This window comes from Saccoglossus kowalevskii, chromosome 9, assembly GCF_978046115.1.
Source record: "Saccoglossus kowalevskii chromosome 9, keSacKowa6.1, whole genome shotgun sequence".
Classification (NCBI taxonomy): domain Eukaryota; kingdom Metazoa; phylum Hemichordata; class Enteropneusta; family Harrimaniidae; genus Saccoglossus; species Saccoglossus kowalevskii.
The window spans coordinates 483,262-626,641 of record NC_140649.1 but is presented as its reverse complement, the minus strand read 5'-3'; positions in this window follow the sequence as shown (position 1 = coordinate 626,641).

The following is a 143,380-nucleotide window of genomic DNA, read 5'->3' as shown; positions in this document are numbered from 1 at the left end:
GTGCGTGTTCTATCATAAGCATGTTGTCACTGCTGCCTGGTTCTGTGTAGATTGTGTTTGTGTTCTATCGTAAGCATGTTGTTGGCATTGCTCACTGGTTCTGAGTAGATTGTGTGTTTTATTGTAAGTATGTTGTTGGCTTTTCTCACTGGTTCTTAGTAGATTGTGTGTGTGTTCTGTTGCAAGCATGTTGTTAGCATTGCTCACTGGCTCTCAGTAGATTGTTTGTATGTTCTATTGTAAGCATGTTGTTGATATTGGTCTCTGGTTCTGAGTAGATTGTACATGTGTTCTATCGTGGGCATGTTGTTGGTATTGCTCACTTGTTCTGAGTAGATTGTTTGTGTGTTCTATTGCAAGCATGTTGTTGGCACTACTCACTGGTTCTGAGTAGATTGTGTGTGTGTTCTATTGCAAGCATGCTGTTGGTATTGCTCACTGGTTCTGAGTAGATTTGTGTGTTCTATTGGAAACATGTTGTTGGCATTGCTTACTTGTTCTGAGTAGATTGCTTGTGTGTTCTATTGTAAGCATGTTGTTGGCATTGCTCACTGGTTCTGAGTGGGTTATGTGTGTGTTCTATTGTAAGTATGCTGTTGGTATAGCTCACTGGTTCTTAGTAGATTGTGTTCTATTACAAGCATGTCGTTGGTATTGCTCACTGGTTCTTAGTAGATTGTGTTCTATTACAAGCATGTTGTTGGTATTGCTCACTGGCTTTGAGTAGATTATGTGCGTGTTCTATCGTAAGCATGTTGTTGGCACTGCTGCCTGGTTCTGTGTAGATTGTGTTTGTGTTCTATCGTAAGCATGTTGTTGGCATTGCTCACTGGTTCTGAGTAGATTGTGTGTGTGTTTTATTATAAGCATGTTGTTGGCTTTTCTCACTAGTTCTGAGTAGATTGTGTGTGTATTCTATTGCAAGCATGTTGTTAGCATTGCTCACTGGTTCTGAGTAGATTGCTTGTGTGTTCTATTGTAAGCATGTTGTTGGCACTACTCACTGGTTCTGAGTTGATTGTGTGTGTGTTCTATTGCAAGCATGTTGATGGTATTGCTCACTGGTTCTGAGTAGATTGTTTGTGTGTTCTATTGCAAGCATGTTGTTGGCACTACTCACTGGTTCTGAGTAGATTGTGTGTGTGTTCTATTGCAAGCATGCTGTTGGTATTGCTCACTGGTTCTGAGTAGATTGTGTGTGTGTTCTATTGTAAGCATGTTGTTGGCATTGCTCACTGGTTCTGAGTGGGTTATGTGTGTGTTCTATTGTAAGTATGCTGTTGGTATAGCTCATTGGTTCTTAGTAGATTGTGTTCTATTACAAGCATGTCGTTGGTATTGCTCACTGGTTCTTAGTAGATTGTGTTCTATTACAAGCATGTTGTTGGTATTGCTCACTGGCTTTGAGTAGATTATGTGCGTGTTCTATCGTAAGCATGTTGTTGGCACTGCTGCCTGGTTCTGTGTAGATTGTGTTTGTGTTCTATCGTAAGCATGTTGTTGGCATTGCTCACTGGTTCTGAGTAGATTGTGTGTGTGTTTTATTGTAAGCATGTTGTTGGCTTTTCTCACTAGTTCTGAGTAGATTGTGTGTGTATTCTATTGCAAGCATGTTGTTAGCATTGCTCACTGGTTCTGAGTAGATTGCTTGTGTGTTCTATTGTAAGCATGTTGTTGGCACTACTCACTGGTTCTGAGTTGATTGTGTGTGTGTTCTATTGCAAGCATGTTGATGGTATTGCTCACTGGTTCTGAGTAGATTGTTTGTGTGTTCTTTTGCAAGCATGTTGTTGGCACTACTCACTGGTTCTGAGTAGATTGTGTGTGTGTTCTATTGCAAGCATGCTGTTGGTATTGCTCACTGGTTCTGAGTAGATTGTGTGTGTGTTCTATTGTAAGCATGTTGTTGGCATTGCTCACTGGTTCTGAGTGGGTTATGTGTGTGTTCTATTGTAAGTATGCTGTTGGTATAGCTCATTGGTTCTTAGTAGATTGTGTTCTATTACAAGAATGTCGTTGGTATTGCTCACTGGTTCTTAGTAGATTGTGTTCTATTACAAGCATGTTGTTGGTATTGCTCACTGGCTTTGAGTAGATTATGTGCGTGTTCTATCGTAAGCATGTTGTTGGCACTGCTGCCTGGTTCTGTGTAGATTGTGTTTGTGTTCTATGTGTGAGCATGTTGTTGGCATTGCTCACTGGTTCTGGTTATATTGTGTGTGTTCTATTGTAAGCATGTTGTTGGCACTACTCACTGGTTCTGAGTTGATTGCGTGTGTGTTCTATTGCAAGCATGCTGTTGGTATTGCTCACTGGTTCTGAGTAGATTGTGTGTGTTCTATTGCAAGCATGTTGATGGTATTGCTCACTGGTTCTGAGTATATTGTGTGTGTGTTCTATTATAAGCATGCTGTTGGCATTGCTCTCTGGCTTTGAGTAGATTATGTGCGTGTTCTATCATAAGCATGTTGTCACTGCTGCCTGGTTCTGTGTAGATTGTGTTTGTGTTCTATCGTAAGCATGTTGTTGGCATTGCTCACTGGTTCTGAGTAGATTGTGTGTTTTATTGTAAGTATGTTGTTGGCTTTTCTCACTGGTTCTTAGTAGATTGTGTGTGTGTTCTGTTGCAAGCATGTTGTTAGCATTGCTCACTGGCTCTCAGTAGATTGTTTGTATGTTCTATTGTAAGCATGTTGTTGATATTGGTCTCTGGTTCTGAGTAGATTGTACATGTGTTCTATCGTGGGCATGTTGTTGGTATTGCTCACTTGTTCTGAGTAGATTGTGTGTGTGTTTTATTGTAAGCATGTTGTTGGCTTTTCTCACTGGTTCTTAGTAGATTGTGTGTGTTCTATTGCAAGCATGTTGATGGTATTTCTCACTGGTTCTGAGTAGATTGTGTGTGTATTCTATTGCAAGCATATTGTTGGCATTGCTCACTGGTTCTGAGTAGATTGCTTGTGTGTTCTATTGTAAGCATGTTGTTGGCACTACTCACTGGTTCTGAGTTGATTGCGTGTGTGTTCTATTGCAAGCATGCTGTTGGTATTGCTCACTGGTTCTGAGTAGATTGTGTGTGTTCTATTGCAAGCATGTTGATGGTATTGCTCACTGGTTCTGAGTATATTGTGTGTGTGTTCTATTGTAAGCATGTTGTTGGCATTGCTCACTGGTTCTGAGTAGATTATGTGTGTGTTCTATTACAAGCATGTTGTTTGTATTGCTCACTAGTTCTGAGTAGATTGTGTGTGTGTTCTATTATAAGCATGCTGTTGGCATTGCTCTCTGGCTTTGAGTAGATTATGTGCGTGTTCTATCATAAGCATGTTGTCACTGCTGCCTGGTTCTGTGTAGATTGTGTTTGTGTTCTATCGTAAGCATGTTGTTGGCATTGCTCACTGGTTCTGAGTAGATTGTGTGTTTTATTGTAAGTATGTTGTTGGCTTTTCTCACCGGTTCTTAGTAGATTGTGTGTGTGTTCTGTTGCAAGCATGTTGTTAGCATTGCTCACTGGCTCTCAGTAGATTGTTTGTATGTTCTATTGTAAGCATGTTGTTGATATTGGTCTCTGGTTCTGAGTAGATTGTACATGTGTTCTATCGTGGGCATGTTGTTGGTATTGCTCACTTGTTCTGAGTAGATTGTGTGTGTGTTTTATTGTAAGCATGTTGTTGGCTTTTCTCACTGGTTCTTAGTAGATTGTGTGTGTTCTATTGCAAGCATGTTGATGGTATTTCTCACTGGTTCTGAGTAGATTGTTTGTGTGTTCTATTGTAAGCATATTGCTGGCATTGCTCACTGGTTCTGAGTAGATTGTGTGTGTGTTCTATTGTCAGCATGTTGTTGGCATTGCTCACTGGTTCTGAGTAGTTTGTGTGTGTGTTCTATTGCAAGCATTTTAGTATTGCTCACTGGTTCTGAGTAGATTGTTTGTGTGTTTATTGTAAGCCTGTTGTTGGTATTGCTCTCTGGTTCTGAGTAGATTGTATGTGTGTTCTATCGTAAGCATGTTGTTGGCATTGCTCACTGGTTCTGAGTAGATTGTGTGTGTGTTCTATTGTAAGCATATTGGTGGCATTGCTCACTGGTTCTGAGTAGATTGTGTGTCAGTTCTATTGTGAGCATGCTGTTGGCATTGCTCACTGGTTCTGAGTAGATTGTGTGTGTGTTCTATTGTAAGCATATTGGTGGCATTGCTCACTGGTTCTGAGTAGATTTATGTGTTCTATTGCAAGCATGTTGTTGGCATTGCTTACTGGTTCTGAGTAGATTGCTTGTGTGTTCTATTGTAAGCATGTTGTTGGCACTACTCTCTGGTTCTGAGTAGATTGTGTGTGTTCTATTGCAAGCATGTTGTTGGTATTGCTCACTGGTTCTGAGTAGATTGCTTGTGTGTTCTATTGTAAGCATGTTGTTGGCGTTGCTCACTGGTTATGAGTAGATTGTGTGTGTGCTCTATTGCAAGCATGTTGTTGGCACTACTCACTGGTTCTGAGTAGATTGTGTGTGTGTTCTATTGCAAGCATTTTAGTATTGCTCACTGGTTCTGAGTAGGTTGTTTGTGTGTTTATTGTAAGCCTGTTGTTGGTATTGCTCACTGGTTCTGAGTAGATTGTATGTGTGTTCTATCGTAAGCATGTTGTTGGCATTGCTCACTGGTTCTGAGTAGATTGTGTGTGTTCTATTGTAAGCATATTGGTGGCATTGCTCACTGGTTCTGAGTAGATTTGTGTGTTCTATTGCAAGCATGTTGTTGGCATTGCTTACTGGTTCTGAGTAGTTTGTGTGTGTGTTCTATTGCAAGCATTTTAGTATTGCTCACTGGTTCTGAGTAGATTGTTTGTGTGTTTATTGTAAGCGTGTTGTTGATATTGCTCACTGGTTCTGAGTAGATTGTATGTGTGTTCTACCGTAAGCATGTTGTTGGCATTGCTCACTGGTTCTGAGTAGATTGTGTGTGTTCTATTGTAAGCATATTGGTGGCATTGCTCACTGGTTCTGAGTAGATTGTGTGTCAGTTCTGTTGTGAGCATGCTGTTGGCATTGCTCACTGGTTCTGAGTAGATTGTGTGTGTGTTCTGTTGTAAGCATATTGGTGGCATTGCTCACTGGTTGTGAGTTGATTTGTGTGTTCTATTGCAAGCATGTTGTTGGCATTGCTTACTGGATCTGAGTAGATTGCTTGTGTGTTCTATTGTAAGCATGTTGTTGGCCTACTCACTGGTTGTGAGTAGATTGTGTGTGTGTTCTATTGCAAGCATTTTAGTATTGCTCACTGATTCTGAGTAGATTGTTTGTGTGTTTATTGTAAGCCTGTTGTTGGTATTGCTCACTGGTTCTGAGTGGATTGTATGTGTGTTCTATCGTAATCATGTTGTTGGCATTGCTCATTGGTTCTGAGTAGATTGTGTGTGTTCTATTGTAAGCATATTGGTGGCATTGCTCACTGGTTCTGAGTAGATTGTGTGTCAGTTCTATTGTGAGCATGCTGTTGGCATTGCTCACTGGTTCTGAGTAGATTGTGTGTTTGTCCTATTGCTAGCATGTTGTTGGTATTGCTCACTGGTTCTGAGTAGATTGCTTGTGTGTTCTATTGTAAGCATATTGTTGGCATTGTTCACTGGTTATGAGTAGATTGTGTGTGTGTTCTATTGCAAGCATGTTGTTAGCATTGCTGACTGGTTTTGAGTAGATTGCTTGTGTGTTCTATTGTAAGCATGTTGTTGGCATTGCTCACTGATTATGAGTAGATTGTGTGTGTGTTCTATTGCAAGCATGTTGTTGGTATTGCTCACTGGTTCTGAGTAGATTGCTTGTGTGTTCTATTGTAAGCATGTTGTTGGCACTACTCACTGGTTCTGAGTAGATTGTATGTGTTCTATTGCAAGCATGTTGTTGGTATTGCTCACTGGTTCTGAGTAGATTGCTTGTGTGTTCTATTGTAAGCATGTTGTTGGCATAGTTTACTGGTTCTGAGTAGATTGCTTGTGTGTTCTATTGTAAGCATGTTGTTGGCCTACTCACTGGTTGTGAGTAGATTGTGTGTGTGTTCTATTGCAAGCATGTTGTTTGTATTGCTCACTGGTTCTGAGTAGATTGCTTGTGTGTTCTATTGTAAGCATGTTGTTAGCATTGCTCACTGGTTCTGAGTAGATTGTATGTGTTCTATTGCAAGCATGTTGTTGGCACTACTCACTGGTTCTGAGTAGATTGTGTGTGTGTTCTATTGCAAGCATTTTAGTATTGCTCACTGGTTCTGAGTAGATTGTGTGTTTATTGTAAGCATGTTGTTGGCATTGCTCACTGGTTCTGAGTAGATTGTGTGTGTTCTATTGTAAGCATATTGGTGGCATTGCTCACTGGTTCTGAGTAGATTGTGTGTCAGTTCTATTGTGAGCATGCTGTTGGCGTTGCTCACTGGTTCTGAGAAGATTGTGTGTTTGTCCAATTGTAAGCATATTGTTGGCATTGCTCACTGGTTCTGAGTAGATTGTGTGTGTGTTCTATTGTCAGCATGTTGTTGGCCTTGCTCACTGGTTCTGAGTAGTTTGTGTGTGTGTTCTATTGCAAGCATTTTAGTAATGCTCACTGGTTCTGAGTAGATTGTTTGTGTGTTTATTGTAAGCCTGTTGTTGGTATTGCTCTCTGGTTCTGAGTAGATTGTATGTGTGTTCTATCGTAAGCATGTTGTTTGCATTGCTCACTGGTTCTGAGTAGATTGTGTGTGTTCTATTGTAAGCATATTGGTGGCATTGCTCACTGGTTCTGAGTAGATTGTGTGTCAGTTCTATTGTGAGCATGCTGTTGGCATTGCTCACTGGTTCTGTGTAGATTGTGTGTGTGTTCTATTGTAAGCATATTGGTGGCATTGCTCACTGGTTCTGAGTAGATTGCTTGTGTGTTCTATTGTAAGCATGTTGTTGGCACTACTCTCTGGTTCTGAGTAGATTGTGTGTGTTCTATTGCAAGCATGTTGTTGGTATTGCTCACGGGTTCTGAGTAGATTGCTTGTGTGTTCTATTGTAAGCATGTTGTTGGCATTGCTCACTGGTTATGAGTAGATTGTGTGTGTGTTCTATTGCAAGCATGTTGTTGGCACTACTCACTGGTTCTGAGTAGATTTTGTGTGTGTTCTATTGCAAGCATTTTAGTATTGCTCACTGGTTCTGAGTAGGTTGTTTGTGTGTTTATTGTAAGCCTGTTGTTGGTATTGCTCACTGGTTCTGAGTAGATTGTATGTGTGTTCTATCGTAAGCATGTTGTTGGCATTGCTCTCTGGTTCTGCGTAGATTGTGTGTGTTCTATTGTAAGCATATTGGGTGCATTGCTCACGGGTTCTGAGTAGATTTGTGTGTTCTATTGCAAGCATGTTGTTGGCATTGCTTACTGGTTCTGAGTAGTTTGTGTATGTGTTCTATTGCAAGCATTTTAGTATTGCTCACTGGTTCTGAGTAGATTGTTTGTGTGTTTATTGTAAGCGTGTTGTTGGTATTGCTCACTGGTTCTGAGTAGATTGTATGTGTGTTCTATCGTAAGCATGTTGTTGGCATTGCTCACTGGTTCTGAGTAGATTGTGTGTGTTCTATTGTAAGCATATTGGTGGCATTGCTCACTGGTTCTGAGTAGATTGTGTGTCAGTTCTGTTGTGAGCATGCTGTTGGCATTGCTCACTGGTTCTGAGTAGATTGTGTGTGTGTTCTATTGTAAGCATATTGGTGGCATTGCTCACTGGTTGTGAGTTGATTTGTGTGTTCTATTGCAAGCATGTTGTTGGCATTGCTTACTGGTTCTGAGTAGATTGCTTGTGTGTTCTATTGTAAGCATGTTGTTGGCCTACTCACTGGTTGTGAGTAGATTGTGTGTGTGTTCTATTGCAAGCATGTTGTTGGTATTGCTCACTGGTTCTGAGTAGATTGATTGCGTGTTCTATTGTAAGCATGTTGTTAGCATTGCTCACTGGTTCTGAGTAGATTGTATGTGTTCTATTGCAAGCATGTTGTTGGCACTACTCACTGGTTCTGAGTAGATTGTGTGTGTTCTATTGCAAGCATTTTAGTATTGCTCACTGGTTCTGAGTAGATTGTTTGTGTGTTTATTGTAAGCCTGTTGTTGGTATTGCTCACTGGTTCTGAGTGGATTGTATGTGTGTTCTATCGTAAGCATGTTGTTGGCATTGCTCATTGGTTCTGAGTAGATTGTGTGTGTTCTATTGTAAGCATATTGGTGGCATTGCTCACTGGTTCTGAGTAGATTGTGTGTCAGTTCTATTGTGAGCATGTTGTTGGCATTGCTCACTGGTTCTGAGTAGATTGTGTGTTTGTCCTATTGCAAGCATGTTGTTAGCATTGCTGACTGGTTTTGAGTAGATTGCTTGTGTGTTCTATTGTAAGCATGTTGTTGGCATTGCTCACTGGTTGTGAGTAGATTGTGTGTGTGTTCTATTGCAAGCATGTTATTTGTATTGCTCACTGGATCTGAGTAGATTGCTTGTGTGTTCTATTGTAAGCATGTTGTTGGCACTACTCACTGGTTCTGAGTAGATTGTGTGTGTGTTCTATTGCAAGCATTTTAGTATTGCTCACTGGTTCTGAGTAGATTGTTTGTGTGTTTATTGTAAGCATGTTGTTGGCATTGCTCACTGGTTCTAAGTAGATTGTGTGTGTTCTATTGTAAGCATATTGGTGGCATTGCTCACTGGTTCTGAGTAGATTGTGTGTCAGTTCTATTGTGAGCATGCTGTTGGCATTGCTCACTGGTTCTGAGAAGATTGTGTGTTTGTCCTATTGTAAGCATATTGGTGGCGTTGCTCACTGATTATGAGTAGATTGTGTGTGTGTTCTATTGCAAGCATGTTGTTGGTATAGCTCACTGGTTCTGAGTAGATTGCTTGTGTGTTCTATTGTAAGCATGTTGTTGGCACTACTCACTGGTTCTGAGTAGATTGTATGTGTTCTATTGCAAGCATGTTGTTGGTATTGCTCACTGGTTCTGAGTAGATTGCTTGTGTGTTCTATTGTAAGCATGTTGTTGGCATTGTTTACTGGTTCTGAGTAGATTGCTTGTGTGTTCTATTGTAAGCATGTTGTTGGCCTACTCAGTGGTTGTGAGTAGATTGTGTGTATGTTCTATTGCAAGCATGTTATTTGTATTGCTCACTGGATCTGAGTAGATTGCTTGTGTGTTCTATTGTAAGCATGTTGTTAGCATTGCTCACTGGTTCTGAGTAGATTGTATGTGTTCTATTGCAAGCATGTTGTTGGCACTACTCACTGGTTCTGAGTAGATTGTGTGTGTGTTCTATTGCAAGCATTTTAGTATTGCTCACTGGTTCTGAGTAGATTGTTTGTGTGTTTATTGTAAGCATGTTGTTGGCATTGCTCACTGGTTCTGAGTTGATTGTGTGTGTTCTATTGTAAGCATATTGGTGGCATTGCTCACTGGTTCTGAGTAGATTGTGTGTCAGTTCTATTGTGAGCATGCTGTTGGCGTTGCTCACTGGTTCTGAGTAGATTTGTGTGTTCTATTGCAAGCATGTTGTTGGCATTGCTTACTGGTTCTGAGTAGATTGCTTGTGTGTTCTATTGTAAGCATGTTGTTGGCACTACTCACTGGTACTGAGTAGATTGTGTGTGTGTTCTATTGCAAGCATGTTGTTGGTATTGCTCACTGGTTCTGTGTAGATTTGTGTGTTCTATTGCAAGCATGTTGTTGGCATTGCTAACTGGTTCTGAGTAGATTGCTTGTGTGTTCTATTGTAAGCATGTTGTTGGCACTACTCACTCGTACTGAGTAGATTGTGTGTGTGTTCTATTACAATCATGTTGTTGGCATTGCTCACTGGTTATGAGTAGATTGTGTGTGTGTTCTATTGCAAGCATGTTGTTAGCATTGCTCACTGGTTCTGAGTAGATTATGTGCTTTATTGTAAGTATGTTGTTGGTATTGCTAACTGGTTCTGAGTAGATTGTGTGTGTGTTCTATTGCAAGCATGTTGTTGGTATTGCTCACTGGTTCTGAGTAGATTGCTTGTGTGTTCTATTGTAAGCATGTTGTTGGCATTGCTCACTGGTTATGAGTAGATTGTGTGTGTGTTCTATTGCAAGCATGTTGTTAGCATTGCTCACTGGCTTTGAGTAGATTGCTTGTGTGTTCTATTGTAAGCATGTTGTTGGCATTGCTCACTGGTTATGAGTAGATTGTGTGTGTGTTCTATTGCAAGCATGTTGTTGTTATTGCTCACTGGTTCTGAGTAGATTGCTTGTGTGTTCTATTGTAAGCATGTTGTTGCCACTACTCACTGGTTCTGAGTAGATTGTATGTGTTCTATTGCAAGCATGTTGTTGGTATTGCTCACTGGTTCTGAGTAGATTGCTTGTGTGTTCTATTGTAAGCATGTGTGTGTTCTATTGCAAGCATGTTGTTGGCATTGCTCACTGGTTCTGAGTAGATTGCTTGTGTGTTCTATTGTTAGCATGTTGTTAGCATTGCTCACTGGTTCTGAGTAGATTGTATGTGTTCTATTGCAAGCATGTTGTTGGCACTACTCACTTGTTCTGAGTAGATTGTGTGTGTGTTCTATTGCAAGCATTTTAGTATTGCTCACTGGTTCTGAGTAGATTGTTTGTGTGTTTATTGTAAGCCTGTTGTTGGTATTGCTCACTGGTTCTGAGTGGGTTGTATGTGTGTTCTATCGTAAGCATGTTGTTGGCATTGCTCACTGGTTCTGAGTAGATTGTGTGTGTTCTATTGTAAGCATATTGGTGGCATTGCTCACTGGTTCTGGTTAGATTGTGTGTCAGTTCTATTGTGAGCATGCTGTTGGCATTGCTCACTGGTTCTGAGAAGATTGTGTGTTTGTCCTATAGTAAACATATTGGTGGCATTGCTCACTGGTTCTGAGTAGATTTGTGTGTTCTATTGCAAGCATGTTGTTGGCATTGCTTACTGGTTCTGAGTAGATTGCTTGTGTGTTCTGTTGTAAGCATGTTGTTGGCACTACTCACTGGTACTGAGTAGATTGTGTGTGTGTTCTATTGCAAGCATGTTGTTGGTATTGCTCACTGGTTCTTAGTAGATTGCCTGTGTGTTCTATTGTAAGCATGTTGTTGGCATTGCTCACTGGTTATGAGTAGATTGTGTGTGTGTTCTATTGCAAGCATGTTGTTAGCATTGCTCACTGGTTCTGAGTAGATTGTGTGCTTTATTGTAAGTATGTTGTTGGTATTGCTCACTGGTTCTGAGTAGATTGTGTGTGTGTTATATTGCAAGCATGTTGTTGGTATTGCTCACTGGTTCTGAGTAGATTGCTTGTGTGTTCTATTGCAAGCATGTTGTTGGCACTACTCACTGGTTCTGAGTAGATTGTGTGTGTGTTCTATTGCAAGCATTTTAGTATTGCTCACTGGTTCTGAGTAGATTGTTTGTGTGTTTATTGTAAGCCTGTTGTTGGTATTGCTCACTGGTTCTGAGTGGGTTGTATGTGTGTTCTATTGTAAGCATGTTGTTGGCATTGCTCACTGGTTCTGAGTAGATTGTGTGTGTTCTATCGTAAGCATGTTGTTGGCATTGCTCACTGGTTCTGAGTAGATTGTGTGTGTTCTATTGTAAGCATATTGGTGGCATTGCTCACTGGTTCTGAGTAGATTGTGTGTCAGTTCTGTTGTGAGCATGCTGTTGGCATTGCTAACTGGTTCTGAGTAGATTGTGTGTGTGTTCTATTGTAAGCATATTGGTGGCATTGCTCACTGGTTGTGAGTTGATTTGTGTGTTCTATTGCAAGCATGTTGTTGGCCTTGCTTACTGGTTCTGAGTAGATTGCTTGTGTGTTCTATTGTAAGCATGTTGTTGGCATACTCACTGGTTGTGAGTAGATTGTGTGTGTGTTCTATTGCAAGCATGTTGTTGGTATTGCTCACTGGTTCTGAGTAGATTTATTGTGTGTTCTATTGTAAGCATGTTGTTAGCATTGCTCACTGGTTCTGAGTAGATTGTATGTGTTCTATTGCAAGCATGTTGTTGGCACTACTCACTGGTTCTGAGTAGATTGTGTGTGTTCTATTGCAAGCATTTTAGTATTGCTCACTGGTTCTGAGTAGATTGTTTGTGTGTTTATTGTAAGCCTGTTGTTGGTATTGCTCACTGGTTCTGAGTGGATTGTATGTGTGTTCTATCGTAAGCATGTTGTTGGCATTGCTCATTGGTTCTGAGTAGATTGTGTGTGTTCTATTGTAAGCATATTGGTGGCATTGCTCACTGGTTCTGAGTAGATTGTGTGTCAGTTCTATTGTGAGCATGTTGTTGGCATTGCTCACTGGTTCTGAGTAGATTGTGTGTTTGTCCTATTGCAAGCATGTTGTTAGCATTGCTGACTGGTTTTGAGTAGATTGCTTGTGTGTTCTATTGTAAGCATGTTGTTGGCATTGCTCACTGGTTGTGAGTAGATTGTGTGTGTGTTCTATTGCAAGCATGTTATTTGTATTGCTCACTGGATCTGAGTAGATTGCTTGTGTGTTCTATTGTAAGCATGTTGTTAGCATTGCTCACTGGTTCTGAGTAGATTGTATGTGTTCTATTGCAAGCATGTTGTTGGCACTACTCACTGGTTCTGAGTAGATTGTGTGTGTGTTCTATTGCAAGCATTTTAGTATTGCTCACTGGTTCTGAGTAGATTGTTTGTGTCTTTATTGTAAGCATGTTTTTGGCATTGCTCACTGGTTCTGAGTAGATTGTGTGTGTTCTATTGTAAGCATATTGGTGGCATTGCTCACTGGTTCTGAGTAGATTGTGTGTCAGTTCTATTGTGAGCATGCTGTTGGCATTGCTCACTGGTTCTGAGAAGATTGTGTGTTTGTCCTATTGTAAGCATATTGGTGGCGTTGCTCACTGATTATGAGTAGATTGTGTGTGTGTACTATTGCAAGCATGTTGTTGGTATAGCTCACTGGTTCTGAGTAGATTGCTTGTGTGTTCTATTGTAAGCATGTTGTTGGCACTACTCACTGGTTCTGAGTAGATTGTATGTGTTCTATTGCAAGCATGTTGTTGGTATTGCTCACTGGTTCTGAGTAGATTGCTTGTGTGTTCTATTGTAAGCATGTTGTTGGCATTGTTTACTGGTTCTGAGTAGATTGCTTGTGTGTTCTATTGTAAGCATGTTGTTGGCCTACTCAGTGGTTGTGAGTAGATTGTGTGTATGTTCTATTGCAAGCATGTTATTTGTATTGCTCACTGGATCTGAGTAGATTGCTTGTGTGTTCTATTGTAAGCATGTTGTTAGCATTGCTCACTGGTTCTGAGTAGATTGTATGTGTTCTATTGCAAGCATGTTGTTGGCACTACTCACTGGTTCTGAGTAGATTGTGTGTGTGTTCTATTGCAAGCATTTTAGTATTGCTCACTGGTTCTGAGTAGATTGTTTGTGTGTTTATTGTAAGCATGTTGTTGGCATTGCTCACTGGTTCTGAGTAGATTGTGTGTGTTCTATTGTAAGCATATTGGTGGCATTGCTCACTGGTTCTGAGTAGATTGTGTGTCAGTTCTATTGTGAGCATGCTGTTGGCATTGCTCACTGGTTCTGAGAAGATTGTGTGTTTGTCCTATTGTAAGCATATTGGTGGCGTTGCTCACTGGTTCTGAGTAGATTTGTGTGTTCTATTGCAAGCATGTTGTTGGCATTGCTTACTGGTTCTGAGTAGATTGCTTGTGTGTTCTATTGTAAGCATGTTGTTGGCACTACTCACTGGTACTGAGTAGATTGTGTGTGTGTTCTATTGTGAGCATGTTGTTGGTATTACTCACTGGTTCTGTGTAGATTTGTGTGTTCTATTGCAAGCATGTTGTTGGCATTGCTAACTGGTTCTGAGTAGATTGCTTGTGTGTTCTATTGTAAGCATGTTGTTGGCACTACTCACTGGTACTGAGTAGATTGTGTGTGTGTTCTATTACAATCATGTTGTTGGCATTGCTCACTGTTTATGAGTAGATTGTGTGTGTGTTCTATTGCAAGCATGTTGTTATCATTGCTCACTGGTTCTGAGTAGATTATGTGCTTTATTGTAAGTATGTTGTTGGTATTGCTAACTGGTTCTGAGTAGATTGTGTGTGTGTTCTATTGCAAGCATGTTGTTGGTATTGCTCACTGGTTCTGAGTAGATTGCTTGTGTGTTCTATTGTAAGCATGTTGTTGGCATTGCTCACTGGTTATGAGTAGATTGTGTGTGTGTTCTATTGCAAGCATGTTGTTAGCATTGCTCACTGGCTTTGAGTAGATTGCTTGTGTGTTCTATTGTAAGCATGTTGTTGGCATTGCTCACTGGTTATGAGTAGATTGTGTGTGTGTTCTATTGCAAGCATGTTGTTGTTATTGCTCACTGGTTCTGAGTAGATTGCTTGTGTGTTCTATTGTAAGCATGTTGTTGCCACTACTCACTGGTTCTGAGTAGATTGTATGTGTTCTATTGCAAGCATGTTGTTGGTATTGCTCACTGGTTCTGAGTAGATTGCTTGTGTGTTCTATTGTAATCATGTGTGTGTTCTATTGCAAGCATGTTGTTGGTATTGCTCACTGGTTCTGAGTAGATTGCTTGTGTGTTCTATTGTTAGCATGTTGTTAGCATTGCTCACTGGTTCTGAGTAGATTGTATGTGTTCTATTGCAAGCATGTTGTTGGCACTACTCACTGGTTCTGAGTAGATTGTGTGTGTGTTCTATTGCAAGCATTTTAGTATTGCTCACTGGTTCTGAGTAGATTGTTTGTGTGTTTATTGTAAGCCTGTTGTTGGTATTGCTCACTGGTTCTGAGTGGGTTGTATGTGTGTTCTATCGTAAGCATGTTGTTGGCATTGCTCACTGGTTCTGAGTAGATTGTGTGTGTTCTATTGTAAGCATATTGGTGGCATTGCTCACTGGTTCTGGTTAGATTGTGTGTCAGTTCTATTGTGAGCATGCTGTTGGCATTGCTCACTGGTTCTGAGAAGATTGTGTGTTTGTCCTATAGTAAGCATATTGGTGGCATTGCTCACTGGTTCTGAGTAGATTTGTGTGTTCTATTGCAAGCATGTTGTTGGCATTGCTTACTGGTTCTGAGTAGATTGCTTGTGTGTTCTGTTGTAAGCATGTTGTTGGCACTACTCACTGGTACTGAGTAGATTGTGTGTGTGTTCTATTGCAAGCATGTTGTTGGTATTGCTCACTGGTTCTTAGTAGATTGCCTGTGTGTTCTATTGTAAGCATGTTGTTGGCATTGCTCACTGGTTATGAGTAGATTGTGTGTGTGTTCTATTGCAAGCATGTTGTTAGCATTGCTCACTGGTTCTGAGTAGATTGTGTGCTTTATTGTAAGTATGTTGTTGGTATTGCTCACTGGTTCTGAGTAGATTGTGTGTGTGTTCTATTGCAAGCATGTTGTTGGTATTGCTCACTGGTTCTGAGTAGATTGCTTGTGTGTTCTATTGCAAGCATGTTGTTGGCACTACTCACTGGTTCTGAGTAGATTGTGTGTGTGTTCTATTGCAAGCATTTTAGTATTGCTCACTGGTTCTGAGTAGATTGTTTGTGTGTTTATTGTAAGCCTGTTGTTGGTATTGCTCACTGGTTCTGAGTGGGTTGTATGTGTGTTCTATTGTAAGCATGTTGTTGGCATTGCTCACTGGTTCTGAGTAGATTGTGTGTGTTCTATCGTAAGCATGTTGTTGGCATTGCTCACTGGTTCTGAGTAGATTGTGTGTGTTCTATTGTAAGCATATTGGTGGCATTGCTCACTGGTTCTGAGTAGATTGTGTGTCAGTTCTATTGTGAGCATGCTGTTGGCATTGATCACTGGTTCTGAGTAGATTGTGTGTGTGTTCTATTGTGAGCATGTTGTTGGCATTGCTCACTGGTTCGGAGTAGATTGTGTGTGTGTGTTCTATTGTGAGCATGTTGTTGGCATTGCTCACTGGTTCGGAGTAGATTGTGTGTGTGTTTTATTGTGAGCATGTTGTTGGGTTTGCTCACTGGTTCTGGGTAGATTGTGTGTGTTCTATTGCAAGCATGTTGTTGGCATTGCTCACTGGTTCTGAGTAGATTGTGTGTCAGTTCTATTGTAAGCATGTTGGTGGCATTGCTCTCTGGTTCTGAGTAGATTGTTTGTGTGTTCTATTGTAAGCATATTGTTGGTATTGCTCACTGGTTCTGAGTAGATTGTGTGTGTTCTATTGCAAGCATGTTGTTAGTATTGCTCACTGGTTCTGAGTTGATTGTGTGTGTGTTCTATTGTCATCATGTTGTTGGCATTGCTCACTGGTTCTGAGTAGTTTGTGTGTGTGTTCTATTGCAAGCATTATAGTATTGCTCACTGGTTCTGAGTAGATTGCTTGTGTGTTTATTGTAAGCCTATTGTTGGTATTGCTCACTGGCCCTGAGTAGATTGTATGTGTGTTCTATCGTAAGCATGTTGTTGGCATTGCTCACTGGTTCTGAGTAGATTGTGTGTGTTCTATTGTAAGCATATTGGTGGCATTGCTCACTGGTTCTGAGTAGTTTGTGTGTGTGTTCTATTGCAAGAATTTTAGTATTGCTCACTGGTTATGAGTAGATTGCGTGTGTGTTTATTGTGAGCCTGTTGTTGGTATTGCTCACTGGCTCTGAGTGGATTGTATGTGTGTTCTATCGTAAGCATGTTGTTGGCATTGCTCACTGGTTCTGACTAGATTGTGTGTGTTCTATTGTAAGCATATTGGTGGCATTGCTCACTGGTTCTGAGTAGATTGTGTGTCAGTTCTATTGTGAGCATGCTGTTGGCATTGCTCACTGGTTCTGAGTAGATTGTGTGTGTGTTCTATTGTAAGCATATTGGTGGCATTGCTCACTGGTTCTGAGTAGATTTGTGTGTTCTATTGCAAGCATGTTGTTGGCATTGCTTACTAGTTCTGAGTAAATTGTGCGTCAGTTCTATTGTGAGCATGTTGTTGGCATTGCTCACTGGTTCTGAGTAGATTGTGTGTGTTCTATTGTAAGCATATTGGTGGCATTGCTCACTGGTTCTGAGTAGATTTGTGTGTTCTATTGCAAGCATGTTGTTGGCATTGCTTACTGGTTCTGAGTAAATTGTGCGTCAGTTATATTGTGAGCATGTTGTTGGCATTGCTCACTGGTTCTGAGTAGATTTGTGTGTTCTATTGCAAGCATGTTGTTGGCATTGCTCACTGGTTCTGAGTAGATTGTGTGTTCTATTGTGAGCATGTTGTTGGCACTACTCGCTGGTTCTGAGTAGATTGTATGTGTGTTCTGTTGCAAGCATGTTGTTGGCACTACTCACTGGTTCTGAGTAGATTGTGTGTGTTTTCTATCGTAAGCATGTTGTTAGTATTGCTCACTGGTTCGGAGTAGATTGTGTGTGTGTTCTATGTGTGAGCATGTTGTTGGCATTGCTCACTGGTTCTGAGTAGATTGTGTGTGTTCTATTGTAAGCATATTAGTGGCATTGCTCACTAGTTCTGAGTAGATTGTGTGTGTGTTCTATTGTGAGCATGTTGTTGGCATTGATTGCTCTCTGGTTCTGAGTAGATTGTGTGTGTGTTCTATTGTGAGCATGTTGTTGGCATTGCTCACTGGTTCTGGTTAGATTGTGCATGTGTTCTATTGTGAGCATGTTGTTGGCACTGCTCACTGATGAAAGTAACAATAATCGGGGTAATATGTGCATTTCATGATAATGATAAAGAAAAAAACTATATTTATGCGAATGTTTATTAAAATGTTGAAATGTTTTTAAATTTAACTTAGGGTCCCAATTATTTAGATTTGGTTATCCCAACAGGACACGCGTCTTTTGCGAATGGAGAAAATTCGTGTGTAAGTGTGTCAAAATATGTTATGTTGTTGGCATTACTCACTGGTTATGAGTAGATTGTGTGTGTGTTCTATTGTGAGCATGTTGTTGGCATTGCTCACTGGTTCGGAGTAGATTGTGTGTGTGTTCTATGTGTGAGCATGTTGTTGGCATTGCTCACTGGTTCTGGTTATATTGTGTGTGTTCTATTGTAAGCATATTGGTGGCATTGCTCACTAGTTCTGAGTAGATTGTGTGTGTGTTCTATTGTGAGCATGTTGTTGGCATTGCTCACTGGTTCTGAGTAGATTGTGTGTGTGTTCTATTGTGAGCATGTTGTTGGCATTGCTCACTGGTTCTGGTTATATTGTGTGTGTTCTATTGTAAGCATGTTGGTGGCATTGCTCACTTTTTCTGAGTAGATTGTGTGTGTGTTCTATTGTGAGCATGTTGTTGGCATTGTTCCCTGGTTCGGAGTAGATTGTGTGTGTGTTCTATTGTGAGCATGTTGTTGGCATTGCTCACAGGTTCGGAGTAGATTGTGTGTGTGTCCTATTGTGAGCATGTTGTTGGCATTGCTCACTGGTTCTGGGTAGATTGTGTGTGTTCTATTGCAAGCATGTTGTTGGCATTGCTCACTGGTTCTGAGTAGATTGTGTGTCAGTTCTATTGTGAGCATGCTGTTGGCATTGCTCACTGGTTCTGAGAAGATTGTGTGTTTGTCCTATTGTAAGCATATTGGTGGCGTTGCTCACTGGTTCTGAGTAGATTTGTGTGTTCTATTGCAAGCATGTTGTTGGCATTGCTTACTGGTTCTGAGTAGATTGCTTGTGTGTTCTATTGTAAGCATGTTGTTGGCACTACTCACTGGTACTGAGTAGATTGTGTGTGTGTTCTATTGTGAGCATGTTGTTGGTATTACTCACTGGTTCTGTGTAGATTTGTGTGTTCTATTGCAAGCATGTTGTTGGCATTGCTAACTGGTTCTGAGTAGATTGCTTGTGTGTTCTATTGTAAGCATGTTGTTGGCACTACTCACTGGTACTGAGTAGATTGTGTGTGTGTTCTATTACAATCATGTTGTTGGCATTGCTCACTGTTTATGAGTAGATTGTGTGTGTGTTCTATTGCAAGCATGTTGTTATCATTGCTCACTGGTTCTGAGTAGATTATGTGCTTTATTGTAAGTATGTTGTTGGTATTGCTAACTGGTTCTGAGTAGATTGTGTGTGTGTTCTATTGCAAGCATGTTGTTGGTATTGCTCACTGGTTCTGAGTAGATTGCTTGTGTGTTCTATTGTAAGCATGTTGTTGGCATTGCTCACTGGTTATGAGTAGATTGTGTGTGTGTTCTATTGCAAGCATGTTGTTAGCATTGCTCACTGGCTTTGAGTAGATTGCTTGTGTGTTCTATTGTAAGCATGTTGTTGGCATTGCTCACTGGTTATGAGTAGATTGTGTGTGTGTTCTATTGCAAGCATGTTGTTGTTATTGCTCACTGGTTCTGAGTAGATTGCTTGTGTGTTCTATTGTAAGCATGTTGTTGCCACTACTCACTGGTTCTGAGTAGATTGTATGTGTTCTATTGCAAGCATGTTGTTGGTATTGCTCACTGGTTCTGAGTAGATTGCTTGTGTGTTCTATTGTAATCATGTGTGTGTTCTATTGCAAGCATGTTGTTGGTATTGCTCACTGGTTCTGAGTAGATTGCTTGTGTGTTCTATTGTTAGCATGTTGTTAGCATTGCTCACTGGTTCTGAGTAGATTGTATGTGTTCTATTGCAAGCATGTTGTTGGCACTACTCACTGGTTCTGAGTAGATTGTGTGTGTGTTCTATTGCAAGCATTTTAGTATTGCTCACTGGTTCTGAGTAGATTGTTTGTGTGTTTATTGTAAGCCTGTTGTTGGTATTGCTCACTGGTTCTGAGTGGGTTGTATGTGTGTTCTATCGTAAGCATGTTGTTGGCATTGCTCACTGGTTCTGAGTAGATTGTGTGTGTTCTATTGTAAGCATATTGGTGGCATTGCTCACTGGTTCTGGTTAGATTGTGTGTCAGTTCTATTGTGAGCATGCTGTTGGCATTGCTCACTGGTTCTGAGAAGATTGTGTGTTTGTCCTATAGTAAGCATATTGGTGGCATTGCTCACTGGTTCTGAGTAGATTTGTGTGTTCTATTGCAAGCATGTTGTTGGCATTGCTTACTGGTTCTGAGTAGATTGCTTGTGTGTTCTGTTGTAAGCATGTTGTTGGCACTACTCACTGGTACTGAGTAGATTGTGTGTGTGTTCTATTGCAAGCATGTTGTTGGTATTGCTCACTGGTTCTTAGTAGATTGCCTGTGTGTTCTATTGTAAGCATGTTGTTGGCATTGCTCACTGGTTATGAGTAGATTGTGTGTGTGTTCTATTGCAAGCATGTTGTTAGCATTGCTCACTGGTTCTGAGTAGATTGTGTGCTTTATTGTAAGTATGTTGTTGGTATTGCTCACTGGTTCTGAGTAGATTGTGTGTGTGTTCTATTGCAAGCATGTTGTTGGTATTGCTCACTGGTTCTGAGTAGATTGCTTGTGTGTTCTATTGCAAGCATGTTGTTGGCACTACTCACTGGTTCTGAGTAGATTGTGTGTGTGTTCTATTGCAAGCATTTTAGTATTGCTCACTGGTTCTGAGTAGATTGTTTGTGTGTTTATTGTAAGCCTGTTGTTGGTATTGCTCACTGGTTCTGAGTGGGTTGTATGTGTGTTCTATTGTAAGCATGTTGTTGGCATTGCTCACTGGTTCTGAGTAGATTGTGTGTGTTCTATCGTAAGCATGTTGTTGGCATTGCTCACTGGTTCTGAGTAGATTGTGTGTGTTCTATTGTAAGCATATTGGTGGCATTGCTCACTGGTTCTGAGTAGATTGTGTGTCAGTTCTATTGTGAGCATGCTGTTGGCATTGATCACTGGTTCTGAGTAGATTGTGTGTGTGTTCTATTGTGAGCATGTTGTTGGCATTGCTCACTGGTTCGGAGTAGATTGTGTGTGTGTGTTCTATTGTGAGCATGTTGTTGGCATTGCTCACTGGTTCGGAGTAGATTGTGTGTGTGTTTTATTGTGAGCATGTTGTTGGGTTTGCTCACTGGTTCTGGGTAGATTGTGTGTGTTCTATTGCAAGCATGTTGTTGGCATTGCTCACTGGTTCTGAGTAGATTGTGTGTCAGTTCTATTGTAAGCATGTTGGTGGCATTGCTCTCTGGTTCTGAGTAGATTGTTTGTGTGTTCTATTGTAAGCATATTGTTGGTATTGCTCACTGGTTCTGAGTAGATTGTGTGTGTTCTATTGCAAGCATGTTGTTAGTATTGCTCACTGGTTCTGAGTTGATTGTGTGTGTGTTCTATTGTCATCATGTTGTTGGCATTGCTCACTGGTTCTGAGTAGTTTGTGTGTGTGTTCTATTGCAAGCATTATAGTATTGCTCACTGGTTCTGAGTAGATTGCTTGTGTGTTTATTGTAAGCCTATTGTTGGTATTGCTCACTGGCCCTGAGTAGATTGTATGTGTGTTCTATCGTAAGCATGTTGTTGGCATTGCTCACTGGTTCTGAGTAGATTGTGTGTGTTCTATTGTAAGCATATTGGTGGCATTGCTCACTGGTTCTGAGTAGTTTGTGTGTGTGTTCTATTGCAAGAATTTTAGTATTGCTCACTGGTTATGAGTAGATTGCGTGTGTGTTTATTGTGAGCCTGTTGTTGGTATTGCTCACTGGCTCTGAGTGGATTGTATGTGTGTTCTATCGTAAGCATGTTGTTGGCATTGCTCACTGGTTCTGACTAGATTGTGTGTGTTCTATTGTAAGCATATTGGTGGCATTGCTCACTGGTTCTGAGTAGATTGTGTGTCAGTTCTATTGTGAGCATGCTGTTGGCATTGCTCACTGGTTCTGAGTAGATTGTGTGTGTGTTCTATTGTAAGCATATTGGTGGCATTGCTCACTGGTTCTGAGTAGATTTGTGTGTTCTATTGCAAGCATGTTGTTGGCATTGCTTACTAGTTCTGAGTAAATTGTGCGTCAGTTCTATTGTGAGCATGTTGTTGGCATTGCTCACTGGTTCTGAGTAGATTGTGTGTGTTCTATTGTAAGCATATTGGTGGCATTGCTCACTGGTTCTGAGTAGATTTGTGTGTTCTATTGCAAGCATGTTGTTGGCATTGCTTACTGGTTCTGAGTAAATTGTGCGTCAGTTATATTGTGAGCATGTTGTTGGCATTGCTCACTGGTTCTGAGTAGATTTGTGTGTTCTATTGCAAGCATGTTGTTGGCATTGCTCACTGGTTCTGAGTAGATTGTGTGTTCTATTGTGAGCATGTTGTTGGCACTACTCGCTGGTTCTGAGTAGATTGTATGTGTGTTCTGTTGCAAGCATGTTGTTGGCACTACTCACTGGTTCTGAGTAGATTGTGTGTGTTTTCTATCGTAAGCATGTTGTTAGTATTGCTCACTGGTTCGGAGTAGATTGTGTGTGTGTTCTATGTGTGAGCATGTTGTTGGCATTGCTCACTGGTTCTGAGTAGATTGTGTGTGTTCTATTGTAAGCATATTAGTGGCATTGCTCACTAGTTCTGAGTAGATTGTGTGTGTGTTCTATTGTGAGCATGTTGTTGGCATTGATTGCTCTCTGGTTCTGAGTAGATTGTGTGTGTGTTCTATTGTGAGCATGTTGTTGGCATTGCTCACTGGTTCTGGTTAGATTGTGCATGTGTTCTATTGTGAGCATGTTGTTGGCACTGCTCACTGATGAAAGTAACAATAATCGGGGTAATATGTGCATTTCATGATAATGATAAAGAAAAAAACTATATTTATGCGAATGTTTATTAAAATGTTGAAATGTTTTTAAATTTAACTTAGGGTCCCAATTATTTAGATTTGGTTATCCCAACAGGACACGCGTCTTTTGCGAATGGAGAAAATTCGTGTGTAAGTGTGTCAAAATATGTTATGTTGTTGGCATTACTCACTGGTTATGAGTAGATTGTGTGTGTGTTCTATTGTGAGCATGTTGTTGGCATTGCTCACTGGTTCGGAGTAGATTGTGTGTGTGTTCTATGTGTGAGCATGTTGTTGGCATTGCTCACTGGTTCTGGTTATATTGTGTGTGTTCTATTGTAAGCATATTGGTGGCATTGCTCACTAGTTCTGAGTAGATTGTGTGTGTGTTCTATTGTGAGCATGTTGTTGGCATTGCTCACTGGTTCTGAGTAGATTGTGTGTGTGTTCTATTGTGAGCATGTTGTTGGCATTGCTCACTGGTTCTGGTTATATTGTGTGTGTTCTATTGTAAGCATGTTGGTGGCATTGCTCACTTTTTCTGAGTAGATTGTGTGTGTGTTCTATTGTGAGCATGTTGTTGGCATTGTTCCCTGGTTCGGAGTAGATTGTGTGTGTGTTCTATTGTGAGCATGTTGTTGGCATTGCTCACAGGTTCGGAGTAGATTGTGTGTGTGTCCTATTGTGAGCATGTTGTTGGCATTGCTCACTGGTTCTGGGTAGATTGTGTGTGTTCTATTGCAAGCATGTTGTTGGCATTGCTCACTGGTTCTGAGTAGATTGTGTGTCAGTTCTATTGTAAGCATGTTGGTGGCATTGCTCACTGGTTCTGAGTAGATTGTTTGTGTGTTCTATTGTAAGCATATTGTTGGTATTGCTCACTGGTTCTGAGTTGATTGTGTGTGTGTTCTAATGTCATCATGTTGTTGGCATTGCTCACTGGTTCTGAGTAGTTTGTGTGTGTGTTCTAATGCAAGCATTTTAGTATTGCTCATTGGTTCTGAGTAGATTGCTTGTGTATTTATTGTAAGTCTATTGTTGGTATTGCTCACTGGCTCTGAGTAGATTGTATGTGTGTTCTATCGTAAGCATGTTGTTGGCATTGCTCACTGGTTCTGAGTAGATTGTGTGTGTTCTATTGTAAGCATATTGGTGGCATTGCTCACTGGTTCTGAGTAGATTGTGTGTCAGTTCTATTGTGAGCATGCTGTTGGCATTGCTCACTGGTTCTGAGTAGATTGTGTGTGTGTTCTATTGTGAGCATGTTGTTGGCATTGCTCACTGGTTCCGAGTAGATTGTGTGTGTGTGTGTGTTCTATTGTGAGCATGTTGTTGGCATTGCTCACTGGTTCGGAGTAGATTGTGTGTGTGTTCTATTGTGAGCATGTTGTTGGCATTGCTCACTGGTTCTGGGTAGATTGTGTGTGTTCTATTGCAAGCATGTTGTTGGCATTGCTCACTGGTTCTGAGTAGATTGTGTGTCAGTTCTATTGTAAGCATGTTGGTGGCATTGCTCACTGGTTCTGAGTAGATTGTTTGTGTGTTCTATTGTAAGCATATTGTTGGTATTGCTCACTGGTTCTGAGTAGATTGTGTGTGTTCTATTGCAAGCATGTTGTTAGTATTGCTCACTGGTTCTGAGTTGATTGTGTGTGTGTTCTATTGTCATCATGTTGTTGGCATTGCTCACTGGTTCTGAGTAGTTTGTGTATATGTTCTATTGCAAGCATTTTAGTATTGCTCACTGGTTCTGAAAATATTGCTTGTGTGTTTATTGTAAGCCTATTGTTGGTATTGCTCACTGGCTCTGAGTAGATTGTATGTGTGTTCTATCGTAAGCATGTTGTTGGCATTGCTCACTGGTTCTGAGTAGATTGTGTGTGTTCTATTGTAAGCATATTGGTGGCATTGCTCACTGGTTCTGAGTAGATTGTGTGTCAGTTCTATTGTGAGCATGCTGTTGGCATTGCTCACTGGTTCTGAGTAGATTGTGTGTGTGTTCTATTGTAAGCATATTGGTGGCATTGCTCACTGGTTCTGTGTAGATTTGTGTGGTCTACTGCAAGCATATTGGTGGCATTGCTTACTGGTTCTGAGTAGATTGTGCGTCAGTTCTATTGTGAGCATGTTGTTGGCATTGCTCACTGGTTCTGAGTAGATTGTGTGTGTGTTCTATTGTAAGCATGCTGTTGGCATTGCTCACTGGTTCTGAGTAGATTTGTGTGTTCTATTGGAAGCATGTTGTTGGCATTGCTTACTGGTTCTGAGTAGATTATGTGTGTGTTCTATTGCAGGCATGTTGATGGTATTGCTTACTTGTTAGCTCCGCTGTCGACTTTGTCGAGCGGAGCTTATCATATGAGTGATTGTCCGTCGTCGTCTGTGTCAATGTTTTACTTTTTCGACTTCTTCTTGAAAACTACAAACCTGAATGCTTTGATACTTGGTGTATATGTACCTTGGGTAGACCTCTCTCAGATTTATTCATTTTGTAATAATATCTTTAATTCTCTAATTTTGGTGAATATTTTTGTAATTTTTGGTAAAAAGTGATATTTTCGACTTCTTGTTGAAAACCGCAAGTCCAATTGCTTTGATAATACATATATAGGTACTACATGTTGACCTCTCTCAGATTTATTCATTTTGTAATAATATCTTTAATTCTCTAATTTTGGTGAATATTTTTGTAATTTTTGGTAAAAAGTGATATTTTCGACTTCTTGTTGAAAACCGCAAGTCCAATTGCTTTGATATTACATATATAGGTACTACATGTGGACCTCTCTCAGATTTGTTCATTTCATGATGATATCTTTAATTCTCTAATTTTGATGAATATTTTTGTAATTTTTGGTAAAAAGTGATATTTTCGACTTCTTGTTGAAAACCGCAAGTCCAATTGCTTTGATATATTATACATATAGGTACTACATGTGGACCTCTCTCAGATTTGTTCATTTTCTAATGATATCTTCTGTTCTTTAATTGCCATGTGCATTGCTAACAGCGGAGCAATCTCAGCCGACAGGCTGCTTGTTTTGAGTAGACTGTGTGTGTATTCTATTGTAAGCATTTTGTTAGTATTGCTCACTGGTTCAGAGTAGATTGTGCATGTGTTCTATTGCAAGCATGTTGTTGGTATTGCTCACTGGTTCTGAGTAGATTGTGTGTGTGTTCTATTGCAAGCATGTTGATGGTATTGCTCACTTGTTCTGAGTAGATTGTGTGTGTGTTCTATTGTAAGCATGTTGTTGGTATTGCTCACTGGTTCTGAGTAGATTGTTTGTGTGTTCTATTGTAAGCATATTGTTGGTATTTCTCACTGGTTCAGAGTAGATTGTGTGTGTGTTCTATTGCAAGCATGTTGTTAGTATTGCTCACTGGTTCTGAGTAGATTGTGTGTGTGTTCTAATGTCAGCATGTTGTTGGCATTGCTCACTGGTTCTGAGTAGTTTGTGTGTGTGTTCTATTGCAAGCATTTTTGTATTGCTCACTGGTTCTGAGTAGATTGCTTGTGTGTTTATTGTAAGCATGTTGTTGGTATTGCTCACTGGCTCTGAGTAGATTGTATGTGTGTTCTATCGTAAGCATGTTGTTGGCATTGATCACTGGTTCTGAGTAGATTGTGTGTCAGTTCTATTGCGAGCATGCTGTTGGCATTGCTCACTGGTTCTGAGTAGATTGTGTGTGTGTTCTATTGTAAGCATATTGGTGGCATTGCTCACTGGTTCTGAGTAGATTTGTGTGTTCTTTTGCAAGCATGTTGATGGTATTGCTCACTGGTTCTGAGTAGATTGTGTGTGTGTTCTATTGTAAGCATGTTTTTGGTATTGCTCACTGGTTCTGAGTAGATTGTTTGTGTGTTCTATTGTAAGCATATTGTTAGTATTGCTCACTGGTTCTGAGTAGATTGTGTGTGTGTTTTATTGCAAGCATGTTGTTAGTATTGCTCACTGGTTATGAGTAGATTGCTTGTGTGTTTAATGTAAGCCTGTTGTTGGTATTGCTCACTGGCTCTGAGTAGATTGTATGTGTGTTCTATCGTAAGCATGTTGTTGGCATTGCTCACTGGTTCTGAGTAGATTGTGTGTGTTCTATTGTAAGCATATTGTTAGTATTGCTCACTGGTTCTGAGTAGATTGTGTGTGTGTTCTAATGTCAGCATGTTGTTGGCATTGCTCACTGGTTCTGAGTAGTTTGTGTGTGTGTTCTATTGCAAGCATTTTTGTATTGCTCACTGGTTCTGAGTAGATTGCTTGTGTGTTTATTGTAAGCATGTTGTTGGTATTGCTCACTGGCTCTGAGTAGATTGTATGTGTGTTCTATCGTAAGCATGTTGTTGGCATTGCTCACTGGTTCTGAGTAGATTGTGTGTGTTCTATTGTAAGCATATTGGTGGCATTGCACACTGGTTCTGAGTAGATTGTGTGTCAGTTCTATTGTGAGCATGCTGTTGGCATTACTCACTGGTTCTGAGTAGATTGTGTGTGTGTTCTATTGTAAGCATATTGGTGGCATTGCTCACTGGTTCTGAGTAGATTTGTGTGTTCTATTGCAAGCATGTTGTTGGCATTGCTTACTGGTTCTGAGTAAATTGTGCGTCAGTTCTATTGTGAGCATGTTGTTGGCATTGCTCACTGGTTCTGAGTAGATTGTTTGTGTTCTATTGTAAGCATATTGGTGGCATTGCTCACTGGTTCTGAGTAGATTTGTGTGTTCTATTGCAAGCATGTTGTTGGCATTGCTGACTGGTTCTGAGTAGATTGTGTGTTCTATTGTGAGCATGTTGTTGGCACTACTCGCTGGTTCTGAGTAGATTGTACGTGTGTTCTGTTGCAAGCATGTTGTTGGCACTACTCACTGGTTCTGAGTAGATTGTGTGTGTGTTCTATCGTAAGCATTTTGTTGGCACTACTCACTGGTTCTGAGTAGATTGTGTGTGTTTTCTATCGTAAGCATGGTGTTGGTATTGCTCACTGGTTCTGAGTAGATTGTGTGTGTGTTCTATTGTAAGCATGTTGTTAGTATTGCTCACTGGTTCTGAGTAGATTGTGCATGTGTTCTATTGTGAGCATGTTGTTGGCACTGCTCACTAATGAAAGTAACAACAATCGGGGTAATATGTGCATTTCATGATAATGATAAAGAAAAAAACTATATTCATGCGAATGTTTATTAAAATGTTGAAATGTTTTTAAATTTAACTTAGGGTCCCAATTATTTAGATTTGTCTATCCCAACAGGACACTCGTCTTTTGCGAATAGAGTAATTTCGTGTGTAAGTGTGTCAAAATCTGTTATGTTGTTGGCATTACTCACTGGTTATAAGTAGATTTTGTGTGTGTTCTATTGTGAGCATGTTGTTGGCATTGCTCACTGGTTCTGAGTAGATTGTGAGTGTGTTCTATGTGTGAGCATGTTGTTGGCATTGCTCACTGGTTCTGAGTAGATTGTGTGTGTTCTATTGTAAGCATATTAGTGGCATTGCTCACTGGTTCTGAGTAGATTGTGTGTGTGTTCTATTGTGAGTATGTTGTTGGCATTGCTCACTGGTTCTGAGTAGATTGTGTGTGTGTTCTATTGTGAGCATGTTGTTGGCATTGCTCACTGGTTCTGGTTAGATTGTGTGTGTTCTATTGTAAGCATATTTGTGGCATTGCTCACTGGTTCAGAGTAGATTGTGCATGTGTTCTATTGCAAGCATGTTGTTGGTATTGCTCACTGGTTCTGAGTATATTGTGTGTGTGTTCTATTGCAAGCATGTTGATGGTATTGCTCACTTGTTCTGAGTAGATTGTGTGTGTGTTCTATTGTAAGCATGTTGTTGGTATTGCTCACTGGCTCTGAGTAGATTGTATGTGTGTTCTATCGTAAGCATGTTGTTGGCATTGATCACTGGTTCTGAGTAGATTGTGTGTCAGTTCTATTGCGAGCATGCTGTTGGCATTGCTCACTGGTTCTGAGTAGATTTGTGTGTTCTATTGCAAGCATGTTGATGGTATTGCTCACTGGTTCTGAGTAGATTGTGTGTGTGTTCTATTGTAAGCATGTTTTTGGTATTGCTCACTGGTTCTGAGTAGATTGTTTGTGTGTTCTATTGTAAGCATATTGTTAGTATTGCTCACTGGTTCTGAGTAGATTGTGTGTGTGTTTTATTGCAAGCATGTTGTTAGTATTGCTCACTTGTTCTGAGTAGATTGTGTGTGTGTTCTATTGTCAGCATGTTGTTGGCATTGCTCACTGGTTATGAGTAGTTTGTGTGTGTGTGTTCTATTGCAAGCATTTTAGTATTCCTCACTGGTTATGAGTAGATTGCTTGTGTGTTTAATGTAAGCCTGTTGTTGGTATTGCTCACTGGCTCTGAGTAGATTGTATGTGTGTTCTATCGTAAGCATGTTGTTGGCATTGCTCACTGGTTCTGAGTAGATTGTGTGTGTTCTATTGTAAGCATATTGGTGGCATTGCACACTGGTTCTGAGTAGATTGTGTCTCAGTTCTATTGTGAGCATGCTGTTGGCATTACTCACTGGTTCTGAGTAGATTGTGTGTGTGTTCCATTGTAAGCATATTGGTGGCATTGCTCACTGGTTCTGAGTAGATTTGTGTGTTCTATTGCAAGCATGTTGTTGGCATTGCTTACTGGTTCTGAGTAAATTGTGCGTCAGTTCTATTGTGAGCATGTTGTTGGCATTGCTCACTGGTTCTGAGTAGATTGTTTGTGTTCTATTGTAAGCATATTGGTGGCATTGCTCACTGGTTCTGAGTAGATTTGTGTGTTCTATTGCAAGCATGTTGTTGGCATTGCTGACTGGTTCTGAGTAGATTGTGTGTTCTATTGTGAGCATGTTGTTGGCACTACTCGCTGGTTCTGAGTAGATTGTACGTGTGTTCTTTTGCAAGCATGTTGTTGGCACTACTCACTGGTTCTGAGTAGATTGTGTGTGTGTTCTATCGTAAGCATTTTGTTGGCACTACTCACTGGTTCTGAGTAGATTGTGTGTGTTTTCTATCGTAAGCATGCTGTTGGTATTGCTCACTGGTTCTGAGTAGATTGTGTGTGTGTTCTATTGTAAGCATGTTGTTAGTATTGCTCACTGGTTCTGAGTAGATTGTGCATGTGTTCTATTGTGAGCATGTTGTTGGCACTGCTCACTGATGAAAGTAACAACAATCGGGGTAATATGTGCATTTCATGATAATGATAAAGAAAAAAACTATATTCATGCGAATGTTTATTAAAATGTTGAAATGTTTTTAAATTTAACTTAGGGTCCCAATTATTTAGATTTGTCTATCCCAACAGGACACTCGTCTTTTGCGAATAGAGTAAATTCGTGTGTAAGTGTGTCAAAATCTGTTATGTTGTTGGCATTACTCACTGGTTATAAGTAGATTTTGTGTGTGTTCTATTGTGAGCATGTTGTTGGCATTGCTCACTGGTTCTGAGTAGATTGTGAGTGTGTTCTATGTGTGAGCATGTTGTTGGCATTGCTCACTGGTTCTGAGTAGATTGTGTGTGTTCTATTGTAAGCATATTAGTGGCATTGCTCACTGGTTCTGAGTAGATTGTGTGTGTGTTCTATTGTGAGTATGTTGTTGGCATTGCTCACTGGTTCTGAGTAGATTGTGTGTGTGTTCTATTGTGAGCATGTTGTTGGCATTGCTCACAGGTTCTGGTTAGATTGTGTGTGTTCTATTGTAAGCATATTTGTGGCATTGCTCACTGGTTCAGAGTAGATTGTGCATGTGTTCTATTGCAAGCATGTTGTTGGTATTGCTCACTGGTTCTGAGTATATTGTGTGTGTGTTCTATTGCAAGCATGTTGATGGTATTGCTCACTTGTTCTGAGTAGATTGTGTGTGTGTTCTATTGTAAGCATGTTGTTGGTATTGCTCACTGGTTCTGAGTAGATTGTTTGTGTGTTCTATTGTAAGCATATTGTTGGTATTTCTCACTGGTTCAGAGTAGATTGTGTGTGTGTTCTATTGCAAGCATGTTGTTAGTATTGCTCACTGGTTCTGAGTAGATTGTGTGTGTGTTCTAATGTCAGCATGTTGTTGGCATTGCTCACTGGTTCTGAGTAGTTTGTGTGTGTGTTCTATTGCAAGCATTTTTGTATTGCTCACTGGTTCTGAGTAGATTGCTTGTGTGTTTATTGTAAGCATGTTGTTGGTATTGCTCACAGGCTCTGAGTAGATTGTATGTGTGTTCTATCGTAAGCTTGTTGTTGGCATTGATCACTAGTTCTGAGTAGATTGTGTGTCAGTTCTATTGTGAGCATGCTGTTGGCATTGCTCACTGGTTCTTTGTAGATTGTGTGTGTGTTCTATTGTAAGCATATTGGTGGCATTGCTCACTGGTTCTGAGTAGATTCGTGTGTTCTATTGCAAGCGTGTTGATGGTATTGCTCACTGGTTCTGAGTAGATTGTGTGTGTGTTCTATTGTAAGCATGTTTTTGGTATTGCTCACTGGTTCTGAGTAGATTGTTCGTGTGTTCTATTGTAAGCATATTGTTAGTATTGCTTACTGGTTCTGAGTAGATTGTGTGTGTGTTTTATTGCAAGCATTTTAGTATTGCTCACTGGTTATGAGTAGATTGCTTGTGTGTTTAATGTAAGCCTGTTGTTGGTATTGCTCACTGGCTCTGAGTAGATTGTATGTGTGTTCTATCGTAAGCATGTTGTTGGCATTGCTCACTGGTTCTCAGTAGATTGTGTGTGTTCTATTGTAAGCATATTGGTGGCATTGGACACTGGTTCTGAGTTGATTGTGTGTCAGTTCTATTGTGAGCATGCTGTTGGCATTGCTCACTGGTTCTGAGTAGATTGTGTGTGTGTTCTATTGTAAGCATATTGGTGGCATTGCTCACTGGTTCGTAGTAGATTTGTGTGTTCTATTGCAAGCATGTTGTTGGCATTGCTTACTGGTTCTGAGTAAATTGTGCGTCAGTTCTATTGTGAGCATGTTGTTGGCATTGCTCACTGGTTCTGAGTAGATTGTTTGTGTTCTATTGTAAGCATATTGGTGGCATTGCTCACTGGTTCTGAGTAGATTTGTGTGTTCTATTGCAAGCATGTTGTTGGCATTGCTGACTGGTTCTGAGTAGATTGTGTGTTCTATTGTGAGCATGTTGTTGGCACTACTCGCTGGTTCTGAGTAGATTGTACGTGTGTTCTGTTGCAAGCATGTTGTTGGCACTACTCACTGATTCTGAGTAGATTGTGTGTGTGTTCTATCGTAAGCATGTTGTTGGCACTACTCACTGGTTCTGAGTAGATTGTGTGTGTTTTCTATCGTAAGCATGCTGTTGGTATTGCTCACTGGTTCTGAGTAGATTGTGTGTGTGTTCTATTGTAAACATGTTGTTAGTATTGCTCACTGGTTCTGAGTAGATTGTGCATGTGTTCTATTGTGAGCATGTTGTTGGCACTGCTCACTGATGAAAGTAACAACAATCGGGGTAATATGTGCATTTCATGATAATGATAAAGAAAAAAACTATATTCATGCGAATGTTTATTAAAATGTTGAAATGTTTTTAAATTTAACTTAGGGTCCCAATTATTTAGATTTGTCTATCCCAACAGGACACTCGTCTTTTGCGAATAGAGTAAATTCGTGTGTAAGTGTGTCAAAATCTGTTATGTTGTTGGCATTACTCACTGGTTATAAGTAGATTTTGTGTGTGTTTTATTGTGAGCATGTTGTTGGCATTGCTCACTGGTTCTGAGTAGATTGTGAGTGTGTTCTATGTGTGAGCATGTTGTTGGCATTGCTCACTGGTTCTGAGTAGATTGTGTGAGTTCTATTGTAAGCATATTAGTGGCATTGCTCACTGGTTCTGAGTAGATTGTGTGTGTGTTCTATTGTGAGTATGTTGTTGGCATTGCTCACTGGTTCTGAGTAGATTGTGTGTGTGTTCTATTGTGAGCATGTTGTTGGCATTGCTCACTGGTTCTGGTTAGATTGTGTGTGTTCTATTGTAAGCATATTTGTGGCATTGCTCACTGGTTCAGAGTAGATTGTGCATGTGTTCTATTGCAAGCATGTTGTTGGTATTGCTCACTGGTTCTGAGTATATTGTGTGTGTGTTCTATTGCAAGCATGTTGATGGTATTGCTCACTTGTTCTGAGTAGATTGTGTGTGTGTTCTATTGTAAGCATGTTGTTGGTATTGCTCACTGGTTCTGAGTAGATTGTTTGTGTGTTCTATTGTAAGCATATTGTTGGTATTTCTCACTGGTTCAGAGTAGATCGTGTGTGTGTTCTATTGCAAGCATGTTGTTAGTATTGCTCACTGGTTCTGAGTAGATTGTGTGTGTGTTCTAATGTCAGCATGTTGTTGGCATTGCTCACTGGTTCTGAGTAGTTTGTGTGTGTGTTCTATTGCAAGCATTTTTGTATTGCTCACTGGTTCTGAGTAGATTGCTTGTGTGTTTATTGTAAGCATGTTGTTGGTATTGCTCACAGGCTCTGAGTAGATTGTATGTGTGTTCTATCGTAAGCATTTTGTTGGCATTGATCACTGGTTCTGAGTAGATTGTGTGTCAGTTCTATTGTGAGCATGCTGTTGGCATTGCTCACTGGTTCTGAGTAGATTGTGTGTGTGTTCTATTGTAAGCATATTGGTGGCATTGCTCACTGGTTCTGAGTAGATTCGTGTGTTCTATTGCAAGCGTGTTGATGGTATTGCTCACTGGTTCTGAGTAGATTTGTGTGTTCTATTGCAAGCATGTTGTTGGCATTGCTGACTGGTTCTGAGTAGATTGTGTGTTCTATTGTGAGCATGTTGTTGGCACTACTCGCTGGTTCTGAGTAGATTGTACGTGTGTTCTGTTGCAAGCATGTTGTTGGCACTACTCACTGGTTCTGAGTAGATTGTGTGTGTGTTCTATCGTAAGCATGTTGTTGGCACTACTCACTGGTTCTGAGTAGATTGTGTGTGTTTTCTATCGTAAGCATGCTGTTGGTATTGCTCACTGGTTCTGAGTAGATTGTGTGTGTGTTCTATTGTAAACATGTTGTTAGTATTGCTCACTGGTTCTGAGTAGATTGTGCATGTGTTCTATTGTGAGCATGTTGTTGGCACTGCTCACTGATGAAAGTAACAACAATCGGGGTAATATGTGCATTTCATGATAATGATAAAGAAAAAAACTATATTCATGCGAATGTTTATTAAAATGTTGAAATGTTTTTAAATTTAACTTAGGGTCCCAATTATTTAGATTTGTCTATCCCAACAGGACACTCGTCTTTTGCGAATAGAGTAAATTCGTGTGTAAGTGTGTCAAAATCTGTTATGTTGTTGGCATTACTCACTGGTTATAAGTAGATTTTGTGTGTGTTCTATTGTGAGCATGTTGTTGGCATTGCTCACTGGTTCTGAGTAGATTGTGAGTGTGTTCTATGTGTGAGCATGTTGTTGGCATTGCTCACTGGTTCTGAGTAGATTGTGTGAGTTCTATTGTAAGCATATTAGTGGCATTGCTCACTGGTTCTGAGTAGATTGTGTGTGTGTTCTATTGTGAGTATGTTTTTGGCATTGCTCACTGGTTCTGAGTAGATTGTGTGTGTGTTCTATTGTGAGCATGTTGTTGGCATTGCTCACTGGTTCTGGTTAGATTGTGTGTGTTCTATTGTAAGCATATTTGTGGCATTGCTCACTGGTTCAGAGTAGATTGTGCATGTGTTCTATTGCAAGCATGTTGTTGGTATTGCTCACTGGTTCTGAGTATATTGTGTGTGTGTTCTATTGCAAGCATGTTGATGGTATTACTCACTTGTTCTGAGTAGATTGTGTGTGTGTTCTATTGTAAGCATGTTGTTGGTATTGCTCACTGGTTCTGAGTAGATTGTTTGTGTGTTCTATTGTAAGCATATTGTTGGTATTTCTCACTGGTTCAGAGTAGATTGTGTGTGTGTTCTATTGCAAGCATGTTGTTAGTATTGCTCACTGGTTCTGAGTAGATTGTGTGTGTGTTCTAATGTCAGCATGTTGTTGGCATTGCTCACTGGTTCTGAGTAGTTTGTGTGTGTTCTATTGCAAGCATTTTTGTATTGCTCACTGGTTCTGAGTAGATTGCTTGTGTGTTTATTGTAAGCATGTTGTTGGTATTGCTCACAGGCTCTGAGTAGATTGTATGTGTGTTCTATCGTAAGCATTTTGTTGGCATTGATCACTGGTTCTGAGTAGATTGTGTGTCAGTTCTATTGTGAGCATGCTGTTGGCATTGCTCACTGGTTCTGAGTAGATTGTGTGTGTGTTCTATTGTAAGCATATTGGTGGCATTGCTCACTGGTTCTGAGTAGATTCGTGTGTTCTATTGCAAGCGTGTTGATGGTATTGCTCACTGGTTCTGAGTAGATTGTGTGTGTGTTCTATTGTAAGCATGTTTTTGGTATTGCTCACTGGTTCTGAGTAGATTGTTTGTGTGTTCTATTGTAAGCATATTGTTAGTATTGCTCACTGGTTCTGAGTAGATTGTGTGTGTGTGTTTTATTGCAAGAATTTTAGTATTGCTCACTGGTTATGAGTAGATTGCTTGTGTGTTTAATGTAAGCCTGTTGTTGGTATTGCTCACTGGCTCTGAGTAGATTGTATGTGTGTTCTATCGTAAGCATGTTGTTGGCATTGCTCACTGGTTCTCAGTAGATTGTGTGTGTTCTATTGTAAGCATATTGGTGGCATTGGACACTGGTTCTGAGTTGATTGTGTGTCAGTTCTATTGTGAGCATGCTGTTGGCATTGCTCACTGGTTCTGAGTAGATTGTGTGTGTGTTCTATTGTAAGCATATTGGTGGCATTGCTCACTGGTTCGTAGTAGATTTGTGTGTTCTATTGCAAGCATGTTGTTGGCATTGCTTACTGGTTCTGAGTAAATTGTGCGTCAGTTCTATTGTGAGCATGTTGTTGGCATTGCTCACTGGTTCTGAGTAGATTGTTTGTGTTCTATTGTAAGCATATTGGTGGCATTGCTCACTGGTTCTGAGTAGATTTGTGTGTTCTATTGCAAGCATGTTGTTGGCATTGCTGACTGGTTCTGAGTAGATTGTGTGTTCTATTGTGAGCATGTTGTTGGCACTACTCGCTGGTTCTGAGTAGATTGTACGTGTGTTCTGTTGCAAGCATGTTGTTGGCACTACTCACTGATTCTGAGTAGATTGTGTGTGTGTTCTATCGTAAGCATGTTGTTGGCACTACTCACTGGTTCTGAGTAGATTGTGTGTGTTTTCTATCGTAAGCATGCTGTTGGTATTGCTCACTGGTTCTGAGTAGATTGTGTGTGTGTTCTATTGTAAACATGTTGTTAGTATTGCTCACTGGTTCTGAGTAGATTGTGCATGTGTTCTATTGTGAGCATGTTGTTGGCACTGCTCACTGATGAAAGTAACAACAATCGGGGTAATATGTGCATTTCATGATAATGATAAAGAAAAAAACTATATTCATGCGAATGTTTATTAAAATGTTGAAATGTTTTTAAATTTAACTTAGGGTCCCAATTATTTAGATTTGTCTATCCCAACAGGACACTCGTCTTTTGCGAATAGAGTAAATTCGTGTGTAAGTGTGTCAAAATCTGTTATGTTGTTGGCATTACTCACTGGTTATAAGTAGATTTTGTGTGTGTTTTATTGTGAGCATGTTGTTGGCATTGCTCACTGGTTCTGAGTAGATTGTGAGTGTGTTCTATGTGTGAGCATGTTGTTGGCATTGCTCACTGGTTCTGAGTAGATTGTGTGAGTTCTATTGTAAGCATATTAGTGGCATTGCTCACTGGTTCTGGTTAGATTGTGTGTGTTCTATTGTGAGTATGTTGTTGGCATTGCTCACTGGTTCTGAGTAGATTGTGTGTGTTCTATTGTAAGCATATTAGTGACATTGCTCACTGGTTCTGAGTAGATTGTGTGTGTGTTCTATTGTGAGCATGTTGTTGGCATTGCTCACTGGTTCTGAGTAGATTGTGTGTGTGTTCTATTGTGAGCATGTTGTTGGCATTGCTCACTGGTTCTGGTTAGATTGTGTGTGTTCTATGGTAAGCATATTGGTGGCATTGCTCACTGGTTCTGAGTAGATTGTGTGTGTGTTCTATTGTGAGCATGTTGTTGGCATTGCTCACTGGTTCGGAGTAGATTGTGTGTGTGTTCTATTGTGAGAATGTTGTTGGCATTGCTCACTGGTTCTGGGTAGATTGTGTGTGTTCTATTGCAAGCATGTTGTTGGCATTGCTCACTGGTTCTGAGTAGATTGTGAGTGTGTTCTATGTGTGAGCATGTTGTTGGCATTGCTCACTGGTTCTGAGTAGATTGTGTGTGTTCTATTGTAAGCATATTAGTGGCATTGCTCACTGGTTCTGAGTAGATTGTGTGTGTGTTCTATTGTGAGCATGTTGTTGGCATTGCTCACTGGTTCTGAGTACATTGTGTGTGTATTCTATTGTGAGCATGTTGTTGGCATTGCTCACTGGTTCTGGCTAGATTGTGTGTGTTCTATTGTAAGCATATTTGTGGCATTGCTCACTGGTTCAGAGTAGATTGTGCATGTGTTCTATTGCAAGCATGTTGTTGGTATTGCTCACTGGTTCTGAGTATATTGTGTGTGTGTTCTATTGCAAGCATGTTGATGGTATTGCTCACTTGTTCTGAGTAGATTGTGTGTGTTTTCGATTGTAAGCATGTTGTTGGTATTGCTCACTGGTTCTGAGTAGATTGTTTGTGTGTTCTATTGTAAGCATATTGTTGGTATTTCTCACTGGTTCAGAGTAGATTGTGTGTGTGTCCTATTGCAAGCATGTTGTTAGTATTGCTCACTGGTTCTGAGTAGATTGTGTGTGTGTTCTAATGTCAGCATGTTGTTGGCATTGCTCACTGGTTCTGAGTAGTTTGTGTGTGTGTTCTATTGCAAGCATTTTTGTATTGCTCACTGGTTCTGAGTAGATTGCTTGTGTGTTTATTGTAAGCATGTTGTTGGTATTGCTCACAGGCTCTGAGTAGATTGTATGTGTGTTCTATCGTAAGCATGTTGTTGGCATTGATCACTGGTTCTGAGTAGATTGTGTGTCAGTTCTATTGTGAGCATGCTGTTGGCATTGCTCACTGGTTCTGAGTAGATTGTGTGTGTGTTCTATTGTAAGCATATTGGTGGCATTGCTCACTGGTTCTGAGTAGATTTGTGTGTTCTATTGCAAGCATGTTGTTGGCATTGCTCACTGGTTCTGAGTAGATTGTGTGTGTGTTCTATTGTAAGCATATTGGTGACATTGCTCACTGGTTCTGAGTAGATTTGTGTGTTCTATTGCAAGCATGTTGTTGGCATTGCTTACTGGTTCTGAGTAAATTGTGCGTCAGTTCTATTGTGAGCATGTTGTTGGCATTCCTCACTGGTTCTGAGTAGATTGTGTGTGTTCTATTGTAAGCATATTGGTGGCATTGCTCACTGGTTCTGAGTAGATTTGTGTGTTCTATTGCAAGCATGTTGTTGGCATTGCTGACTGGTTCTGAGTAGATTGTGTGTTCTATTGTGAGCATGTTGTTGGCGCTACTCGCTGGTTCTGAGTAGATTGTATGTGTGTTCTGTTGCAAGCATGTTGTTGGCACTATTCACTGGTTCTGAGTAGATTGTGTGTGTGTTCTATCGTAAGCATGTTGTTGGCACTACTCACTGGTTCTGAGTAGATTGTGTGTGTTTTCTATCGTAAGCATGCTGTTGGTATTGCTCACTGGTTCTGAGTAGATTGTGCATGTGTTCTATTGTGAGCATGTTGTTGGCACTGCTCACTGATGAAAGTAACAACAATCGGGGTAATATGTGCATTTCATGATAATGATAAAGAAAAATAACTATATTTATGCGAATGTTTATTAAAATGTTGAAATGTTTTTAAATTTAACTTAGGTTCCCAATTACATGTATTTAGATTTGTCTATCCCAACAGGACACTCGTCTTTTGCGAATAGAGTAAATTCGTGTATAAGTGTGTCAAAATATGTTATGTTGTTGGCATTACTCACTGGTTATAAGTAGATTTTGTGTGTGTTCTATTGTGAGCATGTTGTTGGCATTGCTCACTGGTTCTGAGTAGATTGTGAGTGTGTTCTATGTGTGAGCATGTTGTTGGCATTGCTCACTGGTTCTGAGTAGATTGTGTGTGTTCTATTGTAAGCATATTAGTGGCATTGCTCACTGGTTCTGAGTAGATTGTGTGTGTGTTCTATTGTGAGCATGTTGTTGGCATTGCTCACTGGTTCTGAGTAGATTGTGTGTGTGTTCTATTGTGAGCATGTTGTTGGCATTGCTCACTGGTTCTGGTTAGATTGTGTGTGTTCTATTGTAAGCATATTGGTGGCATTGCTCACTGGTTCTGAGTAGATTGTGTGTGTGTTCTATTGTGAGCATGTTGTTGGCATTGCTCACTGGTTCGGAGTAGATTGTGTGTGTGTTCTATTGTGAGCATGTTGTTGGCATTGCTCACTGGTTCTGGGTAGATTGTGTGTGTTCTATTGCAAGCATGTTGTTGGCATTGCTCACTGGTTCTGAGTAGATTGTGAGTGTGTTCTATGTGTGAGCATGTTGTTGGCATTGCTCACTGGTTCTGAGTAGATTGTGTGTGTGCATTGCTCACTGGTTCTGAGTAGATTGTGTGTGTGTTCTATTGTGAGCATGTTGTTGGCATTGCTCACTGGTTCTGAGTAGATTGTGTGTGTGTTCTATTGTGAGCATGTTGTTGGCATTGCTCACTGGTTCTGGTTGGATTGTGTGTGTTCTATTGTAAGCATATTGGTGGCATTGCTCACTGGTTCTGAGTAGATTGTGTGTGTGTTCTATTGTGAGCATGTTGTTGGCATTGCTCACTGGTTCGGAGTAGATTGTGTGTGTGTTTTATTGTGAGCATGTTGTTGGCATTGCTCACTGGTTCTGGGTAGATTGTGTGTGTTCTATTGCAAGCATGTTGTTGGCATTGCTCAATGGTTCTGAGTAGATTGTGAGTGTGTTCTATGTGTGAGCATGTTGTTGGCATTGCTCACTGGTTCTGAGTAGATTTGTGTGTTCTATTGCAAGCATGTTGTTGGCATTGCTGACTGGTTCTGAGTAGATTGTGTGTTCTATTGTGAGCATGTTGTTGGCACTACTCGCTGGTTCTGAGTAGATTGTATGTGTGTTCTGTTGCAAGCATGTTGTTGGCACTACTCACTGGTTCTGAGTAGATTGTGTGTGTGTTCTATCGTAAGCATGTTGTTGGCACTACTCACTGGTTCTGAGTAGATTGTGTGTGTTTTCTATCGTAAGCATGCTGTTGGTATTGCTCACTGGTTCTGAGTAGATTGTGCATGTGTTCTATTGTGAGCATGTTGTTGGCACTGCTCACTGATGAAAGTAACAACAATCGGGGTAATATGTGCATTTCATGATAATGATAAAGAAAAAAACTATATTTATGCGAATGTTTATTAAAATGTTGAAATGTTTTTAAATTTAACTTAGGTTCCCAATTATTTAGATTTGTCTATCCCAACAGGACACTCGTCTTTTGCGAATAGAGTAAATTCGTGTATAAGTGTGTCAAAATATGTTATGTTGTTGGCATTACTCACTGGTTATAAGTAGATTTTGTGTGTGTTCTATTGTGAGCATGTTGTTGGCATTGCTCACTGGTTCTGAGTAGATTGTGAGTGTGTTCTATGTGTGAGCATGTTGTTGGCAATGCTCACTGGTTCTGAGTAGATTGTGTGTGTTCTATTGTAAGCATATTAGTGGCATTGCTCACTGGTTCTGAGTAGATTGTGTGTGTGTTCTATTGTGAGCATGTTGTTGGCATTGCTCACTGGTTCTGAGTAGATTGTGTGTGTGTGTTCTATTGTGAGCATGTTGTTGGCATTGCTCACTGGTTCTGGTTAGATTGTGTGTGTTCTATTGTAAGCATATTGGTGGCATTGCTCACTGGTTCTGAGTAGATTGTGTGTGTGTTCTATTGTGAGCATGTTGTTGGCATTGCTCACTGGTTCGGAGTAGATTGTGTGTGTGTTCTATTGTGAGCATGTTGTTGGCATTGCTCACTGGTTCTGGGTAGATTGTGTGTGTTCTATTGCAAGCATGTTGTTGGCATTGCTCACTGGTTCTGAGTAGATTGTGAGTGTGTTCTATGTGTGAGCATGTTGTTGGCATGGCTCACTGGTTCTGAGTAGATTGTGTGTGTTCTATTGTAAGCATATTAGTGGCATTGCTCACTGGTTCTGAGTAGATTGTGTGTGTGTTCTATTGTGAGCATGTTGTTGGCATTGCTCACTGGTTCTGAGTAGATTGTGTGTGTGTTCTATTGTGAGCATGTTGTTGGCATTGCTCACTGGTTCTGGTTGGATTGTGTGTGTTCTATTGTAAGCATATTGGTGGCATTGCTCACTGGTTCTGAGTAGATTGTGTGTGTGTTCTATTGTGAGCATGTTGTTGGCATTGCTCACTGGTTCGGAGTAGATTGTGTGTGTGTTCTATTGTGAGCATGTTGTTGGCATTGCTCACTGGTTCTGGGTAGATTGTGTGTGTTCTATTGCAAGCATGTTGTTGGCATTGCTCAATGGTTCTGAGTAGATTGTGAGTGTGTTCTATGTGTGAGCATGTTGTTGGCATTGCTCACTGGTTCTGAGTAGATTGTGTGTGTTCTATTGTAAGCATATTAGTGGCATTGCTCACTGGTTCTGAGTAGATTGTGTGTGTGTTCTATTGTGAGCAAGTTGTTGGTATTGCTCACTGGTTCTGAGTAGATTGTGTGTGTGTTCTATTGTGAGCATGTTGTTGGCATTGCTCACTGGTTCTGGTTAGATAGTGTGTGTTCTATTGTAAGCATATTTGTGGCATTGCTCACTGGTTCAGAGTAGATTGTGCATGTGTTCTATTGCAAGCATGTTGTTGGTATTGCTCACTGGTTCTGAGTATATTGTGTGTGTGTTCTATTGCAAGCATGTTGATGGTATTGCTCACTTGTTCTGAGTAGATTGTGTGTGTGTTCGATTGTAAGCATGTTGTTGGTATTGCTCACTGGTTCTGAGTAGATTGTTTGTGTGTTCTATTGTAAGCATATTGTTGGTATTTCTCACTGGATCAGAGTAGATTGTGTGTGTGTTCTATTGCAAGCATGTTGTTAGTATTGCTCACTGGTTCTGAGTAGATTGTGTGTGTGTTCTAATGTCAGCATGTTGTTGGCATTGCTCACTGGTTCTGAGTAGTTTGTGTGTGTGTTCTATTGCAAGCATTTTTGTATTGCTCACTGGTTCTGAGTAGATTGCTTGTGTGTTTATTGTAAGCATGTTGTTGGTATTGCTCACTGGTTCTGAGTAGATTGTGTGTGTGTTCTATTGTGAGCATGTTGTTGGCATTGCTCACTGGTTCTGGTTAGATTGTGTGTGTTCTATTGTAAGCATATTGGTGGCATTGCTCACTGGTTCTGAGTAGATTGTGTGTGTGTTCTATTGTGAGCATGTTGTTGGCATTGCTCACTGGTTCGGAGTAGATTGTGTGTGTGTTCTATTGTGAGCATGTTGTTGGCATTGCTCACTGGTTCTGGGTAGATTGTGTGTGTTCTATTGCAAGCATGTTGTTGGCATTGCTCACTGGTTCTGAGTAGATTGTGAGTGTGTTCTATGTGTGAGCATGTTGTTGGCATTGCTCACTGGTTCTGAGTAGATTGTGTGTGTTCTATTGTAAGCATATTAGTGGCATTGCTCACTGGTTCTGAGTAGATTGTGTGTGTGTTCTATTGTGAGCATGTTGTTGGCATTGCTCACTGGTTCTGAGTAGATTGTGTGTGTGTTCTATTGTGAGCATGTTGTTGGCATTGCTCACTGGTTCTGGTTGGATTGTGTGTGTTCTATTGTAAGCATATTGGTGGCATTGCTCACTGGTTCTGAGTAGATTGTGTGTGTGTTCTATTGTGAGCATGTTGTTGGCATTGCTCACTGGTTCGGAGTAGATTGTGTGTGTGTTCTATTGTGAGCATGTTGTTGGCATTGCTCACTGGTTCTGGGTAGATTGTGTGTGTTCTATTGCAAGCATGTTGTTGGCATTGCTCAATGGTTCTGAGTAGATTGTGAGTGTGTTCTATGTGTGAGCATGTTGTTGGCATTGCTCACTGGTTCTGAGTAGATTGTGTGTGTTCTATTGTAAGCATATTAGTGGCATTGTTCACTGGTTCTGAGTAGATTGTGTGTGTGTTCTATTGTGAGCATGTTGTTGGTATTGCTCACTGGTTCTGAGTAGATTGTGTGTGTGTTCTATTGTGAGCATGTTGTTGGCATTGCTCACTGGTTCTGGTTAGATTGTGTGTGTTCTATTGTAAGCATATTTGTGGCATTGCTCACTGGTTCAGAGTAGATTGTGCATGTGTTCTATTGCAAGCATGTTGTTGGTATTGCTCACTGGTTCTGAGTATATTGTGTGTGTGTTCTATTGCAAGCATGTTGATGGTATTGCTCACTTGTTCTGAGTAGATTGTGTGTGTGTTCGATTGTAAGCATGTTGTTGGTATTGCTCACTGGTTCTGAGTAGATTGTTTGTGTGTTCTATTGTAAGCATATTGTTGGTATTTCTCACTGGATCAGAGTAGATTGTGTGTGTGTTCTATTGCAAGCATGTTGTTAGTATTGCTCACTGGTTCTGAGTAGATTGTGTGTGTGTTCTAATGTCAGCATGTTGTTGGCATTGCTCACTGGTTCTGAGTAGTTTGTGTGTGTGTTCTATTGCAAGCATTTTTGTATTGCTCACTGGTTCTGAGTAGATTGCTTGTGTGTTTATTGTAAGCATGTTGTTGGTATTGCTCACAGGCTCTGAGTAGATTGTATGTGTGTTCTATCGTAAGCATGTTGTTGGCATTGATCACTGGTTCTGAGTAGATTGTGTGTCAGTTCTATTGTGAGCATGCTGTTGGCATTGCTCACTGGTTCTGAGTAGATTGTGTGTGTGTTCTATTGTAAGCATATTGGTGGCATTGCTCACTGGTTCTGAGTAGATTTGTGTGTTCTATTGCAAGCGTGTTGATGGTATTGCTCACTGGTTCTGAGTAGATTGTGTGTGTGTTCTATTGTAAGCATATTGTTAGTATTGCTCACTGGTTCTGAGTAGATTGTGTGTGTGTTTTATTGCATGCATGTTGTTAGTATTGCTCACTGGTTCTGAGTAGATTGTGTGTGTGTTCTATTGTCAGCATGATGTTGGCATTGCTCACTGGTTCTGAGTAGATTGTGAGTGTGTTCTATGTGTGAGCATGTTGTTGGCATTGCTCACTGGTTCTGAGTAGATTGTGTGTGTTCTATTGTAAGCATATTAGTGGCATTGCTCACTGGTTCTGAGTAGATTGTGTGTGTGTTCTATTGTGAGCATGTTGTTGGCATTGCTCACTGGTTCTGAGTAGATTGTGTGTGTGTTCTATTGTGAGCATGTTGTTGGCATTGCTCACTGGTTCTGGTTAGATTGTGTGTGTTCTATTGTAAGCATATTGGTGGCATTGCTCACTGGTTCTGAGTAGATTGTGTGTGTGTTCTATTGTGAGCATGTTGTTGGCATTGCTCACTGGTTCGGAGTAGATTGTGTGTGTGTTCTATTGTGAGCATGTTGTTGGCATTGCTCACTGGTTCTGGGTAGATTGTGTGTGTTCTATTGCAAGCATGTTGTTGGCATTGCTCACTGGTTCTGAGTAGATTGTGAGTGTGTTCTATGTGTGAGCATGTTGTTGGCATTGCTCACTGGTTCTGAGTAGATTGTGTGTGTTCTATTGTAAGCATATTAGTGGCATTGCTCACTGGTTCTGAGTAGATTGTGTGTGTGTTCTATTGTGAGCATGTTGTTGGCATTGCTCACTGGTTCTGAGTAGATTGTGTGTGTGTTCTATTGTGAGCATGTTGTTGGCATTGCTCACTGGTTCTGGTTGGATTGTGTGTGTTCTATTGTAAGCATATTGGTGGCATTGCTCACTGGTTCTGAGTAGATTGTGTGTGTGTTCTATTGTGAGCATGTTGTTGGCATTGCTCACTGGTTCGGAGTAGATTGTGTGTGTGTTTTATTGTGAGCATGTTGTTGGCATTGCTCACTGGTTCTGGGTAGATTGTGTGTGTTCTATTGCAAGCATGTTGTTGGCATTGCTCAATGGTTCTGAGTAGATTGTGAGTGTGTTCTATGTGTGAGCATGTTGTTGGCATTGCTCACTGGTTCTGAGTAGATTTGTGTGTTCTATTGCAAGCATGTTGTTGGCATTGCTGACTGGTTCTGAGTAGATTGTGTGTTCTATTGTGAGCATGTTGTTGGCACTACTCGCTGGTTCTGAGTAGATTGTATGTGTGTTCTGTTGCAAGCATGTTGTTGGCACTACTCACTGGTTCTGAGTAGATTGTGTGTGTGTTCTATCGTAAGCATGTTGTTGGCACTACTCACTGGTTCTGAGTAGATTGTGTGTGTTTTCTATCGTAAGCATGCTGTTGGTATTGCTCACTGGTTCTGAGTAGATTGTGCATGTGTTCTATTGTGAGCATGTTGTTGGCACTGCTCACTGATGAAAGTAACAACAATCGGGGTAATATGTGCATTTCATGATAATGATAAAGAAAAAAACTATATTTATGCGAATGTTTATTAAAATGTTGAAATGTTTTTAAATTTAACTTAGGTTCCCAATTATTTAGATTTGTCTATCCCAACAGGACACTCGTCTTTTGCGAATAGAGTAAATTCGTGTATAAGTGTGTCAAAATATGTTATGTTGTTGGCATTACTCACTGGTTATAAGTAGATTTTGTGTGTGTTCTATTGTGAGCATGTTGTTGGCATTGCTCACTGGTTCTGAGTAGATTGTGAGTGTGTTCTATGTGTGAGCATGTTGTTGGCAATGCTCACTGGTTCTGAGTAGATTGTGTGTGTTCTATTGTAAGCATATTGGTGGCATTGCTCACTGGTTCTGAGTAGATTGTGTGTGTGTTCTATTGTGAGCATGTTGTTGGCATTGCTCACTGGTTCTGAGTAGATTGTGTGTGTGTGTTCTATTGTGAGCATGTTGTTGGCATTGCTCACTGGTTCTGGTTAGATTGTGTGTGTTCTATTGTAAGCATATTGGTGGCATTGCTCACTGGTTCTGAGTAGATTGTGTGTGTGTTCTATTGTGAGCATGTTGTTGGCATTGCTCACTGGTTCGGAGTAGATTGTGTGTGTGTTCTATTGTGAGCATGTTGTTGGCATTGCTCACTGGTTCTGGGTAGATTGTGTGTGTTCTATTGCAAGCATGTTGTTGGCATTGCTCACTGGTTCTGAGTAGATTGTGAGTGTGTTCTATGTGTGAGCATGTTGTTGGCATGGCTCACTGGTTCTGAGTAGATTGTGTGTGTTCTATTGTAAGCATATTAGTGGCATTGCTCACTGGTTCTGAGTAGATTGTGTGTGTGTTCTATTGTGAGCATGTTGTTGGCATTGCTCACTGGTTCTGAGTAGATTGTGTGTGTGTTCTATTGTGAGCATGTTGTTGGCATTGCTCACTGGTTCTGGTTGGATTGTGTGTGTTCTATTGTAAGCATATTGGTGGCATTGCTCACTGGTTCTGAGTAGATTGTGTGTGTGTTCTATTGTGAGCATGTTGTTGGCATTGCTCACTGGTTCGGAGTAGATTGTGTGTGTGTTCTATTGTGAGCATGTTGTTGGCATTGCTCACTGGTTCTGGGTAGATTGTGTGTGTTCTATTGCAAGCATGTTGTTGGCATTGCTCAATGGTTCTGAGTAGATTGTGAGTGTGTTCTATGTGTGAGCATGTTGTTGGCATTGCTCACTGGTTCTGAGTAGATTGTGTGTGTTCTATTGTAAGCATATTAGTGGCATTGCTCACTGGTTCTGAGTAGATTGTGTGTGTGTTCTATTGTGAGCAAGTTGTTGGTATTGCTCACTGGTTCTGAGTAGATTGTGTGTGTGTTCTATTGTGAGCATGTTGTTGGCATTGCTCACTGGTTCTGGTTAGATAGTGTGTGTTCTATTGTAAGCATATTTGTGGCATTGCTCACTGGTTCAGAGTAGATTGTGCATGTGTTCTATTGCAAGCATGTTGTTGGTATTGCTCACTGGTTCTGAGTATATTGTGTGTGTGTTCTATTGCAAGCATGTTGATGGTATTGCTCACTTGTTCTGAGTAGATTGTGTGTGTGTTCGATTGTAAGCATGTTGTTGGTATTGCTCACTGGTTCTGAGTAGATTGTTTGTGTGTTCTATTGTAAGCATATTGTTGGTATTTCTCACTGGATCAGAGTAGATTGTGTGTGTGTTCTATTGCAAGCATGTTGTTAGTATTGCTCACTGGTTCTGAGTAGATTGTGTGTGTGTTCTAATGTCAGCATGTTGTTGGCATTGCTCACTGGTTCTGAGTAGTTTGTGTGTGTGTTCTATTGCAAGCATTTTTGTATTGCTCACTGGTTCTGAGTAGATTGCTTGTGTGTTTATTGTAAGCATGTTGTTGGTATTGCTCACTGGTTCTGAGTAGATTGTGTGTGTGTTCTATTGTGAGCATGTTGTTGGCATTGCTCACTGGTTCTGGTTAGATTGTGTGTGTTCTATTGTAAGCATATTGGTGGCATTGCTCACTGGTTCTGAGTAGATTGTGTGTGTGTTCTATTGTGAGCATGTTGTTGGCATTGCTCACTGGTTCGGAGTAGATTGTGTGTGTGTTCTATTGTGAGCATGTTGTTGGCATTGCTCACTGGTTCTGGGTAGATTGTGTGTGTTCTATTGCAAGCATGTTGTTGGCATTGCTCACTGGTTCTGAGTAGATTGTGAGTGTGTTCTATGTGTGAGCATGTTGTTGGCATTGCTCACTGGTTCTGAGTAGATTGTGTGTGTTCTATTGTAAGCATATTAGTGGCATTGCTCACTGGTTCTGAGTAGATTGTGTGTGTGTTCTATTGTGAGCATGTTGTTGGCATTGCTCACTGGTTCTGAGTAGATTGTGTGTGTGTTCTATTGTGAGCATGTTGTTGGCATTGCTCACTGGTTCTGGTTGGATTGTGTGTGTTCTATTGTAAGCATATTGGTGGCATTGCTCACTGGTTCTGAGTAGATTGTGTGTGTGTTCTATTGTGAGCATGTTGTTGGCATTGCTCACTGGTTCGGAGTAGATTGTGTGTGTGTTCTATTGTGAGCATGTTGTTGGCATTGCTCACTGGTTCTGGGTAGATTGTGTGTGTTCTATTGCAAGCATGTTGTTGGCATTGCTCAATGGTTCTGAGTAGATTGTGAGTGTGTTCTATGTGTGAGCATGTTGTTGGCATTGCTCACTGGTTCTGAGTAGATTGTGTGTGTTCTATTGTAAGCATATTAGTGGCATTGTTCACTGGTTCTGAGTAGATTGTGTGTGTGTTCTATTGTGAGCATGTTGTTGGTATTGCTCACTGGTTCTGAGTAGATTGTGTGTGTGTTCTATTGTGAGCATGTTGTTGGCATTGCTCACTGGTTCTGGTTAGATTGTGTGTGTTCTATTGTAAGCATATTTGTGGCATTGCTCACTGGTTCAGAGTAGATTGTGCATGTGTTCTATTGCAAGCATGTTGTTGGTATTGCTCACTGGTTCTGAGTATATTGTGTGTGTGTTCTATTGCAAGCATGTTGATGGTATTGCTCACTTGTTCTGAGTAGATTGTGTGTGTGTTCGATTGTAAGCATGTTGTTGGTATTGCTCACTGGTTCTGAGTAGATTGTTTGTGTGTTCTATTGTAAGCATATTGTTGGTATTTCTCACTGGATCAGAGTAGATTGTGTGTGTGTTCTATTGCAAGCATGTTGTTAGTATTGCTCACTGGTTCTGAGTAGATTGTGTATGTGTTCTAATGTCAGCATGTTGTTGGCATTGCTCACTGGTTCTGAGTAGTTTGTGTGTGTGTTCTATTGCAAGCATTTTTGTATTGCTCACTGGTTCTGAGTAGATTGCTTGTGTGTTTATTGTAAGCATGTTGTTGGTATTGCTCACAGGCTCTGAGTAGATTGTATGTGTGTTCTATCGTAAGCATGTTGTTGGCATTGATCACTGGTTCTGAGTAGATTGTGTGTCAGTTCTATTGTGAGCATGCTGTTGGCATTGCTCACTGGTTCTGAGTAGATTGTGTGTGTGTTCTATTGTAAGCATATTGGTGGCATTGCTCACTGGTTCTGAGTAGATTTGTGTGTTCTATTGCAAGCGTGTTGATGGTATTGCTCACTGGTTCTGAGTAGATTGTGTGTGTGTTCTATTGTAAGCATATTGTTAGTATTGCTCACTGGTTCTGAGTAGATTGTGTGTGTGTTTTATTGCATGCATGTTGTTAGTATTGCTCACTGGTTCTGAGTAGATTGTGTGTGTGTTCTATTGTCAGCATGATGTTGGCATTGCTCACTGGTTCTGAGTAGATTGTGCATGTGTTCTATTGTGAGCATGTTGTTGACACTGCTCACTGATGAAAGTAACAACAATCGGGGTAATATGTGCATTTCATGATAATGATAAAGAAAAAAACTATATTTATGCGAATGTTTATTAAAATGTTGAAATGTTTTTAAATTTAACTTAGGGTCCCAATTATTTAGATTTGTCTATCCCAACAGGACACTCGTCTTTTGCGAATAGAGTAAATTCGTGTGTAAGTGTGTCAAAATATGTTATGTTGTTGGCATTACTCACTGGTTATAAGTAGATAATGTGTGTGTTCTATTGTGAGCATGTTGTTGGCATTGCTCACTGGTTCTGAGTAGATTGTGAGTGTGTTCTATGTGTGAGCATGTTGTTGGCATTGCTCACTGGTTCTGAGTAGATTGTGTGTGTTCTATTGTAAGCATATTAGTGGCATTGCTCACTGGTTCTGAGTAGATTGTGTGTGTGTTCTATTGTGAGCATGTTGTTGGCATTGCTCACTGGATCTGAGTAGATTGTGTGTTTGTTCTATTGTGAGCATGTTGTTGGCATTGCTCACTGGTTCTGGTTAGATTGTGTGTGTTCTATTGTAAGCATATTGGTGGCATTGCTCACTGGTTCTGAGTAGATTGTGTGTGTGTTCTATTGTGAGCATGTTGTTGGCATTGCTCACTGGTTCGGAGTAGATTGTGTGTGTGTTCTATTGTGAGCATGTTGTTGGCATTGCTCACTGGTTCTGGGTAGATTGTGTGTGTTCTATTGCAAGCATGTTGTTGGCATTGCTCACTGGTTCTGAGTAGATTGTGTGTCAGTTCTATTGTAAGCATGTTGGTGGCATTGCTCACTGGTTCTGAGTAGATTGTTTGTGTGTTCTATTGTAAGCATATTGTTGGTATTGCTCACTGGTTCTGAGTAGATTGTGTGTGTGTTCTATTGTCAGCATGTTGTTGGTATTGCTCACTGGTTCTGAGTAGTTTGTGTGTGTGTTCTATTGCAAGCATTTTAGTATTGCTCACTGGTTCTCAGTAGATTGTGTGTGTGTTCTATGTGTGAGCATGTTGTTGGCATTGCTCACTGGTTCTGAGTAGATTGTGTGTGTTCTATTGTAAGCATATTAGTGGCATTGCTCACTGGTTCTGAGTAGATTGTGTGTGTGTTCTATTGTGAGCATGTTGTTGGCATTGCTCACTGGTTCTGAGTAGATTGTGTGTGTGTTCTATTGTGAGCATGTTGTTGGCATTGCTCACTGGTTATGGTTAGATTGTGTGTGTTCTTTTGTAAGCATATTGGTGGCATTGCTCACTGGTTCTGAGTAGATTGTGTGTGTGTTCTGTTGTGAGCATGTTGTTGGCATTGCTCACTGGTTCGGAGTAGATTGTGTGTGTGTTCTATTGTGAGCATGTTGTTGGCATTGCTCACTGGTTCTGGGTAGATTGTGTGTGTTCTATTGCAAGCATGTTGTTGGCATTGCTCACTGGTTCTGAGTAGATTGTGTGTCAGTTCTATTGTAAGCATGTTGGTGGCATTGCTCACTGGTTCTGAGTAGATTGTTTGTGTGTTCTATTGTAAGCATATTGTTGGTATTGCTCACTGGTTCTGAGTAGATTGTGTGTGTGTTCTATTGTCAGCATGTTGTTGGCATTGCTCACTGGATCTGAGTAGTTTGTGTGTGTGTGTTCTATTGCAAGCATTTTAGTATTGCTCACTGGTTCTGAGTAGATTGTGTGTGTGTTCTATGTGTTAGCATGTTGTTGACATTGCTCACTGGTTATGAGTAGATTGTGTGTGTTCTATTGTAAGCATATTAGTGGCATTGCTCACTGGTTCTGAGTAGATTGTGTGTGTGTTCTATTGTGAGCATGTTGTTGGCATTGCTCACTGGTTCTGAGTAGATTGTGTGTGTGTTCTATTGTGAGCATGTTGTTGGCATTGCTCACTGGTTCTGGTTAGATTGTGTGTGTTCTATTGTAAGCATATTGGTGGCATTGCTCACTGGTTCTGAGTAGATTGTGTGTGTGTTCTATTGTGAGCATGTTGTTGGCATTTCTCACTGGTTCGGAGTAGATTGTGTGTGTGTTCTATTGTGAGCATGTTGTTGGCATTGCTCACTGGTTCTGGGTAGATTGTGTGTGTTCTATTGCAAGCATGTTGTTGGCATTGCTCACTGGTTCTGAGTAGATTGTGTGTCAGTTCTATTGTAACCATGTTGGTGGCATTGCTCACTGGTTCTGAGTAGATTGTTTGTGTGTTCTATTGTAAGCATATTGTTGGTATTGCTCACTGGTTCTGGGTAGATTGTGTGTGTGTTCTATTGCAAGCATGTTGTTAGTATTGCTCACTGGTTCTGAGTAGATTGTGTGTGTGTTCTATTGTCAGCATGTTGTTGGCATTGCTCACTGGTTCTGAGTAGTTTGTGTGTGTGTTCTATTGCAAGCATTTTAGTATTGCTCACTGGTTCTGAGTAGATTGCTTGTGTGTTTATTGTAAGCCTGTTGTTGGTATTGCTCACTGGCTCTGAGTAGATTGTATGTGTGTTCTATCGTAAGCATGTTGTTGGCATTGCTCACTGGTTCTGAGTAGATTGTGTGTGTTCTATTGTAAGCATATTGGTGGCATTGCTCACTGGTTCTGAGTAGATTGTGTGTCAGTTCTATTGTGAGCATGCTGTTGGCATTGCTCACTGATTCTGAGTAGATTGTGTGTGTTCTATTGTAAGCATATAGGTGGCATTGCTCACTGGTTCTGAATGGATTGTGTGTGTGTTCTATTGTGAGCATGTTGTTGGCATTGCTCACTGGTTCGGAGTAGATTGTGTGTGTGTTTTATTGTGAGCATGTTGTTGGCATTGCTCACTGGTTCTGGGTAGATTGTGTGTGTTCTATTGCAAGCATGTTGTTGGCATTGCTCAATGGTTCTGAGTAGATTGTGAGTGTGTTCTATGTGTGAGCATGTTGTTGGCATTGCTCACTGGTTCTGAGTAGATTTGTGTGTTCTATTGCAAGCATGTTGTTGGCATTGCTGACTGGTTCTGAGTAGATTTTGTGTTCTATTGTGAGCATGTTGTTGTTACTACTCGCTGGTTCTGAGTAGATTGTATGTGTGTTCTGTTGCAAGCATGTTGTTGGCACTACTCACTGGTTCTGAGTAGATTGTGTGTGTGTTCTATCGTAAGCATGTTGTTGGCACTACTCACTGGTTCTGAGTAGATTGTGTGTGTTTTCTATCGTAAGCATGCTGTTGGTATTGCTCACTGGTTCTGAGTAGATTGTGCATGTGTTCTATTGTGAGCATGTTGTTGGCACTGCTCACTGATGAAAGTAACAACAATCGGGGAAATATGTGCATTTCATGATAATGATAAAGAAAAAAACTATATTTATGCGAATGTTTATTAAAATGTTGAAATGTTTTTAAATTTAACTTAGGTTCCCAATTATTTAGATTTGTCTATCCCAACAGGACACTCGTCTTTTGCGAATAGAGTAAATTCGTGTATAAGTGTGTCAAAATATGTTATGTTGTTGGCATTACTCACTGGTTATAAGTAGATTTTGTGTGTGTTCTATTGTGAGCATGTTGTTGGCATTGCTCACTGGTTCTGAGTAGATTGTGAGTGTGTTCTATGTGTGAGCATGTTGTTGGCATTGCTCACTGGTTCTGAGTAGATTGTGTGTGTTCTATTGTAAGCATATTAGTGGCATTGCTCACTGGTTCTGAGTAGATTGTGTGTGTGTTCTATTGTGAGCATGTTGTTGGCATTGCTCACTGGTTCTGAGTAGATTGTGTGTGTGTGTTCTATTGTGAGCATGTTGTTGGCATTGCTCACTGGTTCTGGTTAGATTGTGTGTGTTCTATTGTAAGCATATTGGTGGCATTGCTCACTGGTTCTGAGTAGATTGTGTGTGTGTTCTATTGTGAGCATGTTGTTGGCATTGCTCACTGGTTCGGAGTAGATTGTGTGTGTGTTCTATTGTGAGCATGTTGTTGGCATTGCTCACTGGTTCTGGGTAGATTGTGTGTGTTCTATTGCAAGCATGTTGTTGGCATTGCTCACTGGTTCTGAGTAGATTGTGAGTGTGTTCTATGTGTGAGCATGTTGTTGGCATGGCTCACTGGTTCTGAGTAGATTGTGTGTGTTCTATTGTAAGCATATTAGTGGCATTGCTCACTGGTTCTGAGTAGATTGTGTGTGTGTTCTATTGTGAGCATGTTGTTGGCATTGCTCACTGGTTCTGAGTAGATTGTGTGTGTGTTCTATTGTGAGCATGTTGTTGGCATTGCTCACTGGTTCTGGTTGGATTGTGTGTGTTCTATTGTAAGCATATTGGTGGCATTGCTCACTGGTTCTGAGTAGATTGTGTGTGTGTTCTATTGTGAGCATGTTGTTGGCATTGCTCACTGGTTCGGAGTAGATTGTGTGTGTGTTCTATTGTGAGCATGTTGTTGGCATTGCTCACTGGTTCTGGGTAGATTGTGTGTGTTCTATTGCAAGCATGTTGTTGGCATTGCTCAATGGTTCTGAGTAGATTGTGAGTGTGTTCTATGTGTGAGCATGTTGTTGGCATTGCTCACTGGTTCTGAGTAGATTGTGTGTGTTCTATTGTAAGCATATTAGTGGCATTGCTCACTGGTTCTGAGTAGATTGTGTGTGTGTTCTATTGTGAGCAAGTTGTTGGTATTGCTCACTGGTTCTGAGTAGATTGTGTGTGTGTTCTATTGTGAGCATGTTGTTGGCATTGCTCACTGGTTCTGGTTAGATTGTGTGTGTTCTATTGTAAGCATATTTGTGGCATTGCTCACTGGTTCAGAGTAGATTGTGCATGTGTTCTATTGCAAGCATGTTGTTGGTATTGCTCACTGGTTCTGAGTATATTGTGTGTGTGTTCTATTGCAAGCATGTTGATGGTATTGCTCACTTGTTCTGAGTAGATTGTGTGTGTGTTCGATTGTAAGCATGTTGTTGGTATTGCTCACTGGTTCTGAGTAGATTGTTTGTGTGTTCTATTGTAAGCATATTGTTGGTATTTCTCACTGGATCAGAGTAGATTGTGTGTGTGTTCTATTGCAAGCATGTTGTTAGTATTGCTCACTGGTTCTGAGTAGATTGTGTGTGTGTTCTAATGTCAGCATGTTGTTGGCATTGCTCACTGGTTCTGAGTAGTTTGTGTGTGTGTTCTATTGCAAGCATTTTTGTATTGCTCACTGGTTCTGAGTAGATTGCTTGTGTGTTTATTGTAAGCATGTTGTTGGTATTGCTCACTGGTTCTGAGTAGATTGTGTGTGTGTTCTATTGTGAGCATGTTGTTGGCATTGCTCACTGGTTCTGGTTAGATTGTGTGTGTTCTATTGTAAGCATATTGGTGGCATTGCTCACTGGTTCTGAGTAGATTGTGTGTGTGTTCTATTGTGAGCATGTTGTTGGCATTGCTCACTGGTTCGGAGTAGATTGTGTGTGTGTTCTATTGTGAGCATGTTGTTGGCATTGCTCACTGGTTCTGGGTAGATTGTGTGTGTTCTATTGCAAGCATGTTGTTGGCATTGCTCACTGGTTCTGAGTAGATTGTGAGTGTGTTCTATGTGTGAGCATGTTGTTGGCATTGCTCACTGGTTCTGAGTAGATTGTGTGTGTTCTATTGTAAGCATATTAGTGGCATTGCTCACTGGTTCTGAGTAGATTGTGTGTGTGTTCTATTGTGAGCATGTTGTTGGCATTGCTCACTGGTTCTGAGTAGATTGTGTGTGTGTTCTATTGTGAGCATGTTGTTGGCATTGCTCACTGGTTCTGGTTGGATTGTGTGTGTTCTATTGTAAGCATATTGGTGGCATTGCTCACTGGTTCTGAGTAGATTGTGTGTCAGTTCTATTGTGAGCATGCTGTTGGCATTGCTCACTGATTCTGAGTAGATTGTGTGTGTTCTATTGTAAGCATATTGGTGGCATTGCTCACTGGTTCTGAATGGATTGTGTGTGTGTTCTATTGTGAGCATGTTGTTGGCATTGCTCACTGGTTCGGAGTAGATTGTGTGTGTGTTTTATTGTGAGCATGTTGTTGGCATTGCTCACTGGTTCTGGGTAGATTGTGTGTGTTCTATTGCAAGCATGTTGTTGGCATTGCTCAATGGTTCTGAGTAGATTGTGAGTGTGTTCTATGTGTGAGCATGTTGTTGGCATTGCTCACTGGTTCTGAGTAGATTTGTGTGTTCTATTGCAAGCATGTTGTTGGCATTGCTGACTGGTTCTGAGTAGATTGTGTGTTCTATTGTGAGCATGTTGTTGGCACTACTCGCTGGTTCTGAGTAGATTGTATGTGTGTTCTGTTGCAAGCATGTTGTTGGCACTACTCACTGGTTCTGAGTAGATTGTGTGTGTGTTCTATCGTAAGCATGTTGTTGGCACTACTCACTGGTTCTGAGTAGATTGTGTGTGTTTTATATCGTAAGCATGCTGTTGGTATTGCTCACTGGTTCTGAGTAGATTGTGCATGTGTTCTATTGTGAGCATGTTGTTGGCACTGCTCACTGATGAAAGTAACAACAATCGGGGTAATATGTGCATTTCATGATAATGATAAAGAAAAAAACTATATTTATGCGAATGTTTATTAAAATGTTGAAATGTTTTTAAATTTAACTTAGGTTCCCAATTATTTAGATTTGTCTATCCCAACAGGACACTCGTCTTTTGCGAATAGAGTAAATTCGTGTATAAGTGTGTCAAAATATGTTATGTTGTTGGCATTACTCACTGGTTATAAGTAGATTTTGTGTGTGTTCTATTGTGAGCATGTTGTTGGCATTGCTCACTGGTTCGGAGTAGATTGTGTGTGTGTTTTATTGTGAGCATGTTGTTGGCATTGCTCACTGGTTCTGGGTAGATTGTGTGTGTTCTATTGCAAGCATGTTGTTGGCATTGCTCAATGGTTCTGAGTAGATTGTGAGTGTGTTCTATGTGTGAGCATGTTGTTGGCATTGCTCACTGGTTCTGAGTAGATTTGTGTGTTCTATTGCAAGCATGTTGTTGGCATTGCTGACTGGTTCTGAGTAGATTTTGTGTTCTATTGTGAGCATGTTGTTGTTACTACTCGCTGGTTCTGAGTAGATTGTATGTGTGTTCTGTTGCAAGCATGTTGTTGGCACTACTCACTGGTTCTGAGTAGATTGTGTGTGTGTTCTATCATAAGCATGTTGTTGGCACTACTCACTGGTTCTGAGTAGATTGTGTGTGTTTTCTATCGTAAGCATGCTGTTGGTATTGCTCACTGGTTCTGAGTAGATTGTGCATGTGTTCTATTGTGAGCATGTTGTTGGCACTGCTCACTGATGAAAGTAACAACAATCGGGGTAATATGTGCATTTCATGATAATGATAAAGAAAAAAACTATATTTATGCGAATGTTTATTAAAATGTTGAAATGTTTTTAAATTTAACTTAGGTTCCCAATTATTTAGATTTGTCTATCCCAACAGGACACTCGTCTTTTGCGAATAGAGTAAATTCGTGTATAAGTGTGTCAAAATATGTTATGTTGTTGGCATTACTCACTGGTTATAAGTAGATTTTGTGTGTGTTCTATTGTGAGCATGTTGTTGGCATTGCTCACTGGTTCTGAGTAGATTGTGAGTGTGTTCTATGTGTGAGCATGTTGTTGGCATTGCTCACTGGTTCTGAGTAGATTGTGTGTGTTCTATTGTAAGCATATTAGTGGCATTGCTCACTGGTTCTGAGTAGATTGTGTGTGTGTTCTATTGTGAGCATGTTGTTGGCATTGCTCACTGGTTCTGAGTAGATTGTGTGTGTGTGTTCTATTGTGAGCATGTTGTTGGCATTGCTCACTGGTTCTGGTTAGATTGTGTGTGTTCTATTGTAAGCATATTGGTGGCATTGCTCACTGGTTCTGAGTAGATTGTGTGTGTGTTCTATTGTGAGCATGTTGTTGGCATTGCTCACTGGTTCGGAGTAGATTGTGTGTGTGTTCTATTGTGAGCATGTTGTTGGCATTGCTCACTGGTTCTGGGTAGATTGTGTGTGTTCTATTGCAAGCATGTTGTTGGCATTGCTCACTGGTTCTGAGTAGATTGTGAGTGTGTTCTATGTGTGAGCATGTTGTTGGCATGGCTCACTGGTTCTGAGTAGATTGTGTGTGTTCTATTGTAAGCATATTAGTGGCATTGCTCACTGGTTCTGAGTAGATTGTGTGTGTGTTCTATTGTGAGCATGTTGTTGGCATTGCTCACTGGTTCTGAGTAGATTGTGTGTGTGTTCTATTGTGAGCATGTTGTTGGCATTGCTCACTGGTTCTGGTTGGATTGTGTGTGTTCTATTGTAAGCATATTGGTGGCATTGCTCACTGGTTCTGAGTAGATTGTGTGTGTGTTCTATTGTGAGCATGTTGTTGGCATTGCTCACTGGTTCGGAGTAGATTGTGTGTGTGTTCTATTGTGAGCATGTTGTTGGCATTGCTCACTGGTTCTGGGTAGATTGTGTGTGTTCTATTGCAAGCATGTTGTTGGCATTGCTCAATGGTTCTGAGTAGATTGTGAGTGTGTTCTATGTGTGAGCATGTTGTTGGCATTGCTCACTGGTTCTGAGTAGATTGTGTGTGTTCTATTGTAAGCATATTAGTGGCATTGCTCACTGGTTCTGAGTAGATTGTGTGTGTGTTCTATTGTGAGCAAGTTGTTGGTATTGCTCACTGGTTCTGAGTAGATTGTGTGTGTGTTCTATTGTGAGCATGTTGTTGGCATTGCTCACTGGTTCTGGTTAGATTGTGTGTGTTCTATTGTAAGCATATTTGTGGCATTGCTCACTGGTTCAGAGTAGATTGTGCATGTGTTCTATTGCAAGCATGTTGTTGGTATTGCTCACTGGTTCTGAGTATATTGTGTGTGTGTTCTATTGCAAGCATGTTGATGGTATTGCTCACTTGTTCTGAGTAGATTGTGTGTGTGTTCGATTGTAAGCATGTTGTTGGTATTGCTCACTGGTTCTGAGTAGATTGTTTGTGTGTTCTATTGTAAGCATATTGTTGGTATTTCTCACTGGATCAGAGTAGATTGTGTGTGTGTTCTATTGCAAGCATGTTGTTAGTATTGCTCACTGGTTCTGAGTAGATTGTGTGTGTGTTCTAATGTCAGCATGTTGTTGGCATTGCTCACTGGTTCTGAGTAGTTTGTGTGTGTGTTCTATTGCAAGCATTTTTGTATTGCTCACTGGTTCTGAGTAGATTGCTTGTGTGTTTATTGTAAGCATGTTGTTGGTATTGCTCACTGGTTCTGAGTAGATTGTGTGTGTGTTCTATTGTGAGCATGTTGTTGGCATTGCTCACTGGTTCTGGTTAGATTGTGTGTGTTCTATTGTAAGCATATTGGTGGCATTGCTCACTGGTTCTGAGTAGATTGTGTGTGTGTTCTATTGTGAGCATGTTGTTGGCATTGCTCACTGGTTCGGAGTAGATTGTGTGTGTGTTCTATTGTGAGCATGTTGTTGGCATTGCTCACTGGTTCTGGGTAGATTGTGTGTGTTCTATTGCAAGCATGTTGTTGGCATTGCTCACTGGTTCTGAGTAGATTGTGAGTGTGTTCTATGTGTGAGCATGTTGTTGGCATTGCTCACTGGTTCTGAGTAGATTGTGTGTGTTCTATTGTAAGCATATTAGTGGCATTGCTCACTGGTTCTGAGTAGATTGTGTGTGTGTTCTATTGTGAGCATGTTGTTGGCATTGCTCACTGGTTCTGAGTAGATTGTGTGTGTGTTCTATTGTGAGCATGTTGTTGGCATTGCTCACTGGTTCTGGTTGGATTGTGTGTGTTCTATTGTAAGCATATTGGTGGCATTGCTCACTGGTTCTGAGTAGATTGTGTGTCAGTTCTATTGTGAGCATGCTGTTGGCATTGCTCACTGATTCTGAGTAGATTGTGTGTGTTCTATTGTAAGCATATTGGTGGCATTGCTCACTGGTTCTGAATGGATTGTGTGTGTGTTCTATTGTGAGCATGTTGTTGGCATTGCTCACTGGTTCGGAGTAGATTGTGTGTGTGTTTTATTGTGAGCATGTTGTTGGCATTGCTCACTGGTTCTGGGTAGATTGTGTGTGTTCTATTGCAAGCATGTTGTTGGCATTGCTCAATGGTTCTGAGTAGATTGTGAGTGTGTTCTATGTGTGAGCATGTTGTTGGCATTGCTCACTGGTTCTGAGTAGATTTGTGTGTTCTATTGCAAGCATGTTGTTGGCATTGCTGACTGGTTCTGAGTAGATTGTGTGTTCTATTGTGAGCATGTTGTTGGCACTACTCGCTGGTTCTGAGTAGATTGTATGTGTGTTCTGTTGCAAGCATGTTGTTGGCACTACTCACTGGTTCTGAGTAGATTGTGTGTGTGTTCTATCGTAAGCATGTTGTTGGCACTACTCACTGGTTCTGAGTAGATTGTGTGTGTTTTATATCGTAAGCATGCTGTTGGTATTGCTCACTGGTTCTGAGTAGATTGTGCATGTGTTCTATTGTGAGCATGTTGTTGGCACTGCTCACTGATGAAAGTAACAACAATCGGGGTAATATGTGCATTTCATGATAATGATAAAGAAAAAAACTATATTTATGCGAATGTTTATTAAAATGTTGAAATGTTTTTAAATTTAACTTAGGTTCCCAATTATTTAGATTTGTCTATCCCAACAGGACACTCGTCTTTTGCGAATAGAGTAAATTCGTGTATAAGTGTGTCAAAATATGTTATGTTGTTGGCATTACTCACTGGTTATAAGTAGATTTTGTGTGTGTTCTATTGTGAGCATGTTGTTGGCATTGCTCACTGGTTCTGAGTAGATTGTGAGTGTGTTCTATGTGTGAGCATGTTGTTGGCATTGCTCACTGGTTCTGAGTAGATTGTGTGTGTTCTATTGTAAGCATATTAGTGGCATTGCTCACTGGTTCTGAGTAGATTGTGTGTGTGTTCTATTGTGAGCATGTTGTTGGCATTGCTCACTGGTTCTGAGTAGATTGTGTGTGTGTGTTCTATTGTGAGCATGTTGTTGGCATTGCTCACTGGTTCTGGTTAGATTGTGTGTGTTCTATTGTAAGCATATTGGTGGCATTGCTCACTGGTTCTGAGTAGATTGTGTGTGTGTTCTATTGTGAGCATGTTGTTGGCATTGCTCACTGGTTCGGAGTAGATTGTGTGTGTGTTCTATTGTGAGCATGTTGTTGGCATTGCTCACTGGTTCTGGGTAGATTGTGTGTGTTCTATTGCAAGCATGTTGTTGGCATTGCTCACTGGTTCTGAGTAGATTGTGAGTGTGTTCTATGTGTGAGCATGTTGTTGGCATGGCTCACTGGTTCTGAGTAGATTGTGTGTGTTCTATTGTAAGCATATTAGTGGCATTGCTCACTGGTTCTGAGTAGATTGTGTGTGTGTTCTATTGTGAGCATGTTGTTGGCATTGCTCACTGGTTCTGAGTAGATTGTGTGTGTGTTCTATTGTGAGCATGTTGTTGGCATTGCTCACTGGTTCTGGTTGGATTGTGTGTGTTCTATTGTAAGCATATTGGTGGCATTGCTCACTGGTTCTGAGTAGATTGTGTGTGTGTTCTATTGTGAGCATGTTGTTGGCATTGCTCACTGGTTCGGAGTAGATTGTGTGTGTGTTCTATTGTGAGCATGTTGTTGGCATTGCTCACTGGTTCTGGGTAGATTGTGTGTGTTCTATTGCAAGCATGTTGTTGGCATTGCTCAATGGTTCTGAGTAGATTGTGAGTGTGTTCTATGTGTGAGCATGTTGTTGGCATTGCTCACTGGTTCTGAGTAGATTGTGTGTGTTCTATTGTAAGCATATTAGTGGCATTGCTCACTGGTTCTGAGTAGATTGTGTGTGTGTTCTATTGTGAGCAAGTTGTTGGTATTGCTCACTGGTTCTGAGTAGATTGTGTGTGTGTTCTATTGTGAGCATGTTGTTGGCATTGCTCACTGGTTCTGGTTAGATTGTGTGTGTTCTATTGTAAGCATATTTGTGGCATTGCTCACTGGTTCAGAGTAGATTGTGCATGTGTTCTATTGCAAGCATGTTGTTGGTATTGCTCACTGGTTCTGAGTATATTGTGTGTGTGTTCTATTGCAAGCATGTTGATGGTATTGCTCACTTGTTCTGAGTAGATTGTGTGTGTGTTCGATTGTAAGCATGTTGTTGGTATTGCTCACTGGTTCTGAGTAGATTGTTTGTGTGTTCTATTGTAAGCATATTGTTGGTATTTCTCACTGGATCAGAGTAGATTGTGTGTGTGTTCTATTGCAAGCATGTTGTTAGTATTGCTCACTGGTTCTGAGTAGATTGTGTGTGTGTTCTAATGTCAGCATGTTGTTGGCATTGCTCACTGGTTCTGAGTAGTTTGTGTGTGTGTTCTATTGCAAGCATTTTTGTATTGCTCACTGGTTCTGAGTAGATTGCTTGTGTGTTTATTGTAAGCATGTTGTTGGTATTGCTCACTGGTTCTGAGTAGATTGTGTGTGTGTTCTATTGTGAGCATGTTGTTGGCATTGCTCACTGGTTCTGGTTAGATTGTGTGTGTTCTATTGTAAGCATATTGGTGGCATTGCTCACTGGTTCTGAGTAGATTGTGTGTGTGTTCTATTGTGAGCATGTTGTTGGCATTGCTCACTGGTTCGGAGTAGATTGTGTGTGTGTTCTATTGTGAGCATGTTGTTGGCATTGCTCACTGGTTCTGGGTAGATTGTGTGTGTTCTATTGCAAGCATGTTGTTGGCATTGCTCACTGGTTCTGAGTAGATTGTGAGTGTGTTCTATGTGTGAGCATGTTGTTGGCATTGCTCACTGGTTCTGAGTAGATTGTGTGTGTTCTATTGTAAGCATATTAGTGGCATTGCTCACTGGTTCTGAGTAGATTGTGTGTGTGTTCTATTGTGAGCATGTTGTTGGCATTGCTCACTGGTTCTGAGTAGATTGTGTGTGTGTTCTATTGTGAGCATGTTGTTGGCATTGCTCACTGGTTCTGGTTGGATTGTGTGTGTTCTATTGTAAGCATATTGGTGGCATTGCTCACTGGTTCTGAGTAGATTGTGTGTGTGTTCTATTGTGAGCATGTTGTTGGCATTGCTCACTGGTTCGGAGTAGATTGTGTGTGTGTTCTATTGTGAGCATGTTGTTGGCATTGCTCACTGGTTCTGGGTAGATTGTGTGTGTTCTATTGCAAGCATGTTGTTGGCATTGCTCAATGGTTCTGAGTAGATTGTGAGTGTGTTCTATGTGTGAGCATGTTGTTGGCATTGCTCACTGGTTCTGAGTAGATTGTGTGTGTTCTATTGTAAGCATATTAGTGGCATTGTTCACTGGTTCTGAGTAGATTGTGTGTGTGTTCTATTGTGAGCATGTTGTTGGTATTGCTCACTGGTTCTGAGTAGATTGTGTGTGTGTTCTATTGTGAGCATGTTGTTGGCATTGCTCACTGGTTCTGGTTAGATTGTGTGTGTTCTATTGTAAGCATATTTGTGGCATTGCTCACTGGTTCAGAGTAGATTGTGCATGTGTTCTATTGCAAGCATGTTGTTGGTATTGCTCACTGGTTCTGAGTATATTGTGTGTGTGTTCTATTGCAAGCATGTTGATGGTATTGCTCACTTGTTCTGAGTAGATTGTGTGTGTGTTCGATTGTAAGCATGTTGTTGGTATTGCTCACTGGTTCTGAGTAGATTGTTTGTGTGTTCTATTGTAAGCATATTGTTGGTATTTCTCACTGGGTCAGAGTAGATTGTGTGTGTGTTCTATTGCAAGCATGTTGATGGTATTGCTCACTTGTTCTGAGTAGATTGTGTGTGTGTTCGATTGTAAGCATGTTGTTGGTATTGCTCACTGGTTCTGAGTAGATTGTTTGTGTGTTCTATTGTAAGCATATTGTTGGTATTTCTCACTGGATCAGAGTAGATTGTGTGTGTGTTCTATTGCAAGCATGTTGTTAGTATTGCTCACTGGTTCTGAGTAGATTGTGTGTGTGTTCTAATGTCAGCATGTTGTTGGCATTGCTCACTGGTTCTGAGTAGTTTGTGTGTGTGTTCTATTGCAAGCATTTTTGTATTGCTCACTGGTTCTGAGTAGATTGCTTGTGTGTTTATTGTAAGCATGTTGTTGGTATTGCTCACTGGTTCTGAGTAGATTGTGTGTGTGTTCTATTGTGAGCATGTTGTTGGCATTGCTCACTGGTTCTGGTTAGATTGTGTGTGTTCTATTGTAAGCATATTGGTGGCATTGCTCACTGGTTCTGAGTAGATTGTGTGTGTGTTCTATTGTGAGCATGTTGTTGGCATTGCTCACTGGTTCGGAGTAGATTGTGTGTGTGTTCTATTGTGAGCATGTTGTTGGCATTGCTCACTGGTTCTGGGTAGATTGTGTGTGTTCTATTGCAAGCATGTTGTTGGCATTGCTCACTGGTTCTGAGTAGATTGTGAGTGTGTTCTATGTGTGAGCATGTTGTTGGCATTGCTCACTGGTTCTGAGTAGATTGTGTGTGTTCTATTGTAAGCATATTAGTGGCATTGCTCACTGGTTCTGAGTAGATTGTGTGTGTGTTCTATTGTGAGCATGTTGTTGGCATTGCTCACTGGTTCTGAGTAGATTGTGTGTGTGTTCTATTGTGAGCATGTTGTTGGCATTGCTCACTGGTTCTGGTTGGATTGTGTGTGTTCTATTGTAAGCATATTGGTGGCATTGCTCACTGGTTCTGAGTAGATTGTGTGTGTGTTCTATTGTGAGCATGTTGTTGGCATTGCTCACTGGTTCGGAGTAGATTGTGTGTGTGTTCTATTGTGAGCATGTTGTTGGCATTGCTCACTGGTTCTGGGTAGATTGTGTGTGTTCTATTGCAAGCATGTTGTTGGCATTGCTCAATGGTTCTGAGTAGATTGTGAGTGTGTTCTATGTGTGAGCATGTTGTTGGCATTGCTCACTGGTTCTGAGTAGATTGTGTGTGTTCTATTGTAAGCATATTAGTGGCATTGTTCACTGGTTCTGAGTAGATTGTGTGTGTGTTCTATTGTGAGCATGTTGTTGGTATTGCTCACTGGTTCTGAGTAGATTGTGTGTGTGTTCTATTGTGAGCATGTTGTTGGCATTGCTCACTGGTTCTGGTTAGATTGTGTGTGTTCTATTGTAAGCATATTTGTGGCATTGCTCACTGGTTCAGAGTAGATTGTGCATGTGTTCTATTGCAAGCATGTTGTTGGTATTGCTCACTGGTTCTGAGTATATTGTGTGTGTGTTCTATTGCAAGCATGTTGATGGTATTGCTCACTTGTTCTGAGTAGATTGTGTGTGTGTTCGATTGTAAGCATGTTGTTGGTATTGCTCACTGGTTCTGAGTAGATTGTTTGTGTGTTCTATTGTAAGCATATTGTTGGTATTTCTCACTGGATCAGAGTAGATTGTGTGTGTGTTCTATTGCAAGCATGTTGTTAGTATTGCTCACTGGTTCTGAGTAGATTGTGTGTGTGTTCTAATGTCAGCATGTTGTTGGCATTGCTCACTGGTTCTGAGTAGTTTGTGTGTGTGTTCTATTGCAAGCATTTTTGTATTGCTCACTGGTTCTGAGTAGATTGCTTGTGTGTTTATTGTAAGCATGTTGTTGGTATTGCTCACAGGCTCTGAGTAGATTGTATGTGTGTTCTATCGTAAGCATGTTGTTGGCATTGATCACTGGTTCTGAGTAGATTGTGTGTCAGTTCTATTGTGAGCATGCTGTTGGCATTGCTCACTGGTTCTGAGTAGATTGTGTGTGTGTTCTATTGTAAGCATATTGGTGGCATTGCTCACTGGTTCTGAGTAGATTTGTGTGTTCTATTGCAAGCGTGTTGATGGTATTGCTCACTGGTTCTGAGTAGATTGTGTGTGTGTTCTATTGTAAGCATATTGTTAGTATTGCTCACTGGTTCTGAGTAGATTGTGTGTGTGTTTTATTGCATGCATGTTGTTAGTATTGCTCACTGGTTCTCAGTAGATTGTGTGTGTGTTCTATGTGTGAGCATGTTGTTGGCATTGCTCACTGGTTCTGAGTAGATTGTGTGTGTTCTATTGTAAGCATATTAGTGGCATTGCTCACTGGTTCTGAGTAGATTGTGTGTGTGTTCTATTGTGAGCATGTTGTTGGCATTGCTCACTGGTTCTGAGTAGATTGTGTGTGTGTTCTATTGTGAGCATGTTGTTGGCATTGCTCACTGGTTATGGTTAGATTGTGTGTGTTCTTTTGTAAGCATATTGGTGGCATTGCTCACTGGTTCTGAGTAGATTGTGTGTGTGTTCTGTTGTGAGCATGTTGTTGGCATTGCTCACTGGTTCGGAGTAGATTGTGTGTGTGTTCTATTGTGAGCATGTTGTTGGCATTGCTCACTGGTTCTGGGTAGATTGTGTGTGTTCTATTGCAAGCATGTTGTTGGCATTGCTCACTGGTTCTGAGTAGATTGTGTGTCAGTTCTATTGTAAGCATGTTGGTGGCATTGCTCACTGGTTCTGAGTAGATTGTTTGTGTGTTCTATTGTAAGCATATTGTTGGTATTGCTCACTGGTTCTGAGTAGATTGTGTGTGTGTTCTATTGTCAGCATGTTGTTGGCATTGCTCACTGGATCTGAGTAGTTTGTGTGTGTGTGTTCTATTGCAAGCATTTTAGTATTGCTCACTGGTTCTGAGTAGATTGTGTGTGTGTTCTATGTGTTAGCATGTTGTTGACATTGCTCACTGGTTATGAGTAGATTGTGTGTGTTCTATTGTAAGCATATTAGTGGCATTGCTCACTGGTTCTGAGTAGATTGTGTGTGTGTTCTATTGTGAGCATGTTGTTGGCATTGCTCACTGGTTCTGAGTAGATTGTGTGTGTGTTCTATTGTGAGCATGTTGTTGGCATTGCTCACTGGTTCTGGTTAGATTGTGTGTGTTCTATTGTAAGCATATTGGTGGCATTGCTCACTGGTTCTGAGTAGATTGTGTGTGTGTTCTATTGTGAGCATGTTGTTGGCATTTCTCACTGGTTCGGAGTAGATTGTGTGTGTGTTCTATTGTGAGCATGTTGTTGGCATTGCTCACTGGTTCTGGGTAGATTGTGTGTGTTCTATTGCAAGCATGTTGTTGGCATTGCTCACTGGTTCTGAGTAGATTGTGTGTCAGTTCTATTGTAACCATGTTGGTGGCATTGCTCACTGGTTCTGAGTAGATTGTTTGTGTGTTCTATTGTAAGCATATTGTTGGTATTGCTCACTGGTTCTGGGTAGATTGTGTGTGTGTTCTATTGCAAGCATGTTGTTAGTATTGCTCACTGGTTCTGAGTAGATTGTGTGTGTGTTCTATTGTCAGCATGTTGTTGGCATTGCTCACTGGTTCTGAGTAGTTTGTGTGTGTGTTCTATTGCAAGCATTTTAGTATTGCTCACTGGTTCTGAGTAGATTGCTTGTGTGTTTATTGTAAGCCTGTTGTTGGTATTGCTCACTGGCTCTGAGTAGATTGTGTGTGTGTTTTATTGCATGCATGTTGTTAGTATTGCTCACTGGTTCTGAGTAGATTGTGTGTGTGTTCTATTGTCAGCATGATGTTGGCATTGCTCACTGGTTCTGAGTAGATTGTGCATGTGTTCTATTGTGAGCATGTTGTTGACACTGCTCACTGATGAAAGTAACAACAATCGGGGTAATATGTGCATTTCATGATAATGATAAAGAAAAAAACTATATTTATGCGAATGTTTATTAAAATGTTGAAATGTTTTTAAATTTAACTTAGGGTCCCAATTATTTAGATTTGTCTATCCCAACAGGACACTCGTCTTTTGCGAATAGAGTAAATTCGTGTGTAAGTGTGTCAAAATATGTTATGTTGTTGGCATTACTCACTGGTTATAAGTAGATAATGTGTGTGTTCTATTGTGAGCATGTTGTTGGCATTGCTCACTGGTTCTGAGTAGATTGTGAGTGTGTTCTATGTGTGAGCATGTTGTTGGCATTGCTCACTGGTTCTGAGTAGATTGTGTGTGTTCTATTGTAAGCATATTAGTGGCATTGCTCACTGGTTCTGAGTAGATTGTGTGTGTGTTCTATTGTGAGCATGTTGTTGGCATTGCTCACTGGATCTGAGTAGATTGTGTGTTTGTTCTATTGTGAGCATGTTGTTGGCATTGCTCACTGGTTCTGGTTAGATTGTGTGTGTTCTATTGTAAGCATATTGGTGGCATTGCTCACTGGTTCTGAGTAGATTGTGTGTGTGTTCTATTGTGAGCATGTTGTTGGCATTGCTCACTGGTTCGGAGTAGATTGTGTGTGTGTTCTATTGTGAGCATGTTGTTGGCATTGCTCACTGGTTCTGGGTAGATTGTGTGTGTTCTATTGCAAGCATGTTGTTGGCATTGCTCACTGGTTCTGAGTAGATTGTGTGTCAGTTCTATTGTAAGCATGTTGGTGGCATTGCTCACTGGTTCTGAGTAGATTGTTTGTGTGTTCTATTGTAAGCATATTGTTGGTATTGCTCACTGGTTCTGAGTAGATTGTGTGTGTGTTCTATTGTCAGCATGTTGTTGGTATTGCTCACTGGTTCTGAGTAGTTTGTGTGTGTGTTCTATTGCAAGCATTTTAGTATTGCTCACTGGTTCTCAGTAGATTGTGTGTGTGTTCTATGTGTGAGCATGTTGTTGGCATTGCTCACTGGTTCTGAGTAGATTGTGTGTGTTCTATTGTAAGCATATTAGTGGCATTGCTCACTGGTTCTGAGTAGATTGTGTGTGTGTTCTATTGTGAGCATGTTGTTGGCATTGCTCACTGGTTCTGAGTAGATTGTGTGTGTGTTCTATTGTGAGCATGTTGTTGGCATTGCTCACTGGTTATGGTTAGATTGTGTGTGTTCTTTTGTAAGCATATTGGTGGCATTGCTCACTGGTTCTGAGTAGATTGTGTGTGTGTTCTGTTGTGAGCATGTTGTTGGCATTGCTCACTGGTTCGGAGTAGATTGTGTGTGTGTTCTATTGTGAGCATGTTGTTGGCATTGCTCACTGGTTCTGGGTAGATTGTGTGTGTTCTATTGCAAGCATGTTGTTGGCATTGCTCACTGGTTCTGAGTAGATTGTGTGTCAGTTCTATTGTAAGCATGTTGGTGGCATTGCTCACTGGTTCTGAGTAGATTGTTTGTGTGTTCTATTGTAAGCATATTGTTGGTATTGCTCACTGGTTCTGAGTAGATTGTGTGTGTGTTCTATTGTCAGCATGTTGTTGGCATTGCTCACTGGATCTGAGTAGTTTGTGTGTGTGTGTTCTATTGCAAGCATTTTAGTATTGCTCACTGGTTCTGAGTAGATTGTGTGTGTGTTCTATGTGTTAGCATGTTGTTGACATTGCTCACTGGTTATGAGTAGATTGTGTGTGTTCTATTGTAAGCATATTAGTGGCATTGCTCACTGGTTCTGAGTAGATTGTGTGTGTGTTCTATTGTGAGCATGTTGTTGGCATTGCTCACTGGTTCTGGGTAGATTGTGTGTGTGTTCTATTGTGAGCATGTTGTTGGCATTGCTCACTGGTTCTGGTTAGATTGTGTGTGTTCTATTGTAAGCATATTGGTGGCATTGCTCACTGGTTCTGAGTAGATTGTGTGTGTGTTCTATTGTGAGCATGTTGTTGCCATTTCTCACTGGTTCGGAGTAGATTGTGTGTGTGTTCTATTGTGAGCATGTTGTTGGCATTGCTCACTGGTTCTGGGTAGATTGTGTGTGTTCTATTGCAAGCATGTTGTTGGCATTGCTCACTGGTTCTGAGTAGATTGTGTGTCAGTTCTATTGTAACCATGTTGGTGGCATTGCTCACTGGTTCTGAGTAGATTGTTTGTGTGTTCTATTGTAAGCATATTGTTGGTATTGCTCACTGGTTCTGGGTAGATTGTGTGTGTGTTCTATTGCAAGCATGTTGTTAGTATTGCTCACTGGTTCTGAGTAGATTGTGTGTGTGTTCTATTGTGAGCATGTTGTTGGCATTGCTCACTGGTTCTGAGTAGATTGTGTGTGTGTTCTATTGTGAGCATGTTGTTGGCATTGCTCACTGGTTCTGGTTAGATTGTGTGTGTTCTATTGTAAGCATATTGGTGGCATTGCTCACTGGTTCTGAGTAGATTGTGTGTGTGTTCTATTGTGAGCATGTTGTTGGCATTTCTCACTGGTTCGGAGTAGATTGTGTGTGTGTTCTATTGTGAGCATGTTGTTGGCATTGCTCACTGGTTCTGGGTAGATTGTGTGTGTTCTATTGCAAGCATGTTGTTGGCATTGCTCACTGGTTCTGAGTAGATTGTGTGTCAGTTCTATTGTAACCATGTTGGTGGCATTGCTCACTGGTTCTGAGTAGATTGTTTGTGTGTTCTATTGTAAGCATATTGTTGGTATTGCTCACTGGTTCTGGGTAGATTGTGTGTGTGTTCTATTGCAAGCATGTTGTTAGTATTGCTCACTGGTTCTGAGTAGATTGTGTGTGTGTTCTATTGTCAGCATGTTGTTGGCATTGCTCACTGGTTCTGAGTAGATTGTGTGTCAGTTCTATTGTGAGCATGCTGTTGGCATTGCTCACTGATTCTGAGTAGATTGTGTGTGTTCTATTGTAAGCATATTGGTGGCATTGCTCACTGGTTCTGAATGGATTGTGTGTCAGTTCTATTGTGAGCATGTTGTTGGCATTCCTCACTGGTTCTGAGTAGATTGTGTGTGTTCTATTGTAAGCATATTGGTGGCATTGCTCACTGGTTCTGAGTAGATTTGTGTGTTCTATTGCAAGCATGTTGTTGGCATTGCTGACTGGTTCTGAGTAGATTGTGTGTTCTATTGTGAGCATGTTGTTGGCGCTACTCGCTGGTTCTGAGTAGATTGTATGTGTGTTCTGTTGCAAGCATGTTGTTGGCACTACTCACTGGTTCTGAGTAGATTGTGTGTGTGTTCTATCGTAAGCATGTTGTTGGCACTACTCACTGGTTCTGAGTAGATTGTGTGTGTTTTCTATCGTAAGCATGCTGTTGGTATTGCTCACTGGTTCTGAGTAGATTGTGCATGTGTTCTATTGTGAGCATGTTGTTGGCACTGCTCACTGATGAAAGTAACAACAATCGGGGTAATATGTGCATTTCATGATAATGATAAAGAAAAATAACTTTATTTATGCGAATGTTTATTAAAATGTTGAAATGTTTTTAAATTTAACTTAGGTTCCCAATTACATGTATTTAGATTTGTCTATCCCAACAGGACACTCGTCTTTTGCGAATAGAGTAAATTCGTGTATAAGTGTGTCAAAATATGTTATGTTGTTGGCATTACTCACTGGTTATAAGTAGATTTTGTGTGTGTTCTATTGTGAGCATGTTGTTGGCATTGCTCACTGGTTCTGAGTAGATTGTGAGTGTGTTCTATGTGTGAGCATGTTGTTGGCATTGCTCACTGGTTCTGAGTAGATTGTGTGTGTTCTATTGTAAGCATATTAGTGGCATTGCTCACTGGTTCTGAGTAGATTGTGTGTGTGTTCTATTGTGAGCATGTTGTTGGCATAGCTCACTGGTTCTGAGTAGATTGTGTGTGTGTTCTATTGTGAGCATGTTGTTGGCATTGCTCACTGGTTCTGGTTAGATTGTGTGTGTTCTATTGTAAGCATATTGGTGGCATTGCTCACTGGTTCTGAGTAGATTGTGTGTGTGTTCTATTGTAAGCCTGTTGTTGGTATTGCTCACTGGCTCTGAGTAGATTGTATGTGTGTTCTATCGTAAGCATGTTGTTGGCATTGCTCACTGGTTCTGAGTAGATTGTGTGTGTTCTATTGTAAGCATATTGGTGGCATTGCTCACTGGTTCTGAGTAGATTGTGTGTCAGTTCTATTGTGAGCATGCTGTTGGCATTGCTCACTGATTCTGAGTAGATTGTGTGTGTTCTATTGTAAGCATATTGGTGACATTGCTCACTGGTTCTGAATGGATTGTGTGTCAGTTCTATTGTGAGCATGTTGTTGGCATTCCTCACTGGTTCTGAGTAGATTGTGTGTGTTCTATTGTAAGCATATTGGTGGCATTGCTCACTGGTTCTGAGTAGATTTGTGTGTTCTATTGCAAGCATGTTGTTGGCATTGCTGACTGGTTCTGAGTAGATTGTGTGTTCTATTGTGAGCATGTTGTTGGCGCTACTCGCTGGTTCTGAGTAGATTGTATGTGTGTTCTGTTGCAAGCATGTTGTTGGCACTACTCACTGGTTCTGAGTAGATTGTGTGTGTGTTCTATCGTAAGCATGTTGTTGGCACTACTCACTGGTTCTGAGTAGATTGTGTGTGTTTTCTATCGTAAGCATGCTGTTGGTATTGCTCACTGGTTCTGAGTAGATTGTGCATGTGTTCTATTGTGAGCATGTTGTTGGCACTGCTCACTGATGAAAGTAACAACAATCGGGGTAATATGTGCATTTCATGATAATGATAAAGAAAAATAACTATATTTATGCGAATGTTTATTAAAATGTTGAAATGTTTTTAAATTTAACTTAGGTTCCCAATTACATGTATTTAGATTTGTCTATCCCAACAGGACACTCGTCTTTTGCGAATAGAGTAAATTCGTGTATAAGTGTGTCAAAATATGTTATGTTGTTGGCATTACTCACTGGTTATAAGTAGATTTTGTGTGTGTTCTATTGTGAGCATGTTGTTGGCATTGCTCACTGGTTCTGAGTAGATTGTGAGTGTGTTCTATGTGTGAGCATGTTGTTGGCATTGCTCACTGGTTCTGAGTAGATTGTGTGTGTTCTATTGTAAGCATATTAGTGGCATTGCTCACTGGTTCTGAGTAGATTGTGTGTGTGTTCTATTGTGAGCATGTTGTTGGCATTGCTCACTGGTTCTGAGTAGATTGTGTGTGTGTTCTATTGTGAGCATGTTGTTGGCATTGCTCACTGGTTCTGGTTAGATTGTGTGTGTTCTATTGTAAGCATATTAATGGCATTGCTCACTGGTTCTGAGTAGATTGTGTGTGTGTTCTATTGTGAGCATGTTGTTGGCATTGCTCACTGGTTCGGAGTAGATTGTGTGTGTGTTCTATTGTGAGCATGTTGCTGGCATTGCTCACTGGTTCTGGGTAGATTGTGTGTGTTCTATTGCAAGCATGTTGTTGGCATTGCTCACTGGTTCTGAGTAGATTGTGAGTGTGTTCTATGTGTGAGCATGTTGTTGGCATTGCTCACTGGTTCTGAGTAGATTGTGTGTGTTCTATTGTAAGCATATTAGTGGCATTGCTCACTGGTTCTGAGTAGATTGTGTGTGTGTTCTATTGTGAGCATGTTGTTGGCATTGCTCACTGGTTCTGAGTAGATTGTGTGTGTGTTCTATTGTGAGCATGTTGTTGGCATTGCTCACTGGTTCTGGTTGGATTGTGTGTGTTCTATTGTAAGCATATTGGTGGCATTGCTCACTGGTTCTGAGTAGATTGTGTGTGTGTTCTATTGTGAGCATGTTGTTGGCATTGCTCACTGGTTCGGAGTAGATTGTGTGTGTGTTTTATTGTGAGCATGTTGTTGGCATTGCTCACTGGTTCTGGGTAGATTGTGTGTGTTCTATTGCAAGCATGTTGTTGGCATTGCTCAATGGTTCTGAGTAGATTGTGAGTGTGTTCTATGTGTGAGCATGTTGTTGGCATTGCTCACTGGTTCTGAGTAGATTTGTGTGTTCTATTGCAAGCATGTTGTTGGCATTGCTGACTGGTTCTGAGTAGATTGTGTGTTCTATTGTGAGCATGTTGTTGGCACTACTCGCTGGTTCTGAGTAGATTGTATGTGTGTTCTGTTGCAAGCATGTTGTTGGCACTACTCACTGGTTCTGAGTAGATTGTGTGTGTGTTCTATCGTATGCATGTTGTTGGCACTACTCACTGGTTCTGAGTAGATTGTGTGTGTTTTCTATCGTAAGCATGCTGTTGGTATTGCTCACTGGTTCTGAGTAGATTGTGCATGTGTTCTATTGTGAGCATGTTGTTGGCACTGCTCACTGATGAAAGTAACAACAATCGGGGTAATATGTGCATTTCATGATAATGATAAAGAAAAAAACTATATTTATGCGAATGTTTATTAAAATGTTGAAATGTTTTTAAATTTAACTTAGGTTCCCAATTATTTAGATTTGTCTATCCCAACAGGACACTCGTCTTTTGCGAATAGAGTAAATTCGTGTATAAGTGTGTCAAAATATGTTATGTTGTTGGCATTACTCACTGGTTATAAGTAGATTTTGTGTGTGTTCTATTGTGAGCATGTTGTTGGCATTGCTCACTGGTTCTGAGTAGATTGTGAGTGTGTTCTATGTGTGAGCATGTTGTTGGCATTGCTCACTGGTTCTGAGTAGATTGTGTGTGTTCTATTGTAAGCATATTAGTGGCATTGCTCACTGGTTCTGAGTAGATTGTGTGTGTGTTCTATTGTGAGCATGTTGTTGGCATTGCTCACTGGTTCTGAGTAGATTGTGTGTGTGTGTTCTATTGTGAGCATGTTGTTGGCATTGCTCACTGGTTCTGGTTAGATTGTGTGTGTTCTATTGTAAGCATATTGGTGGCATTGCTCACTGGTTCTGAGTAGATTGTGTGTGTGTTCTATTGTGAGCATGTTGTTGGCATTGCTCACTGGTTCGGAGTAGATTGTGTGTGTGTTCTATTGTGAGCATGTTGTTGGCATTGCTCACTGGTTCTGGGTAGATTGTGTGTGTTCTATTGCAAGCATGTTGTTGGCATTGCTCAATGGTTCTGAGTAGATTGTGAGTGTGTTCTATGTGTGAGCATGTTGTTGGCATTGCTCACTGGTTCTGAGTAGATTGTGTGTGTTCTATTGTAAGCATATTAGTGGCATTGTTCACTGGTTCTGAGTAGATTGTGTGTGTGTTCTATTGTGAGCATGTTGTTGGTATTGCTCACTGGTTCTGAGTAGATTGTGTGTGTGTTCTATTGTGAGCATGTTGTTGGCATTGCTCACTGGTTCTGGTTAGATTGTGTGTGTTCTATTGTAAGCATATTTGTGGCATTGCTCACTGGTTCAGAGTAGATTGTGCATGTGTTCTATTGCAAGCATGTTGTTGGTATTGCTCACTGGTTCTGAGTATATTGTGTGTGTGTTCTATTGCAAGCATGTTGATGGTATTGCTCACTTGTTCTGAGTAGATTGTGTGTGTGTTCGATTGTAAGCATGTTGTTGGTATTGCTCACTGGTTCTGAGTAGATTGTTTGTGTGTTCTATTGTAAGCATATTGTTGGTATTTCTCACTGGATCAGAGTAGATTGTGTGTGTGTTCTATTGCAAGCATGTTGTTAGTATTGCTCACTGGTTCTGAGTAGATTGTGTGTGTGTTCTAATGTCAGCATGTTGTTGGCATTGCTCACTGGTTCTGAGCAGTTTGTGTGTGTGTTCTATTGCAAGCATTTTTGTATTGCTCACTGGTTCTGAGTAGATTGCTTGTGTGTTTATTGTAAGCATGTTGTTGGTATTGCTCACAGGCTCTGAGTAGATTGTATGTGTGTTCTATCGTAAGCATGTTGTTGGCATTGATCACTGGTTCTGAGTAGATTGTGTGTCAGTTCTATTGTGAGCATGCTGTTGGCATTGCTCACTGGTTCTGAGTAGATTGTGTGTGTGTTCTATTGTAAGCATATTGGTGGCTTTGCTCACTGGTTCTGAGTAGATTTGTGTGTTCTATTGCAAGCGTGTTGATGGTATTGCTCACTGGTTCTGAGTAGATTGTGTGTGTGTTCTATTGTAAGCATATTGTTAGTATTGCTCACTGGTTCTGAGTAGATTGTGTGTGTGTTTTATTGCATGCATGTTGTTAGTATTGCTCACTGGTTCTGAGTAGATTGTGTGTGTGTTCTATTGTCAGCATGATGTTGGCATTGCTCACTGGTTCTGAGTAGATTGTGCATGTGTTCTATTGTGAGCATGTTGTTGACACTGCTCACTGATGAAAGTAACAACAATCGGGGTAATATGTGCATTTCATGATAATGATAAAGAAAAAAACTATATTTATGCGAATGTTTATTAAAATGTTGAAATGTTTTTAAATTTAACTTAGGGTCCCAATTATTTAGATTTGTCTATCCCAACAGGACACTCGTCTTTTGCGAATAGAGTAAATTCGTGTGTAAGTGTGTCAAAATATGTTATGTTGTTGGCATTACTCACTGGTTATAAGTAGATAATGTGTGTGTTCTATTGTGAGCATGTTGTTGGCATTGCTCACTGGTTCTGAGTAGATTGTGAGTGTGTTCTATGTGTGAGCATGTTGTTGGCATTGCTCACTGGTTCTGAGTAGATTGTGTGTGTTCTATTGTAAGCATATTAGTGGCATTGCTCACTGGTTCTGAGTAGATTGTGTGTGTGTTCTATTGTGAGCATGTTGTTGGCATTGCTCACTGGATCTGAGTAGATTGTGTGTTTGTTCTATTGTGAGCATGTTGTTGGCATTGCTCACTGGTTCTGGTTAGATTGTGTGTGTTCTATTGTAAGCATATTGGTGGCATTGCTCACTGGTTCTGAGTAGATTGTGTGTGTGTTCTATTGTGAGCATGTTGTTGGCATTGCTCACTGGTTCGGAGTAGATTGTGTGTGTGTTCTATTGTGAGCATGTTGTTGGCATTGCTCACTGGTTCTGGGTAGATTGTGTGTGTTCTATTGCAAGCATGTTGTTGGCATTGCTCACTGGTTCTGAGTAGATTGTGTGTCAGTTCTATTGTAAGCATGTTGGTGGCATTGCTCACTGGTTCTGAGTAGATTGTTTGTGTGTTCTATTGTAAGCATATTGTTGGTATTGCTCACTGGTTCTGAGTAGATTGTGTGTGTGTTCTATTGCAAGCATGTTGTTAGTATTGCTCACTGGTTCTGAGTAGATTGTGTGTGTGTTCTATTGTCAGCATGTTGTTGGTATTGCTCACTGGTTCTGAGTAGTTTGTGTGTGTGTTCTATTGCAAGCATTTTAGTATTGCTCACTGGTTCTCAGTAGATTGTGTGTGTGTTCTATGTGTGAGCATGTTGTTGGCATTGCTCACTGGTTCTGAGTAGATTGTGTGTGTTCTATTGTAAGCATATTAGTGGCATTGCTCACTGGTTCTGAGTAGATTGTGTGTGTGTTCTATTGTGAGCATGTTGTTGGCATTGCTCACTGGTTCTGAGTAGATTGTGTGTGTGTTCTATTGTGAGCATGTTGTTGGCATTGCTCACTGGTTATGGTTAGATTGTGTGTGTTCTTTTGTAAGCATATTGGTGGCATTGCTCACTGGTTCTGAGTAGATTGTGTGTGTGTTCTGTTGTGAGCATGTTGTTGGCATTGCTCACTGGTTCGGAGTAGATTGTGTGTGTGTTCTATTGTGAGCATGTTGTTGGCATTGCTCACTGGTTCTGGGTAGATTGTGTGTGTTCTATTGCAAGCATGTTGTTGGCATTGCTCACTGGTTCTGAGTAGATTGTGTGTCAGTTCTATTGTAAGCATGTTGGTGGCATTGCTCACTGGTTCTGAGTAGATTGTTTGTGTGTTCTATTGTAAGCATATTGTTGGTATTGCTCACTGGTTCTGAGTAGATTGTGTGTGTGTTCTATTGTCAGCATGTTGTTGGCATTGCTCACTGGATCTGAGTAGTTTGTGTGTGTGTGTTCTATTGCAAGCATTTTAGTATTGCTCACTGGTTCTGAGTAGATTGTGTGTGTGTTCTATGTGTTAGCATGTTGTTGACATTGCTCACTGGTTATGAGTAGATTGTGTGTGTTCTATTGTAAGCATATTAGTGGCATTGCTCACTGGTTCTGAGTAGATTGTGTGTGTGTGTTCTATTGTGAGCATGTTGTTGGCATTGCTCACTGGTTCTGAGTAGATTGTGTGTGTGTTCTATTGTGAGCATGTTGTTGGCATTGCTCACTGGTTCTGGTTAGATTGTGTGTGTTCTATTGTAAGCATATTGGTGGCATTGCTCACTGGTTCTGAGTAGATTGTGTGTGTGTTCTATTGTGAGCATGTTGTTGGCATTTCTCACTGGTTCGGAGTAGATTGTGTGTGTGTTCTATTGTGAGCATGTTGTTGGCATTGCTCACTGGTTCTGGGTAGATTGTGTGTGTTCTATTGCAAGCATGTTGTTGGCATTGCTCACTGGTTCTGAGTAGATTGTGTGTCAGTTCTATTGTAACCATGTTGGTGGCATTGCTCACTGGTTCTGAGTAGATTGTTTGTGTGTTCTATTGTAAGCATATTGTTGGTATTGCTCACTGGTTCTGGGTAGATTGTGTGTGTGTTCTATTGCAAGCATGTTGTTAGTATTGCTCACTGGTTCTGAGTAGATTGTGTGTGTGTTCTATTGTCAGCATGTTGTTGGCATTGCTCACTGGTTCTGAGTAGTTTGTGTGTGTGTTCTATTGCAAGCATTTTAGTATTGCTCACTGGTTCTGAGTAGATTGCTTGTGTGTTTATTGTAAGCCTGTTGTTGGTATTGCTCACTGGCTCTGAGTAGATTGTATGTGTGTTCTATCGTAAGCATGTTGTTGGCATTGCTCACTGGTTCTGAGTAGATTGTGTGTGTTCTATTGTAAGCATATTGGTGGCATTGCTCACTGGTTCTGAGTAGATTGTGTGTCAGTTCTATTGTGAGCATGCTGTTGGCATTGCTCACTGATTCTGAGTAGATTGTGTGTGTTCTATTGTAAGCATATTGGTGGCATTGCTCACTGGTTCTGAATGGATTGTGTGTCAGTTCTATTGTGAGCATGTTGTTGGCATTCCTCACTGGTTCTGAGTAGATTGTGTGTGTTCTATTGTAAGCATATTGGTGGCATTGCTCACTGGTTCTGAGTAGATTTGTGTGTTCTATTGCAAGCATGTTGTTGGCATTGCTGACTGGTTCTGAGTAGATTGTGTGTTCTATTGTGAGCATGTTGTTGGCGCTACTCGCTGGTTCTGAGTAGATTGTATGTGTGTTCTGTTGCAAGCATGTTGTTGGCACTACTCACTGGTTCTGAGTAGATTGTGTGTGTGTTCTATCGTAAGCATGTTGTTGGCACTACTCACTGGTTCTGAGTAGATTGTGTGTGTTTTCTATCGTAAGCATGCTGTTGGTATTGCTCACTGGTTCTGAGTAGATTGTGCATGTGTTCTATTGTGAGCATGTTGTTGGCACTGCTCACTGATGAAAGTAACAACAATCGGGGTAATATGTGCATTTCATGATAATGATAAAGAAAAATAACTATATTTATGCGAATGTTTATTAAAATGTTGAAATGTTTTTAAATTTAACTTAGGTTCCCAATTACATGTATTTAGATTTGTCTATCCCAACAGGACACTCGTCTTTTGCGAATAGAGTAAATTCGTGTATAAGTGTGTCAAAATATGTTATGTTGTTGGCATTACTCACTGGTTATAAGTAGATTTTGTGTGTGTTCTATTGTGAGCATGTTGTTGGCATTGCTCACTGGTTCTGAGTAGATTGTGAGTGTGTTCTATGTGTGAGCATGTTGTTGGCATTGCTCACTGGTTCTGAGTAGATTGTGTGTGTTCTATTGTAAGCATATTAGTGGCATTGCTCACTGGTTCTGAGTAGATTGTGTGTGTGTTCTATTGTGAGCATGTTGTTGGCATTGCTCACTGGTTCTGAGTAGATTGTGTGTGTGTTCTATTGTGAGCATGTTGTTGGCATTGCTCACTGGTTCTGGTTAGATTGTGTGTGTTCTATTGTAAGCATATTGGTGGCATTGCTCACTGGTTCTGAGTAGATTGTGTGTGTGTTCTATTGTAAGCCTGTTGTTGGTATTGCTCACTGGCTCTGAGTAGATTGTATGTGTGTTCTATCGTAAGCATGTTGTTGGCATTGCTCACTGGTTCTGAGTAGATTGTGTGTGTTCTATTGTAAGCATATTGGTGGCATTGCTCACTGGTTCTGAGTAGATTGTGTGTCAGTTCTATTGTGAGCATGCTGTTGGCATTGCTCACTGATTCTGAGTAGATTGTGTGTGTTCTATTGTAAGCATATTGGTGGCATTGCTCACTGGTTCTGAATGGATTGTGTGTCAGTTCTATTGTGAGCATGTTGTTGGCATTCCTCACTGGTTCTGAGTAGATTGTGTGTGTTCTATTGTAAGCATATTGGTGGCATTGCTCACTGGTTCTGAGTAGATTTGTGTGTTCTATTGCAAGCATGTTGTTGGCATTGCTGACTGGTTCTGAGTAGATTGTGTGTTCTATTGTGAGCATGTTGTTGGCGCTACTCGCTGGTTCTGAGTAGATTGTATGTGTGTTCTGTTGCAAGCATGTTGTTGGCACTACTCACTGGTTCTGAGTAGATTGTGTGTGTGTTCTATCGTAAGCATGTTGTTGGCACTACTCACTGGTTCTGAGTAGATTGTGTGTGTTTTCTATCGTAAGCATGCTGTTGGTATTGCTCACTGGTTCTGAGTAGATTGTGCATGTGTTCTATTGTGAGCATGTTGTTGGCACTGCTCACTGATGAAAGTAACAACAATCGGGGTAATATGTGCATTTCATGATAATGATAAAGAAAAATAACTATATTTATGCGAATGTTTATTAAAATGTTGAAATGTTTTTAAATTTAACTTAGGTTCCCAATTACATGTATTTAGATTTGTCTATCCCAACAGGACACTCGTCTTTTGCGAATAGAGTAAATTCGTGTATAAGTGTGTCAAAATATGTTATGTTGTTGGCATTACTCACTGGTTATAAGTAGATTTTGTGTGTGTTCTATTGTGAGCATGTTGTTGGCATTGCTCACTGGTTCTGAGTAGATTGTGAGTGTGTTCTATGTGTGAGCATGTTGTTGGCATTGCTCACTGGTTCTGAGTAGATTGTGTGTGTTCTATTGTAAGCATATTAGTGGCATTGCTCACTGGTTCTGAGTAGATTGTGTGTGTGTTCTATTGTGAGCATGTTGTTGGCATTGCTCACTGGTTCTGAGTAGATTGTGTGTGTGTTCTATTGTGAGCATGTTGTTGGCATTGCTCACTGGTTCTGGTTAGATTGTGTGTGTTCTATTGTAAGCATATTGGTGGCATTGCTCACTGGTTCTGAGTAGATTGTGTGTGTGTTCTATTGTGAGCATGTTGTTGGCATTGCTCACTGGTTCGGAGTAGATTGTGTGTGTGTTCTATTGTGAGCATGTTGTTGGCATTGCTCACTGGTTCTGGGTAGATTGTGTGTGTTCTATTGCAAGCATGTTGTTGGCATTGCTCACTGGTTCTGAGTAGATTGTGAGTGTGTTCTATGTGTGAGCATGTTGTTGGCATTGCTCACTGGTTCTGAGTAGATTGTGTGTGTTCTATTGTAAGCATATTAGTGGCATTGCTCACTGGTTCTGAGTAGATTGTGTGTGTGTTCTATTGTGAGCATGTTGTTGGCATTGCTCACTGGTTCTGAGTAGATTGTGTGTGTGTTCTATTGTGAGCATGTTGTTGGCATTGCTCACTGGTTCTGGTTGGATTGTGTGTGTTCTATTGTAAGCATATTGGTGGCATTGCTCACTGGTTCTGAGTAGATTGTGTGTGTGTTCTATTGTGAGCATGTTGTTGGCATTGCTCACTGGTTCGGAGTAGATTGTGTGTGTGTTTTATTGTGAGCATGTTGTTGGCATTGCTCACTGGTTCTGGGTAGATTGTGTGTGTTCTATTGCAAGCATGTTGTTGGCATTGCTCAATGGTTCTGAGTAGATTGTGAGTGTGTTCTATGTGTGAGCATGTTGTTGGCATTGCTCACTGGTTCTGAGTAGATTGTGTGTGTTCTATTGCAAGCATGTTGTTGGCATTGCTGACTGGTTCTGAGTAGATTGTGTGTTCTATTGTGAGCATGTTGTTGGCACTACTCGCTGGTTCTGAGTAGATTGTATGTGTGTTCTGTTGCAAGCATGTTGTTGGCACTACTCACTGGTTCTGAGTAGATTGTGTGTGTGTTCTATCGTAAGCATGTTGTTGGCACTACTCACTGGTTCTGAGTAGATTGTGTGTGTTTTCTATCGTAAGCATGCTGTTGGTATTGCTCACTGGTTCTGAGTAGATTGTGCATGTGTTCTATTGTGAGCATGTTGTTGGCACTGCTCACTGATGAAAGTAACAACAATCGGGGTAATATGTGCATTTCATGATAATGATAAAGAAAAAAACTATATTTATGCGAATGTTTATTAAAATGTTGAAATGTTTTTAAATTTAACTTAGGTTCCCAATTATTTAGATTTGTCTATCCCAACAGGACACTCGTCTTTTGCGAATAGAGTAAATTCGTGTATAAGTGTGTCAAAATATGTTATGTTGTTGGCATTACTCACTGGTTATAAGTAGATTTTGTGTGTGTTCTATTGTGAGCATGTTGTTGGCATTGCTCACTGGTTCTGAGTAGATTGTGAGTGTGTTCTATGTGTGAGCATGTTGTTGGCATTGCTCACTGGTTCTGAGTAGATTGTGTGTGTTCTATTGTAAGCATATTAGTGGCATTGCTCACTGGTTCTGAGTAGATTGTGTGTGTGTTCTATTGTGAGCATATTGGTGGCATTGCTCACTGGTTCTGAGTAGATTGTGTGTGTGTGTTCTATTGTGAGCATGTTGTTGGCATTGCTCACTGGTTCTGGTTAGATTGTGTGTGTTCTATTGTAAGCATATTGGTGGCATTGCTCACTGGTTCTGAGTAGATTGTGTGCGTGTTCTATTGTGAGCATGTTGTTGGCATTGCTCACTGGTTCGGAGTAGATTGTGTGTGTGTTCTATTGTGAGCATGTTGTTGGCATTGCTCACTGGTTCTGGGTAGATTGTGTGTGTTCTATTGCAAGCATGTTGTTGGCATTGCTCACTGGTTCTGAGTAGATTGTGAGTGTGTTCTATGTGTGAGCATGTTGTTGGCATGGCTCACTGGTTCTGAGTAGATTGTGTGTGTTCTATTGTAAGCACATTAGTGGCATTGCTCACTGGTTCTGAGTAGATTGTGTGTGTGTTCTATTGTGAGCATGTTGTTGGCATTGCTCACTGGTTCTGAGTAGATTGTGTGTGTGTTCTATTGTGAGCATGTTGTTGGCATTGCTCACTGGTTCTGGTTGGATTGTGTGTGTTCTATTGTAAGCATATTGGTGGCATTGCTCACTGGTTCTGAGTAGATTGTGTGTGTGTTCTATTGTGAGCATGTTGTTGGCATTGCTCACTGGTTCGGAGTAGATTGTGTGTGTGTTCTATTGTGAGCATGTTGTTGGCATTGCTCACTGGTTCTGGGTAGATTGTGTGTGTTCTATTGCAAGCATGTTGTTGGCATTGCTCAATGGTTATGAGTAGATTGTGAGTGTGTTCTATGTGTGAGCATGTTGTTGGCATTGCTCACTGGTTCTGAGTAGATTGTGTGTGTTCTATTGTAAGCATATTAGTGGCATTGCTCACTGGTTCTGAGTAGATTGTGTGTGTGTTCTATTGTGAGCAAGTTGTTGGTATTGCTCACTGGTTCTGAGTAGATTGTGTGTGTGTTCTATTGTGAGCATGTTGTTGGCATTGCTCACTGGTTCTGGTTAGATTGTGTGTGTTCTATTGTAAGCATATTTGTGGCATTGCTCACTGGTTCAGAGTAGATTGTGCATGTGTTCTATTGCAAGCATGTTGTTGGTATTGCTCACTGGTTCTGAGTATATTGTGTGTGTGTTCTATTGCAAGCATGTTGATGGTATTGCTCACTTGTTCTGAGTAGATTGTGTGTGTGTTCGATTGTAAGCATGTTGTTGGTATTGCTCACTGGTTCTGAGTAGATTGTTTGTGTGTTCTATTGTAAGCATATTGTTGGTATTTCTCACTGGATCAGAGTAGATTGTGTGTGTGTTCTATTGCAAGCATGTTGTTAGTATTGCTCACTGGTTCTGAGTAGATTGTGTGTGTGTTCTAATGTCAGCATGTTGTTGGCATTGCTCACTGGTTCTGAGTAGTTTGTGTGTGTGTTCTATTGCAAGCATTTTTGTATTGCTCACTGGTTCTGAGTAGATTGCTTGTGTGTTTATTGTAAGCATGTTGTTGGTATTGCTCACTGGTTCTGAGTAGATTGTGTGTGTGTTCTATTGTGAGCATGTTGTTGGCATTGCTCACTGGTTCTGGTTAGATTGTGTGTGTTCTATTGTAAGCATATTGGTGGCATTGCTCACTGGTTCTGAGTAGATTGTGTGTGTGTTCTATTGTGAGCATGTTGTTGGCATTGCTCACTGGTTCAGAGTAGATTGTGTGTGTGTTCTATTGTGAGCATGTTGTTGGCATTGCTCACTGGTTCTGGGTAGATTGTGTGTGTTCTATTGCAAGCATGTTGTTGGCATTGATCACTGGTTCTGAGTAGATTGTGAGTGTGTTCTATGTGTGAGCATGTTGTTGGCATTGCTCACTGGTTCTGAGTAGATTGTGTGTGTTCTATTGTAAGCATATTAGTGGCATTGCTCACTGGTTCTGAGTAGATTGTGTGTGTGTTCTATTGTGAGCATGTTGTTGGCATTGCTCACTGGTTCTGAGTAGATTGTGTGTGTGTTCTATTGTGAGCATGTTGTTGGCATTGCTCACTGGTTCTGGTTGGATTGTGTGTGTTCTATTGTAAGCATATTGGTGGCATTGCTCACTGGTTCTGAGTAGATTGTGTGTGTGTTCTATTGTGAGCATGTTGTTGGCATTGCTCACTGGTTCGGAGTAGATTGTGTGTGTGTTCTATTGTGAGCATGTTGTTGGCATTGCTCACTGGTTCTGGGTAGATTGTGTGTGTTCTATTGCAAGCATGTTGTTGGCATTGCTCAATGGTTCTGAGTAGATTGTGAGTGTGTTCTATGTGTGAGCATGTTGTTGGCATTGCTCACTGGTTCTGAGTAGATTGTGTGTGTTCTATTGTAAGCATATTAGTGGCATTGTTCACTGGTTCTGAGTAGATTGTGTGTGTGTTCTATTGTGAGCATGTTGTTGGTATTGCTCACTGGTTCTGAGTAGATTGTGTGTGTGTTCTATTGTGAGCATGTTGTTGGCATTGCTCACTGGTTCTGGTTAGATTGTGTGTGTTCTATTGTAAGCATATTTGTGGCATTGCTCACTGGTTCAGAGTAGATTGTGCATGTGTTCTATTGCAAGCATGTTGTTGGTATTGCTCACTGGTTCTGAGTATATTGTGTGTGTGTTCTATTGCAAGCATGTTGATGGTATTGCTCACTTGTTCTGAGTAGATTGTGTGTGTGTTCGATTGTAAGCATGTTGTTGGTATTGCTCACTGGTTCTGAGTAGATTGTTTGTGTGTTCTATTGTAAGCATATTGTTGGTATTTCTCACTGGATCAGAGTAGATTGTGTGTGTGTTCTATTGCAAGCATGTTGTTAGTATTGCTCACTGGTTCTGAGTAGATTGTGTGTGTGTTCTAATGTCAGCATGTTGTTGGCATTGCTCACTGGTTCTGAGTAGTTTGTGTGTGTGTTCTATTGCAAGCATTTTTTTATTGCTCACTGGTTCTGAGTAGATTGCTTGTGTGTTTATTGTAAGCATGTTGTTGGTATTGCTCACAGGCTCTGAGTAGATTGTATGTGTGTTCTATCGTAAGCATGTTGTTGGCATTGATCACTGGTTCTGAGTAGATTGTGTGTCAGTTCTATTGTGAGCATGCTGTTGGCATTGCTCACTGGTTCTGAGTAGATTGTGTGTGTGTTCTATTGTAAGCATATTGGTGGCATTGCTCACTGGTTCTGAGTAGATTTGTGTGTTCTATTGCAAGCGTGTTGATGGTATTGCTCACTGGTTCTGAGTAGATTGTGTGTGTGTTCTATTGTAAGCATATTGTTAGTATTGCTCACTGGTTCTGAGTAGATTGTGTGTGTGTTTTATTGCATGCATGTTGTTAGTATTGCTCACTGGTTCTGAGTAGATTGTGTGTGTGTTCTATTGTCAGCATGATGTTGGCATTGCTCACTGGTTCTGAGTAGATTGTGCATGTGTTCTATTGTGAGCATGTTGTTGACACTGCTCACTGATGAAAGTAACAACAATCGGGGTAATATGTGCATTTCATGATAATGATAAAGAAAAAAACTATATTTATGCGAATGTTTATTAAAATGTTGAAATGTTTTTAAATTTAACTTAGGGTCCCAATTATTTAGATTTGTCTATCCCAACAGGACACTCGTCTTTTGCGAATAGAGTAAATTCGTGTGTAAGTGTGTCAAAATATGTTATGTTGTTGGCATTAGTCACTGGTTATAAGTAGATAATGTGTGTGTTCTATTGTGAGCATGTTGTTGGCATTGCTCACTGGTTCTGAGTAGATTGTGAGTGTGTTCTATGTGTGAGCATGTTGTTGGCATTGCTCACTGGTTCTGAGTAGATTGTGTGTGTTCTATTGTAAGCATATTAGTGGCATTGCTCACTGGTTCTGAGTAGATTGTGTGTGTGTTCTATTGTGAGCATGTTGTTGGCATTGCTCACTGGATCTGAGTAGATTGTGTGTTTGTTCTATTGTGAGCATGTTGTTGGCATTGCTCACTGGTTCTGGTTAGATTGTGTGTGTTCTATTGTAAGCATATTGGTGGCATTGCTCACTGGTTCTGAGTAGATTGTGTGTGTGTTCTATTGTGAGCATGTTGTTGGCATTGCTCACTGGTTCGGAGTAGATTGTGTGTGTGTTCTATTGTGAGCATGTTGTTGGCATTGCTCACTGGTTCTGGGTAGATTGTGTGTGTTCTATTGCAAGCATGTTGTTGGCATTGCTCACTGGTTCTGAGTAGATTGTGTGTCAGTTCTATTGTAAGCATGTTGGTGGCATTGCTCACTGGTTCTGAGTAGATTGTTTGTGTGTTCTATTGTAAGCATATTGTTGGTATTGCTCACTGGTTCTGAGTAGATTGTGTGTGTGTTCTATTGCAAGCATGTTGTTAGTATTGCTCACTGGTTCTGAGTAGATTGTGTGTGTGTTCTATTGTCAGCATGTTGTTGGTATTGCTCACTGGTTCTGAGTAGTTTGTGTGTGTGTTCTATTGCAAGCATTTTAGTATTGCTCACTGGTTCTCAGTAGATTGTGTGTGTGTTCTATGTGTGAGCATGTTGTTGGCATTGCTCACTGGTTCTGAGTAGATTGTGTGTGTTCTATTGTAAGCATATTAGTGGCATTGCTCACTGGTTCTGAGTAGATTGTGTGTGTGTTCTATTGTGAGCATGTTGTTGGCATTGCTCACTGGTTCTGAGTAGATTGTGTGTGTGTTCTATTGTGAGCATGTTGTTGGCATTGCTCACTGGTTATGGTTAGATTGTGTGTGTTCTTTTGTAAGCATATTGGTGGCATTGCTCACTGGTTCTGAGTAGATTGTGTGTGTGTTCTGTTGTGAGCATGTTGTTGGCATTGCTCACTGGTTCGGAGTAGATTGTGTGTGTGTTCTATTGTGAGCATGTTGTTGGCATTGCTCACTGGTTCTGGGTAGATTGTGTGTGTTCTATTGCAAGCATGTTGTTGGCATTGCTCACTGGTTCTGAGTAGATTGTGTGTCAGTTCTATTGTAAGCATGTTGGTGGCATTGCTCACTGGTTCTGAGTAGATTGTTTGTGTGTTCTATTGTAAGCATATTGTTGGTATTGCTCACTGGTTCTGAGTAGATTGTGTGTGTGTTCTATTGTCAGCATGTTGTTGGCATTGCTCACTGGATCTGAGTAGTTTGTGTGTGTGTGTTCTATTGCAAGCATTTTAGTATTGCTCACTGGTTCTGAGTAGATTGTGTGTGTGTTCTATGTGTTAGCATGTTGTTGACATTGCTCACTGGTTATGAGTAGATTGTGTGTGTTCTATTGTAAGCATATTAGTGGCATTGCTCACTGGTTCTGAGTAGATTGTGTGTGTGTTCTATTGTGAGCATGTTGTTGGCATTGCTCACTGGTTCTGAGTAGATTGTGTGTGTGTTCTATTGTGAGCATGTTGTTGGCATTGCTCACTGGTTCTGGTTAGATTGTGTGTGTTCTATTGTAAGCATATTGGTGGCATTGCTCACTGGTTCTGAGTAGATTGTGTGTGTGTTCTATTGTGAGCATGTTGTTGGCATTTCTCACTGGTTCGGAGTAGATTGTGTGTGTGTTCTATTGTGAGCATGTTGTTGGCATTGCTCACTGGTTCTGGGTAGATTGTGTGTGTTCTATTGCAAGCATGTTGTTGGCATTGCTCACTGGTTCTGAGTAGATTGTGTGTCAGTTCTATTGTAACCATGTTGGTGGCATTGCTCACTGGTTCTGAGTAGATTGTTTGTGTGTTCTATTGTAAGCATATTGTTGGTATTGCTCACTGGTTCTGGGTAGATTGTGTGTGTGTTCTATTGCAAGCATGTTGTTAGTATTGCTCACTGGTTCTGAGTAGATTGTGTGTGTGTTCTATTGTCAGCATGTTGTTGGCATTGCTCACTGGTTCTGAGTAGTTTGTGTGTGTGTTCTATTGCAAGCATTTTAGTATTGCTCACTGGTTCTGAGTAGATTGCTTGTGTGTTTATTGTAAGCCTGTTGTTGGTATTGCTCACTGGCTCTGAGTAGATTGTATGTGTGTTCTATCGTAAGCATGTTGTTGGCATTGCTCACTGGTTCTGAGTAGATTGTGTGTGTTCTATTGTAAGCATATTGGTGGCATTGCTCACTGGTTCTGAGTAGATTGTGTGTCAGTTCTATTGTGAGCATGCTGTTGGCATTGCTCACTGATTCTGAGTAGATTGTGTGTGTTCTATTGTAAGCATATTGGTGGCATTGCTCACTGGTTCTGAATGGATTGTGTGTCAGTTCTATTGTGAGCATGTTGTTGGCATTGCTCAAGGTTCTGAGTAGATTGTGTGTGTGTTCTATGTGTGAGCATGTTGGTGGCATTGCTCACCTGTTCTGAGAAGATTGTGTGTGTGTTCTATTGTGAGCATGTTGTTGGCATTGCTCACTGGTTCTGAGTAGATTGTGTGTGTGTTCTATTGTGAGCATGTTGTTGGCATTGCTCACTGGTTCCGGTTAGATTATGTGTGTTCTATTGTAAGCATATTGGTGGCATTGCTCACTGGTTCTGAGTAGATTGTGTGTGTGTGTTCTAATGTGATCATGTTGTTGGCATTGCTCACTGGTTCTGAGTAGATTGTGTGTGTGTTTTATTGTGAGCATGTTGTTGGCATTGCTCACTGGTTCTGGTTAGATTGTGTGTGTTCTATTGTAAGCATATTGGTGGCATTGTTCACTGGTTCTGAGTAGATTGTGTGTGTTCTATTGTAAGCATGTTGTTGGCATTGCTCACTGGTTCTGAGTAGATTGTGTGTGTGTTTTATTGCGAGCATGTTGTTGGCATTGCTCACTGGTTCTGGTTAGATTATGTGTGTTCTATTGTAAGCATATTGGTGGCATTTCTCACTGGTTCTGAGTAGATTGTGTGTGTTCTATTGTAAGCATGTTGTTGGCATTGCTCACTGGTTCTGAGTAGATTATTTGTGTGTTCTATTGCAAGCATGTTGTTGGCATTGCTTACTGGTTCTGAGTAGATTGTGTGTTCTATTGTAAGCATGTTGTTGGCATTGCTCACTGGTTCTGAGTAGATTGTGTGTGTGTTTTATTGTGAGCATGTTGTTGGCATTGCTCACTGGTTCTGGTTAGATTGTGTGTGTTCTATTGTAAGCATATTGGTGGCATTGTTCACTGGTTCTGAGTAGATTGTGTGTGTTCTATTGTAAGCATGTTGTTGGCATTGCTCACTGGTTCTGAGTAGATTGTGTGTGTGTTTTATTGTGAGCATGTTGTTGGCATTGCTCACTGGTTCTGATTAGATTATGTGTGTTCTATTGTAAGCATATTGGTGGCATTGCTCACTGGTTCTGAGTAGATTGTGTGTGTTCTATTGTAAGCATGTTGTTGGCATTGCTCACTGGTTCTGAGTAGATTATTTGTGTGTTCTATTGCAAGCATGTTGTTGGCATTGCTTACTGGTTCTGAGTAGATTGTGTGTTCTATTGTAAGCATGTTGTTGGCATTTCTCACTGGTTCGGAGTAGATTGTGTGTGTGTTCTATTGTGAGCATGTTGTTGGCATTGCTCACTGGTTCTGGGTAGATTGTGTGTGTTCTATTGCAAGCATGTTGTTGGCACTGCTCACTGGTTCTGAGTAGATTGTGTGTCAGTTCTATTGTAACCATGTTGGTGGCGTTGCTCACTGGTTCTGAGTAGATTGTTTGTGTGTTCTATTGTAAGCATATTGTTGGTATTGCTCACTGGTTCTGAGTAGATTGTGTGTGTGTTCTATTGCAAGCATGTTGTTAGTATTGCTCACTGGTTCTGAGTAGATTGTGTGTGTGTTCTATTGTCAGCATGTTGTTGGCATTGCTCACTGGTTCTGAGTAGTTTGTGTGTGTGTTCTATTGCAAGCATTTTAGTATTGCTCACTGGTTCTGAGTAGATTGCTTGTGTGTTTATTGTAAGCCTGTTGTTGGTATTGCTCACTGGCTCTGAGTAGATTGTATGTGTGTTCTATCGTAAGCATGTTGTTGGCATTGCTCACTGGTTCTGAGTAGATTGTGTGTGTTCTATTGTAAGCATATTGGTGGCATTGCTCACTGGTTCTGAGTAGATTGTGTGTCAGTTCTATTGTGAGCATGCTGTTGGCATTGCTCACTGATTCTGAGTAGATTGTGTGTGTTCTATTGTAAGCATATTGGTGGTATTGCTCACTGGTTCTGAATGGATTGTGTGTCAGTTCTATTGTGAGCATGTTGTTGGCATTGCTCAAGGTTCTGAGTAGATTGTGTGTGTGTTCTATGTGTGAGCATGTTGGTGGCATTGCTCACCTGTTCTGAGTAGATTGTGTGTGTGTTCTATTGTGAGCATGTTGTTGGCATTGCTCACTGGTTCTGAGTAGATTGTGTGTGTTCTATTGCAAGCATGTTGTTGGCATTGCTCACTGGTTCTGAGTAGATTGTGTGTCAGTTCTATTGTAAGCATGTTGGTGGCATTGCTCACTGGTTCTGAGTAGATTGTTTGTGTGTTCTATTGTAAGCATATTGTTGGTATTGCTCACTGGTTCTGAGTAGATTGTGTGTGTGTTCTATTGCAAGCATGTTGTTAGTATTGCTCACTGGTTCTGAGTAGATTGTGTGTGTGTTCTATTGTCAGCATGTTGTTGGTATTGCTCACTGGTTCTGAGTACTTTGTGTGTGTGTTCTATTGCAAGCATTTTAGTATTGCTCACTGGTTCTCAGTAGATTGTGTGTGTGTTCTATGTGTGAGCATGTTGTTGGCATTGCTCACTGGTTCTGAGTAGATTGTGTGTGTTCTATTGTAAGCATATTAGTGGCATTGCTCACTGGTTCTGAGTAGATTGTGTGTGTGTTCTATTGTGAGCATGTTGTTGGCATTGCTCACTGGTTCTGAGTAGATTGTGTGTGTGTTCTATTGTGAGCATGTTGTTGGCATTGCTCACTGGTTATGGTTAGATTGTGTGTGTTCTTTTGTAAGCATATTGGTGGCATTGCTCACTGGTTCTGAGTAGATTGTGTGTGTGTTCTGTTGTGAGCATGTTGTTGGCATTGCTCACTGGTTCGGAGTAGATTGTGTGTGTGTTCTATTGTGAGCATGTTGTTGGCATTGCTCACTGGTTCTGGGTAGATTGTGTGTGTTCTATTGCAAGCATGTTGTTGGCATTGCTCACTGGTTCTGAGTAGATTGTGTGTCAGTTCTATTGTAAGCATGTTGGTGGCATTGCTCACTGGTTCTGAGTAGATTGTTTGTGTGTTCTATTGTAAGCATATTGTTGGTATTGCTCACTGGTTCTGAGTAGATTGTGTGTGTGTTCTATTGTCAGCATGTTGTTGGCATTGCTCACTGGTTCTGAGTAGATTGTGTGTGTTCTATTGTAAGCATGTTGTTGGCATTGCTCACTGGTTCTGAGTAGATTATTTGTGTGTTCTATTGCAAGCATGTTGTTGGCATTGCTTACTGGTTCTGAGTCGATTGTGTGTTCTATTGTAAGCATGTTGTTGGCATTTCTCACTGGTTCGGAGTAGATTGTGTGTGTTCTATTGTAAGCATGTTGTTGGCATTGCTCACTGGTTCTGAGTAGATTATTTGTGTGTTCTATTGCAAGCATGTTGTTGGCATTGCTTACTGGTTCTGAGTAGATTGTGTGTTCTATTGTAAGCATGTTGTTGGCATTGCTCAGGGGTTCTGGGTAGATTGTGTGTGTGTTCTATTGTAAGCATGTTGTTGGCATTGCTTACTGGTTCTGAGTAGATTGTTTGTGTGTTCCATTGCAAGCATTTTGTTGGCATTGCTTACTGGTTCTGAGTAGATTGTGTGTTCTATTGTAAGCATGTTGTTGGCATTGATCACTGGTTCTGGTTAGATTGTGTGTGTGTTCTATTGTAAGCATATTGGTGGCATTGCTCACTGGTTCTGAGTAGATTGTGTGTGTTCTATTGTAAGCATGTTGTTGGCATTGCTCACTGGTTCTGAGTAGATTGTTTGTGTGTTCTATTGCAAGCATGTTGTTGGCATTGCTTACTGGTTCTGAGTAGATTGTGTGTTCTATTGTAAGCATGTTGTTGGCATTGCTCACTGGTTCTGGTTAGATTGTGTGTGTGTTCTATTGTAAGCATATTGGTGGCATTGCTCACTGGTTCTGAGTAGATTGTGTGTGTTCTATTGTAAGCATGTTGTTGGCATTGCTCACTGGTTCTGGTTAGATTGTGTGTGTGTTCTATTGTAAGCATATTGGTGGCATTGCTCACTGGTTCTGAGTAGATTGTATGTGTTCTATTGTAAGCATGTTGTTGGCATTGCTCACTGGTTCTGAGTAGATTTTGCGTAAGTTCTATTGTAAGCATGTTGTTGGCATTGCTCACTGGTTCTGGGTCGATTGTGTGTGTTCTATTGCAAGCATGTTGTTGGCATTGCTTACTGGTTCTGAGTAGAGTGTGTGTGTGTTCTATCGTAAGCATGTTGTTGGCATTGCTCACTGGTTCTGAGTAGATTGTTTGTGTGTTCTATTGCAAGCATTTTGTTGGCATTGCTTACTGGTTCTGAGTAGATTGTGTGTTCTATTGTAAGCATGTTGTTGGCATTGCTCACTGGTTCTGGTTAGATTGTGTGTGTGTTCTATTGTAAGCATATTGGTGGCATTGCTCACTGGTTCTGAGTAGATTGTTTGTGTGTTCTATTGCAAGCATGTATTTGGCATTGCTTACTGGTTCTGAGTAGATTGTGTGTTCTATTGTAAGCATGTTGTTGGCATTGCTCACTGGTTCTGGTTAGATTGTGTGTGTGTTCTATTGTAAGCATATTGGTGGCATTGCTCACTGGTTCTGAGTAGATTGTGTGTGTTCTATTGTAAGCATGTTGTTGGCATTGCTCACTGGTTCTGGTTAGATTGTGTGTGTGTTCTATTGTAAGCATATTGGTGGCATTGCTCACTGGTTCTGAGTAGATTGTGTGTGTTCTATTGTAAGCATGTTGTTGGCATTGCTCACTGGTTCTGAGTAGATTTTGCGTAAGTTCAATTGTAAGCATGTTGTTGGCATTGCTCACTGGTTCTGGGTAGATTGTGTGTGTTCTATTGTAAGCATGTTGTTGGCATTGCTTACTGGTTCTGAGTAGAGTGTGTGTGTGTTCTATCGTAAGCATGTTGTTGGCATTGCTCACTGGTTCTGAGTAGATTGTTTGTGTGTTCTATTGCAAGCATGTTGTTGGCATTGCTTACTGGTTCTGAGTAGATTGTGTGTTCTATTGTAAGCATGTTGTTGGCATTGCTCACTGGTTCTGGTTAGATTGTGTGTGTGTTCTATTGTAAGCATATTGGTGGCATTGCTCACTGGTTCTGAGTAGATTGTGTGTGTTCTATTGTAAGCATGTTGTTGGCATTGCTCACTGGTTCTGAGTAGATTTTGCGTAAGTTCTATTGTAAGCATGTTGTTGGCATTGCTCACTGGTTCTGGGTAGATTTGTGTGTTCTATTGTAAGCATGTTGTTGGCATTGCTTACTGGTTCTGAGTAGATTGTGTGTTTTCTATCGTAAGCATGTTGTTGGCATTGCTCACTGGTTCTGAGTAGATTGTTTGTGTGTTCTGTTGCAAGCATGTTGTTAGTATTACTCACTGGTTCTGAGTAGATTGTGCATGTGTTCTATTGTGAGCATGTTGTTGGCACTGCTCACTGATGAAAGTAACAATAATCGGGGTAATATGTGCATTTCATGATAATGATAAAGAAAAAAGCTATATGTATACGAATGTTTATTAAAATGTTTTTAAATTTAACTTCTGGTTCTGAGTAGATTGTGTGTGTGTTCTATTGCAAGCATGTTGTTAGTATTGCTCACTGGTTCTGAGTAGATTGTGTGTGTGTTCTATTGTCAGCATGTTCTTGGCATTGCTCACTGGTTCTGAGTAGTTTGTGTGTGTGTTCTATTGCAAGCATTTTAGTATTGCTCACTGGTTCTGAGTAGATTGCTTGTGTGTTTATTGTAAGCCTGTTGTTGGTATTGCTCACTGGCTCTGAGTAGATTGTATGTGTGTTCTATCGTAAGCATGTTGTTGGCATTGCTCACTGGTTCTGAGTAGATTGTGTGTGTTCTATTGTAAGCATATTGGTGGCATTGCTCACTGGTTCTGAGTAGATTGTGTGTCAGTTCTATTGTGAGCATGCTGTTGGCATTGCTCACTGATTCTGAGTAGATTGTGTGTGTTCTATTGTAAGCATATTGGTGGTATTGCTCACTGGTTCTGAATGGATTGTGTGTCAGTTCTATTGTGAGCATGTTGTTGGCATTGCTCAAGGTTCTGAGTAGATTGTGTGTGTGTTCTATGTGTGAGCATGTTGGTGGCATTGCTCACCTGTTCTGAGTAGATTGTGTGTGTGTTCTATTGTGAGCATGTTGTTGGCATTGCTCACTGGTTCTGAGTAGATTGTGTGTGTGTTCTATTGTGAGCATGTTGTTGGCATTGCTCACTGGTTCCGGTTAGATTATGTGTGTTCTATTGTAAGCATATTGGTGGCATTGCTCACTGGTTCTGAGTAGATTGTGTGTGTGTTCTAATGTGATCATGTTGTTGGCATTGCTCACTGGTTCTGAGTAGATTGTGTGTGTGTTTTATTGTGAGCATGTTGTTGGCATTGCTCACTGGTTCTGGTTAGATTGTGTGTGTTCTATTGTAAGCATATTGGTGGCATTGTTCACTGGTTCTGAGTAGATTGTGTGTGTTCTATTGTAAGCATGTTGTTGGCATTGCTCACTGGTTCTGAGTAGATTGTGTGTGTGTTTTATTGTGAGCATGTTGTTGGCATTGCTCACTGGTTCTGGTTAGATTATGTGTGTTCTATTGTAAGCATATTGGTGGCATTGCTCACTGGTTCTGAGTAGATTGTGTGTGTTCTATTGTAAGCATGTTGTTGGCATTGCTCACTGGTTCTGAGTAGATTATTTGTGTGTTCTATTGCAAGCATGTTGTTGGCATTGCTTACTGGTTCTGAGTAGATTGTGTGTTCTATTGTAAGCATGTTGTTGGCATTGCTCACTGGTTCTGAGTAGATTGTGTGTGTGTTTTATTGTGAGCATGTTGTTGGCATTGCTCACTGGTTCTGGTTAGATTGTGTGTGTTCTATTGTAAGCATATTGGTGGCATTGTTCACTGGTTCTGAGTAGATTGTGTGTGTTCTATTGTAAGCATGTTGTTGGCATTGCTCACTGGTTCTGAGTAGATTGTGTGTGTGTTTTATTGTGAGCATGTTGTTGGCATTGCTCACTGGTTCTGATTAGATTATGTGTGTTCTATTGTAAGCATATTGGTGGCATTGCTCACTGGTTCTGAGTAGATTGTGTGTGTTCTATTGTAAGCATGTTGTTGGCATTGCTCACTGGTTCTGAGTAGATTATTTGTGTGTTCTATTGCAAGCATGTTGTTGGCATTGCTTACTGGTTCTGAGTAGATTGTGTGTTCTATTGTAAGCATGTTGTTGGCATTGCTCAGGGGTTCTGGGTAGATTGTGTGTGTGTTCTATTGTAAGCATGTTGTTGGCATTGCTTACTGGTTCTGAGTAGATTGTTTGTGTGTTCCATTGCAAGCATTGTGTTGGCATTGCTTACTGGTTCTGAGTAGATTGTGTGTTCTATTGTAAGCATGTTGTTGGCATTGATCACTGGTTCTGGTTAGATTGTGTGTGTGTTCTATTGTAAGCATATTGGTGGCATTGCTCACTGGTTCTGAGTAGATTGTGTGTGTTCTATTGTAAGCATGTTGTTGGCATTGCTCACTGGTTCTGAGTAGATTGTTTGTGTGTTCTATTGCAAGCATGTTGTTGGCATTGCTTACTGGTTCTGAGTAGATTGTGTGTTCTATTGTAAGCATGTTATTGGCATTGCTCACTGGTTCTGGTTAGATTGTGTGTGTGTTCTATTGTAAGCATATTGGTGGCATTGCTCACTGGTTCTGAGTAGATTGTGTGTGTTCTATTGTAAGCATGTTGTTGGCATTGCTCACTGGTTCTGGTTAGATTGTGTGTGTGTTCTATTGTAAGCATATTGGTGGCATTGCTCACTGGTTCTGAGTAGATTGTATGTGTTCTATTGTAAGCATGTTGTTGGCATTGCTCACTGGTTCTGAGTAGATTTTGCGTAAGTTCTATTGTAAGCATGTTGTTGGCATTGCTCACTGGTTCTGGGTAGATTGTGTGTGTTCTATTGCAAGCATGTTGTTGGCATTGCTTACTGGTTCTGAGTAGAGTGTGTGTGTGTTCTATCGTAAGCATGTTGTTGGCATTGCTCACTGGTTCTGAGTAGATTGTTTGTGTGTTCTATTGCAAGCATTTTGTTGGCATTGCTTACTGGTTCTGAGTAGATTGTGTGTGTTCTATTGTAAGCATATTAGTGGCATTGCTCACTGGTTCTGAGTAGATTGTGTGTGTGTTCTATTGTGAGCATGTTGTTGGCATTGCTCACTGGTTCTGAGTAGATTGTGTGTGTGTTCTATTGTGAGCATGTTGTTGGCATTGCTCACTGGTTCTGGTTGGATTGTGTGTGTTCTATTGTAAGCATATTGGTGGCATTGCTCACTGGTTCTGAGTAGATTGTGTGTGTGTTCTATTGTGAGCATGTTGTTGGCATTGCTCACTGGTTCGGAGTAGATTGTGTGTGTGTTTTATTGTGAGCATGTTGTTGGCATTGCTCACTGGTTCTGGGTAGATTGTGTGTGTTCTATTGCAAGCATGTTGTTGGCATTGCTCAATGGTTCTGAGTAGATTGTGAGTGTGTTCTATGTGTGAGCATGTTGTTGGCATTGCTCACTGGTTCTGAGTAGATTTGTGTGTTCTATTGCAAGCATGTTGTTGGCATTGCTGACTGGTTCTGAGTAGATTGTGTGTTCTATTGTGAGCATGTTGTTGGCACTACTCGCTGGTTCTGAGTAGATTGTATGTGTGTTCTGTTGCAAGCATGTTGTTGGCACTACTCACTGGTTCTGAGTAGATTGTGTGTGTGTTCTATCGTATGCATGTTGTTGGCACTACTCACTGGTTCTGAGTAGATTGTGTGTGTTTTCTATCGTAAGCATGCTGTTGGTATTGCTCACTGGTTCTGAGTAGATTGTGCATGTGTTCTATTGTGAGCATGTTGTTGGCACTGCTCACTGATGAAAGTAACAACAATCGGGGTAATATGTGCATTTCATGATAATGATAAAGAAAAAAACTATATTTATGCGAATGTTTATTAAAATGTTGAAATGTTTTTAAATTTAACTTAGGTTCCCAATTATTTAGATTTGTCTATCCCAACAGGACACTCGTCTTTTGCGAATAGAGTAAATTCGTGTATAAGTGTGTCAAAATATGTTATGTTGTTGGCATTACTCACTGGTTATAAGTAGATTTTGTGTGTGTTCTATTGTGAGCATGTTGTTGGCATTGCTCACTGGTTCTGAGTAGATTGTGAGTGTGTTCTATGTGTGAGCATGTTGTTGGCATTGCTCACTGGTTCTGAGTAGATTGTGTGTGTTCTATTGTAAGCATATTAGTGGCATTGCTCACTGGTTCTGAGTAGATTGTGTGTGTGTTCTATTGTGAGCATGTTGTTGGCATTGCTCACTGGTTCTGAGTAGATTGTGTGTGTGTGTTCTATTGTGAGCATGTTGTTGGCATTGCTCACTGGTTCTGGTTAGATTGTGTGTGTTCTATTGTAAGCATATTGGTGGCATTGCTCACTGGTTCTGAGTAGATTGTGTGTGTGTTCTATTGTGAGCATGTTGTTGGCATTGCTCACTGGTTCGGAGTAGATTGTGTGTGTGTTCTATTGTGAGCATGTTGTTGGCATTGCTCACTGGTTCTGGGTAGATTGTGTGTGTTCTATTGCAAGCATGTTGTTGGCATTGCTCAATGGTTCTGAGTAGATTGTGAGTGTGTTCTATGTGTGAGCATGTTGTTGGCATTGCTCACTGGTTCTGAGTAGATTGTGTGCGTTCTATTGTAAGCATATTAGTGGCATTGTTCACTGGTTCTGAGTAGATTGTGTGTGTGTTCTATTGTGAGCATGTTGTTGGTATTGCTCACTGGTTCTGAGTAGATTGTGTGTGTGTTCTATTGTGAGCATGTTGTTGGCATTGCTCACTGGTTCTGGTTAGATTGTGTGTGTTCTATTGTAAGCATATTTGTGGCATTGCTCACTGGTTCAGAGTAGATTGTGCATGTGTTCTATTGCAAGCATGTTGTTGGTATTGCTCACTGGTTCTGAGTATATTGTGTGTGTGTTCTATTGCAAGCATGTTGATGGTATTGCTCACTTGTTCTGAGTAGATTGTGTGTGTGTTCGATTGTAAGCATGTTGTTGGTATTGCTCACTGGTTCTGAGTAGATTGTTTGTGTGTTCTATATTAAGCATATTGTTGGTATTTCTCACTGGATCAGAGTAGATTGTGTGTGTGTTCTATTGCAAGCATGTTGTTAGTATTGCTCACTGGTTCTGAGTAGATTGTGTGTGTGTTCTAATGTCAGCATGTTGTTGGCATTGCTCACTGGTTCTGAGCAGTTTGTGTGTGTGTTCTATTGCAAGCATTTTTGTATTGCTCACTGGTTCTGAGTAGATTGCTTGTGTGTTTATTGTAAGCATGTTGTTGGTATTGCTCACAGGCTCTGAGTAGATTGTATGTGTGTTCTATCGTAAGCATGTTGTTGGCATTGATCACTGGTTCTGAGTAGATTGTGTGTCAGTTCTATTGTGAGCATGCTGTTGGCATTGCTCACTGGTTCTGAGTAGATTGTGTGTGTGTTCTATTGTAAGCATATTGGTGGCATTGCTCACTGGTTCTGAGTAGATTTGTGTGTTCTATTGCAAGCGTGTTGATGGTATTGCTCACTGGTTCTGAGTAGATTGTGTGTGTGTTCTATTGTAAGCATATTGTTAGTATTGCTCACTGGTTCTGAGTAGATTGTGTGTGTGTTTTATTGCATGCATGTTGTTAGTATTGCTCACTGGTTCTGAGTAGATTGTGTGTGTGTTCTATTGTCAGCATGATGTTGGCATTGCTCACTGGTTCTGAGTAGATTGTGCATGTGTTCTATTGTGAGCATGTTGTTGACACTGCTCACTGATGAAAGTAACAACAATCGGGGTAATATGTGCATTTCATGATAATGATAAAGAAAAAAACTATATTTATGCGAATGTTTATTAAAATGTTGAAATGTTTTTAAATTTAACTTAGGGTCCCAATTATTTAGATTTGTCTATCCCAACAGGACACTCGTCTTTTGCGAATAGAGTAAATTCGTGTGTAAGTGTGTCAAAATATGTTATGTTGTTGGCATTACTCACTGGTTATAAGTAGATAATGTGTGTGTTCTATTGTGAGCATGTTGTTGGCATTGCTCACTGGTTCTGAGTAGATTGTGAGTGTGTTCTATGAGTGAGCATGTTGTTGGCATTGCTCACTGGTTCTGAGTAGATTGTGTGTGTTCTATTGTAAGCATATTAGTGGCATTGCTCACTGGTTCTGAGTAGATTGTGTGTGTGTTCTATTGTGAGCATGTTGTTGGCATTGCTCACTGGATCTGAGTAGATTGTGTGTTTGTTCTATTGTGAGCATGTTGTTGGCATTGCTCACTGGTTCTGGTTAGATTGTGTGTGTTCTATTGTAAGCATATTGGTGGCATTGCTCACTGGTTCTGAGTAGATTGTGTGTGTGTTCTATTGTGAGCATGTTGTTGGCATTGCTCACTGGTTCGGAGTAGATTGTGTGTGTGTTCTATTGTGAGCATGTTGTTGGCATTGCTCACTGGTTCTGGGTAGATTGTGTGTGTTCTATTGCAAGCATGTTGTTGGCATTGCTCACTGGTTCTGAGTAGATTGTGTGTCAGTTCTATTGTAAGCATGTTGGTGGCATTGCTCACTGGTTCTGAGTAGATTGTTTGTGTGTTCTATTGTAAGCATATTGTTGGTATTGCTCACTGGTTCTGAGTAGATTGTGTGTGTGTTCTATTGCAAGCATGTTGTTAGTATTGCTCACTGGTTCTGAGTAGATTGTGTGTGTGTTCTATTGTCAGCATGTTGTTGGTATTGCTCACTGGTTCTGAGTAGTTTGTGTGTGTGTTCTATTGCAAGCATTTTAGTATTGCTCACTGGTTCTCAGTAGATTGTGTGTGTGTTCTATGTGTGAGCATGTTGTTGGCATTGCTCACTGGTTCTGAGTAGATTGTGTGTGTTCTATTGTAAGCATATTAGTGGCATTGCTCACTGGTTCTGAGTAGATTGTGTGTGTGTTCTATTGTGAGCATGTTGTTGGCATTGCTCACTGGTTCTGAGTAGATTGTGTGTGTGTTCTATTGTGAGCATGTTGTTGGCATTGCTCACTGGTTATGGTTAGATTGTGTGTGTTCTTTTGTAAGCATATTGGTGGCATTGCTCACTGGTTCTGAGTAGATTGTGTGTGTGTTCTGTTGTGAGCATGTTGTTGGCATTGCTCACTGGTTCGGAGTAGATTGTGTGTGTGTTCTATTGTGAGCATGTTGTTGGCATTGCTCACTGGTTCTGGGTAGATTGTGTGTGTTCTATTGCAAGCATGTTGTTGGCATTGCTCACTGGTTCTGAGTAGATTGTGTGTCAGTTCTATTGTAAGCATGTTGGTGGCATTGCTCACTGGTTCTGAGTAGATTGTTTGTGTGTTCTATTGTAAGCATATTGTTGGTATTGCTCACTGGTTCTGAGTAGATTGTGTGTGTGTTCTATTGTCAGCATGTTGTTGGCATTGCTCACTGGATCTGAGTAGTTTGTGTGTGTGTGTTCTATTGCAAGCATTTTAGTATTGCTCACTGGTTCTGAGTAGATTGTGTGTGTGTTCTATGTGTTAGCATGTTGTTGACATTGCTCACTGGTTATGAGTAGATTGTGTGTGTTCTATTGTAAGCATATTAGTGGCATTGCTCACTGGTTCTGAGTAGATTGTGTGTGTGTTCTATTGTGAGCATGTTGTTGGCATTGCTCACTGGTTCTGAGTAGATTGTGTGTGTGTTCTATTGTGAGCATGTTGTTGGCATTGCTCACTGGTTCTGGTTAGATTGTGTGTGTTCTATTGTAAGCATATTGGTGGCATTGCTCACTGGTTCTGAGTAGATTGTGTGTGTGTTCTATTGTGAGCATGTTGTTGGCATTTCTCACTGGTTCGGAGTAGATTGTGTGTGTGTTCTATTGTGAGCATGTTGTTGGCATTGCTCACTGGTTCTGGGTAGATTGTGTGTGTTCTATTGCAAGCATGTTGTTGGCATTGCTCACTGGTTCTGAGTAGATTGTGTGTCAGTTCTATTGTAACCATGTTGGTGGCATTGCTCACTGGTTCTGAGTAGATTGTTTGTGTGTTCTATTGTAAGCATATTGTTGGTATTGCTCACTGGTTCTGGGTAGATTGTGTGTGTGTTCTATTGCAAGCATGTTGTTAGTATTGCTCACTGGTTCTGAGTAGATTGTGTGTGTGTTCTATTGTCAGCATGTTGTTGGCATTGCTCACTGGTTCTGAGTAGTTTGTGTGTGTGTTCTATTGCAAGCATTTTAGTATTGCTCACTGGTTCTGAGTAGATTGCTTGTGTGTTTATTGTAAGCCTGTTGTTGGTATTGCTCACTGGCTCTGAGTAGATTGTATGTGTGTTCTATCGTAAGCATGTTGTTGGCATTGCTCACTGGTTCTGAGTAGATTGTGTGTGTTCTATTGTAAGCATATTGGTGGAATTGCTCACTGGTTCTGAGTAGATTGTGTGTCAGTTCTATTGTGAGCATGCTGTTGGCATTGCTCACTGATTCTGAGTAGATTGTGTGTGTTCTATTGTAAGCATATTGGTGGCATTGCTCACTGGTTCTGAATGGATTGTGTGTCAGTTCTATTGTGAGCATGTTGTTGGCATTCCTCACTGGTTCTGAGTAGATTGTGTGTGTTCTATTGTAAGCATATTGGTGGCATTGCTCACTGGTTCTGAGTAGATTTGTGTGTTCTATTGCAAGCATGTTGTTGGCATTGCTGACTGGTTCTGAGTAGATTGTGTGTTCTATTGTGAGCATGTTGTTGGCGCTACTCGCTGGTTCTGAGTAGATTGTATGTGTGTTCTGTTGCAAGCATGTTGTTGGCACTACTCACTGGTTCTGAGTAGATTGTGTGTGTGTTCTATCGTAAGCATGTTGTTGGCACTACTCACTGGTTCTGAGTAGATTGTGTGTGTTTTCTATCGTAAGCATGCTGTTGGTATTGCTCACTGGTTCTGAGTAGATTGTGCATGTGTTCTATTGTGAGCATGTTGTTGGCACTGCTCACTGATGAAAGTAACAACAATCGGGGTAATATGTGCATTTCATGATAATGATAAAGAAAAATAACTATATTTATGCGAATGTTTATTAAAATGTTGAAATGTTTTTAAATTTAACTTAGGTTCCCAATTACATGTATTTAGATTTGTCTATCCCAACAGGACACTCGTCTTTTGCGAATAGAGTAAATTCGTGTATAAGTGTGTCAAAATATGTTATGTTGTTGGCATTACTCACTGGTTATAAGTAGATTTTGTGTGTGTTCTATTGTGAGCATGTTGTTGGCATTGCTCACTGGTTCTGAGTAGATTGTGAGTGTGTTCTATGTGTGAGCATGTTGTTGGCATTGCTCACTGGTTCTGAGTAGATTGTGTGTGTTCTATTGTAAGCATATTAGTGGCATTGCTCACTGGTTCTGAGTAGATTGTGTGTGTGTTCTATTGTGAGCATGTTGTTGGCATTGCTCACTGGTTCTGAGTAGATTGTGTGTGTGTTCTATTGTGAGCATGTTGTTGGCATTGCTCACTGGTTCTGGTTAGATTGTGTGTGTTCTATTGTAAGCATATTGGTGGCATTGCTCACTGGTTCTGAGTAGATTGTGTGTGTGTTCTATTGTAAGCCTGTTGTTGGTATTGCTCACTGGCTCTGAGTAGATTGTATGTGTGTTCTATCGTAAGCATGTTGTTGGCATTGCTCACTGGTTCTGAGTAGATTGTGTGTGTTCTATTGTAAGCATATTGGTGGCATTGCTCACTGGTTCTGAGTAGATTGTGTGTCAGTTCTATTGTGAGCATGCTGTTGGCATTGCTCACTGATTCTGAGTAGATTGTGTGTGTTCTATTGTAAGCATATTGGTGGCATTGCTCACTGGTTCTGAATGGATTGTGTGTCAGTTCTATTGTGAGCATGTTGTTGGCATTCCTCACTGGTTCTGAGTAGATTGTGTGTGTTCTATTGTAAGCATATTGGTGGCATTGCTCACTGGTTCTGAGTAGATTTGTGTGTTCTATTGCAAGCATGTTGTTGGCATTGCTGACTGGTTCTGAGTAGATTGTGTGTTCTATTGTGAGCATGTTGTTGGCGCTACTCGCTGGTTCTGAGTAGATTGTATGTGTGTTCTGTTGCAAGCATGTTGTTGGCACTACTCACTGGTTCTGAGTAGATTGTGTGTGTGTTCTATCGTAAGCATGTTGTTGGCACTACTCACTGGTTCTGAGTAGATTGTGTGTGTTTTCTATCGTAAGCATGCTGTTGGTATTGCTCACTGGTTCTGAGTAGATTGTGCATGTGTTCTATTGTGAGCATGTTGTTGGCACTGCTCACTGATGAAAGTAACAACAATCGGGGTAATATGTGCATTTCATGATAATGATAAAGAAAAATAACTATATTTATGCAAATGTTTATTAAAATGTTGAAATGTTTTTAAATTTAACTTAGGTTCCCAATTATTTAGATTTGTCTATCCCAACAGGACACTCGTCTTTTGCGAATAGAGTAAATTCGTGTATAAGTGTGTCAAAATATGTTATGTTGTTGGCATTACTCACTGGTTATAAGTAGATTTTGTGTGTGTTCTATTGTGAGCATGTTGTTGGCATTGCTCACTGGTTCTGAGTAGATTGTGAGTGTGTTCTATGTGTGAGCATGTTTTTGGCATTGCTCACTGATTCTGAGTAGATTGTGTGTGTTCTATTGTAAGCATATTAGTGGCATTGCTCACTGGTTCTGAGTAGATTGTGTGTGTGTTCTATTGTGAGCATGTTGTTGGCATTGCTCACTGGTTCTGAGTAGATTGGGTGTGTGTGTTCTATTGTGAGCATGTTGTTGGCATTGCTCACTGGTTCTGGTTAGATTGTGTGTGTTCTATTGTAAGCATATTGGTGGCATTGCTCACTGGTTCTGAGTAGATTGTGTGTGTGTTCTATTGTGAGCATGTTGTTGGCATTGCTCACTGGTTCGGAGTAGATTGTGTGTGTGTTCTATTGTGAGCATGTTGTTGGCATTGCTCACTGGTTCTGGGTAGATTGTGTGTGTTCTATTGCAAGCATGTTGTTGGCATTGCTCACTGGTTCTGAGTAGATTGTGAGTGTGTTCTATGTGTGAGCATGTTGTTGGCATGGCTCACTGGTTCTGAGTAGATTGTGTGTGTTCTATTGTAAGCATATTAGTGGCATTGCTCACTGGTTCTGAGTAGATTGTGTGTGTGTTCTATTGTGAGCATGTTGTTGGCATTGCTCACTGGTTCTGAGTAGATTGTGTGTGTGTTCTATTGTGAGCATGTTGTTGGCATTGCTCACTGGTTCTGGTTGGATTGTGTGTGTTCTATTGTAAGCATATTGGTGGCATTGCTCACTGGTTCTGAGTAGATTGTGTGTGTGTTCTATTGTGAGCATGTTGTTGGCATTGCTCACTGGTTCGGAGTAGATTGTGTGTGTGTTCTATTGTGAGCATGTTGTTGGCATTGCTCACTGGTTCTGGGTAGATTGTGTGTGTTCTATTGCAAGCATGTTGTTGGCATTGCTCAATGGTTATGAGTAGATTGTGAGTGTGTTCTATGTGTGAGCATGTTGTTGGCATTGCTCACTGGTTCTGAGTAGATTGTGTGTGTTCTATTGTAAGCATATTAGTGGCATTGCTCACTGGTTCTGAGTAGATTGTGTGTGTGTTCTATTGTGAGCATGTTGTTGGCATTGCTCACTGGTTCTGGTTAGATTGTGTGTGTTCTATTGTAAGCATATTTGTGGCATTGCTCACTGGTTCAGAGTAGATTGTGCATGTGTTCTATTGCAAGCATGTTGTTGGTATTGCTCACTGGTTCTGAGTATATTGTGTGTGTGTTCTATTGCAAGCATGTTGATGGTATTGCTCACTTGTTCTGAGTAGATTGTGTGTGTGTTCGATTGTAAGCATGTTGTTGGTATTGCTCACTGGTTCTGAGTAGATTGTTTGTGTGTTCTATTGTAAGCATATTGTTGGTATTTCTCACTGGATCAGAGTAGATTGTGTGTGTGTTCTATTGCAAGCATGTTGTTAGTATTGCTCACTGGTTCTGAGTAGATTGTGTGTGTGTTCTAATGTCAGCATGTTGTTGGCATTGCTCACTGGTTCTGAGTAGTTTGTGTGTGTGTTCTATTGCAAGCATTTTTGTATTGCTCACTGGTTCTGAGTAGATTGCTTGTGTGTTTATTGTAAGCATGTTGTTGGTATTGCTCACTGGTTCTGAGTAGATTGTGTGTGTGTTCTATTGTGAGCATGTTGTTGGCATTGCTCACTGGTTCTGGTTAGATTGTGTGTGTTCTATTGTAAGCATATTGGTGGCATTGCTCACTGGTTCTGAGTAGATTGTGTGTGTGTTCTATTGTGAGCATGTTGTTGGCATTGCTCACTGGTTCGGAGTAGATTGTGTGTGTGTTCTATTGTGAGCATGTTGTTGGCATTGCTCACTGGTTCTGGGTAGATTGTGTGTGTTCTATTGCAAGCATGTTGTTGGCATTGCTCACTGGTTCTGAGTAGATTGTGAGTGTGTTCTATGTGTGAGCATGTTGTTGGCATTGCTCACTGGTTCTGAGTAGATTGTGTGTGTTCTATTGTAAGCATATTAGTGGCATTGCTCACTGGTTCTGAGTAGATTGTGTGTGTGTTCTATTGTGAGCATGTTGTTGGCATTGCTCACTGGTTCTGTGTAGATTGTGTGTGTGTTCTATTGTGAGCATGTTGTTGGCATTGCTCACTGGTTCTGGTTGGATTGTGTGTGTTCTATTGTAAGCATATTGGTGGCATTGCTCACTGGTTCTGAGTAGATTGTGTGTGTGTTCTATTGTGAGCATGTTGTTGGCATTGCTCACTGGTTCGGAGTAGATTGTGTGTGTGTTCTATTGTGAGCATGTTGTTGGCATTGCTCACTGGTTCTGGGTAGATTGTGTGTGTTCTATTGCAAGCATGTTGTTGGCATTGCTCAATGGTTCTGAGTAGATTGTGAGTGTGTTCTATGTGTGAGCATGTTGTTGGCATTGCTCACTGGTTCTGAGTAGATTGTGTGTGTTCTATTGTAAGCATATTAGTGGCATTGTTCACTGGTTCTGAGTAGATTGTGTGTGTGTTCTATTGTGAGCATGTTGTTGGTATTGCTCACTGGTTCTGAGTAGATTGTGTGTGTGTTCTATTGTGAGCATGTTGTTGGCATTGCTCACTGGTTCTGGTTAGATTGTGTGTGTTCTATTGTAAGCATATTTGTGGCATTGCTCACTGGTTCAGAGTAGATTGTGCATGTGTTCTATTGCAAGCATGTTGTTGGTATTGCTCACTGGTTCTGAGTATATTGTGTGTGTGTTCTATTGCAAGCATGTTGATGGTATTGCTCACTTGTTCTGAGTAGATTGTGTGTGTGTTCGATTGTAAGCATGTTGTTGGTATTGCTCACTGGTTCTGAGTAGATTGTTTGTGTGTTCTATTGTAAGCATATTGTTGGTATTTCTCACTGGATCAGAGTAGATTGTGTGTGTGTTCTATTGCAAGCATGTTGTTAGTATTGCTCACTGGTTCTGAGTAGATTGTGTGTGTGTTCTAATGTCAGCATGTTGTTGGCATTGCTCACTGGTTCTGAGTAGTTTGTGTGTGTGTTCTATTGCAAGCATTTTTGTATTGCTCACTGGTTCTGAGTAGATTGCTTGTGTGTTTATTGTAAGCATGTTGTTGGTATTGCTCACAGGCTCTGAGTAGATTGTATGTGTGTTCTATCGTAAGCATGTTGTTGGCATTGATCACTGGTTCTGAGTAGATTGTGTGTCAGTTCTATTGTGAGCATGCTGTTGGCATTGCTCACTGGTTCTGAGTAGATTGTGTGTGTGTTCTATTGTAAGCATATTGGTGGCATTGCTCACTGGTTCTGAGTAGATTTGTGTGTTCTATTGCAAGCGTGTTGATGGTATTGCTCACTGGTTCTGAGTAGATTGTGTGTGTGTTCTATTGTAAGCATATTGTTAGTATTGCTCACTGGTTCTGAGTAGATTGTGTGTGTGTTTTATTGCATGCATGTTGTTAGTATTGCTCACTGGTTCTGAGTAGATTGTGTGTGTGTTCTATTGTCAGCATGATGTTGGCATTGCTCACTGGTTCTGAGTAGATTGTGCATGTGTTCTATTGTGAGCATGTTGTTGACACTGCTCACTGATGAAAGTAACAACAATCGGGGTAATATGTGCATTTCATGATAATGATAAAGAAAAAAACTATATTTATGCGAATGTTTATTAAAATGTTGAAATGTTTTTAAATTTAACTTAGGGTCCCAATTATTTAGATTTGTCTATCCCAACAGGACACTCGTCTTTTGCGAATAGAGTAAATTCGTGTGTAAGTGTGTCAAAATATGTTATGTTGTTGGCATTACTCACTGGTTATAAGTAGATAATGTGTGTGTTCTATTGTGAGCATGTTGTTGGCATTGCTCACTGGTTCTGAGTAGATTGTGAGTGTGTTCTATGTGTGAGCATGTTGTTGGCATTGCTCACTGGTTCTGAGTAGATTGTGTGTGTTCTATTGTAAGCATATTAGTGGCATTGCTCACTGGTTCTGAGTAGATTGTGTGTGTGTTCTATTGTGAGCATGTTGTTGGCATTGCTCACTGGATCTGAGTAGATTGTGTGTTTGTTCTATTGTGAGCATGTTGTTGGCATTGCTCACTGGTTCTGGTTAGATTGTGTGTGTTCTATTGTAAGCATATTGGTGGCATTGCTCACTGGTTCTGAGTAGATTGTGTGTGTGTTCTATTGTGAGCATGTTGTTGGCATTGCTCACTGGTTCGGAGTAGATTGTGTGTGTGTTCTATTGTGAGCATGTTGTTGGCATTGCTCACTGGTTCTGGGTAGATTGTGTGTGTTCTATTGCAAGCATGTTGTTGGCATTGCTCACTGGTTCTGAGTAGATTGTGTGTCAGTTCTATTGTAAGCATGTTGGTGGCATTGCTCACTGGTTCTGAGTAGATTGTTTGTGTGTTCTATTGTAAGCATATTGTTGGTATTGCTCACTGGTTCTGAGTAGATTGTGTGTGTGTTCTATTGCAAGCATGTTGTTAGTATTGCTCACTGGTTCTGAGTAGATTGTGTGTGTGTTCTATTGTCAGCATGTTGTTGGTATTGCTCACTGGTTCTGAGTAGTTTGTGTGTGTGTTCTATTGCAAGCATTTTAGTATTGCTCACTGGTTCTCAGTAGATTGTGTGTGTGTTCTATGTGTGAGCATGTTGTTGGCATTGCTCACTGGTTCTGAGTAGATTGTGTGTGTTCTATTGTAAGCATATTAGTGGCATTGCTCACTGGTTCTGAGTAGATTGTGTGTGTGTTCTATTGTGAGCATGTTGTTGGCATTGCTCACTGGTTCTGAGTAGATTGTGTGTGTGTTCTATTGTGAGCATGTTGTTGGCATTGCTCACTGGTTATGGTTAGATTGTGTGTGTTCTTTTGTAAGCATATTGGTGGCATTGCTCACTGGTTCTGAGTAGATTGTGTGTGTGTTCTGTTGTGAGCATGTTGTTGGCATTGCTCACTGGTTCGGAGTAGATTGTGTGTGTGTTCTATTGTGAGCATGTTGTTGGCATTGCTCACTGGTTCTGGGTAGATTGTGTGTGTTCTATTGCAAGCATGTTGTTGGCATTGCTCACTGGTTCTGAGTAGATTGTGTGTCAGTTCTATTGTAAGCATGTTGGTGGCATTGCTCACTGGTTCTGAGTAGATTGTTTGTGTGTTCTATTGTAAGCATATTGTTGGTATTGCTCACTGGTTCTGAGTAGATTGTGTGTGTGTTCTATTGTCAGCATGTTGTTGGCATTGCTCACTGGATCTGAGTAGTTTGTGTGTGTGTGTTCTATTGCAAGCATTTTAGTATTGCTCACTGGTTCTGAGTAGATTGTGTGTGTGTTCTATGTGTTAGCATGTTGTTGACATTGCTCACTGGTTATGAGTAGATTGTGTGTGTTCTATTGTAAGCATATTAGTGGCATTGCTCACTGGTTCTGAGTAGATTGTGTGTGTGTTCTATTGTGAGCATGTTGTTGGCATTGCTCACTGGTTCTGAGTAGATTGTGTGTGTGTTCTATTGTGAGCATGTTGTTGGCATTGCTCACTGGTTCTGGTTAGATTGTGTGTGTTCTATTGTAAGCATATTGGTGGCATTGCTCACTGGTTCTGAGTAGATTGTGTGTGTGTTCTATTGTGAGCATGTTGTTGGCATTTCTCACTGGTTCGGAGTAGATTGTGTGTGTGTTCTATTGTGAGCATGTTGTTGGCATTGCTCACTGGTTCTGGGTAGATTGTGTGTGTTCTATTGCAAGCATGTTGTTGGCATTGCTCACTGGTTCTGAGTAGATTGTGTGTCAGTTCTATTGTAACCATGTTGGTGGCATTGCTCACTGGTTCTGAGTAGATTGTTTGTGTGTTCTATTGTAAGCATATTGTTGGTATTGCTCACTGGTTCTGGGTAGATTGTGTGTGTGTTCTATTGCAAGCATGTTGTTAGTATTGCTCACTGGTTCTGAGTAGATTGTGTGTGTGTTCTATTGTCAGCATGTTGTTGGCATTGCTCACTGGTTCTGAGTAGTTTGTGTGTGTGTTCTATTGCAAGCATTTTAGTATTGCTCACTGGTTCTGAGTAGATTGCTTGTGTGTTTATTGTAAGCCTGTTGTTGGTATTGCTCACTGGCTCTGAGTAGATTGTATGTGTGTTCTATCGTAAGCATGTTGTTGGCATTGCTCACTGGTTCTGAGTAGATTGTGTGTGTTCTATTGTAAGCATATTGGTGGCATTGCTCACTGGTTCTGAGTAGATTGTGTGTCAGTTCTATTGTGAGCATGCTGTTGGCATTGCTCACTGATTCTGAGTAGATTGTGTGTGTTCTATTGTAAGCATATTGGTGGCATTGCTCACTGGTTCTGAATGGATTGTGTGTCAGTTCTATTGTGAGCATGTTGTTGGCATTGCTCAAGGTTCTGAGTAGATTGTGTGTGTGTTCTATGTGTGAGCATGTTGGTGGCATTGCTCACCTGTTCTGAGAAGATTGTGTGTGTGTTCTATTGTGAGCATGTTGTTGGCATTGCTCACTGGTTCTGAGTAGATTGTGTGTGTGTTCTATTGTGAGCATGTTGTTGGCATTGCTCACTGGTTCCGGTTAGATTATGTGTGTTCTATTGTAAGCATATTGGTGGCATTGCTCACTGGTTCTGAGTAGATTGTGTGTGTGTGTTCTAATGTGATCATGTTGTTGGCATTGCTCACTGGTTCTGAGTAGATTGTGTGTGTGTTTTATTGTGAGCATGTTGTTGGCATTGCTCACTGGTTCTGGTTAGATTGTGTGTGTTCTATTGTAAGCATATTGGTGGCATTGTTCACTGGTTCTGAGTAGATTGTGTGTGTTCTATTGTAAGCATGTTGTTGGCATTGCTCACTGGTTCTGAGCAGATTGTGTGTGTGTTTTATTGCGAGCATGTTGTTGGCATTGCTCACTGGTTCTGGTTAGATTATGTGTGTTCTATTGTAAGCATATTGGTGGCATTGCTCACTGGTTCTGAGTAGATTGTGTGTGTTCTATTGTAAGCATGTTGTTGGCATTGCTCACTGGTTCTGAGTAGATTATTTGTGTGTTCTATTGCAAGCATGTTGTTGGCATTGCTTACTGGTTCTGAGTAGATTGTGTGTTCTATTGTAAGCATGTTGTTGGCATTGCTCACTGGTTCTGAGTAGATTGTGTGTGTGTTTTATTGTGAGCATGTTGTTGGCATTGCTCACTGGTTCTGGTTAGATTGTGTGTGTTCTATTGTAAGCATATTGGTGGCATTGTTCACTGGTTCTGAGTAGATTGTGTGTGTTCTATTGTAAGCATGTTGTTGGCATTGCTCACTGGTTCTGAGTAGATTGTGTGTGTGTTTTATTGTGAGCATGTTGTTGGCATTGCTCACTGGTTCTGATTAGATTATGTGTGTTCTATTGTAAGCATATTGGTGGCATTGCTCACTGGTTCTGAGTAGATTGTGTGTGTTCTATTGTAAGCATGTTGTTGGCATTGCTCACTGGTTCTGAGTAGATTATTTGTGTGTTCTATTGCAAGCATGTTGTTGGCATTGCTTACTGGTTCTGAGTAGATTGTGTGTTCTATTGTAAGCATGTTGTTGGCATTTCTCACTGGTTCGGAGTAGATTGTGTGTGTGTTCTATTGTGAGCATGTTGTTGGCATTGCTCACTGGTTCAGGGTAGATTGTGTGTGTTCTATTGCAAGCATGTTGTTGGCACTGCTCACTGGTTCTGAGTAGATTGTGTGTCAGTTCTATTGTAACCATGTTGGTGGCGTTGCTCACTGGTTCTGAGTAGATTGTTTGTGTGTTCTATTGTAAGCATATTGTTGGTATTGCTCACTGGTTCTGAGTAGATTGTGTGTGTGTTCTATTGCAAGCATGTTGTTAGTATTGCTCACTGGTTCTGAGTAGATTGTGTGTGTGTTCTATTGTCAGCATGTTGTTGGCATTGCTCACTGGTTCTGAGTAGTTTGTGTGTGTGTTCTATTGCAAGCATTTTAGTATTGCTCACTGGTTCTGAGTAGATTGCTTGTGTGTTTATTGTAAGCCTGTTGTTGGTATTGCTCACTGGCTCTGAGTAGATTGTATGTGTGTTCTATCGTAAGCATGTTGTTGGCATTGCTCACTGGTTCTGAGTAGATTGTGTGTGTTCTATTGTAAGCATATTGGTGGCATTGCTCACTGGTTCTGAGTAGATTGTGTGTCAGTTCTATTGTGAGCATGCTGTTGGCATTGCTCACTGATTCTGAGTAGATTGTGTGTGTTCTATTGTAAGCATATTGGTGGTATTGCTCACTGGTTCTGAATGGATTGTGTGTCAGTTCTATTGTGAGCATGTTGTTGGCATTGCTCAAGGTTCTGAGTAGATTGTGTGTGTGTTCTATGTGTGAGCATGTTGGTGGCATTGCTCACCTGTTCTGAGTAGATTGTGTGTGTGTTCTATTGTGAGCATGTTGTTGGCATTGCTCACTGGTTCTGAGTAGATTGTGTGTGTTCTATTGCAAGCATGTTGTTGGCATTGCTCACTGGTTCTGAGTAGATTGTGTGTCAGTTCTATTGTAAGCATGTTGGTGGCATTGCTCACTGGTTCTGAGTAGATTGTTTGTGTGTTCTATTGTAAGCATATTGTTGGTATTGCTCACTGGTTCTGAGTAGATTGTGTGTGTGTTCTATTGCAAGCATGTTGTTAGTATTGCTCACTGGTTCTGAGTAGATTGTGTGTGTGTTCTATTGTCAGCATGTTGTTGGTATTGCTCACTGGTTCTGAGTAGTTTGTGTGTGTGTTCTATTGCAAGCATTTTAGTATTGCTCACTGGTTCTCAGTAGATTGTGTGTGTGTTCTTTGTGTGAGCATGTTGTTGGCATTGCTCACTGGTTCTGAGTAGATTGTGTGTGTTCTATTGTAAGCATATTAGTGGCATTGCTCACTGGTTCTGAGTAGATTGTGTGTGTGTTCTATTGTGAGCATGTTGTTGGCATTGCTCACTGGTTCTGAGTAGATTGTGTGTGTGTTCTATTGTGAGCATGTTGTTGGCATTGCTCACTGGTTATGGTTAGATTGTGTGTGTTCTTTTGTAAGCATATTGGTGGCATTGCTCACTGGTTCTGAGTAGATTGTGTGTGTGTTCTGTTGTGAGCATGTTGTTGGCATTGCTCACTGGTTCGGAGTAGATTGTGTGTGTGTTCTATTGTGAGCATGTTGTTGGCATTGCTCACTGGTTCTGGGTAGATTGTGTGTGTTCTATTGCAAGCATGTTGTTGGCATTGCTCACTGGTTCTGAGTAGATTGTGTGTCAGTTCTATTGTAAGCATGTTGGTGGCATTGCTCACTGGTTCTGAGTAGATTGTTTGTGTGTTCTATTGTAAGCATATTGTTGGTATTGCTCACTGGTTCTGAGTAGATTGTGTGTGTGTTCTATTGTCAGCATGTTGTTGGCATTGCTCACTGGTTCTGAGTAGATTGTGTGTGTTCTATTGTAAGCATGTTGTTGGCATTGCTCACTGGTTCTGAGTAGATTATTTGTGTGTTCTATTGCAAGCATGTTGTTGGCATTGCTTACTGGTTCTGAGTAGATTGTGTGTTCTATTGTAAGCATGTTGTTGGCATTTCTCACTGGTTCGGAGTAGATTGTGTGTGTGTTCTATTGTGAGCATGTTGTTGGCATTGCTCACTGGTTCTGGGTAGATTGTGTGTGTTCTATTGCAAGCATGTTGTTGGCATTGCTCACTGGTTCTGAGTAGATTGTGTGTCAGTTCTATTGTAACCATGTTGGTGGCGTTGCTCACTGGTTCTGAGTAGATTGTTTGTGTGTTCTATTGTAAGCATATTGTTGGTATTGCTCACTGGTTCTGAGTAGATTGTGTGTGTGTTCTATTGCAAGCATGTTGTTAGTATTGCTCACTGGTTCTGAGTAGATTGTGTGTGTGTTCTATTGTCAGGATGTTCTTGGCATTGCTCACTGGTTCTGAGTAGTTTGTGTGTGTGTTCTATTGCAAGCATTTTAGTATTGCTCACTGGTTCTGAGTAGATTGCTTGTGTGTTTATTGTAAGCCTGTTGTTGGTATTGCTCACTGGCTCTGAGTAGATTGTGTGTGTTCTATTGTAAGCATATTGGTGGCATTGCTCACTGGTTCTGAGTAGATTGTGTGTCAGTTCTATTGTGAGCATGCTGTTGGCATTGCTCACTGATTCTGAGTAGATTGTGTGTGTTCTATTGTAAGCATATTGGTGGTATTGCTCACTGGTTCTGAATGGATTGTGTGTCAGTTCTATTGTGAGCATGTTGTTGGCATTGCTCAAGGTTCTGAGTAGATTGTGTGTGTGTTCTATGTGTGAGCATGTTGGTGGCATTGCTCACCTGTTCTGAGTAGATTGTGTGTGTGTTCTATTGTGAGCATGTTGTTGGCATTGCTCACTGGTTCTGAGTAGATTGTGTGTGTGTTCTATTGTGAGCATGTTGTTGGCATTGCTCACTGGTTCCGGTTAGATTATGTGTGTTCTATTGTAAGCATATTGGTGGCATTGCTCACTGGTTCTGAGTAGATTGTGTGTGTGTTCTAATGTGATCATGTTGTTGGCATTGCTCACTGGTTCTGAGTAGATTGTGTGTGTGTTTTATTGTGAGCATGTTGTTGGCATTGCTCACTGGTTCTGGTTAGATTGTGTGTGTTCTATTGTAAGCATATTGGTGGCATTGTTCACTGGTTCTGAGTAGATTGTGTGTGTTCTATTGTAAGCATGTTGTTGGCATTGCTCACTGGTTCTGAGTAGATTGTGTGTGTGTTTTATTGTGAGCATGTTGTTGGCATTGCTCACTGGTTCTGGTTAGATTATGTGTGTTCTATTGTAAGCATATTGGTGGCATTGCTCACTGGTTCTGAGTAGATTGTGTGTGTTCTATTGTAAGCATGTTGTTGGCATTGCTCACTGGTTCTGAGTAGATTATTTGTGTGTTCTATTGCAAGCATGTTGTTGGCATTGCTTACTGGTTCTGAGTAGATTGTGTGTTCTATTGTAAGCATGTTGTTGGCATTGCTCACTGGTTCTGAGTAGATTGTGTGTGTGTTTTATTGTGAGCATGTTGTTGGCATTGCTCACTGGTTCTGGTTAGATTGTGTGTGTTCTATTGTAAGCATATTGGTGGCATTGTTCACTGGTTCTGAGTAGATTGTGTGTGTTCTATTGTAAGCATGTTGTTGGCATTGCTCACTGGTTCTGAGTAGATTGTGTGTGTGTTTTATTGTGAGCATGTTGTTGGCATTGCTCACTGGTTCTGATTAGATTATGTGTGTTCTATTGTAAGCATATTGGTGGCATTGCTCACTGGTTCTGAGTAGATTGTGTGTGTTCTATTGTAAGCATGTTGTTGGCATTGCTCACTGGTTCTGAGTAGATTATTTGTGTGTTCTATTGCAAGCATGTTGTTGGCATTGCTTACTGGTTCTGAGTAGATTGTGTGTGTTCTATTGTAAGCATATTGGTGGCATTGCTCACTGGTTCTGGGTAGATTGTGTGTCAGTTCTATTGTGAGCATGCTGTTGGCATTGCTCACTGATTCTGAGTAGATTGTGTGTGTTCTATTGTAAGCATATTGGTGGTATTGCTCACTGGTTCTGAATGGATTGTGTGTCAGTTCTATTGTGAGCATGTTGTTGGCATTGCTCAAGGTTCTGAGTAGATTGTGTGTGTGTTCTATGTGTGAGCATGTTGGTGGCATTGCTCACCTGTTCTGAGTAGATTGTGTGTGTGTTCTATTGTGAGCATGTTGTTGGCATTGCTCACTGGTTCTGAGTAGATTGTGTGTGTGTTCTATTGTGAGCATGTTGTTGGCATTGCTCACTGGTTCCGGTTAGATTATGTGTGTTCTATTGTAAGCATATTGGTGGCATTGCTCACTGGTTCTGAGTAGATTGTGTGTGTGTTCTAATGTGATCATGTTGTTGGCATTGCTCACTGGTTATGAGTAGATTGTGTGTGTGTTTTATTGTGAGCATGTTGTTGGCATTGCTCACTGGTTCTGGTTAGATTGTGTGTGTTCTATTGTAAGCATATTGGTGGCATTGTTCACTGGTTCTGAGTAGATTGTGTGTGTTCTATTGTAAGCATGTTGTTGGCATTGCTCACTGGTTCTGAGTAGATTGTGTGTGTGTTTTATTGTGAGCATGTTGTTGGCATTGCTCACTGGTTCTGGTTAGATTATGTGTGTTCTATTGTAAGCATATTGGTGGCATTGCTCACTGGTTCTGAGTAGATTGTGTGTGTTCTATTGTAAGCATGTTGTTGGCATTGCTCACTGGTTCTGAGTAGATTATTTGTGTGTTCTATTGCAAGCATGTTGTTGGCATTGCTTACTGGTTCTGAGTAGATTGTGTGTTCTATTGTAAGCATGTTGTTGGCATTGCTCACTGGTTCTGAGTAGATTGTGTGTGTGTTTTATTGTGAGCATGTTGTTGGCATTGCTCACTGGTTCTGGTTAGATTGTGTGTGTTCTATTGTAAGCATATTGGTGGCATTGTTCACTGGTTCTGAGTAGATTGTGTGTGTTCTATTGTAAGCATGTTGTTGGCATTGCTCACTGGTTCTGAGTAGATTGTGTGTGTGTTTTATTGTGAGCATGTTGTTGGCATTGCTCACTGGTTCTGATTAGATTATGTGTGTTCTATTGTAAGCATATTGGTGGCATTGCTCACTGGTTCTGAGTAGATTGTGTGTGTTCTATTGTAAGCATGTTGTTGGCATTGCTCACTGGTTCTGAGTAGATTATTTGTGTGTTCTATTGCAAGCATGTTGTTGGCATTGCTTACTGGTTCTGAGTAGATTGTGTGTTCTATTGTAAGCATGTTGTTGGCATTGCTCAGGGGTTCTGGGTAGATTGTGTGTGTGTTCTATTGTAAGCATGTTGTTGGCATTGCTTACTGGTTCTGAGTAGATTGTTTGTGTGTTCCATTGCAAGCATTTTGTTGGCATTGCTTACTGGTTCTGAGTAGATTGTGTGTTCTATTGTAAGCATGTTGTTGGCATTGATCACTGGTTCTGGTTATATTGTGTGTGTGTTCTATTGTAAGCATATTGGTGGCATTGCTTACTGGTTCTGAGTAGATTGTGTGTTCTATTGTAAGCATGTTGTTGGCATTGCTCACTGGTTCTGGTTAGATTGTGTGTGTGTTCTATTGTAAGCATATTGGTGGCATTGCTCACTGGTTCTGAGTAGATTGTGTGTGTTCTATTGTAAGCATGTTGTTGGCATTGCTCACTGGTTCTGGTTAGATTGTGTGTGTGTTCTATTGTAAGCATATTGGTGGCATTGCTCACTGGTTCTGAGTAGATTGTATGTGTTCTATTGTAAGCATGTTGTTGGCATTGCTCACTGGTTCTGAGTAGATTTTGCGTAAGTTCTATTGTAAGCATGTTGTTGGCATTGCTCACTGGTTCTGGGTCGATTGTGTGTGTTCTATTGCAAGCATGTTGTTGGCATTGCTTACTGGTTCTGAGTAGAGTGTGTGTGTGTTCTATCGTAAGCATGTTGTTGGCATTGCTCACTGGTTCTGAGTAGATTGTTTGTGTGTTCTATTGCAAGCATTTTGTTGGCATTGCTTACTGGTTCTGAGTAGATTGTGTGTTCTATTGTAAGCATGTTGTTGGCATTGCTCACTGGTTCTGGTTAGATTGTGTGTGTGTTCTATTGTAAGCATATTGGTGGCATTGCTCACAGGTTCTGAGTAGATTGTTTGTGTGTTCTATTGCAAGCATGTTGTTGGCATTGCTTACTGGTTCTGAGTAGATTGTGTGTTCTATTGTAAGCATGTTGTTGGCATTGCTCACTGGTTCTGGTTAGATTGTGTGTGTGTTCTATTGTAAGCATATTGGTGGCATTGCTCACTGGTTCTGAGTAGATTGTGTGTGTTCTATTGTAAGCATGTTGTTGGCATTGCTCACTGGTTCTGGTTAGATTGTGTGTGTGTTCTATTGTAAGCATATTGGTGGCATTGCTCACTGGTTCTGAGTAGATTGTGTGTGTTCTATTGTAAGCATGTTGTTGGCATTGCTCACTGGTTCTGAGTAGATTTTGCGTAAGTTCAATTGTAAGCATGTTGTTGGCATTGCTCACTGGTTCTGGGTAGATTGTGTGTGTTCTATTGTAAGCATGTTGTTGGCATTGCTTACTGGTTCTGAGTAGAGTGTGTGTGTGTTCTATCGTAAGCATGTTGTTGGCATTGCTCACTGGTTCTGAGTAGATTGTTTGTGTGTTCTATTGCAAGCATGTTGTTGGCATTGCTTACTGGTTCTGAGTAGATTGTGTGTTCTATTGTAAGCATGTTGTTGGCATTGCTCACTGGTTCTGGTTAGATTGTGTGTGTGTTCTATTGTAAGCATATTGGTGGCATTGCTCACTGGTTCTGAGTAGATTGTGTGTGTTCTATTGTAAGCATGTTGTTGGCATTGCTCACTGGTTCTGAGTAGATTTTGCGTAAGTTCTATTGTAAGCATGTTGTTGGCATTGCTCACTGGTTCTGGGTAGATTTGTGTGTTCTATTGTAAGCATGTTGTTGGCATTGCTTACTGGTTCTGAGTAGATTGTGTGTTTTCTATCGTAAGCATGTTGTTGGCATTGCTCACTGGTTCTGAGTAGATTGTTTGTGTGTTCTGTTGCAAGCATGTTGTTAGTATTACTCACTGGTTCTGAGTAGATTGTGCATGTGTTCTATTGTGAGCATGTTGTTGGCACTGCTCACTGATGAAAGTAACAATAATCGGGGTAATATGTGCATTTCATGATAATGATCAAGAAAAAAGCTATATGTATACGAATGTTTATTAAAATGTTTTTAAATTTAACTTCTGGTTCTGAGTAGATTGTGTGTGTGTTCTATTGCAAGCATGTTGTTAGTATTGCTCACTGGTTCTGAGTAGATTGTGTGTGTGTTCTATTGTCAGCATGTTCTTGGCATTGCTCACTGGTTCTGAGTAGTTTGTGTGTGTGTTCTATTGCAAGCATTTTAGTATTGCTCACTGGTTCTGAGTAGATTGCTTGTGTGTTTATTGTAAGCCTGTTGTTGGTATTGCTCACTGGCTCTGAGTAGATTGTATGTGTGTTCTATCGTAAGCATGTTGTTGGCATTGCTCACTGGTTCTGAGTAGATTGTGTGTGTTCTATTGTAAGCATATTGGTGGCATTGCTCACTGGTTCTGAGTAGATTGTGTGTCAGTTCTATTGTGAGCATGCTGTTGGCATTGCTCACTGATTCTGAGTAGATTGTGTGTGTTCTATTGTAAGCATATTGGTGGTATTGCTCACTGGTTCTGAATGGATTGTGTGTCAGTTCTATTGTGAGCATGTTGTTGGCATTGCTCAAGGTTCTGAGTAGATTGTGTGTGTGTTCTATGTGTGAGCATGTTGGTGGCATTGCTCACCTGTTCTGAGTAGATTGTGTGTGTGTTCTATTGTGAGCATGTTGTTGGCATTGCTCACTGGTTCTGAGTAGATTGTGTGTGTGTTCTATTGTGAGCATGTTGTTGGCATTGCTCACTGGTTCCGGTTAGATTATGTGTGTTCTATTGTAAGCATATTGGTGGCATTGCTCACTGGTTCTGAGTAGATTGTGTGTGTGTTCTAATGTGATCATGTTGTTGGCATTGCTCACTGGTTCTGAGTAGATTGTGTGTGTGTTTTATTGTGAGCATGTTGTTGGCATTGCTCACTGGTTCTGGTTAGATTGTGTGTGTTCTATTGTAAGCATATTGGTGGCATTGTTCACTGGTTCTGAGTAGATTGTGTGTGTTCTATTGTAAGCATGTTGTTGGCATTGCTCACTGGTTCTGAGTAGATTGTGTGTGTGTTTTATTGTGAGCATGTTGTTGGCATTGCTCACTGGTTCTGGTTAGATTATGTGTGTTCTATTGTAAGCATATTGGTGGCATTGCTCACTGGTTCTGAGTAGATTGTGTGTGTTCTATTGTAAGCATGTTGTTGGCATTGCTCACTGGTTCTGAGTAGATTATTTGTGTGTTCTATTGCAAGCATGTTGTTGGCATTGCTTACTGGTTCTGAGTAGATTGTGTGTTCTATTGTAAGCATGTTGTTGGCATTGCTCACTGGTTCTGAGTAGATTGTGTGTGTGTTTTATTGTGAGCATGTTGTTGGCATTGCTCACTGGTTCTGGTTAGATTGTGTGTGTTCTATTGTAAGCATATTGGTGGCATTGTTCACTGGTTCTGAGTAGATTGTGTGTGTTCTATTGTAAGCATGTTGTTGGCATTGCTCACTGGTTCTGAGTAGATTGTGTGTGTGTTTTATTGTGAGCATGTTGTTGGCATTGCTCACTGGTTCTGATTAGATTATGTGTGTTCTATTGTAAGCATATTGGTGGCATTGCTCACTGGTTCTGAGTAGATTGTGTGTGTTCTATTGTAAGCATGTTGTTGGCATTGCTCACTGGTTCTGAGTAGATTATTTGTGTGTTCTATTGCAAGCATGTTGTTGGCATTGCTTACTGGTTCTGAGTAGATTGTGTGTTCTATTGTAAGCATGTTGTTGGCATTGCTCAGGGGTTCTGGGTAGATTGTGTGTGTGTTCTATTGTAAGCATGTTGTTGGCATTGCTTACTGGTTCTGAGTAGATTGTTTGTGTGTTCCATTGCAAGCATTTTGTTGGCATTGCTTACTGGTTCTGAGTAGATTGTGTGTTCTATTGTAAGCATGTTGTTGGCATTGATCACTGGTTCTGGTTAGATTGTGTGTGTGTTCTATTGTAAGCATATTGGTGGCATTGCTCACTGGTTCTGAGTAGATTGTGTGTGTTCTATTGTAAGCATGTTGTTGGCATTGCTCACTGGTTCTGAGTAGATTGTTTGTGTGTTCTATTGCAAGCATGTTGTTGGCATTGCTTACTGGTTCTGAGTAGATTGTGTGTTCTATTGTAAGCATGTTGTTGGCATTGCTCACTGGTTCTGGTTAGATTGTGTGTGTGTTCTATTGTAAGCATATTGGTGGCATTGCTCACTGGTTCTGAGTAGATTGTGTGTGTTCTATTGTAAGCATGTTGTTGGCATTGCTCACTGGTTCTGGTTAGATTGTGTGTGTGTTCTATTGTAAGCATATTGGTGGCATTGCTCACTGGTTCTGAGTAGATTGTGTGTGTTCTATTGTAAGCATGTTGTTGGCATTGCTCACTGGTTCTGAGTAGATTGTGTGTGTGTTTTATTGTGAGCATGTTGTTGGCATTGCTCACTGGTTCTGGTTAGATTGTGTGTGTTCTATTGTAAGCATATTGGTGGCATTGCTCACTGGTTCTGAGTAGATTGTGTGTGTGTTCTATTGTGAGCATGTTGTTGGCATTGCTCACTGGTTCGGAGTAGATTGTGTGTGTGTTCTATTGTGAGCATGTTGTTGGCATTGCTCACTGGTTCTGGGTAGATTGTGTGTGTTCTATTGCAAGCATGTTGTTGGCATTGCTCACTGGTTCTGAGTAGATTGTGTGTCAGTTCTATTGTAAGCATGTTGGTGGCATTGCTCTCTGGTTCTGAGTAGATTGTTTGTGTGTTCTATTGTAAGCATATTGTTGGTATTGCTCACTGGTTCTGAGTAGATTGTGTGTGTGTTCTATTGCAAGCATGTTGTTAGTATTGCTCACTGGTTCTGAGTAGATTGTGTGTGTGTTCTATTGTCAGCATGTTGTTGGTATTGCTCACTGGTTCTGAGTAGTTTGTGTGTGTGTTCTATTGCAAGCATTTTAGTATTGCTCACTGGTTCTCAGTAGATTGTGTGTGTGTTCTATGTGTGAGCATGTTGTTGGCATTGCTCACTGGTTCTGAGTAGATTGTGTGTGTTCTATTGTAAGCATATTAGTGGCATTGCTCACTGGTTCTGAGTAGATTGTGTGTGTGTTCTATTGTGAGCATGTTGTTGGCATTGCTCACTGGTTCTGAGTAGATTGTGTGTGTGTTCTATTGTGAGCATGTTGTTGGCATTGCTCACTGGTTCTGGGTAGATTGTGTGTGTTCTATTGCAAGCATGTTGTTGGCATTGCTCACTGGTTCTGAGTAGATTGTGTGTCAGTTCTATTGTAAGCATGTTGGTGGCATTGCTCACTGGTTCTGAGTAGATTGTTTGTGTGTTCTATTGTAAGCATATTGTTGGTATTGCTCACTGGTTCTGAGTAGATTGTGTGTGTGTTCTATTGTCAGCATGTTGTTGGCATTGCTCACTGGATCTGAGTAGTTTGTGTGTGTGTGTTCTATTGCAAGCATTTTAGTATTGCTCACTGGTTCTGAGTAGATTGTGTGTGTGTTCTATGTGTTAGCATGTTGTTGACATTGCTCACTGGTTATGAGTAGATTGTGTGTGTTCTATTGTAAGCATATTAGTGGCATTGCTCACTGGTTCTGAGTAGATTGTGTGTGTGTTCTATTGTGAGCATGTTGTTGGCATTGCTCACTGGTTCTGAGTAGATTGTGTGTGTGTTCTATTGTGAGCATGTTGTTGGCATTGCTCACTGGTTCTGGTTAGATTGTGTGTGTTCTATTGTAAGCATATTGGTGGCATTGCTCACTGGTTCTGAGTAGATTGTGTGTGTGTTCTATTGTGAGCATGTTGTTGGCATTTCTCACTGGTTCGGAGTAGATTGTGTGTGTGTTCTATTGTGAGCATGTTGTTGGCATTGCTCACTGGTTCTGGGTAGATTGTGTGTGTTCTATTGCAAGCATGTTGTTGGCATTGCTCACTGGTTCTGAGTAGATTGTGTGTCAGTTCTATTGTAACCATGTTGGTGGCATTGCTCACTGGTTCTGAGTAGATTGTTTGTGTGTTCTATTGTAAGCATATTGTTGGTATTGCTCACTGGTTCTGGGTAGATTGTGTGTGTGTTCTATTGCAAGCATGTTGTTAGTATTGCTCACTGGTTCTGAGTAGATTGTGTGTGTGTTCTATTGTCAGCATGTTGTTGGCATTGCTCACTGGTTCTGAGTAGTTTGTGTGTGTGTTCTATTGCAAGCATTTTAGTATTGCTCACTGGTTCTGAGTAGATTGCTTGTGTGTTTATTGTAAGCCTGTTGTTGGTATTGCTCACTGGCTCTGAGTAGATTGTATGTGTGTTCTATCGTAAGCATGTTGTTGGCATTGCTCACTGGTTCTGAGTAGATTGTGTGTGTTCTATTGTAAGCATATTGGTGGAATTGCTCACTGGTTCTGAGTAGATTGTGTGTCAGTTCTATTGTGAGCATGCTGTTGGCATTGCTCACTGATTCTGAGTAGATTGTGTGTGTTCTATTGTAAGCATATTGGTGGCATTGCTCACTGGTTCTGAATGGATTGTGTGTCAGTTCTATTGTGAGCATGTTGTTGGCATTCCTCACTGGTTCTGAGTAGATTGTGTGTGTTCTATTGTAAGCATATTGGTGGCATTGCTCACTGGTTCTGAGTAGATTTGTGTGTTCTATTGCAAGCATGTTGTTGGCATTGCTGACTGGTTCTGAGTAGATTGTGTGTTCTATTGTGAGCATGTTGTTGGCGCTACTCGCTGGTTCTGAGTAGATTGTATGTGTGTTCTGTTGCAAGCATGTTGTTGGCACTACTCACTGGTTCTGAGTAGATTGTGTGTGTGTTCTATCGTAAGCATGTTGTTGGCACTACTCACTGGTTCTGAGTAGATTGTGTGTGTTTTCTATCGTAAGCATGCTGTTGGTATTGCTCACTGGTTCTGAGTAGATTGTGCATGTGTTCTATTGTGAGCATGTTGTTGGCACTGCTCACTGATGAAAGTAACAACAATCGGGGTAATATGTGCATTTCATGATAATGATAAAGAAAAATAACTATATTTATGCGAATGTTTATTAAAATGTTGAAATGTTTTTAAATTTAACTTAGGTTCCCAATTACATGTATTTAGATTTGTCTATCCCAACAGGACACTCGTCTTTTGCGAATAGAGTAAATTCGTGTATAAGTGTGTCAAAATATGTTATGTTGTTGGCATTACTCACTGGTTATAAGTAGATTTTGTGTGTGTTCTATTGTGAGCATGTTGTTGGCATTGCTCACTGGTTCTGAGTAGATTGTGAGTGTGTTCTATGTGTGAGCATGTTGTTGGCATTGCTCACTGGTTCTGAGTAGATTGTGTGTGTTCTATTGTAAGCATATTAGTGGCATTGCTCACTGGTTCTGAGTAGATTGTGTGTGTGTTCTATTGTGAGCATGTTGTTGGCATTGCTCACTGGTTCTGAGTAGATTGTGTGTGTGTTCTATTGTGAGCATGTTGTTGGCATTGCTCACTGGTTCTGGTTAGATTGTGTGTGTTCTATTGTAAGCATATTGGTGGCATTGCTCACTGGTTCTGAGTAGATTGTGTGTGTGTTCTATTGTAAGCCTTTTGTTGGTATTGCTCACTGGCTCTGAGTAGATTGTATGTGTGTTCTATCGTAAGCATGTTGTTGGCATTGCTCACTGGTTCTGAGTAGATTGTGTGTGTTCTATTGTAAGCATATTGGTGGCATTGCTCACTGGTTCTGAGTAGATTGTGTGTCAGTTCTATTGTGAGCATGCTGTTGGCATTGCTCACTGATTCTGAGTAGATTGTGTGTGTTCTATTGTAAGCATATTGGTGGCATTGCTCACTGGTTCTGAATGGATTGTGTGTCAGTTCTATTGTGAGCATGTTGTTGGCATTCCTCACTGGTTCTGAGTAGATTGTGTGTGTTCTATTGTAAGCATATTGGTGGCATTGCTCACTGGTTCTGAGTAGATTTGTGTGTTCTATTGCAAGCATGTTGTTGGCATTGCTGACTGGTTCTGAGTAGATTGTGTGTTCTATTGTGAGCATGTTGTTGGCGCTACTCGCTGGTTCTGAGTAGATTGTATGTGTGTTCTGTTGCAAGCATGTTGTTGGCACTACTCACTGGTTCTGAGTAGATTGTGTGTGTGTTCTATCGTAAGCATGTTGTTGGCACTACTCACTGGTTCTGAGTAGATTGTGTGTGTTTTCTATCGTAAGCATGCTGTTGGTATTGCTCACTGGTTCTGAGTAGATTGTGCATGTGTTCTATTGTGAGCATGTTGTTGGCACTGCTCACTGATGAAAGTAACAACAATCGGGGTAATATGTGCATTTCATGATAATGATAAAGAAAAATAACTATATTTATGCAAATGTTTATTAAAATGTTGAAATGTTTTTAAATTTAACTTAGGTTCCCAATTACATGTATTTAGATTTGTCTATCCCAACAGGACACTCGTCTTTTGCGAGTAGAGTAAATTCGTGTATAAGTGTGTCAAAATATGTTATGTTGTTGGCATTACTCACTGGTTATAAGTAGATTTTGTGTGTGTTCTATTGTGAGCATGTTGTTGGCATTGCTCACTGGTTCTGAGTAGATTGTGAGTGTGTTCTATGTGTGAGCATGTTGTTGGCATTGCTCACTGGTTCTGAGTAGATTGTGTGTGTTCTATTGTAAGCATATTAGTGGCATTGCTCACTGGTTCTGAGTAGATTGTGTGTGTGTTCTATTGTGAGCATGTTGTTGGCATTGCTCACTGGTTCTGAGTAGATTGTGTGTGTGTTCTATTGTGAGCATGTTGTTGGCATTGCTCACTGGTTCTGGTTAGATTGTGTGTGTTCTATTGTAAGCATATTGGTGGCATTGCTCACTGGTTCTGAGTAGATTGTGTGTGTGTTCTATTGTGAGCATGTTGTTGGCATTGCTCACTGGTTCGGAGTAGATTGTGTGTGTGTTCTATTGTGAGCATGTTGTTGGCATTGCTCACTGGTTCTGGGTTGATTGTGTGTGTTCTATTGCAAGCATGTTGTTGGCATTGCTCACTGGTTCTGAGTAGATTGTGAGTGTGTTCTATGTGTGAGCATGTTGTTGGCATTGCTCACTGGTTCTGAGTAGATTGTGTGTGTTCTATTGTAAGCATATTAGTGGCATTGCTCACTGGTTCTGAGTAGATTGTGTGTGTGTTCTATTGTGAGCATGTTGTTGGCATTGCTCACTGGTTCTGAGTAGATTGTGTGTGTGTTCTATTGTGAGCATGTTGTTGGCATTGCTCACTGGTTCTGGTTGGATTGTGTGTGTTCTATTGTAAGCATATTGGTGGCATTGCTCACTGGTTCTGAGTAGATTGTGTGTGTGTTCTATTGTGAGCATGTTGTTGGCATTGCTCACTGGTTCGGAGTAGATTGTGTGTGTGTTTTATTGTGAGCATGTTGTTGGCATTGCTCACTGGTTCTGGGTAGATTGTGTGTGTTCTATTGCAAGCATGTTGTTGGCATTGCTCAATGGTTCTGAGTAGATTGTGAGTGTGTTCTATGTGTGAGCATGTTGTTGGCATTGCTCACTGGTTCTGAGTAGATTTGTGTGTTCTATTGCAAGCATGTTGTTGGCATTGCTGACTGGTTCTGAGTAGTTTTAGTGTTCTATTGTGAGCATGTTGTTGGCACTACTCGCTGGTTCTGAGTAGATTGTATGTGTGTTCTGTTGCAAGCATGTTGTTGGCACTACTCACTGGTTCTGAGTAGATTGTGTGTGTGTTCTATCGTAAGCATGTTGTTGGCACTACTCACTGGTTCTGAGTAGATTGTGTGTGTTTTCTATCGTAAGCATGCTGTTGGTATTGCTCACTGGTTCTGAGTAGATTGTGCATGTGTTCTATTGTGAGCATGTTGTTGGCACTGCTCACTGATGAAAGTAACAACAATCGGGGTAATATGTGCATTTCATGATAATGATAAAGAAAAAAACTATATTTATGCGAATGTTTATTAAAATGTTGAAATGTTTTTAAATTTAACTTAGGTTCCCAATTATTTAGATTTGTCTATCCCAACAGGACACTCGTCTTTTGCGAATAGAGTAAATTCGTGTATAAGTGTGTCAAAATATGTTATGTTGTTGGCATTACTCACTGGTTATAAGTAGATTTTGTGTGTGTTCTATTGTGAGCATGTTGTTGGCATTGCTCACTGGTTCTGAGTAGATTGTGAGTGTGTTCTATGTGTGAGCATGTTGTTGGCATTGCTCACTGATTCTGAGTAGATTGTGTGTGTTCTATTGTAAGCATATTAGTGGCATTGCTCACTGGTTCTGAGTAGATTGTGTGTGTGTTCTATTGTGAGCATGTTGTTGGCATTGCTCACTGGTTCTGAGTAGATTGTGTGTGTGTGTTCTATTGTGAGCATGTTGTTGGCATTGCTCACTGGTTCTGGTTAGATTGTGTGTGTTCTATTGTAAGCATATTGGTGGCATTGCTCACTGGTTCTGAGTAGATTGTGTGTGTGTTCTATTGTGAGCATGTTGTTGGCATTGCTCACTGGTTCGGAGTAGATTGTGTGTGTGTTCTATTGTGAGCATGTTGTTGGCATTGCTCACTGGTTCTGGGTAGATTGTGTGTGTTCTATTGCAAGCATGTTGTTGGCATTGCTCACTGGTTCTGAGTAGATTGTGAGTGTGTTCTATGTGTGAGCATGTTGTTGGCATGGCTCACTGGTTCTGAGTAGATTGTGTGTGTTCTATTGTAAGCATATTAGTGGCATTGCTCACTGGTTCTGAGTAGATTGTGTGTGTGTTCTATTGTGAGCATGTTGTTGGCATTGCTCACTGGTTCTGAGTAGATTGTGTGTGTGTTCTATTGTGAGCATGTTGTTGGCATTGCTCACTGGTTCTGGTTGGATTGTGTGTGTTCTATTGTAAGCATATTGGTGGCATTGCTCACTGGTTCTGAGTAGATTGTGTGTGTGTTCTATTGTGAGCATGTTGTTGGCATTGCTCACTGGTTCGGAGTAGATTGTGTGTGTGTTCTATTGTGAGCATGTTGTTGGCATTGCTCACTGGTTCTGGGTAGATTGTGTGTGTTCTATTGCAAGCATGTTGTTGGCATTGCTCAATGGTTATGAGTAGATTGTGAGTGTGTTCTATGTGTGAGCATGTTGTTGGCATTGCTCACTGGTTCTGAGTAGATTGTGTGTGTTCTATTGTAAGCATATTAGTGGCATTGCTCACTGGTTCTGAGTAGATTGTGTGTGTGTTCTATTGTGAGCAAGTTGTTGGTATTGCTCACTGGTTCTGAGTAGATTGTGTGTGTGTTCTATTGTGAGCATGTTGTTGGCATTGCTCACTGGTTCTGGTTAGATTGTGTGTGTTCTATTGTAAGCATATTTGTGGCATTGCTCACTGGTTCAGAGTAGATTGTGCATGTGTTCTATTGCAAGCATGTTGATGGTATTGCTCACTTGTTCTGAGTAGATTGTGTGTGTGTTCGATTGTAAGCATGTTGTTGGTATTGCTCACTGGTTCTGAGTAGATTGTTTGTGTGTTCTATTGTAAGCATATTGTTGGTATTTCTCACTGGATCAGAGTAGATTGTGTGTGTGTTCTATTGCAAGCATGTTGTTAGTATTGCTCACTGGTTCTGAGTAGATTGTGTGTGTGTTCTAATGTCAGCATGTTGTTGGCATTGCTCACTGGTTCTGAGTAGTTTGTGTGTGTGTTCTATTGCAAGCATTTTTGTATTGCTCACTGGTTCTGAGTAGATTGCTTGTGTGTTTATTGTAAGCATGTTGTTGGTATTGCTCACTGGTTCTGAGTAGATTGTGTGTGTGTTCTATTGTGAGCATGTTGTTGGCATTGCTCACTGGTTCTGGTTAGATTGTGTGTGTTCTATTGTAAGCATATTGGTGGCATTGCTCACTGGTTCTGAGTAGATTGTGTGTGTGTTCTATTGTGAGCATGTTGTTGGCATTGCTCACTGGTTCGGAGTAGATTGTGTGTGTGTTCTATTGTGAGCATGTTGTTGGCATTGCTCACTGGTTCTGGGTAGATTGTGTGTGTTCTATTGCAAGCATGTTGTTGGCATTGCTCACTGGTTCTGAGTAGATTGTGAGTGTGTTCTATGTGTGAGCATGTTGTTGGCATTGCTCACTGGTTCTGAGTAGATTGTGTGTGTTCTATTGTAAGCATATTAGTGGCATTGCTCACTGGTTCTGAGTAGATTGTGTGTGTGTTCTATTGTGAGCATGTTGTTGGCATTGCTCACTGGTTCTGTGTAGATTGTGTGTGTGTTCTATTGTGAGCATGTTGTTGGCATTGCTCACTGGTTCTGGTTGGATTGTGTGTGTTCTATTGTAAGCATATTGGTGGCATTGCTCACTGGTTCTGAGTAGATTGTGTGTGTGTTCTATTGTGAGCATGTTGTTGGCATTGCTCACTGGTTCGGAGTAGATTGTGTGTGTGTTCTATTGTGAGCATGTTGTTGGCATTGCTCACTGGTTCTGGGTAGATTGTGTGTGTTCTATTGCAAGCATGTTGTTGGCATTGCTCAATGGTTCTGAGTAGATTGTGAGTGTGTTCTATGTGTGAGCATGTTGTTGGCATTGCTCACTGGTTCTGAGTAGATTGTGTGTGTTCTATTGTAAGCATATTAGTGGCATTGTTCACTGGTTCTGAGTAGATTGTGTGTGTGTTCTATTGTGAGCATGTTGTTGGTATTGCTCACTGGTTCTGAGTAGATTGTGTGTGTGTTCTATTGTGAGCATGTTGTTGGCATTGCTCACTGGTTCTGGTTAGATTGTGTGTGTTCTATTGTAAGCATATTTGTGGCATTGCTCACTGGTTCAGAGTAGATTGTGCATGTGTTCTATTGCAAGCATGTTGTTGGTATTGCTCACTGGTTCTGAGTATATTGTGTGTGTGTTCTATTGCAAGCATGTTGATGGTATTGCTCACTTGTTCTGAGTAGATTGTGTGTGTGTTCGATTGTAAGCATGTTGTTGGTATTGCTCACTGGTTCTGAGTAGATTGTTTGTGTGTTCTATTGTAAGCATATTGTTGGTATTTCTCACTGGATCAGAGTAGATTGTGTGTGTGTTCTATTGCAAGCATGTTGTTAGTATTGCTCACTGGTTCTGAGTAGATTGTGTGTGTGTTCTAATGTCAGCATGTTGTTGGCATTGCTCACTGGTTCTGAGTAGTTTGTGTGTGTGTTCTATTGCAAGCATTTTTGTATTGCTCACTGGTTCTGAGTAGATTGCTTGTGTGTTTATTGTAAGCATGTTGTTGGTATTGCTCACAGGCTCTGAGTAGATTGTATGTGTGTTCTATCGTAAGCATGTTGTTGGCATTGATCACTGGTTCTGAGTAGATTGTGTGTCAGTTCTATTGTGAGCATGCTGTTGGCATTGCTCACTGGTTCTGAGTAGATTGTGTGTGTGTTCTATTGTAAGCATATTGGTGGCATTGCTCACTGGTTCTGAGTAGATTTGTGTGTTCTATTGCAAGCGTGTTGATGGTATTGCTCACTGGTTCTGAGTAGATTGTGTGTGTGTTCTATTGTAAGCATATTGTTAGTATTGCTCACTGGTTCTGAGTAGATTGTGTGTGTGTTTTATTGCATGCATGTTGTTAGTATTGCTCACTGGTTCTGAGTAGATTGTGTGTGTGTTCTATTGTCAGCATGATGTTGGCATTGCTCACTGGTTCTGAGTAGATTGTGCATGTGTTCTATTGTGAGCATGTTGTTGACACTGCTCACTGATGAAAGTAACAACAATCGGGGTAATATGTGCATTTCATGATAATGATAAAGAAAAAAACTATATTTATGCGAATGTTTATTAAAATGTTGAAATGTTTTTAAATTTAACTTAGGGTCCCAATTATTTAGATTTGACTATCCCAACAGGACACTCGTCTTTTGCGAATAGAGTAAATTCGTGTGTAAGTGTGTCAAAATATGTTATGTTGTTGGCATTACTCACTGGTTATAAGTAGATAATGTGTGTGTTCTATTGTGAGCATGTTGTTGGCATTGCTCACTGGTTCTGAGTAGATTGTGAGTGTGTTCTATGTGTGAGCATGTTGTTGGCATTGCTCACTGGTTCTGAGTAGATTGTGTGTGTTCTATTGTAAGCATATTAGTGGCATTGCTCACTGGTTCTGAGTAGATTGTGTGTGTGTTCTATTGTGAGCATGTTGTTGGCATTGCTCACTGGATCTGAGTAGATTGTGTGTTTGTTCTATTGTGAGCATGTTGTTGGCATTGCTCACTGGTTCTGGTTAGATTGTGTGTGTTCTATTGTAAGCATATTGGTGGCATTGCTCACTGGTTCTGAGTAGATTGTGTGTGTGTTCTATTGTGAGCATGTTGTTGGCATTGCTCACTGGTTCGGAGTAGATTGTGTGTGTGTTCTATTGTGAGCATGTTGTTGGCATTGCTCACTGGTTCTGGGTAGATTGTGTGTGTTCTATTGCAAGCATGTTGTTGGCATTGCTCACTGGTTCTGAGTAGATTGTGTGTCAGTTCTATTGTAAGCATGTTGGTGGCATTGCTCACTGGTTCTGAGTAGATTGTTTGTGTGTTCTATTGTAAGCATATTGTTGGTATTGCTCACTGGTTCTGAGTAGATTGTGTGTGTGTTCTATTGCAAGCATGTTGTTAGTATTGCTCACTGGTTCTGAGTAGATTGTGTGTGTGTTCTATTGTCAGCATGTTGTTGGTATTGCTCACTGGTTCTGAGTAGTTTGTGTGTGTGTTCTATTGCAAGCATTTTAGTATTGCTCACTGGTTCTCAGTAGATTGTGTGTGTGTTCTATGTGTGAGCATGTTGTTGGCATTGCTCACTGGTTCTGAGTAGATTGTGTGTGTTCTATTGTAAGCATATTAGTGGCATTGCTCACTGGTTCTGAGTAGATTGTGTGTGTGTTCTATTGTGAGCATGTTGTTGGCATTGCTCACTGGTTCTGAGTAGATTGTGTGTGTGTTCTATTGTGAGCATGTTGTTGGCATTGCTCACTGGTTATGGTTAGATTGTGTGTGTTCTTTTGTAAGCATATTGGTGGCATTGCTCACTGGTTCTGAGTAGATTGTGTGTGTGTTCTGTTGTGAGCATGTTGTTGGCATTGCTCACTGGTTCGGAGTAGATTGTGTGTGTGTTCTATTGTGAGCATGTTGTTGGCATTGCTCACTGGTTCTGGGTAGATTGTGTGTGTTCTATTGCAAGCATGTTGTTGGCATTGCTCACTGGTTCTGAGTAGATTGTGTGTCAGTTCTATTGTAAGCATGTTGGTGGCATTGCTCACTGGTTCTGAGTAGATTGTTTGTGTGTTCTATTGTAAGCATATTGTTGGTATTGCTCACTGGTTCTGAGTAGATTGTGTGTGTGTTCTATTGTCAGCATGTTGTTGGCATTGCTCACTGGATCTGAGTAGTTTGTGTGTGTGTGTTCTATTGCAAGCATTTTAGTATTGCTCACTGGTTCTGAGTAGATTGTGTGTGTGTTCTATGTGTTAGCATGTTGTTGACATTGCTCACTGGTTATGAGTAGATTGTGTGTGTTCTATTGTAAGCATATTAGTGGCATTGCTCACTGGTTCTGAGTAGATTGTGTGTGTGTTCTATTGTGAGCATGTTGTTGGCATTGCTCACTGGTTCTGAGTAGATTGTGTGTGTGTTCTATTGTGAGCATGTTGTTGGCATTGCTCACTGGTTCTGGTTAGATTGTGTGTGTTCTATTGTAAGCATATTGGTGGCATTGCTCACTGGTTCTGAGTAGATTGTGTGTGTGTTCTATTGTGAGCATGTTGTTGGCATTTCTCACTGGTTCGGAGTAGATTGTGTGTGTGTTCTATTGTGAGCATGTTGTTGGCATTGCTCACTGGTTCTGGGTAGATTGTGTGTGTTCTATTGCAAGCATGTTGTTGGCATTGCTCACTGGTTCTGAGTAGATTGTGTGTCAGTTCTATTGTAACCATGTTGGTGGCATTGCTCACTGGTTCTGAGTAGATTGTTTGTGTGTTCTATTGTAAGCATATTGTTGGTATTGCTCACTGGTTCTGGGTAGATTGTGTGTGTGTTCTATTGCAAGCATGTTGTTAGTATTGCTCACTGGTTCTGAGTAGATTGTGTGTGTGTTCTATTGTCAGCATGTTGTTGGCATTGCTCACTGGTTCTGAGTAGTTTGTGTGTGTGTTCTATTGCAAGCATTTTAGTATTGCTCACTGGTTCTGAGTAGATTGCTTGTGTGTTTATTGTAAGCCTGTTGTTGGTATTGCTCACTGGCTCTGAGTAGATTGTATGTGTGTTCTATCGTAAGCATGTTGTTGGCATTGCTCACTGGTTCTGAGTAGATTGTGTGTGTTCTATTGTAAGCATATTGGTGGCATTGCTCACTGGTTCTGAGTAGATTGTGTGTCAGTTCTATTGTGAGCATGCTGTTGGCATTGCTCACTGATTCTGAGTAGATTGTGTGTGTTCTATTGTAAGCATATTGGTGGCATTGCTCACTGGTTCTGAATGGATTGTGTGTCAGTTCTATTGTGAGCATGTTGTTGGCATTGCTCAAGGTTCCGAGTAGATTGTGTGTGTGTTCTATGTGTGAGCATGTTGGTGGCATTGCTCACCTGTTCTGAGAAGATTGTGTGTGTGTTCTATTGTGAGCATGTTGTTGGCATTGCTCACTGGTTCTGAGTAGATTGTGTGTGTGTTCTATTGTGAGCATGTTGTTGGCATTGCTCACTGGTTCCGGTTAGATTATGTGTGTTCTATTGTAAGCATATTGGTGGCATTGCTCACTGGTTCTGAGTAGATTGTGTGTGTGTGTTCTAATGTGATCATGTTGTTGGCATTGCTCACTGGTTCTGAGTAGATTGTGTGTGTGTTTTATTGTGAGCATGTTGTTGGCATTGCTCACTGGTTCTGGTTAGATTGTGTGTGTTCTATTGTAAGCATATTGGTGGCATTGTTCACTGGTTCTGAGTAGATTGTGTGTGTTCTATTGTAAGCATGTTGTTGGCATTGCTCACTGGTTCTGAGCAGATTGTGTGTGTGTTTTATTGCGAGCATGTTGTTGGCATTGCTCACTGGTTCTGGTTAGATTATGTGTGTTCTATTGTAAGCATATTGGTGGCATTGCTCACTGGTTCTGAGTAGATTGTGTGTGTTCTATTGTAAGCATGTTGTTGGCATTGCTCACTGGTTCTGAGTAGATTATTTGTGTGTTCTATTGCAAGCATGTTGTTGGCATTGCTTACTGGTTCTGAGTAGATTGTGTGTTCTATTGTAAGCATGTTGTTGGCATTGCTCACTGGTTCTGAGTAGATTGTGTGTGTGTTTTATTGTGAGCATGTTGTTGGCATTGCTCACTGGTTCTGGTTAGATTGTGTGTGTTCTATTGTAAGCATATTGGTGGCATTGTTCACTGGTTCTGAGTAGATTGTGTGTGTTCTATTGTAAGCATGTTGTTGGCATTGCTCACTGGTTCTGAGTAGATTGTGTGTGTGTTTTATTGTGAGCATGTTGTTGGCATTGCTCACTGGTTCTGATTAGATTATGTGTGTTCTATTGTAAGCATATTGGTGGCATTGCTCACTGGTTCTGAGTAGATTGTGTGTGTTCTATTGTAAGCATGTTGTTGGCATTGCTCACTGGTTCTGAGTAGATTATTTGTGTGTTCTATTGCAAGCATGTTGTTGGCATTGCTTACTGGTTCTGAGTAGATTGTGTGTTCTATTGTAAGCATGTTGTTGGCATTTCTCACTGGTTCGGAGTAGATTGTGTGTGTGTTCTATTGTGAGCATGTTGTTGGCATTGCTCACTGGTTCAGGGTAGATTGTGTGTGTTCTATTGCAAGCATGTTGTTGGCACTGCTCACTGGTTCTGAGTAGATTGTGTGTCAGTTCTATTGTAACCATGTTGGTGGCGTTGCTCACTGGTTCTGAGTAGATTGTTTGTGTGTTCTATTGTAAGCATATTGTTGGTATTGCTCACTGGTTCTGAGTAGATTGTGTGTGTGTTCTATTGCAAGCATGTTGTTAGTATTGCTCACTGGTTCTGAGTAGATTGTGTGTGTGTTCTATTGTCAGCATGTTGTTGGCATTGCTCACTGGTTCTGAGTAGTTTGTGTGTGTGTTCTATTGCAAGCATTTTAGTATTGCTCACTGGTTCTGAGTAGATTGCTTGTGTGTTTATTGTAAGCCTGTTGTTGGTATTGCTCACTGGCTCTGAGTAGATTGTATGTGTGTTCTATCGTAAGCATGTTGTTGGCATTGCTCACTGGTTCTGAGTAGATTGTGTGTGTTCTATTGTAAGCATATTGGTGGCATTGCTCACTGGTTCTGAGTAGATTGTGTGTCAGTTCTATTGTGAGCATGCTGTTGGCATTGCTCACTGATTCTGAGTAGATTGTGTGTGTTCTATTGTAAGCATATTGGTGGTATTGCTCACTGGTTCTGAATGGATTGTGTGTCAGTTCTATTGTGAGCATGTTGTTGGCATTGCTCAAGGTTCTGAGTAGATTGTGTGTGTGTTCTATGTGTGAGCATGTTGGTGGCATTGCTCACCTGTTCTGAGTAGATTGTGTGTGTGTTCTATTGTGAGCATGTTGTTGGCATTGCTCACTGGTTCTGAGTAGATTGTGTGTGTTCTATTGCAAGCATGTTGTTGGCATTGCTCACTGGTTCTGAGTAGATTGTGTGTCAGTTCTATTGTAAGCATGTTGGTGGCATTGCTCACTGGTTCTGAGTAGATTGTTTGTGTGTTCTATTGTAAGCATATTGTTGGTATTGCTCACTGGTTCTGAGTAGATTGTGTGTGTGTTCTATTGCAAGCATGTTGTTAGTATTGCTCACTGGTTCTGAGTAGATTGTGTGTGTGTTCTATTGTCAGCATGTTGTTGGTATTGCTCACTGGTTCTGAGTAGTTTGTGTGTGTGTTCTATTGCAAGCATTTTAGTATTGCTCACTGGTTCTCAGTAGATTGTGTGTGTGTTCTATGTGTGAGCATGTTGTTGGCATTGCTCACTGGTTCTGAGTAGATTGTGTGTGTTCTATTGTAAGCATATTAGTGGCATTGCTCACTGGTTCTGAGTAGATTGTGTGTGTGTTCTATTGTGAGCATGTTGTTGGCATTGCTCACTGGTTCTGAGTAGATTGTGTGTGTGTTCTATTGTGAGCATGTTGTTGGCATTGCTCACTGGTTATGGTTAGATTGTGTGTGTTCTTTTGTAAGCATATTGGTGGCATTGCTCACTGGTTCTGAGTAGATTGTGTGTGTGTTCTGTTGTGAGCATGTTGTTGGCATTGCTCACTGGTTCGGAGTAGATTGTGTGTGTGTTCTATTGTGAGCATGTTGTTGGCATTGCTCACTGGTTCTGGGTAGATTGTGTGTGTTCTATTGCAAGCATGTTGTTGGCATTGCTCACTGGTTCTGAGTAGATTGTGTGTCAGTTCTATTGTAAGCATGTTGGTGGCATTGCTCACTGGTTCTGAGTAGATTGTTTGTGTGTTCTATTGTAAGCATATTGTTGGTATTGCTCACTGGTTCTGAGTAGATTGTGTGTGTGTTCTATTGTCAGCATGTTGTTGGCATTGCTCACTGGTTCTGAGTAGATTGTGTGTGTTCTATTGTAAGCATGTTGTTGGCATTGCTCACTGGTTCTGAGTAGATTATTTGTGTGTTCTATTGCAAGCATGTTGTTGGCATTGCTTACTGGTTCTGAGTAGATTGTGTGTTCTATTGTAAGCATGTTGTTGGCATTTCTCACTGGTTCGGAGTAGATTGTGTGTGTGTTCTATTGTGAGCATGTTGTTGGCATTGCTCACTGGTTCTGGGTAGATTGTGTGTGTTCTATTGCAAGCATGTTGTTGGCATTGCTCACTGGTTCTGAGTAGATTGTGTGTCAGTTCTATTGTAACCATGTTGGTGGCGTTGCTCACTGGTTCTGAGTAGAGTGTTTGTGTGTTCTATTGTAAGCATATTGTTGGTATTGCTCACTGGTTCTGAGTAGATTGTGTGTGTGTTCTATTGCAAGCATGTTGTTAGTATTGCTCACTGGTTCTGAGTAGATTGTGTGTGTGTTCTATTGTCAGGATGTTCTTGGCATTGCTCACTGGTTCTGAGTAGTTTGTGTGTGTGTTCTATTGCAAGCATTTTAGTATTGCTCACTGGTTCTGAGTAGATTGCTTGTGTGTTTATTGTAAGCCTGTTGTTGGTATTGCTCACTGGCTCTGAGTAGATTGTGTGTGTTCTATTGTAAGCATATTGGTGGCATTGCTCACTGGTTCTGAGTAGATTGTGTGTCAGTTCTATTGTGAGCATGCTGTTGGCATTGCTCACTGATTCTGAGTAGATTGTGTGTGTTCTATTGTAAGCATATTGGTGGTATTGCTCACTGGTTCTGAATGGATTGTGTGTCAGTTCTATTGTGAGCATGTTGTTGGCATTGCTCAAGGTTCTGAGTAGATTGTGTGTGTGTTCTATGTGTGAGCATGTTGGTGGCATTGCTCACCTGTTCTGAGTAGATTGTGTGTGTGTTCTATTGTGAGCATGTTGTTGGCATTGCTCACTGGTTCTGAGTAGATTGTGTGTGTGTTCTATTGTGAGCATGTTGTTGGCATTGCTCACTGGTTCCGGTTAGATTATGTGTGTTCTATTGTAAGCATATTGGTGGCATTGCTCACTGGTTCTGAGTAGATTGTGTGTGTGTTCTAATGTGATCATGTTGTTGGCATTGCTCACTGGTTCTGAGTAGATTGTGTGTGTGTTTTATTGTGAGCATGTTGTTGGCATTGCTCACTGGTTCTGGTTAGATTGTGTGTGTTCTATTGTAAGCATATTGGTGGCATTGTTCACTGGTTCTGAGTAGATTGTGTGTGTTCTATTGTAAGCATGTTGTTGGCATTGCTCACTGGTTCTGAGTAGATTGTGTGTGTGTTTTATTGTGAGCATGTTGTTGGCATTGCTCACTGGTTCTGGTTAGATTATGTGTGTTCTATTGTAAGCATATTGGTGGCATTGCTCACTGGTTCTGAGTAGATTGTGTGTGTTCTATTGTAAGCATGTTGTTGGCATTGCTCACTGGTTCTGAGTAGATTATTTGTGTGTTCTATTGCAAGCATGTTGTTGGCATTGCTTACTGGTTCTGAGTAGATTGTGTGTTCTATTGTAAGCATGTTGTTGGCATTGCTCACTGGTTCTGAGTAGATTGTGTGTGTGTTTTATTGTGAGCATGTTGTTGGCATTGCTCACTGGTTCTGGTTAGATTGTGTGTGTTCTATTGTAAGCATATTGGTGGCATTGTTCACTGGTTCTGAGTAGATTGTGTGTGTTCTATTGTAAGCATGTTGTTGGCATTGCTCACTGGTTCTGAGTAGATTGTGTGTGTGTTTTATTGTGAGCATGTTGTTGGCATTGCTCACTGGTTCTGATTAGATTATGTGTGTTCTATTGTAAGCATATTGGTGGCATTGCTCACTGGTTCTGAGTAGATTGTGTGTGTTCTATTGTAAGCATGTTGTTGGCATTGCTCACTGGTTCTGAGTAGATTATTTGTGTGTTCTATTGCAAGCATGTTGTTGGCATTGCTTACTGGTTCTGAGTAGATTGTGTGTGTTCTATTGTAAGCATATTGGTGGCATTGCTCACTGGTTCTGAGTAGATTGTGTGTCAGTTCTATTGTGAGCATGCTGTTGGCATTGCTCACTGATTCTGAGTAGATTGTGTGTGTTCTATTGTAAGCATATTGGTGGTATTGCTCACTGGTTCTGAATGGATTGTGTGTCAGTTCTATTGTGAGCATGTTGTTGGCATTGCTCAAGGTTCTGAGTAGATTGTGTGTGTGTTCTATGTGTGAGCATGTTGGTGGCATTGCTCACCTGTTCTGAGTAGATTGTGTGTGTGTTCTATTGTGAGCATGTTGTTGGCATTGCTCACTGGTTCTGAGTAGATTGTGTGTGTGTTCTATTGTGAGCATGTTGTTGGCATTGCTCACTGGTTCCGGTTAGATTATGTGTGTTCTATTGTAAGCATATTGGTGGCATTGCTCACTGGTTCTGAGTAGATTGTGTGTGTGTTCTAATGTGATCATGTTGTTGGCATTGCTCACTGGTTATGAGTAGATTGTGTGTGTGTTTTATTGTGAGCATGTTGTTGGCATTGCTCACTGGTTCTGGTTAGATTGTGTGTGTTCTATTGTAAGCATATTGGTGGCATTGTTCACTGGTTCTGAGTAGATTGTGTGTGTTCTATTGTAAGAATGTTGTTGGCATTGCTCACTGGTTCTGAGTAGATTGTGTGTGTGTTTTATTGTGAGCATGTTGTTGGCATTGCTCACTGGTTCTGGTTAGATTATGTGTGTTCTATTGTAAGCATATTGGTGGCATTGCTCACTGGTTCTGAGTAGATTGTGTGTGTTCTATTGTAAGCATGTTGTTGGCATTGCTCACTGGTTCTGAGTAGATTATTTGTGTGTTCTATTGCAAGCATGTTGTTGGCATTGCTTACAGGTTCTGAGTAGATTGTGTGTTCTATTGTAAGCATGTTGTTGGCATTGCTCACTGGATCTGAGTCGATTGTGTGTGTGTTTTATTGTGAGCATGTTGTTGGCATTGCTCACTGGTTCTGGTTAGATTGTGTGTGTTCTATTGTAAGCATATTGGTGGCATTGTTCACTGGTTCTGAGTAGATTGTGTGTGTTCTATTGTAAGCATGTTGTTGGCATTGCTCACTGGTTCTGAGTAGATTGTGTGTGTGTTTTATTGTGAGCATGTTGTTGGCATTGCTCACTGGTTCTGATTAGATTATGTGTGTTCTATTGTAAGCATATTGGTGGCATTGCTCACTGGTTCTGAGTAGATTGTGTGTGTTCTATTGTAAGCATGTTGTTGGCATTGCTCACTGGTTCTGAGTAGATTATTTGTGTGTTCTATTGCAAGCATGTTGTTGGCATTGCTTACTGGTTCTGAGTAGATTGTGTGTTCTATTGTAAGCATGTTGTTGGCATTGCTCAGGGGTTCTGGGTAGATTGTGTGTGTGTTCTATTGTAAGCATGTTGTTGGCATTGCTTACTGGTTCTGAGTAGATTGTTTGTGTGTTCCATTGCAAGCATTTTGTTGGCATTGCTTACTGGTTCTGAGTAGATTGTGTGTTCTATTGTAAGCATGTTGTTGGCATTGATCACTGGTTCTGGTTAGATTGTGTGTGTGTTCTATTGTAAGCATATTGGTGGCATTGCTCACTGGTTCTGAGTAGATTGTGTGTGTTATATTGTAAGCATGTTGTTGGCATTGCTCACTGGTTCTGAGTAGATTGTTTGTGTGTTCTATTGCAAGCATGTTGTTGGCATTGCTTACTGGTTCTGAGTAGATTGTGTGTTCTATTGTAAGCATGTTGTTGGCATTGCTCACTGGTTCTGGTTAGATTGTGTGTGTGTTCTATTGTAAGCATATTGGTGGCATTGCTCACTGGTTCTGAGTAGATTGTGTGTGTTCTATTGTAAGCATGTTGTTGGCATTGCTCACTGGTTCTGGTTAGATTGTGTGTGTGTTCTATTGTAAGCATATTGGTGGCATTGCTCACTGGTTCTGAGTAGATTGTATGTGTTCTATTGTAAGCATGTTGTTGGCATTGCTCACTGGTTCTGAGTAGATTTTGCGTAAGTTCTATTGTAAGCATGTTGTTGGCATTGCTCACTGGTTCTGGGTCGATTGTGTGTGTTCTATTGCAAGCATGTTGTTGGCATTGCTTACTGGTTCTGAGTAGAGTGTGTGTGTGTTCTATCGTAAGCATGTTGTTGGCATTGCTCACTGGTTCTGAGTAGATTGTTTGTGTGTTCTATTGCAAGCATTTTGTTGGCATTGCTTACTGGTTCTGAGTAGATTGTGTGTTCTATTGTAAGCATGTTGTTGGCATTGCTCACTGGTTCTGGTTAGATTGTGTGTGTGTTCTATTGTAAGCATATTGGTGGCATTGCTCACTGGTTCTGAGTAGATTGTTTGTGTGTTCTATTGCAAGCATGTTGTTGGCATTGCTTACTGGTTCTGAGTAGATTGTGTGTTCTATTGTAAGCATGTTGTTGGCATTGCTCACTGGTTCTGGTTAGATTGTGTGTGTGTTCTATTGTAAGCATATTGGTGGCATTGCTCACTGGTTCTGAGTAGATTGTGTGTGTTCTATTGTAAGCATGTTGTTGGCATTGCTCACTGGTTCTGGTTAGATTGTGTGTGTGTTCTATTGTAAGCATATTGGTGGCATTGCTCACTGGTTCTGAGTAGATTGTGTGTGTTCTATTGTAAGCATGTTGTTGGCATTGCTCACTGGTTCTGAGTAGATTTTGCGTAAGTTCAATTGTAAGCATGTTGTTGGCATTGCTCACTGGTTCTGGGTAGATTGTGTGTGTTCTATTGTAAGCATGTTGTTGGCATTGCTTACTGGTTCTGAGTAGAGTGTGTGTGTGTTCTATCGTAAGCATGTTGTTGGCATTGCTCACTGGTTCTGAGTAGATTGTTTGTGTGTTCTATTGCAAGCATGTTGTTGGCATTGCTTACTGGTTCTGAGTAGATTGTGTGTTCTATTGTAAGCATGTTGTTGGCATTGCTCACTGGTTCTGGTTAGATTGTGTGTGTGTTCTATTGTAAGCATATTGGTGGCATTGCTCACTGGTTCTGAGTAGATTGTGTGTGTTCTATTGTAAGCATGTTGTTGGCATTGCTCACTGGTTCTGAGTAGATTTTGCGTAAGTTCTATTGTAAGCATGTTGTTGGCATTGCTCACTGGTTCTGGGTAGATTTGTGTGTTCTATTGTAAGCATGTTGTTGGCATTGCTTACTGGTTCTGAGTAGATTGTGTGTTTTCTATCGTAAGCATGTTGTTGGCATTGCTCACTGGTTCTGAGTAGATTGTTTGTGTGTTCTGTTGCAAGCATGTTGTTAGTATTACTCACTGGTTCTGAGTAGATTGTGCATGTGTTCTATTGTGAGCATGTTGTTGGCACTGCTCACTGATGAAAGTAACAATAATCGGGGTAATATGTGCATTTCATGATAATGATCAAGAAAAAAGCTATATGTATACGAATGTTTATTAAAATGTTTTTAAATTTAACTTCTGGTTCTGAGTAGATTGTGTGTGTGTTCTATTGCAAGCATGTTGTTAGTATTGCTCACTGGTTCTGAGTAGATTGTGTGTGTGTTCTATTGTCAGCATGTTCTTGGCATTGCTCACTGGTTCTGAGTAGTTTGTGTGTGTGTTCTATTGCAAGCATTTTAGTATTGCTCACTGGTTCTGAGTAGATTGCTTGTGTGTTTATTGTAAGCCTGTTGTTGGTATTGCTCACTGGCTCTGAGTAGATTGTATGTGTGTTCTATCGTAAGCATGTTGTTGGCATTGCTCACTGGTTCTGAGTAGATTGTGTGTGTTCTATTGTAAGCATATTGGTGGCATTGCTCACTGGTTCTGAGTAGATTGTGTGTCAGTTCTATTGTGAGCATGCTGTTGGCATTGCTCACTGATTCTGAGTAGATTGTGTGTGTTCTATTGTAAGCATATTGGTGGTATTGCTCACTGGTTCTGAATGGATTGTGTGTCAGTTCTATTGTGAGCATGTTGTTGGCATTGCTCAAGGTTCTGAGTAGATTGTGTGTGTGTTCTATGTGTGAGCATGTTGGTGGCATTGCTCACCTGTTCTGAGTAGATTGTGTGTGTGTTCTATTGTGAGCATGTTGTTGGCATTGCTCACTGGTTCTGAGTAGATTGTGTGTGTGTTCTATTGTGAGCATGTTGTTGGCATTGCTCACTGGTTCCGGTTAGATTATGTGTGTTCTATTGTAAGCATATTGGTGGCATTGCTCACTGGTTCTGAGTAGATTGTGTGTGTGTTCTAATGTGATCATGTTGTTGGCATTGCTCACTGGTTCTGAGTAGATTGTGTGTGTGTTTTATTGTGAGCATGTTGTTGGCATTGCTCACTGGTTCTGGTTAGATTGTGTGTGTTCTATTGTAAGCATATTGGTGGCATTGTTCACTGGTTCTGAGTAGATTGTGTGTGTTCTATTGTAAGCATGTTGTTGGCATTGCTCACTGGTTCTGAGTAGATTGTGTGTGTGTTTTATTGTGAGCATGTTGTTGGCATTGCTCACTGGTTCTGGTTAGATTATGTGTGTTCTATTGTAAGCATATTGGTGGCATTGCTCACTGGTTCTGAGTAGATTGTGTGTGTTCTATTGTAAGCATGTTGTTGGCATTGCTCACTGGTTCTGAGTAGATTATTTGTGTGTTCTATTGCAAGCATGTTGTTGGCATTGCTTACTGGTTCTGAGTAGATTGTGTGTTCTATTGTAAGCATGTTGTTGGCATTGCTCACTGGTTCTGAGTAGATTGTGTGTGTGTTTTATTGTGAGCATGTTGTTGGCATTGCTCACTGGTTCTGGTTAGATTGTGTGTGTTCTATTGTAAGCATATTGGTGGCATTGTTCACTGGTTCTGAGTAGATTGTGTGTGTTCTATTGTAAGCATGTTGTTGGCATTGCTCACTGGTTCTGAGTAGATTGTGTGTGTGTTTTATTGTGAGCATGTTGTTGGCATTGCTCACTGGTTCTGATTAGATTATGTGTGTTCTATTGTAAGCATATTGATGGCATTGCTCACTGGTTCTGAGTAGATTGTGTGTGTTCTATTGTAAGCATGTTGTTGGCATTGCTCACTGGTTCTGAGTAGATTATTTGTGTGTTCTATTGCAAGCATGTTGTTGGCATTGCTTACTGGTTCTGAGTAGATTGTGTGTTCTATTGTAAGCATGTTGTTGGCATTGCTCAGGGGTTCTGGGTAGATTGTGTGTGTGTTCTATTGTAAGCATGTTGTTGGCATTGCTTACTGGTTCTGAGTAGATTGTTTGTGTGTTCCATTGCAAGCATTTTGTTGGCATTGCTTACTGGTTCTGAGTAGATTGTGTGTTCTATTGTAAGCATGTTGTTGGCATTGATCACTGGTTCTGGTTAGATTGTGTGTGTGTTCTATTGTAAGCATATTGGTGGCATTGCTCACTGGTTCTGAGTAGATTGTGTGTGTTCTATTGTAAGCATGTTGTTGGCATTGCTCACTGGTTCTGAGTAGATTGTTTGTGTGTTCTATTGCAAGCATGTTGTTGGCATTGCTTACTGGTTCTGAGTAGATTGTGTGTTCTATTGTAAGCATGTTGTTGGCATTGCTCACTGGTTCTGGTTAGATTGTGTGTGTGTTCTATTG